This window comes from Rhinolophus sinicus, chromosome 13 (genome assembly GCF_057876585.1).
Source record: "Rhinolophus sinicus isolate RSI-liver-muscle chromosome 13, RSI-T2T, whole genome shotgun sequence".
In the NCBI taxonomy this organism is placed as follows: domain Eukaryota; kingdom Metazoa; phylum Chordata; class Mammalia; order Chiroptera; family Rhinolophidae; genus Rhinolophus; species Rhinolophus sinicus.
In genome coordinates, this window is record NC_142513.1 from 22,185,152 (window position 1) to 22,300,226 (window position 115,075).

At 46.8% G+C, this 115,075-nt stretch overlaps 4 protein-coding genes across 10 annotated transcripts; 2 read left to right on the top strand and 2 right to left on the bottom strand.

The window, feature by feature from the left end:
* Window positions 1-6,168: 6,168 nt before the first annotated feature.
* On the bottom strand, window positions 6,169-30,769 carry POFUT1 (protein O-fucosyltransferase 1). 3 transcript variants are annotated; one of them, XM_088789202.1, is made up of 9 exons: window positions 30,527-30,769; window positions 28,782-28,903; window positions 24,754-24,936; window positions 23,476-23,588; window positions 14,391-14,583; window positions 12,597-12,839; window positions 11,314-11,318; window positions 11,127-11,265; window positions 6,169-9,495 (listed from the first exon to the last, which is right to left on the bottom strand). In XM_088789202.1, exons 1-9 carry the CDS (start codon window positions 30,657-30,659, stop codon window positions 9,307-9,309), a joined length of 1,320 nt encoding a protein of 439 aa, XP_088645328.1. In that variant the 5' UTR covers window positions 30,660-30,769; the 3' UTR covers window positions 6,169-9,306. The 3 variants fall into 3 exon arrangements, with proteins under 3 accessions (XP_088645328.1, XP_019604057.2, XP_074173934.1); XM_074317833.2 differs by lacking the exons at window positions 11,127-11,265; window positions 11,314-11,318 and adding an exon at window positions 10,039-10,074 and having other exon boundaries at window positions 9,362-9,495; window positions 30,527-30,765; XM_019748498.3 differs by lacking the exons at window positions 11,127-11,265; window positions 11,314-11,318 and having other exon boundaries at window positions 30,527-30,763.
* Window positions 30,770-30,810: 41 nt separating this feature from the next.
* PLAGL2 (PLAG1 like zinc finger 2) lies at window positions 30,811-44,188 on the top strand. Of its 2 annotated transcripts, XM_019748518.3 has the most exons (3): window positions 30,811-30,958; window positions 36,290-36,663; window positions 39,097-44,188. In XM_019748518.3, the coding sequence occupies exons 2-3, from the start codon at window positions 36,404-36,406 to the stop codon at window positions 40,325-40,327; spliced, it is 1,491 nt and encodes a 496-aa protein (XP_019604077.1). In that variant the 5' UTR covers window positions 30,811-30,958; window positions 36,290-36,403; the 3' UTR covers window positions 40,328-44,188. The 2 variants fall into 2 exon arrangements, with proteins under 2 accessions (XP_019604077.1, XP_019604078.1); XM_019748519.3 differs by lacking the exon at window positions 36,290-36,663 and having other exon boundaries at window positions 30,826-30,958.
* Window positions 44,189-45,579: 1,391 nt separating this feature from the next.
* On the top strand, window positions 45,580-49,760 carry LOC109456294 (putative testis-specific Y-encoded-like protein 3). The gene is given in 3 exon segments (XM_019748533.3): window positions 45,580-47,002; window positions 47,005-47,196; window positions 47,199-49,760. Coding segments are annotated over 3 exon segments (1,053 nt in total). The 5' UTR covers window positions 45,580-46,383; the 3' UTR covers window positions 47,441-49,760.
* An 8,769-nt stretch (window positions 49,761-58,529) lies between these two features.
* TM9SF4 (transmembrane 9 superfamily member 4) lies at window positions 58,530-106,244 on the bottom strand. 4 transcript variants are annotated; one of them, XM_019748500.3, is made up of 18 exons: window positions 105,998-106,237; window positions 85,960-86,073; window positions 81,131-81,230; window positions 76,898-77,066; window positions 76,672-76,801; window positions 75,797-75,920; window positions 74,434-74,552; window positions 74,226-74,337; window positions 72,787-72,857; window positions 71,093-71,225; window positions 69,966-70,047; window positions 69,796-69,871; window positions 67,982-68,065; window positions 66,164-66,339; window positions 65,596-65,659; window positions 64,304-64,423; window positions 63,621-63,710; window positions 58,530-60,476 (listed from the first exon to the last, which is right to left on the bottom strand). In XM_019748500.3, exons 1-18 carry the CDS (start codon window positions 106,010-106,012, stop codon window positions 60,327-60,329), a joined length of 1,929 nt encoding a protein of 642 aa, XP_019604059.1. In that variant the 5' UTR covers window positions 106,013-106,237; the 3' UTR covers window positions 58,530-60,326. The 4 variants fall into 4 exon arrangements, with proteins under 4 accessions (XP_019604059.1, XP_019604060.1, XP_074173297.1 ...); XM_019748501.3 differs by having other exon boundaries at window positions 76,898-77,022; window positions 105,998-106,028; XM_074317196.2 differs by lacking the exon at window positions 85,960-86,073 and having other exon boundaries at window positions 105,998-106,244.
* Window positions 106,245-115,075: the final 8,831 nt, after the last annotated feature.

Genomic DNA, 115,075 nt, shown 5'->3' on the forward strand with positions numbered 1-115,075 from the left:
AGTCACATCGTGTCACTCCTCTGTTCAAGATCTCCCAATGGCTTCTCACATCCCTCACATAAATGCCAGAGGCGAGCCCACGTTGATCAGGCCCCTGCTCCCTCTCCTACCTCGCCCCCTACCCTTCCTCCCTGACCCTCAAGCACACCAGGCTAGCCTCCACTCCAACCCTTCTGCATTTGTTGTTCCTTCTTCCTGGAATGTTCTTCCCCAGATAGCCACACAGCTCACTCACTCACCTCCTGCATGTCTCCTCCCAAATGTCACCTGGACACAGAGGCCTTCCCTGACCACCTCACTATCCTCTGTTTACCCTATTTCATTCTCCTTCATATTCTTCATCACCTCCTCAACACATTATATATTTGTTTCTTTTCTTTTTCTTCTGCACTAGAAAGCAAGTTCCATGAGAGGGGGGGACTCAATCCATAAGGGTGCAATGGTTTAATTTGTACCCCCATTTTACAGATGAGAACACTGAGTCCCAGTGATTACACACTGGATTAATGTTAAAGCTAGGCTTTATATCCAAGCCTTTGAACTCCAAACCTAGTGCCCTTTTCAAAGGGTCACCCACTCCAAAGCCCTCATTTTATAGTTGAAGAGGAGACAAGAGTTCAGAGAGGGCCAGGACTTTTCCGGAGGCCTTTCCTACCATAGAGAGGCAGTTCTCTGCCCCCTCTCTGCCCCACCCCGACATCACTGATTTGAATGGCCTGGGTCCTTGGTTCCCTCCAGGCCCTACTCCTCAGAAGCCTAAACTTCTCCCACTCACTCATTTCCCCAGCAGGCTGAGTGCTCAAGGTTCCTGTTCACTCACTGGCAACAAGTGGGAGAAGATGGTCTTACCGTGAGCAAACACAACATTGAAAAGCCAGGGAGAGAAGTAAAGGAAGCTGACAGCAGGCAGTGCCTAACAGGGCTGCCAGAGCCCCAATAAAGCTGAATTCCCCATACCTGGGGCCCTCCTAAAAGTTGTAAAACATTTTCATGCACTTTGGAATCTCTCTGGCAGCCCCATGCCAACTGCTGGTTCCTAGTGGAAGAAACTGAGCCTCAGAAAAGTATTGCAATTTCACAAAATAATAACACTATCATCAAGCATCTACTATGTGCCAGGTACGATGGCAATATTAATTCTTTAAATTCTCCCAACAACCACCAAGTAGAATGGAGTTATGTCATACATAAGGTTAACAAAGTAGGGCAGAAAGAGAACAAATTTTGTCTTTATACTTTAGCACCTGACTTTAAAAGTAAGATGAGCCTTGACTGAAGACATTATTTCCATTTTACAGGTGCAAAAACTGAGGTTCAGACAGGCTGATAACTTGTTGGAGTCACATATTAGTTAGTGGCTGAGCTGGGATTCGAACCAGTCTCCTAGGCTATGGAGAGCCAGCACACTGTACCACCAAGGTAGAAATCAAAGTGTCCAAACCCAAGACCAGTGGCTTCTCCTTAAACCACGTGAAAAACCAATGAAGCCAGACCGTGTTGGGAACAGGCGCTAATGCTGGGGAGTATGAATTAGCGCAACTTTGTTAGAGAGCAATAGCCATGCCAATCAAAATTACAATGCAAACACTCTTCTGACACACCAGTTCCCCTAGCTGAAACATATCCTACTGATGTATTTGCACTTGTAGGAGATGGCAACTGTTCCAGTTTCTTGGTTGCAGCTTTGTTCGTGATGGCCCAAATCATCAAACTTAAATGTCACTCAATATGTTAAATACATTATAGTCCATTCATATTATGGAATATGGAGGGTAGAAGAAAAAAAAAGACCTGCATATGGAAAATGCCCTAAGGAATGTTATGTGCGAAAGCAAGAGCCAGACAGTACAATTTTGTGTTTTGTTTTGTTTGTTAAAAAATGATATACACACAGATGTATGCCTATGAATGGCATGAAAAATTCCTGGAAGATTTACAAGAAACTGTTAGCAACGTTTGCCTCTGGGGAGGGCTCTGGGCTAGGAGCAGGCATTTGTTTTTCACTCTACAGATATATCCTTTTATGCTTTTTGAATTTTTACCTCGTGCATGAATTTATTTTCAATAAAATTTTTGAATAATTTACATGGCCAGAGCTCTCTGCCTTTTGGCACTCACTCACTGATGGCTCAGGTGGCCCCTTCAATGAGCCCTGAAAGATCCCTCCTCCCACCCTTACCCCATTTGCTTGCCTTTGACCCAGAGACAGCTCTGAGTAAGATTTGATCAAGGGCCCTCGATTTAAAACCCTCTTCTGTTCCCTCCATGGGAAAGGGCCAGACTCTTGGTTTGCCATTCCAGTCCTTTACGTGCTACTCAAACCTTCCTCTGCTGCCTCATCTCTGATCTCCACCTCCCCAGACCCATGCACGGCACTGACTAATGCTCCCCACAAACTTATCTCTTTTCTGGTTTTCATCATACAGCCTTTCCCCTCAATTATTTTTAAACTCAGTCCCGTGAAGGGCCCTCCCACCCAGTTCTGACTGTGTCACTTGCCCTGCATCATAGCCTTCACTGGCTCCCCACTGCTCCTGGGAATACAAACGCTCTAGCGTCCAAAGCACCGGCTCCTGCCATGTTCTGACCCCAATGCATTTTCCAAATTCTTCCCCCAATCCAGCTGCACTAGATGAATGATGGTCCCCAATTGGCGCCTTTGCTCATGTGGTTTCCTCCGTCCAGAATTCCTTTTCTTTGTCCCCATGAGTACCTGTTGAAATCATTCTCATCATTCAATTCAACTCCAACCTCCTCCATGAAAGTTCCACGATGTCAGAAGTCGTCTCACCTTTCCAGACCACTTTCTCTGCATATTCATTCATTCAACCCATATACAATGGACACGCCTATAAGCCAAGCATTGGGTTAGGGGCTGGAAGAGGGAGCTACTTCAAGCATGGTCCTTGTTCTCGGGGAAGCTCTCTTCTAGCTGGAGGAAAACCTAGAAGCAAATATCCTCTGATAAGTGATATGAGAGACAACACAGCATAGGGGTTAAGGACACCGACACTTGTCCCATACTTTCAGGGTCCGAGCCACTCACAAGCTGTCTGACCTTGAGCTAGTTGCCTCACCTCTCTGTGCCTCAGAGTCCTTATGTGTGGAAAGGAGATAATAAGAGGGTCGATGCCATAAGGTTATTCTGTGACTTTGATGAGTTAGCTTGTATAAAATGCTTAGAACCGAGCCATGGCACACGGGAAACAATACATGTTGCTCATTACAATTTCAAGGTGCTGTGGGAACTCAGAAGAGGAAAATTTCTTAGAATAAGATCTTGAAATACTAATGACTATGATATAAGCGGAGGGAAAGCTTTGACAAGAGTGTGGAGACGTGAAGAGTGAGTAGAGTATGAATGGGCGAGAGTTTCTCTCTTACAGGAATTTCAATACTTGCTCTCCCATCCTGACAGCCCCATGGGTCTTGTTCTGAGGGTCTTTAGGGCCTGGCATAAAGATAAAGCTGAGTGAGAGTCTCCCAAACTTCATCTTTCTAATTCACCCATCATTTACTTAATATTTTTCTCCAAATCAACTCATTTTTTGTAAACTAAAAAAATTACTTAAAAGGAAACTTTAAACCACATCTGTAAATGAAAAAACATGCAAACCATTCAAAAACTAAATATAATGAGAGCAAGATAGCGTTACTCAATTCTAGCTGGCTAATGTCTGACTCTGAGGTGTGTTCTCACCGTAACCAGAGCAGATTATTAGCGAGTGGGGGAGGAGTCAGTAACATGCGGGCACTGAACTGAGACCTTTTCTGTGGCCTTGTTGGTAGGACTGAGAAGAGGCTGAAAAACTCATGTTCTCCTTCTGCTAGTGCCCTCTACCTCCTAAACCATCTTGGCCACTGTTAGAGTGGGGAAATATCTCCCACACTGGAGAGAATGAATATGTGTCACTCATTGAGAGAGGGATGGGGTCTCCTCTCAGGCTTTCCCTCCGGCCACCCATGGGTGGGCACTGTTCCCCACTGCTGCTGCGTCACTGCGTGTGGGGGAAGGAAGTAGTTTCTGGAAAATGCCTTTTGTTCCTTCTCTTCCCACTGTTTACCTGGTTGGGCATGGCATCCTGGGCTGGTGATCAATAAGGGATTAGATGTTAAAACAAATCAAACCTGCTTGCCCTTAAATAATGGTATTTCAAGGGAAGGTCCCAGCTGAAATAAACGGAGTTTTAAGTAAGAATTTGAATTAATTCTGACAACATAACCCAGAGTGCAGGACTTGCCTTCAGGCTATGGGTTTTTTCCTGTCAACTTCGCTAAGGAGGGAGAGAAAACAAAAGGGGTCTTTATTTCTGGGCCAGGGAACACTTATTATTACTATTATTATTCACTAAGTTTCTTTGATTGAACAGAACATGGAAATTTGAGCTTAGCTCATTTTCTTCTCCCTCTGCCCCCTCTGCTGCCTTATTCTCTTCTTCTCCACTCCCTTCCATATTTCTGGAAGATCTATGATGTATCAGGACAGTGTTTCCCAGTTTGGGTTCCTTTGGGAACACCTGCTTCTCTATTTGTGCCTAATCCACAACCCATCTCTACTGGAAGTTACTTAATTTTTAAAAAATGTAATTCCCATTGTTTTGCTTATGTAAATTTGGACCCATCCTTAGACAATAAAATCCATTAAATCAAGGGTTTGACTATGTGGCTGTGTATTTCCCCCAAGGCACAATAAGAGAAATAAGCCAATGTTACATCGCGAACTGAGCACGACTGGGCACCTCCTGAAGCCACCCCACTGACAGTGCTTAATGGAACCTTCCAGGCATGCCAGGGAGGGGCCTGCAGAGACGGCCTTCCATCAAGGGCTTGTGGCTGACCCATAGCCTTCCAACCAGTGGTGCTCAAACTGCAGCTCCTGGAGAGCTGTTAAAAGATTCCGGGGCCGCATTTCCAGAGCTTCTGATTCAGCAAGTCTGGGGTGAGGCCTGCGAGTCTGCATTTCTAACAAGCTCTCAGGTGATGTTGATGCTGCTGGTCCCAGGACCACACGGAGGCAGGTCTAGGCCATTGGCCACCAAAGTCACTTGTAGGTGCTTCTTAAGATGCAGATTCCTGAGCATGACCAACCAGACATTCTGATTGCTCTGATCTGGGTGGGTCCCTGGAATCCGCTTTATCAACCTGAGCTTCAAGGAACCTCTGGAGATCACCTTTGAGGAACACTGCTGGGACTACCATTAGCACCTGGAACTTGGAAGTGAGGTAGAGAGGTGAGTGACTGTCGTGCGGGGCGGCCTGCGGGGTCTCTGGTCCCGCTCCTCACATAAGAACGCAGGATATGGTGAGGCCAAAAAGGAACACCCACGGAGCCATAGGTAGGGGAGTCATACCACTATGGTCTCACTGGAGGCTGGGCCCACCGGACGTGCGACCTGCCGTCAGCCTTTCCGCCAACCGACCAACAACTCTCCTCCACTCTCCCCAACTCTGTTCCTCTCCTCTCTTCTCTCCTCGGCTCTCCTCTTCCGCTCTCCTCGGCTCTGCTCGGCTCCTCGGCAATCCTCGGCAATCCTCGGTTCTCCTCCGTAGCCGCAGCAGTTATACCAGCGGCCAATCAGCTAACCGGCCACAGCCGACGGCCAACCAGCCACAGCCGACGGCCATCCACCACCCGAGCCAGCACCCTTCCACGTGAGGCCGAGAGCCTGTAAACTACTCTCTGGGGCTCTGTCCCCACAGTGACCTTCCTCAAGGTCAATCTGCCAGTCACGGACAACTCCTTCTCCCTGTTGCTTGGGCCCTAAACCTGACTTCTCCTTCCCTCCTACCTTCCATTCAGTGTGTCAACAAACCCTGCTGGCTCTTCCCTCAAGACACAGTCAGATTTTCTTTAAAAGGTTCCAGCGCTTGGACTTGGGGATGGGATGATAAATGAAACAAGACTGATGAAATGCTGAGGACTGTTTAAAGTGGGAGTTCATTTTATCACTCACAGTTTTCATGCATATTTGAATGTTTCCATAGTAAAAGCGTTTAAGTCTTTGATCTAACAAATCCACTTCTGGGAATTTATCTTAATGAAATTTTAGATACAGAAATAATACCTTACAAATAAAATGTTTTTCAAATACTAACAGTAAAAAACTGGGAACATATTACATTCTCATAATAGGACAAAAATAAACTATGAGACACCCCACAATGGAATTCTGTATCATTAAAAACGTTTATTCAGGCCATGTACCAACATGGAAAAAATGACATACTATTAAGTGGAAAACAGGACATTAAATTGTATATACTACATGATTACAACTATGCAAAGACTTACATCTTTAAAAAATATTTAAAGTTAAAAATAATTTCATATTCAGAATCTGACCACTTTCCACCACCTTCAACGCAACCACCTCTGCCTAAGCCCCCTGTCTCTCACCTGCATCCCTACAGCAACCTCGCGTTGGTCTGCTTCCACCCTCCTTCCTTCCCATCTCGTCTTGTGGCAGCCAAAGAGGTCCTTCTAAAACATAAATCAGACCACGACCTTTCTCTGTTCAGACCACACCAAGGCTTTCCATCTCTCTCCAAATAAAAGCCGAGTCTCGACCTTGTCACTGCCCTCCAGGCTGTGGGACGAGTCACCTCGCTTGCTGATCTACGGCTGTTCCCTGCCAGCTTCTGCTACTGCAGCCGTGATGGCCTTCTGGCTATTCCTCACTCACTTACTCCAGCTTCAGGGCCTTTGCAATTGCAGCTTCCTCTGCTGGGAAGGTGCAGCCTCCAGATATCTGAATGGGTGCCCCTCCCTCCTCTGTGGCAACTCTTGAGAGAGGCCTTACCCGAGCTTCCTATCTAAAACAACTCTGCCCCCCCTGTGCAACCCCCATGCCCTTTATTTTCCTTAGTAGCACTTAACACCTCCCACGGTACATTTGATTATTGTGTCTTCTGCTTACTAGAATGCAAATTCCTTGAGAACAAAGACTTGATGTCTGATTCTCTGCTGAATCCCTAGTACCTAGCACAGAGCCTGGCACATAGTTGATCAATAAATTCCTGCTGCTTGAAAGGATGTTGAACTAAAAGCCGCCCAATACGACTGTAAGCGTCACGTGGGCTTTCTGTTTTTCAAGTGATCTCCTCCTCCCCAAACTCTCTGGCAGGGGAAGACCCACAGCAGAAGCCCAATGGGTGAAAAGTGCATCCTGTGACCTGGAAGCAGCAGCCCATGGCAGCTGCTAGGACTGGCTTTGGGAGGTCAAATTCTGACTTGCTGCCACCAGCTGTGCGGCCTTGGAACAATTATAAGAATTTCCTGAGCATTAAATTTTCCTTGTGCAGAAAGTAGATAATAACAGTTTCAATATCTCAGGGCTGGGGTGGGGTCTCAACCAGAGAATGCCCATAAATCACTTAACAAGCACAGTGCCTGGCACAGAGTAGGTGTGTGTCAAGAGGCAGTCAAATTAATCAACAGCTACAGATGTGCCTTTGTCTCTTTCAAGTTTACAATGAGATCTTGTACATGTTGTATCCAATTTGAGCCTTTCAACAATCCTGTCGGTTTTATCACCATTTTATTGGTGGGAAAACTGGGTCAAAAGTGCCGGCCTATAGAAGATACTGAGTCTGATTGCAGCTCTCAACACTCTCTCCTCTAGAAACACAAGCTATTATCACTGATAAAGCTAATCAAGACAGTTTGGATTGTCCTTTAGAGTCCAGACTCTAGTACCTAGTGCTAGGCTGTGAACAGCAAGTGAAATCATCCAGTGAGCCACGCTTCCCCAACCAGCCAATAGAGAGGCAGGGACGCAGGGGCTCCATGTCTCTGAATGAGGCTCATGAACAAGTCTGAACAGATAAATCATCTCTCAGGATCCACCTAGGATTTAAAACATCTCACTGTTTTCCCGAGAGGAGAAATACAAAAGCCCTTTCTGTAGTTTCTCCCACTTGAGAGTCGGGCAGTAACTCAGAGCAGCAAATGTCACCTTTGGTCTTTGAGACCCTTGCTGCCCTGACACAGAAAGGAGAAGCCCTGGCCTGGAGCTGCGTGCCTGGCTCTCGTCAGTCCCCTCCACCTTTCCGGGACAGACCGAGAGGGGTCACATGACGGCAAGAGATCAGCAGGTGTTAAAACCTGAATTTTAGAACCACAAGGCCAAAAAGTCACTCTCGGGAGTTATGGATTATTACGACTGCAGCATCTGAGACACAACGTCACACTTTAAGCCTTATGGGGTTGACAGAGATTACACCGGATAGGAACGGACAAAGGCTGTTTCCAAACTGGGTCTGATGGCTGCTGGATCTGGGGTATCTTCTGTCTGGTCAGAGGCTTAGCAAACACTGCAAGAGAATATGGTCTGAGGGCTCCAGCTGTAGGAGAAAGGCTGGGAGAACAGGTTATAGATACTAACTTAATGACAAAATTCTACAACCAGGCCCCTGAGGCAAGAGATCAAAAGGAGAAAGCCCTCAGAAGGATCCCACCAGGCCAGTAAGCCCTGGCCCCTGGTGATGCGTTAGGAGATCCTGATGGTGCCAGGTTTGTGGCAGGCCACCAACTGCCAAGAGTCTCTGACTGAGAGCAATGCCATGATGGTCAGGCTTGATGGCCTGTGCTCCTTGCCGGGACTGTGCTGTGAGCAGCACTCAGCTGTCTGCAGAGCATTACATGGCACCTTGACTGAGAACTTATATTTGCATAGTGTTTGCAGTGGAGGACAGTGCTCATACCCCAAACCTGGAAATGGCCCAGGAAGGGGGGGTGACAGTGGCTCTGGCCAGGCAGTGGGGATGAGTCTGAGGGCCGCTTTGGAGGTCATACGGAAAAGTGGTGAATACCCCCACCCACTTCCTGGCCTCATCTACATTCAATTAAGGTCACTTTAGGTACCTACGTTAATGAACTTCGCCGATATTTTTTAAATGAGGGAGAGTTCTAGGGTAGTCATGACCTTGTATCAAAACTATAAAAATCTTTCTCTATATATAGGTATATAAAAAAATATCTCTGAAGAGAGTCCCGCATTGCAGGCTGCTCAGAGCAGAGCAGCCCAAAAGACAGAGGTTGGGCTGTTTTGCTGGTATTAGAAATTCCCAGCAACAATAGCCGGAATCACACGAGGAGGGTAGATGGTCTGGCTCCTAGGAACGTGGAAGTCCTGTGCCCTGGGAGAGGGAATGTCTTCCTCCTCTAGGAACTCCCTGGTACTTTTCTCTGTCTTTGGCAGGTGAAAAGAGGAGCTGGCTTCTTTGGAGATCAATCCTGAGAGCAGCTCTGGCTGCCAGGCCTGGCTGCAGTGACCAGCTCAGACTGGTGTTGCGCTGCAGCCAGGATCAGAACTCGTCCCGTAGCTGTGGGGGCCTGTCCATGCCAAAGAAAGAGGACGGCCTCCCCTGGAGGTCTCGTTCCCGCTTCACGAAGGCGGTGAAGGAGGAGACGCAGTTGCCAATAAAGTGGTCGGCTTGGCCGAGGATGTACAGGTCGACCTGGGCCACGTCAGGCTTCAGGCTCACCACCTTCACCTGCAGGAGGAAGGGCAGGGTATTTTAGCTAAGGTGCAGGTCGAGGTGGCCAGCTCAGCCAAGGCCTGCAGCCCTACTCCCAGTCTTCTTCCTCTGCGCTGAAGTTACAGACACAAAAGATGGTGCAGAGGATTAAGACGTAGGGTCGGTATCTGAGAGAAGTGTTGCCCAGCGGCTGCTTCAGCCCCCTGCACATGGAACACCACCCCCAGTACCGTTCTCCCCGCCACGCCCCCAGCCTCAGCTCCAAACACACCACTTATTCATACTCTGTGCCTCTGCTTGTTAGTTCCCACTGCCTGGAATGTCCTTCCCTACCCTAAAATCCCCAAATCTCAGCTCAAGTTCTATTTTTCTCATGCAGCCCTAGCCGATGGGCTTGGCTTCCCCTACCAAACCATGGCCTGACCAAACGCTGCCCCACCCATCCAGTTCTGCTGCCTGGATGCCTCCAAGCCTAAAGTCCTGTCTAGTCTCTTCCCCAAAGGTGAACCCTTCTCTTGATGGATTACCACTTCCTGGCCAGCCACTACCATCGCTTACCTCTTCACTGGTCTCCTTGCTGCCTCAGCTCCTGGTCTGCTTGCCACAGAACAACCAGAGGAAACTTTTTTAGATACCTCTAACCCTGCACCCTGCTCCACCCCCAACTGAACCTCCTTAAATGGTGCCCTACTGTTCTTCAGATAAAGATGCCAAATCTTGACTGTGGCCTGTAGGCCCTGTTCAGGCCACCTCTCCACCTCCTCTCATACCTCCAGCCGCTCCACACCAGGCTCCAACCACCTCAGGGCGTTTGCATATGCTCTTTCTTCCGTTTGGGGTGCTTGTCTCTTTGCCTGGTTAACTCCTACTTAACCTTCACACTACAGCTCAAGTGTCACCCGCTTAAGGAAGTCCTGCCCGGCCCCCAGGCTAGGCCAGGGTCCTCTGTTCTGCATTCTCACAGAACCATGCCCTGCACTTCAGAGCACACATCTGTTTGTAGTTTGTACTCTAGTGATTCTCCGATTAGTGTCAGTCTCCTGCACCTGACGGGGGCTGGGCGCTTTCGGTTTGCTTGTCCCTGCTGGCCAGAGCCTGCCTCTAGAAACATCTGCTGACTGGACAAGTGAATGAATGAGCCCCAGCCCCTCTTGTGGCATGTATTATAGTTTTCCTCAAAATCTCTTTTCTTGAGTCTAGACTGTGAGCCCTGGAGGGCAGCACCGTATCTTATTTATCAGTACCCCTGGCTCAGCACTAGCCCAGCTTAAGAGAAGCAAGGCATAGTTCAGGAGGAAGGGGAGCCCTGAGCCTGTGGAGAAGGGGGCTGAGGAGCACGGAAGGACAAGAACAGTGGCACAGAAACAGGAAATAGAAAATGGCAATAGACTCAAGATGTAACAAGTAACGAGTATGTCAATGCCAAAAACTCACAAAAAAACTCCCTGGGGCTCTCCACATGCTTCAACTAAGTACTGAGGTGGGGGTGTGGGCAGAGCTGGGGCGGAAAGTGCTTTGCTGTCACGCAGAGGTTTCTGATGTAACAAAAATCATCATCTTGCTATTTGGATGGTAGCAAACAAATAATATGAGTTTAATCATGGCCAAAATCCCCCGAATAATTCCACCCACGTCCTGAAACTTACCCACTCTGTGTCATGCCCATTATAATTAGCTCTGCGACCTCTTGGGTAAATTCTGTCCCTTCTTGGGACTTTGGTTTCCCCAGCAATAAAACACAGGGGTTGGGTTAGAGGCACTCCAAGGTCTGCCAACTCTGATATTCTTCTATGAAGTGGGTGGATGGGAGGCCAGAGTGCACTGACTCAGCACTTTCTCTACCAGCTGGGGCTTCCAGCCTGGGTCTGGGGTAAAAGAGAAAGGGAGCCCCTCCATATAAAGCCAAGGGCACTCACTGCTAAAAAGCAGACAGCTGCCTCTTAAGGTCTGTAGAAGCATTTAGGGCTTTTATTCCTTCAACAAAGTCTTACTGAATGCTTACTATTACTTCACTCATTTTACTGATACCTACTCTTTATGCAGACAGTACCAAGCACGTTCCACTACATATTCATATTACTGAAGACTTACGATTCATGGCTTCCTTAAGCATTTACTAAGAACAAAAGGTCCTCCCCTTTCTTCATCAACCACCAACTTCTACTATCAATGACGGCTAACATTACTGAGCACTTATCCTGTACCAGAACGGTTTTAATTTCTTTACATCTGATCTTACAATCACGGTGTGAGATAGGTACCACTTGCCGTCCCCATGTGTAGACAAGGAAACAGAAGCACAGAGAGGTAAAGTAACTGGTACAAAGCTGCACGGTGAGTAGAGCTCAAGGTCTCTGGCTCCACAGCCCATGCCTTTAATCCCTCCGCTCCCCTGCATCTCTCCCAGGGGCCCACTCTTTATGTCCTCATCCAGCAAACATTTACTAAGTGTCTACTCTGTGTTAGGCACTGTCCTAGACATTGGTGATGGCGAGGGGGGCAGGGGTCTGAGCCCCGGAGGAGGTCAAAGCACCGGCTAGATGCCAAGGAATAGAATACTGAGTCTGCCTGGGATCCTGCCCTCAAAGAGCCACAATTCCTGGGGGAAAATAAGACATGTTTCTACACTAGTCTCACATAGTCTAGGAAGTGTCGCAGAGAAGATGCGATCAAGTTCTGTGACAGCTCCCAGTCGGGACACATTAGCTGCAGGAGTGGAGGGAAAACTGAAGAATGTCAGCAGAGGTGTGTGAGCTCGTTTTTTTTTTGGTTTTTGTTTTTTAACTTTTGATCTCATGTGGCCTCTTGTTTATATCCTTGGTCATAGAGGTTCTGTTTAGCTAGGCTTCAGATGGTTCTTCAGGTTGATTGCCCTATAATTTAGTTGTAATTTTAACGTGGTCATGGGAGGCGGCAGGCACAGCAGGTATCTATTCCACCATCTTAGAATCTTCTCCTCGAGCTGGGATTTGAAAGAAGGGTAGGAACTGGAGAGAAACTGGGTGGCCAAGCAAAGGCCTCGTGGTAGGAGGACATGCAGCGTGCAGTGGGGGCGGTGGGACCCTCTGCTTTCTCTGAGTCCTTTCCCACTGCACTCCCACCGGGCCCATGCATACCTTCCCTTTGAAGAGCTGTTGGATCTCAAGCACATAACTCTCTGAATCCGTGGCGATATAGACCGACTGGGCGTTGAGCGCTGTCACCCAAAGCTTCAGGGCCCGCTTGATTTCCTTCAGGTCAGGGAGGCACATCGTCATGGTGAGGGGGGTCGCGGAGCTGCGGCTGTAGCCCACACATTGAGGAGAAGCCATGAAGTGGGAGCCAGCAGTCCCGTCCTTCAGCATGGCACAGGCATTCTTCTACAGGGTGGGGTTGGGGGACAGAGTTAAAGACAGCAACTGGCTGGGAACCCCAGAAGCCAGAGCTGGTAAGTGAAAAAGGACAGGCTATATGGGAGGAGCTCAACTATGTTTTTTAAAAAAAGCATTGAGGGAAGACGGAAATGCATCAAGACAGTAAGAGGGCTTATTTCTGGGTAGTGGGATATTGGCTTCTGACAAAGGTTGTTCTTTTTTTTCCCACTGGTTTTACTGGTCCCATTATCTGGGACCTCCAGTAGAATTCTGAACCATGGTGGTGACAATGGGCAGCTTTATCTGATTTCTGACTTCAGTGGGAACACTTCTGATAGCTCCCAAGACGCACATGTTCGCTGTGGGTTTCAGAGATAGTCTTTATCGAGTTAAGGTGGGTCACTTCCATTCCTCGTTGGTTAAGAGTGTTTTTGTTTTTTGTTTTAAATCATAAATGAGTATTGACTTTTATCAAATGCTTTCTTGGCCTCTATTGAAATGATTTATGATTTTTCTTCTTTGGGTGTTAACATAGTGAATTTCATCACATCCCTGGGATAAATTTTACTTGTTTGTGTTGTATATTCTTTAATATGTTATTGAATTTTACTTGCTAATATCTTACTTAGGATCTGTGTATCTATGATGTTCACAAGTGAGAACGGGTTATATACTTTTCCAAGTTAACCTTATCTGAATTTGGTTATTAGCGTAATGCTAACTTTAGAAAAAATAGCCTCTTGTATCTTTTTATGTTCTAGGAAAGTACAGATGGGAACTGCCTGTTCCTTGAAGGTTTGACTGAAACTACTCATAACATATTCTGGGCCGGGCTCCTTTCCTTTGTGGAAGAGGGCAGGAAGGGAGTCTAGTGGGTAAATGTGTGATTACTTCTTCAACGGACTCTGAATGAATTTTGATCTAATGTCTATACTTTTCAAGTCTTCAACAATGAGCATTTCTAACATGTATGTATATATATTTATGTATAGAAGTGTGTGTGTGTGTATACACATATATGTATATATCTCTATGTATCTGTATCTTCTTATGTAAATTAAAGAGACTGTCTATATTACTCCTGTTATTTTCACACAGAGGATAATCTGAGGAGGTTCCTGCACATTTCAGTGGCCTCCAAATTTAGAGAATGACATCTTCATTTCTTGGGAGCCCCACCCAATCTCCAGATCTTGTTTTTCAACAAGGAGTCTACTGACTACACACTGAGCTGGGACAGAGGTCTCTTGTGCTATGAGTCTCTCCCTGGCTTGTGGCTGGATCCCGTAGTCTAGCTTGATACCTCAATTTATGTATCTGAAAAATGAGGATAAAAATGGAACTGTTAAAATGAGAACTGGCAAGCAAGCACTTTGGAGCCATATTTCTGCTGTGTCTATGGTAGGATCACGGGAAACAGTCCCGTGCACTTGGCCGAGCAAGAACTCTTTCCCGTGGCTGGGACGTGGTGCAATGGGTTCAGTGTTCCACCCCCACAGGCCTGGGCCCTGCTCAGGGACATGTCCAACCCAGCCATGAGAGGAAGGGGGAAGTTACCCAGTCGGAGCCAATGCGCAGGTGAGCGCCCACGTAGGGCCGGATGAGGTGGGCGCGGATCTGGGCCTCCCCCGTCCGCACCATCTCGTCTGACCATACCATGTACTTCTGCAGTGGCCTATGCTCCTCCAGGATGGGGAACTGGGCCGGGGCCCCTGGCAGGGCCAGCACTGGATGTTCCTTGGGAGAAAATCTAGATACAAGACAGAATGAGGGGAAGTCAGAGAGAGGACACACAGAGAGCATGGCCACCACCCCCACGGGAAAAAGGATGGCATTGCTCCATGTCCCAGAGACCCTGTGGAGGGGCCCCTGTAACATGCAAGAAGCACAAGCGGTTGTGAAACCCCAACGGGCTGATAAGAAACCTTGGCGGTGGCAACAGGCACAATATGCAACTGTCCCGCCACCCGGAATTTACAACCCTCTTTGCTTGCTTAACAATTAAAAATTTCCAGTAGAGCATTCCAAGCTTTTATATATCATGCTGGCTTCCAATAAGGGGTGTGATAATTGTCTCCAGGGTGTGGTGTCTGGAGCCTTGTCCTTTTACCCACATGGCGAGACTGGGATATGCAGCTGCTGCCAGAGGGCAATGGACAGGCCACACTCACAGGGAATGTGACACTGGATAAGCTCACTCACTCTTCATACATATTTACTAATTGCCTACTAGGTGCTGGAACCTGGGGGAGAATGAGACAGGCATGGTCCCTGCCCTCATGGAAAGCACCAGAGTTCTACAGATGCCCCCATCAGACCTCCCTCGAAGGCTCCGCTCCCCATCCACTATGCACCTTGTAATTATTTCACCCGTTTTTTCTGCTGGACTCAGGCTTCTGAAGGCAGTGTGTCCTAGTGCTCAGAAGAGTGTCCGGCACACATACGAACTCCGTTAAGACTTGCTGACTGAATGGGGGAGGAGCAAGCCTGTGTTCCCTCTCGAGCTAAGCCCAGAGCCTCTTCCAGCAACATGAAACACCCTGCTGGCCCATCAATTTTCAAACGCCACATCTCTGTAGGCTTCTTCCCTCTGCCTGGACTGCCTTCCTTCTGCCAGTCAGAAGCCTGTTCTTAAAATTATGAAACAGGCACAGCTACTCTGGAAAATGGTCTGGCAGTTTCTTATAAAACCAGACATGCAACTACCTTATGACCCAGCAATTGTACTCTTGGGCATTCATCTCAGAGAAATGAAAACCTATGTTTACACAGAAACCAGGAAACAAGTGTTCACAGCAGTTTTATTCATAATAGTCCCAAACTGGAAATAACTCAGATGTCGTTCAACAAGTGAATGCTTACACAGGGCGGTGCATCTGACCAATGGGCCACTACAGCAATGAAAAGGACACACTCTTGATAGACGCAACAACTTGGATGGATCTCAAGGGAATTATGCCAAGTGAAAAGAGCCAATCCTAAAAGGTTACATACTGTATGACTCCATTTATACAACATTTTTGTAATGACAAATGGAGAACAGAAATGGAGGCCAGATTAGTGGTTGCCAGGGGTGTGTGTGTGCGTGTGCGTGTGTGTGTGTCTTTAGGGAGGTAGGTGTGGTTATAAACTGGCCACACAAGGATTTTGTAATGTTAGAACTATTTGATATCTTGACTGTGGTGGTGGAAACACGAACTTATACATGATAAAATTGAATAGAACGAAACACACACACACATACACACACACACAGAAGTGAGTACAAGTAAAACTGGAGAAACCTGAGTAATATGAGTGGATTGTATCAATGTCAGCATCCTGGCTGTGATAGGGCACTACAGTTTTGCAAAATGTCACCATTGGAGGAAACTAGGTAAAGGGACAATGGCATCCTTCTGTATTATTTCTTACACTTACATGTGAATCTCCAATTACTCAATAAAAACTTCAATTAAAATTATGAAATAGTTCATATAATACAAGAAATAATCCACATACCCATGACCCAAATTAGCAGATATTAATACTTTGCTTTGTTTGAGATTTAAAAATATATATACAGATATATAGATAGATATAGATATATAGATATATATCTAAATAAAAGCTCTGTCCTATCATCTCTTTCTTTTCGTCCTCTTCCCAGAAGATACTGTGGTTTTATGCATGACTACACTTTACTATTTGTATAGAAAGGTGTTACACTGTGTGGGTTTTACACCGTGCAATGGTAAAAGCATGGCTGTCCAGCCAGAGGACCTTGTTCTAGAATGTTGACTATGCCACTTATTCACTTGGGCAGGTGACTTAGCCCTTCTGACTTAACCATGCCTCAGTTTCCTCATCTATACAATACAGATGATAATAGTTCCTACCTCACAGGGCTGCTGACAAGATTAAATGGATTAACACAAGCAAAGTGTCAGAACACTGCTTGGCACATAGAAAGCTCTGAGAAAATTCTGACTACCATCACCCTCATCACGTCACCATATTGCATGTAACCTATTTAACGTTTTAAAAATTCAACTTTATGTTTTAGAGATTTGGCCACGTTGATCATGTGGATCATGTGATCGCGTTAGCTTCTCTTGAAGTTTTCTGTTTCGCACGAATAAACTGGGATGTACTCATCTAGTCCCCTCCTGCTAGACAGTAAGATTGTGCTCGTCTTGCAGTCATATGACGGTGCTGCCATGGACGTGCCCCTTTCTTCACGCCCAACCCCAAAACCTCGGTCCACGAACACCTTCTAAACCTCCAAGATCTTCAAGTCTTGTCGCCACTCCTCAGCCCCAGCTCCTCTGCGAGGGCTCCCTGTTCCCTTCTCCTTTGCTGCCGTCAGCACAATGACGTTCTCAACAACTGTCCTCCCTGCTCCACCGCCAGCCCGGGAGGGTAGGGGCTCAGGCAGTCTTGTTCACCATGATTCCCACACACCCTGGTCCAGACCCAGTGCCAAGGAAGCAACACACAAGTATTCATCGACAGCTTGGCTCTATCTAAAACTCGTCTGACTTTAATTTTATATGCACAGATGCTCCTTGACTTACAATGGGGTTATATCGCCATAAACCTGCCTTAAGTTGAAAATATTGTAAGTGGAAAATGCATTTAATATACCTAACCTGCCGACCATCATAGCTTAGCCTAGTCTACCTTAAATGTTCTCAGACACTTACATTACCCTACAGTTGGGCGAAATCATCTAACACAAAGCCATCTATATAATAAAGTGTTGAATATTCATGTAATTTATTATGCGTATTACTTTTGTACCATCATAAATTCAAAAAATCGTAAGTCAAAGAATCGGAAGTCAGGAACCATCTGTACATCTGTACATGTAAATCATTTATTGAATCTTACTATGTGACAATGTTCCAATTGCTTTGTGTATACTAACTCATTTGATTCTCTTATGAGCCCTGTGAGATAAGTACTATTGTAATTCTCATTTTATAGTTGAGGAAACTGAGGCACAGGAAGGTTAAGTAAGATATCCTGATCACACAGCTGGGAGTTGGTGGAGCTGGGATTTGAATCCAGGCAGTCTGCTCCAGAACCTATATCCTTAACTACCACATCTCACTCCTATCTTCCCCACTCGGTCAACGATCACCTCCAAAGCTGCCTGCGGTGTATTCTTCTGATTCCCAGACCCTAGCACAGGCCTCAACATACTGCAGGTGTAATCAGTATTTTTAGAATGAATGAATGAATGAATGAATGAATGAATGAATGAATGAATGAATGAATGAAAAGGATTCAGGGATCTCACCAGAAAGACCAAATCAGGTTGTCAGGCTTTAGAGGAAAAAGTGAATGTTAACTGAACACCTACAATGGGTCAGGCCCTCAGCTGAGTTTCTTTCAAAGGAAAGGGTTTCAAAGGAAAACAAGACTTTGTGATCACTCAGGGGGCTGGAACACTAGGATAAAACCAGGATCTGCGCTCTCCTGACCTCTTGAAAAGAACCTGCTGCTGGCCCTTGATGAATGCGAGTTAGAATGTCCATCCCCTCCACCTGGATCTGGATCAGTACCCAGCTGTCCCAGCAGAACATCGGCTCCGACCTAACGAGCAGCAAGAAGCCAAGACTGAGATACTCATTTGCTCCCAGTGAGGGCGACCACTGTTTGGAAAGCAAGTTTGAGCAGCTCCATCTACCCCGACCGTTCACCCGCGGTCAGGCCCTTAGCCTGGTCACTGTCCAGCTGAAGGAGGCTGTCTTTCCTGCTGCTCTACGCAGTAAACCTGTGGGGCTCCCCACCACCACACCTACTCTATTGATTCCCCCAACCAGCTAGGCTTTCTCTATGCGCAGCATCCACTTGTGTCCAGTGTACATCTGTGGATATACAGCAGGGGATGTACACCACGCTGAGTGCAGAAGATGTAGGGACACAAACGAGGCGGAGCCTTGCTCTCACTGTCCCGGCTATGAAGAATGACCTTTTCCTCCAGCTGTTTTCATGGTTCAGGTCTCATCCTTCAGGTCTTAGCCCTGCCAATTATTTATCACCTGTTTGTGCCCTCCCAAGGAGGCCACATGCTCAAATACCTGTTACCTTCATGCTACAAGAATGGTTCAGCATGATGGCCCTTAGCTTTTCAACAGTAAATGTGCAACAAATGTCTGGAATTAAACCTCCACCAGGGCATTCACAGACTCAGAACCGACAGAGCTGGACGGATCCTTAGAAATCACTTAGTGGGAAAGAAATGTCTCTTTTCTTCTTCTCCTAGAACTTTCAGCTAGACACACAGCAGCCCAAAATAAAGACATTTCTCAGTACCTCTTGCAGCTAGATATGGCCATGTGCTTACGTACTGGCCAGTCAGCTGTAAGGAAGGTTACCTAAGAAGGTGAGGATGTGCCCTTCTCATTCTGCCCCTTTTGTCCTTCCAGCTGCCTGGGGCAAGGACGTGACTGACAGCTGAAGCTTTGTCAGATATCTTAGTCCATGAGGTGACACCAAGAGTAAAAGCCAGCACTGGAATGGCTGAGCACATAGACGGGAGCCTGATTCCTGATGACACAATGAGCTGCCATCCAGCGAGGGTTGCACACTCCAGTACTTTTTTACGTAAGAAAACAGTAAACATCTCTCATTAACTTGAGTTACTTTTTTGTTGTTGTTATATGTCGCCTAAATGAAGCCTGAAACACCTAGACCTCTAGCCATCCAAACTTTTGGGTGATATGTAAGAGGGTTGAAGGCGGTGGAGAAGAACTGAGCCCCTCCAAATTGCCCCCCACCATGGCACTGCAGGCATTTCTCAAGAACTCCAGGGAACAACTTGAAAACCACTGATCTTGCTCACGGCTTCATTTTACAGATGGAACACTGCGGCCAGAGAAGGGAAGCAATTTGCTGAGTCGCACAGTGAGCTGGAGAAGGGCCTGACACTTTCCCATGCCATTCTCCCTATACCCATATCCTCGCCTCCAAAGGACAGTTTTCTACAGCAAGTGTCTGCTATTTTAGAAAATGGAGAAAACCCATACACCCTAAAATGCACTCACAGGCTTCCCATCAGATCGCTTCCCCAGGGCCTATAAAGCTCTGTAGTCTGACCCTGCTCACTTCTCCAATCGCCTGTGCTACGTGGCACATTAATTCTTCAACTCTCCTCCCACTGGGTGGCCTCTATGCCCTCTCCCAAGAGCATCTGGCAGAAGTGACAACATCCAGGTTGCCCAGCCCAGTCGTTATGGGGTAAGCAGGTCCCACCTGCTGTCTGATGGAACACTCACTCCCTGGATGCACCTCTCAGAACCCGGCTGTCGTGCTGTCACAGTCCAAGCCACATGGAGAGCTCAACTATATGTATGCTAGCCAACTGCCCCCGCTGCGTCCGCTTGACCTGCAGGCCACGAGGAAGCTCTCGGACATGCAGCCCTGTCGAGCCTTCAGATGGTGCTAGGCCCAGCCAGCAGCTGATGCAGCCTCAGAAGAGCACAAGAAGTGCCCAGCTAACCCAAGTGTCTGTCAGCAGATGAATGGACAAACAAAACGTGGTCTATACCTACAGTGGACTACTGCTCAGTCTTCCAAGGATTATAATCATTTCATTTTAAGTTAGTATGTATTGGTATGCATAAGTGTATAAAAATGTCTGGAGGGTAGAAGTATATGAATCAAAATGTTAATAGTCTTGTTTTGGAGAGGTGGTGAGATTATGATGACATTTCATTTCCTCTTTATTAAAAGAAAAACCAATCTCTCACCAAATCTCTGGTGGATAGTCTAAAGGGTATTCATTCTAAGAAATTAGATGTTTAACATGGATTGAAACTTACACAGTTGGGATTCCATAAAGAAAATGGAAAAATAAACAAACCAACAAACAAAAGAACTGCCTGGCTAAGCCTAGTCCACCCAGAGAACTCTGAGAAATAATAAATTATTGTTGAGCCACTAGCTTTTGGAGTGGTTTGTTATGCAACAGGCGACGGGAACGTTCTACCACTCTCCTCCTCACGTCCCACACCAGCCACCCTGGCCCTTGACCACACCAAGCTTGCTCCTGCCTCAGAGCCTCTGCTCTCCATCTCCTGCCATGAAGAACTACTTCTCCCTCCAGCTCTTTGCATGGCTGGCTCCTCATCCTTCAGGTCTGTAATGGACTGAATATGTGTGTCCCGCCTTATATTCGTATGTTGAAGCCCCAATCCCCAATATGATGGTATTAAGAGGTAGGGCCTTTAAGGTGGTTCGGTTTAGATGACGTCATGAAGGTGGAGTCCTCATGATGGGATTAGTGCCTTTATAAGAGACTAGAGAGCTTGCTCTCTCGCCAAGTGTGAGGATACAGCAAGAAAGCAGCAGTACCTACAAGCCAAAAAGTCCTCATCAGAACTCAACCGTACTGGAACCCTGAACTTGGACTTCCCAGTCTCCAGAACTGTGAGAAATAACTGTCTGTTGTTTAAGCCACCCAGTCTGTGGTACTTTGTTAGAGCAGCCTGAGCTGACGAAGCTAAGGTTTTAGCCCTGTCAATCACAGATCACCTGTTTATGTCCTTCATAGCACTATTTCTTCTGGAAGTATCTTATGTAAAAGTTTATTCACTGTCTACACCATTAGACTCAGCTCTATCAGGGCAAGGGCTTTATCTACCATATTCTTGCCTGTATCCCCAGCGTCCAGACCAGTACTTAAGATTCAGGAGGTGCTTCTTAAATAAGAAAGGAAGGAAGAAATAAAGGAAGGAAGGAAGGAAGGAAGGAAGGAAGGAAGGAAGGAAGGAAGGAAGGAAGGAAGGAAGGAAAGAAGGAATAAAGTTGCCCAGGAGGTCCTAACTCTCTCAAACTGCCTCCAGGGACCACATCTTCCTTACTAGCCTTCCTTTTGCTAAAGTTTGGCTGTAAGGTACAAGTTTCCCCAAGCTCTCATGCAATTCCTACAGCTCAGTGAACTCCAAAGACTATGGGGCAATGAACGAGTCTTTCAGCAACGTTCCCCAACTGACGCATGCATGAAGCACTGTCCTCCTCTTCCAACCAGAAGCATTTGCTTGTTCTGGGGTTTGGATTACTTTTGGAGCTACTTGTAGAGCTGGTGTCCTCTTTGCTTTTTTTCTGGCATTTTGTGAATAGGGGCAAATCTCCGTCCTTTGAGGGCAGGTCCAGGGCATTCAGAGCTGAATGGGAGAACGAAGTAGGTGATTAAATTGGACTGCCTTCTCTGGGATCAACAATGAAGAGGATTAGACTCGCTATAACTGAGTGTCCTCAGTAGCTCATGAGCTAGCTCCGAAGGCAACCCACATAGGAACTGGCAGCTGTTAAAGGCAAAGCCGTTTTCTCCACCCAGGCTGCCTGGGTTCAAATCCCAGACTGCCACTTCAAGCTGTGTGACCTTGGGCAAATGACTTCAGTCCTGTCTGCCTTAATCTCCTTACCTGTAAAGCACAGATGACAGTAACACCTGTCACAGACTTGTGGAAGGATTAAATGAGTTATTACCTTAGGAGACATAGGAGTAAAGACTTAGAATGGTATCTGGCACAGAGTAGGAAATAAATAAATATTAGTTCTTATTATATATTAAAGGCTTATATAGAGACCTCAGCTGCCCACTCAACAACTGCATTACCTTGGGCAAGTTATTTAACCTCAATGAGCTCAGTTTCCTCACCTGTCAAATGGAAATTGATAATACCCACTTCATGAAAGTTCTCAAAGGCTTAAAGAAAGCATGCAAATAATAATAGCAATAGCTAACACTGGTTGGCCCCCTACAATGTGCCATGCACGTCATACACTAGGAGGCAGATACCACAGTGCTCCTTCCATGAAACCAAGGAGGAAACAGTCCAGACAGCTACACTGGCTTGCTCTGGGTCACCTGAGAAAGAAGCCGGGCTGGGGCGGAGTGCAGTCCTGTCTAATTCTGAGCCCGTGCTTTTTCTGTGGGTCTGTCTTTGGCCTACTAAATGCAGTGAGCATGCATGAATTCATAAACTCCTTAGAGCTCCTAACCCAAGTCTGACCTCTAAGCCCACGCTCTTTCTTGCCACACTATAACATCAAGGGCAAATGCACTATGTTAGTTATCATTATAACCAGACAGCAGCTAGCTGAAGGCTGAGGCTGGGTCTTCCCATTTTTATATATCACCTCAGGCCTCTGAGTACTATGTATCATACATGACAGACGCTCTATAAATATTTCATGGCCTGTGCCTATGCCCTGCTAACCTATTTTTTTAATAGAGCCTACTGGAGCACAACTAAAAAAAGCACATCCAATTATTATCAGGATGACATCATTTCTCAGTCTGTGCCTAAAGTTGTTCTTCTCTAGAAGCTGCTTCCAATTTTCACCTTGCGAAGACAAAGGTAACAGAGGAGTGATTCTCATGCCTAGAAGAGGAAATCGGGACTCATGTGATTGCACAACATTCTTTTTATGACATCCTTTATCGGCTGATAAGCTCTTCCTCAACCTCGTGGCTGGTCAATGTCCCACTGTGTCAGGTGTTCAGATGGGAACAGATCACATAGGATCCCAAGTTCAGCAGACAGAATGGCCGCACCTTTGGTCTCATGTATTAGGGTGTGGTAGAGGGGAAGAGGGCCAGGAAGGTGCTGAATGCCCATGCCCCTCCCCTAAGCCCTCCAAATACCTCTGGATCCACTGGTCTTTGTAGGAGGCGCTGAAGGAAATGCCTGCAAAAAGCTCCGATTTGTTGAAACTTACATGGAACTGATCCCAAAATGGGCCAAAGGGGTTTCCTTCCTGCAGAAAGAAGAGTGGTCAAAGGCTTACTGAGGGGGAGGGAAAGCCAACTGGGGATGGGGCCAAAGAATTATGGGTGGGGGAATCCTGGGCCATTTGAATCAGGCTGAAACACCCTCAGAGGATGGCCCAGTAGGAATGTCACTTTGTAATTCTTGGGCTGGGGCCTGAGGAGGGCAGTTCCCATCGGTCTGGTTTCTAGCAGATATTCACCACAGTGTTTGAAGGAGTCTTTCCTGCTCACAATGCCCATCCCACTGACCCTGCAGCATTGGTGTGAGTCTGGGGGAGAAGTGGATCTTGGATATGGGCCACTGGTTAGCGCTCTGAAAGACTTTCAAGACAAGCTAATCCAATGCATCTTTTAAGATGGAAACCAGAGCCCAGACAGGGCTAGGCACTTGCCCAAGTTCACACAGCAAATGAGGGCAGTGTTGGGGCTATAAGCAGTCTTTCTCAAATTTCATGGCTCCTCCAACTACTCTCCCCAGACTTCAGCATAAGCTGAAAAACAGAGAAGATTGTCTCCGTCCCAAAGTGTCAGAAATTTATAAATTTCTACTGGTAAAATACAATAGCTTCTTGTTTACCTGCTGTGAGGCTGGAAAGTATACAAGTCAGGAGAGTGGACAATAGAGTCCAATTACCTAGGGCTGAATCCAGCCCCACCACTTGCTTGCTATATGACCTTGGGCAAAATATTGAACCTCTTTGTCATACTCAGTGTCCTGTCTCTAAAATGGGGATGCTAATAGTACCTTCCTCATGGAGCACTTTGAAGATTAAGTGGGTTAATATGGATAAAGCTCTTAGCATGGTACCTGGCGTGTTGTAAGCGCCATGTGAGCATTAGTTGTTATTATTGATGTGGCACTTTACAGTTTACAAGCACTCTTATACCTGGCCCTCATGACATTTTATGAGTGAGACAGAGCAGGGACACTGGCGTCTTTATTTTGTAGGTAGATATAAAAGTTCAGAGCAAGCAAAGTCCTCTGCCCAAGGTGATACCACTGACAAATGCCAGAAATGGGACTTAAGTCTCCATATTTCTATTCTATGCCCTCTGATGCCTACCCCTCCCCCCCACGTCTTCGCACAGTGTCACAGGAGCCTAGAGGACATGGAACAGGCAAAAAGCGCCCACCAGTCCCACAGGACCCACCTTCATGGGGCACGTCTTTTTATCAGGGCTTCGCTGGGCTGCCACTTCAAAGCAGTATGCCACCCGCTTTTCAGGGGGCCAGTGGGTGGGTGCCAGCTTCTCCATGAAGTCCTCCAGGCTGATGACCCGATGGTAGGCCTGGAGGGGCTCCAGCTTGAAGTACTTCTGGTAGGACACATGGAGCTACAGGAAAAGGGAGTCATGGAGAGGCAGGGGTCTCTCCTCAATATCCTAGTGGTTGTTCTGCAGACATTTATTAAAACCATATACTCCAGGGGCGGCCGGATGGCTCAATGGTTAGAGCCTGATGCTCATAACACCAAGGTTGCCAGTTCGGTTCCCAGATGGGCCTGTGAGAGATAACGGCTTGAGCTTGGAGCTGAGCTGCCGGTGGGCAGCAGGTTGGCTCAGTGGTTAGAGTGAGGTGCTCAGAACACGAAGGTCACCGGCTCGAGTCCCACATGGGCCAGTGAGCTGCACCCTCCACAATGAGATTGAAAACAACAACTTGCCTTGGAGCTGAGCTGCGCCCTCCACAACTAGATTAAAAAACAATGACTTGACTTGGAGCTGATGGGTCCTGCAAAAACACACTGTTCCCCAATATAAAAAACAAAACACAAAACCATATACTCCAAGACCCAGACAGCTCAGACTATATGCCAATGAAAAACTTTTGGCAAAAGATAACAAATCAGGACAGAGACAGACTAGGAAAAGATATCTGCAAGCTAAAGAACAAAGAGTAATATTTCCCGTGTTAAAAAATGCCTGCTGATCTATCAGAAAAAAGACAAACGATGCAAGAGAAAATATAGGAAAAGGATAGGAGTGAACCACTCGCAGCAAAGGAAACCCAAATAGCCAATACACCCAAAAGATATGCAACTTCACTAGTAATTAGGGAAAAGCAAATTACAATTATAAGACGTCACTTCTCATCCATGAGACTAGCAAAATTTTAAAAGCTTACCTGTAATCGTTGGAAAGAATGTGGGAAAGGGGCATTTTTGTACTCGGCTGGAGTAGAAATGTACAATTTGGAACAACCACTTTGGAATGTACTCTTACAGCATCTGATGGAATTTAAAATGCTCCTCCCACCACCTCTAGGTAATTGCACTAGAAAAGTTCTTGCACTTCGCACCAGGTGGGTACAAGGATGCTCAGTGCCACAATGACAGCACGGGAAAGAACTTAGAAGAAGTCGCACCACAGACACTAAATCCATCACAGTGGTTGCCCTTACAGGGTGAGGGGGAGGGATTAGAATTAGTCTCAGGAGCCAAGAGAGATTTGATCTTTTCACAGCTTTATCTGTAACACTGTAGCAATAGTAATGATTATCACTTCTACCGATGGGTACATGGATGGTGATGATATTAATCTCCGTGTTTTCCTAGATTAAAAAAAATTCTTAGAACACCATGGAATAAAATTTAGACATTACCTATAGGTCAGGGTTCTCAAGCATGTTCCACTAGTTCGGGTGGATAAAGGGTGCTGCAATAAAAAGACTCTGGAGAGTTAAACGGGCCTGGGAAATGCTGTGTTTCTTCACTATAAGAAAAAAAACCTGGTTTCTCCACTATAAGACTTATCAGGGCCTTTAATATGCTAATATGCATTGTGAATCTCAATTTTGGGGGGATGGGAAGATGAGCCTATAATTTCCCAATGTGATTTAATCACTGCACACTTCTTGCATGAGCCACTGGTGTTCGAATGGACAGACGTTGGGAACAAAGTCCGTAGTCTGTACAGGCACGGTTAACTATTAGCAACAAGGTCCTGCTGAAAGATTTTAAGCAGAAATAATATGAGATTTGCTTTCCTTTTTGAAAGATCATTCTGGTGGCGGAGAAGAGAACATATCAATGTAAGGTTAGAGGGCGGAGAGGAATTAGGAGGCTACTGCAATGGTCCTTTTTATTTGTTCAACTGTCTGTTCATTCAACACATATTTTTGAGCATCTCTCATAAGTCCAAGGGAAGATGGAGCAGCATAGACAGGCTAGAAGATGACAAGAAAGGCAAAGTAGAGTGTAAAGGGAAGCATGTAGGATGACTTCTAGATTTCCAGGCGTGGTATCCAGGTGAATGGAGGAGACATAAACTAAGGCTCGGAATATAGGAGGTAACACAGCTTTGAGGGGAAAGATGCCGAGTCCAGTTCTGGCTTTGAGAATTTGAGATACATGTGGGACATCCAAGTAGACTAAAGGGCCAAGGAGTTAGAAACACACGCCTGTGGTCAGAGGAGAGTCTGGGACAGATAAATTTGGGAGGTACATGGAGAAGAGTGAAAACCACAAGAGTCAACAGAAATTTATAGCAAAGCAAATAATGGCAATAATAGCAACTAATATATATTGAGTGTTGACTTATCGCCAGGTGTTGTACGTACTCATCACATTTCATGGACTATGCATCTAATTCTAAGAGTAGGAATACGGTACAACCATCTCCAGTTTACTTATGAAGAAACCCAAGCCAACAAAAACTAGATAACTCATCTAGAGGTCACAACTAATAAGCAAACAGAAAGAGGAGACACACCAACATTTAAACAGTGGGTGGAAAGAGAGCAGATCCCCCCCACCTTGACCTCATACAGCACAAAGAGGAAAATGCTGAGAGGTCAGGACTAAAGCAGGAACAGGCGACATCTTGGAAGACGGAGGAGTAGAGAAGTTCAAGAAGGAGAAAGGCTCATGCAGCCGGGTGCCACCAGGAGGTCAGCTGAGATCAAGACTGAGAAATGACCCCTGGATTGGTAATTCTGAGGTCCCTGGTGACCTGTGTGAAAACAGTCCCAGTGGGGAAGGGGAGCCCGACTGGGATGGGTTGAGTAACCTGAAGAAAGCAAGAAGTGGAGACTCCGAAAGACTCTCGGCTGAGAAGGCAAAGCAAGAGAAAGCAAGCCAGAAGGAGATGCATGGGCAATGTCTAAACTATAACGGTGAGTGCAAAACAATCAGAACATCAATGGCTCCCAGTTCTTGAGGACTTCCTGGATCATGAGCATTTTACGTTGACGAGCTCAGCTGTTTCTAAGAGAGAGGCACAAAACATGCAAGGCATGCCACAATCACTAAGTCATGGTGGGAGGTGGCAACAATTATTACCAGCCCACTTTAAAGACGAGGAAACCGAGGCATAAAGAGGTCAAGGACCCTGCCCAGGATACACAGCAAGTAAGTGGCCAAGCCAGGCTAAGATCTCAGGTACTCTGGCTTTTAACCTCTAACTGTTAAAAACCTCTCTAAATACAGGCATGCAAAAGAAAAAATAAAACCTATGCAGAGAAAAGACTTTGAGAATGAAATACACTGTTTCGTATATACTAAATATAACTTTTTGAAGTTTATTAAAAACTTTTAAAGTCAATTCATGAAATATGAACTCAGTTCCTACTGCCAGGCTCCTGCGGACACAGTGTGAACAAAGACAGGCACAAGACCAGTGGAAAACACGAAGAACGAGCAAGGAATTAGAGGATGCTGAGCATCACCATGCTAAGGCAGCCCCTTGATGCACTGAGAGGCGGCACTGAAGCCAAACTTCCTGGGTGTGTGGCCTTGGACACCTTATTTAACTAACCTGCTTCAGTTTCTTTCAAAACTGATATTACCACCCATGACCCCTTGACCAATGGGATGCAGAGGGTGGGACCAACCAGGGCTGGAAATGGAGCTTTAGGTTCAGACGCAGGCTCTGGAATCAGACAGACGTGGGCTTGAATTCCAACTCTACCACTCACAAGCTGTGTGACCTTCGGCAAATTACCTAACCTCTCTGAACCTGTTTCCTCGTAGGGATGTGATGAGGGAGAAAAGAGCTGATCTGCATGCAGTTCTCAGAACAGTGTGTGGCAGACAGCAGGCAATGGATAAATGTTCCTTATTGTTACTCCAGGGAAGACAGTTCTGGATGGGAGTAGGGCGAGGTAAAACCCAGAGAAGGGCTTGGGGTCAAGCAGAGGTGAAGGATAGACAAGAGCCTGATACTCAGAGGGAGATACTCACATTGGTGAAGGGAGGCTTGTGATGCTGGTACTCAATCCAAGGGGGTACAGCCAGGGTGCGGTTCAACAGCTTTGCAAATGCCAGGGAGCCCAAGAAGTGATCAGCCTGGTTCCCAAAGCGCCCTAGATGGTATATTGTGGGAGAGGTGAGGCCTGGGGCATGAAGGGCATGGGAAACGCAGGGCTCATAAAGGACGTGGCGCCAGGGGTGAGGGGGTCAGGGGGGCTGGCATCATGGGATCAGAGATCAAGTCTGGACTCCCAGGTCTGCCAGTCAAAAGGCCCTTCAGGCCTTGTCCTTTCTGCCTCAGCCACTCCAGGTCCCTTGCTGTTTACCAAACATGCTCTACACTTCTACTCTCCACTTTCCCAACCCATGCCTTTGTTTCTGCTAGTCCCTCAGCCAGGAGTGCTCTCCCACCTCTACCTCCACTCCCCTGCACAAGAAAGGGCAACTCCAGTGCCTCATTCACTGGGATCCTTTCTCCAATCCGCTGCCATACTCAGTCCCTCTCCTCTGCCTCTCACGTTGGATTTGAGTTATTAATGGTTCTTCACTTTTCCGAGAATGTCCTTTCCCACTTCTTGGCCTCTGTAATGGCTGTTTCCTCAGCCTGTGAATGCTTCAAGGGCAAGGACCCTGTCCGATTCTTTTTATTATACCTAGCATCCGTTCATTCATGCCACAAATATTATTGAGAGGCCACAATGTGCTAGGCTCTCTGCTAAGTGCTGGAATACAGGAGTGAGCAAGAAAGAAAAGTTCTCTGCCCTCAAGCCATTCCCAGTCCAGCTAAGGAGACACGAATCATGCAAACAAATATATAGTGATAAATGTTGATAGTTTCAAGAAAGAAATGAAAAAAAGTTTGGCGAGGGAAAACAAGAAGGAGGTCAGTGAAGTCCTTTCTGGTGACATTTAAGCTGTGACCTGAGGATGGGAAAGAGTTAGTCTGGCAGAAGTGAACAGGAGGGTGGTCCAGGCAGAGGGAATAGCACAGGCCATAACAGCACAGGCTCCAGAACCTGAGTACGTGTGAGGGACAGAAAGGGGATAAGTGTGGCTGCCGCTGGAGGACCTGGTGAGGGAGAAGGGAGTGAGTGGTGGAGATGGGCAGGGGGCCAAGTCATCACAGTAAGGAGTCTGGAGGATTTTAAGAAGGTATGACCTCCACAATGATGATTCACCATACCATTTAAATTGCACCCCTCAACCGGCCCTTAGAGTCTCCTTTACTTTTCTCTATTTTATTCTCCCATAGCATTCATCCTCTTCTAAGATACTATGTAATTACTTACTTTTTGTTTATCTTTTAATATCTGTCTTCCTCAACTAAAATAAAGGCTCTACAAGGGCATGGAGTTTTCTCTTATCAATGCCGTATCCCCAGAGCAGAGAAAAGGGCTGGGCACAGAGTAAGCGCCCTATAAATATTTGTTGAATGAATGACAATCCCCCAGAGCAAGCGTTGAATCAGTGACATCATGGCCTACCCCACTAACTCCATTTACTGGACTCCAGGCTAACGTAGACTTTGCACAAGACACTTAACCTCTCTTAGCCTCAGTTTTCTCATCTGCCAGATGGAAAGTTGGACACAGAGGCCCCCTCAGTGACCGCGCTGGAGTGCTCTCCTGGACCTGTCAAGGTGTCTGTGGGAGCCTCAGAGAAGTGGCTTAGAGGAGTACTCTCGCCCCTCTGGGCCTCAGTTTCCCCATTTGATCAGAGGGCTCGGGAGGCCTTACCCATGCATGGGCAGTAGAGCAGGTAACCGGCCGGGTCCCAGGAGCCCGCAGGCAGCCCCGGGAGCGGCAGAAGTAGCAGCAGGAGAGACACACGCAGCGCCAGGGGCGGCGATGCCCACGCGGCGGCGCCCATGTCAGCTCCAGAGCCGGAGCGCGCAGAGATGCGGAGGCGGGGAGGGAAAAAGGGGCGCGAGCGTCCGCCCCGCTCCCGGCGGTCCCCGCGCGCCGCCCGCGCGCCGCCCCGGCCGCTCTAGCCGGCGGGCGGGCGGGACCATAGAGCCCGCGGCACCGCCCCCTCCACGACCCGAGCGCCCGCTCGCGCGGCTCCCACAATGCACCGCACAATGGCCCGACCGCCGCCACTACCGGGGCCTGAGCGGGCCTGGCGGAGCCCGAGCGCGGCCCGGCCCGCAGCGCGGGGCCCGGAGCGCGGTGAGTGCCGGCAAGGGCCCCCTGGGACGGTGGGGAGCGGGTCGGGAGTCCGTCTCGCTGCTCCCGCGCGACCGGCACCCGGAGCAGTGGCGCCCCTCTTCCCGGGCCCCTCAGCGCGGTCGTCCACACCCCCGACCGGGGCCCCCTTCTGCGTCAGCCTGGGCCCTGATAGGCCCCAGGGTGACGAAAACTCTCCCGGGACCCGATACCTGGGTCTGGGGGACTTGAAGAAACCCCACTGGCCCCTTCCTTTCCGAGACCTGGAGACGCAGCCCGAAGGGTCCCCCACCCGCGACCCCCAGGCTCCCTGGAGACTCAGATAACGCGCTGCTGACCTTACTAGGGACCCGGGTCTGGGGGGCGCAGATAAGCTGCACCTGCTCCCTCCCCTCAGACACGCCTACCCAGACCTACATAACCCCCTTTCCTGCTCCAAATAGTGCGCTCTTTATCCTCTGTTTCATCTTCCAGAACCACATAACCCCTTTGGAGGCTTCCCTCGAATACCTGGTTCTGGAGAACCCAAATAAGCATCCTCCATCCAAGTGCCCGTTTGAGACTCTTAATTCGGGGAATTCGCTTGTGACTATCTTCAATCCCCGGAAACTTCTAGCCCTTACAATCCCCAATCTCTTTTTTCTTTCTTTTCTTCTTCTTCTTTTTTTTTTTTTTTTTTTTTTTTTTGCGGGGAGGGGTCCCTTAGAGATCCAATTAGCTTGTTCATGGTTCCTTACCATACTTGTCCTTCCTTCCCATCCCTGAGACCTCTTCCAGACTTCTCCCTGAATTTCTGTCCCTTTCCTGGCAGCTCCCCTATCTCTCCCAAACCCCCGCAGAAATTGAACCTTTCCCACCACACAGTGGGATGATCTAGAAGCTGCTGGAGGAGCCAGGCTATTCCCTGCAAACCCATCCCCACGCTACGGCCCCAGCTTGGTGGAGGAAAGGCACCTGTAAGGTGGCGATCAGGGGACAACTGGTGTTGGGAGTTGGTGCTTTCACCTGCCAGTGTGTCCTGGCTTGTGTGTTTTTCCTCCTGTCAGCTTGGGGCTGTGATAGAGTCTGTCTGGCCTTGGGTTTCTAATCCCCTCCCCACCACAAACCCAAGGTGAGACTAATGGGTTGGGGGGGGGGTCTCATCAGGTTTCCTCTTCATGAAAATGGGACTGTAGTGAGTTGCAGCCATTTACTCAAGGCCTTCTCAGGAGTGGGAGGCAGCGAGAATCAGAGGAAATAGCGACTCAAAGGGACTCCAGAGAGGGCCCATCTATACTGACAAGAAGTAGCAGCCTGAGAATAAATTCAGCCCCTGTTCATCCAGTTTGATGTCTCTTGGAATGAGGCAAGTCACGGAGGCTCTCCAGCCTCCCTGTAATTTAATTCTCCCACCACTCTGGACTGTGTGGGAGAACGTGAGGGAAGGAGGCAGCTATTCTCATTCCCCTCTTTCCTTCGCACTGGTTTCCAGCCAGTCAGTGTGCCTTTTGGATTTGTTTCTGGTGCCCAGGTCAGGACCTGGTTTTTTTTTTTTTTTTTTTAACTCTATTTATAATTTCCCAATTGCTATTTTGGGTTCTGCTTAAGGGAAGATTCTATCCACCCCAAGGAACGTTCCAGGATGTGCTTCCTCCTCAGCAGGTGTTGAATTGAGTTCTTCAGATCCCCGAGTAACTCACAGGCAGGAGGGATAAAAGCTATTTTAGGGTAGTCACTGAAGTGGAGCTGTTAATCCTCTGTGGGTCTCTCTAGTTAAGAACACTTAGAGATTAACCCTTTCCTTGCTGCAGGGGGGCTGTTTTTCAACAGTTTTTGGGGAGGGTTGGGAGAATTCAAGTGTGGCAGTAGAAGGTGGGAACATGCAGCTCAATACAAAGGCAAAGCTGATAGCGGCCTTTTGTTGGGTACTTAGCCAGCCAAACGCTGTGCTGAGCCCCTTGCATACCTGACTAAAATAATCCTTACAACAAGCCTATGAGGTAAGTATTTTTAGCTTTACAGATGAGGAAACAGGCTAATAATGGAGAAAGAACACAGTTTCTATAGAGATGATGTAACACCATAAAAACTATAGTTTCATCAGAGGGCAGCAGGCAGCATGGCTCACAACAGAGGACAGGCAGACTAGGGAGCAGTTTGTCCCCTTGCAGCTTCCAAAGAGGGTCAGCCATACAGAGTTTTCAGCAAGCGTTTGTATTTGGGGTACAGAGCCTTCATAGTGATTCCTAAGAAAGACCTCTGGCCCAGGATATGGTGCCGGAGGAAGGTAAAGTGAAGGGGACTGGGTAGAGGGGGTGTGCAGAGGGTTCATTGCGAGGGGAAAAGGGGAAGGCTGCATTTTGAGGAGATGCTGGGAAGGGAAGGAAACTCACTCTGAGGTCTGAGCAGCAACATTAAAAGGAGGGAAAAAATGAAGTACTACTCGGGCCCCGTGTAGAAAGGAGACACAATGTAGACCTCAGCGACAGCACTGCATGGATTCACACATTTTGTCAGATGCTTTCAAGAGTGTTGTCTCAATCCTTCATGAGACTCTTATAGGTAAGGAGAATAAATCTCTATTTTAAAAATTGAGGAAACAGGTTCAGAGAAACAAAATAATCTGCCCTTAGTTTCACAGCCAGTAAGAGGCAGCTCTTCTGATAGCAAGTCCAAGGTTCTTTCCACGCTACCCCCCTCTTCAGATCAGGCGCCAGAGGAATCTTAGGATGAAAATCTACCAAGTTATACTGGTAACTGGGAGGGATAGATTGTGTTTGTTTTATGGGAACAGGTTCTGTCAGCTTCTCTGTAGTTGTTAAGGTTAGCATGTGAGACCAGAAGAGCAGCTTTGAAAGAGAAGTAGAATTCTTTGACAGTTGCTGAGGAAGAAGTCTGAAGGAATAGGCCTGATAATGTGAGAGAAGCCCAGGAATCTTTCTGGATGAGAGGAGTTTGCAGACAAAGGACAGAGGAAAAGAGCCTAGATTCCCAAAAGGGTTCCTAAGGTAACACTAGCAGCTTCGGTTATTCAGCCGCCTTTCAGTTACTTTAGGTAAGGACTTCTGCTGTGCTTTTTTAAAAGCTTAGGGGGAATAGGATCCGGGTGTTGGCTGTTTTCTGTTTAAAGCCATCGCCTCATTCAGTGCAGATCAAGGCAAGCACATGGCTGCTGCCTTCCTCTGGTTCTATCAGTACAACCTCGTGAGCTCTTCTGAGCCACCGCCAGTCTGTTTCCTAGAAGCCCATTACTCACTCTCTCAGTAGCAGCATACTAAACTGCTCTGTCTTGTTTGTGCTTGTTCAGGAGAACATATGAGGTGGATGTGTGGGAGGCTGGGGACGTACTGTTCTCTTTCTGAGTTTGTGTGGAATTTCCAGGGCTAGGCTCCCCTCTCACAGCAGCCAGAGTGATGCCACTTGCTTCCCTCTGGCTGCCCTTCCCAACTTTCCAGAGGCTAAGGTGCATGATTTCAGATATCAAGGGGGAACAGAATTTGACTTTGAAGGTAGGGGAAATTCCCTGCAAACTAGATGTTCAAACTCATGCTCGCTGTCTACCCAATTCCAAGATGCATAATTGCTGGTATTACAAACAGGTAATTCCACCCTTGTGAAGGGGTGGGGGACTTAAATAATGAAAGCGAGACGGCAAGGCCTTTGAGGTTTCTAGTGAAGCAGGTAAATATGCCATGACTTGAAGGCTCAAGAGGGACGAGTTTTCAGTGCTCCCTACGCCTCCTCGGCACGTGACTCATGCACAATGCAGCCACCTTTGTGCAGATCTTTCTAGGCAAATCTGCACTCGTGATGGGGAAATGTTTATCATATTACATTGCAATATTTCTTCAACAAGAGGAATGGTTCCTGAACAGGACACAGCTCATGTTAATGATGAGCAGAGCTCTCTGGGGCAGGAACCCGCTGATGCCATCGTCTCGTTCACGGCCAGTCTGTTGGCTGCACGGTCACTAAGCAGCAGGCGCTAATGAGCTGAGCAAGCGCTCTGTAGCCACAGCCAGGTTGGGTGGCTGGAGCCCTCCCCGGATTCTTGTGGGCAATCCCCACACACCCCTTTCGCTCCCTCCGCATGGGAAAGTCTCACGACCAGAGTCTGGCGTGACCTCTTCACAGGGACTCCGTGTCACAGCAAGCTGAAGTGCAGTTGGTCGTCTGTGATGGGCTCGTGAGTGAATGTCTGTCGTCCCCCCCCTTTTGAGAGTCAGGACCAAAACTCCCATCCTCTCTTCCTTCCTCTGAGATGATGTCAGGAAAGAGGTTGTGTCACGTTGCTGCAACCCCCCCACCTCCCCCCTCTACTCAACAAGAGAAAGGATCAGACTTCAAGATAATGGCTCCACACTTTGAAGGGCTGTAAACCCAGTTTAAACCAGAACTTCCTGAGCATACGTTAAGCTCGGGAGAATCAACTTGCTTTCAATGACTAATTTACTCATCTAAAAGAAAGTTGAGGGTGGCTCTGTAGATGCTAGGTGATGAAAGGGATATGCTCTGGGCCCTCAAAAAATAAGAGTTTGGTTGAGGAGACTAAGTTCTAATGCAAGTGTGTTACCTGTTCGTAATGGAGAAATGCATGTGCCCATGAGATCTGTAGGAAGGACCACTCAGCCCCTTGGGGTATTGGACAGGTTTTGCTAAAGAAGCGTGGTCTGTGCCGAAGACCATGAGTCCCAGAGAAGTGGTGGAGGGCAGGATGGGACCAGTACGGGGTTAGGGGAAATGCTGGCTGTGCTATATGTGTATCGCCTCCTCAGACAGAACCTCTTGATGTAGATGTACTGCTAAGAAACACATCTGGCACAGGGGCTGACTTTCCAGGGTGTAAATTTCCTAAGTAAAGGCTTCTCCTTCTCTGTTGCCTTTTGGACATTTTATTGCTCCTTAGCACTTCCATGAGGAGGAGTCTTGTGGAAAGTAGTGGTAAAGAGGAGGCGGAGGAGCTGCTATCTGTAAGTTTAGTGGAAAGGATGTAAAAGAGAAGTTAGAAGAGAAAGTTTGGAGTTTAGGGCTTTTACTTCCTCAGATTATCTTGTTTCCTGTTAGCCCAGGTGGTACTAGTAATAGTGGTTACCCCGAAACACTTACTAGGTGCCCAGCCTTCTGCTGAATGCTTTATATTCATTATCTCATTTAATCCTCAAAACATTCTTATGATATAAGAGATTATTATGCCTATTTTGTAAATGAAGAAACAGTTCAGGGAAGTAAGTAATTGGCTAAAAGTCTCATGGCTTTTAAGTGGAAGGGCTGGATTGGAACGGGGATCTCGCTGCCTCTAGAGCCCATGTTTTCATGGTTTTGGGCTCCCTAACACCAGGTGTTCTGATGTTTCAGGTGAAGAGATTGTTTTCTGAAGGCTGCGTTGGAGGCTGTGACAGAGCAGAGAGCCCGTGTGGAGCCGATGGGGAGGCTTTCTGAATAACATGGCCCTTCGCCATTAGCTTTGCCATGACCACATTTTTCACCAGCGTCCCCCCCTGGATTCAAGATGCAAAGCAGGAGGAGGAAGTGGGCTGGAAACTAGTTCCCAGGCCTCGGGGCCGGGAGGCGGAGAGTCAAGTGAAGTGCCAATGTGAAATCTCGGGGACACCCTTCTCAAATGGGGAGAAGCTGAGGCCTCACAGCCTCCCCCATCCAGAGCAGAGACCATATAGCTGCCCTCAGCTGCACTGTGGCAAGGCTTTTGCTTCCAAGTACAAGCTGTATAGGTAGGTGACACTCCTATACGTCTTCCTGCCCTGAGGTTCCCAGAGGACAAAGCCAGAGAGACTCCACTGAGTGTGGGGGGAGAGTAGAGGTTAATTTGTGCCCTAAGTGTGCCCAGAATGCCAACCATTTGAGGTCATTCACTAAAAAATAATGGTGGTGTTTTTTTATTCAAACACTAGAATATGATGGATACAGTATCAGACAGCCATGAACAAATTAGATTGAGCATTTTTTTCAATACTACTTTCCCCACCCTTGTCAGATAAGAGTGAGAATTTTAGCCAGAAATTAAGAATTTGTCTTAGAACTTTAGAAGAAAAAGGTGACCCTGTGGTCTAATCTGTAAATTTTAAAGTGGAGGCTTAGAGTGGGGAAGTAACTTACCCAAGGTCACATAGCTTCTTCGATCCTACCGTGAGCGCCTGTTCTGCTGAACTGCCTCCCACTCAAGATGATTGCTTCCGTGTCTGTAGAGTCCCTGGTGTGCTTGGGGTCAGTGGCTTTCCTGAAACTTGTAAGCCCAAGAATCCCTGCGAAAGTGAAATGGAATGTAAAATGGTGTAAAGCAGATATGGCAGAGCAGCTTTGAAGGGAGGGGTCTTGCTTGGAAGCAATTTTGATTTTTTCCTTGCCTTTCCGTCAGAGGAATAAGAGAGACTGCCTGATGCCTAGTCTTTCATCCGTTCATCTGTCAAACTCTGATTTATTGAGTTCCTGCTGCATGCCAGGCACAAATAGATGGGGGTGCTGGCTCTCCTTGAGTTTCCTATCTTAATAGTGTGGACAGACAGCAAACAAGGAGACACAAACAAGATAACCACAGAAAGCCTCAGTTCCTTGTGTGGAAAACAGTTGACAGGAAGGAACTAAAACAGGTAACAGGGTAGCATGTGAGCAGGATTGCCCTCACAACAGTTCTGTGGTCCTCAGGAATGCTTTGATTCTGTGTGCTGCGGAGGCTTAGGTGGGCTCCAGTTGGGGCTGTCCTCATACACTATCTTAGCGACAGGCTGGCTGTCAGTGGGAGGCTTCAAGGAAGGTCCTAGTCCAGGAGGCAGGAGCCCTGTCTCCATCCGTAGTCACCGTATGATCTTAGGTAAATTATTAAGCCTCTGGGCTTCAGTTTTCTCACCTGCAAACTGAGGGTAGTGGACTGTGGCTCACTCGGCGCCTCCCTCTCTTATAGTATCACGTCAGTTATGTCATAGGAGGTCATTAGTAACCCTCAGGCGCGAGCAGTCATGGAGCATGAGGGTAATGGGGACAGTGGTGGCATGCCTCGGTGAATGCAGTTCTCAAGAAGGTCGGTATTTCAGTTCAACTTCTGCCACTTACTGATGGGGGTGGGGCTGCCCTGTGCTTCAGCGTGTTATGGAGAGCAAGGTTAATGACACAGCTCACATGGCCTGGCCAGTGATTCTGAATGTATGAAGGGAGCTCTCAACTGTAATTCCTGGATTCTGAGCTGCTTTCCAGCCAAATGGGAGCAGGTAAACCAAGGGATACTGAGGTGCCATGCCATGAAAATATGTTTTAAATGTTGCTGGTTTACATGGCAAACAATTTAAATAGTACAGTGGGCATGCAGTGAAAAATGAATTGTCCTAACACCCAAAGCCACTATTCTCCTCCCCAAAGGCAACCAAGGGGTCAGTTTCTTGTGTGTCCTTTCTGAGACATTCAAACATGTATTCTCTTCCCTTTTTATTTTCACAAGGGATTGTATTACACACTATGCTGAAAACTTCCTTTTTTGACTCAGCCCCCTGTATCTTAGGAGATTGTTCCAGATCAGGAAGTTTAGATACACTTCATTTTCCCTTTATTGTGTCATTTAAAATTTTTTAAATATGATTTCTCAAAAGGGAAATAACATTCACATAATTCAAAATTCAAAAGGTATACAGTGAAAATGCTCCTTCATACCTACATACTATATATTTCTTCTCCTTATAGGCAACCAATATTATTAGTTTCTTATATATCCTTCCAGAAATATTGTAAGTACATGCAAACAAACTTTTCTACATACATACATAGTACTATTCTGTATGCACTATTCTGTCTCACTGCTTTTTCCCACTTACTGTATCATAGGAGCTTGTTCCCTGTGGGTACATAGAAAGCGGCCTTATTTTTTAAAAAGCTGAGTCATTTTTGGGACTTATCATAATTTAACCAGTTCCCTATTGATAGACATTTCGCTTGTTCCTGATTTGCTACTTTTTACAATGCTGCAAAGAATAGCAGTGCATACGTGAGCCTGGAGGTCGGCGAGGATATCTATAGAATATAGTTGGCGTGGTCTTCCACTCCAGTCCATTGCATGGCGCTATCATAATTTTTATATCCAGTTCCCTGTTAATGGACACCTTGGTTGTCTGGCCAGCCCTTGTGACCGCTCTTTTCTTCTCTCCTTCATCCCTCCCCAGGCACATGGCCACCCACTCAGCCCAAAAACCCCACCAGTGCATGTACTGTGATAAGATGTTTCACCGCAAGGACCATCTCCGGAACCACCTGCAGACCCACGACCCCAACAAAGAGGCCCTCCACTGTTCCGAGTGCGGTAAGAATTACAATACGAAGTTGGGCTACCGGCGCCATCTAGCCATGCATGCGGCCAGCAGCGGTGACCTCAGCTGCAAGGTGTGCCTGCAGACCTTTGAGAGTACCCAAGCCCTGCTGGAGCACCTGAAGGCCCACTCCCGCCGGGTAGCGGGCGGTGCCAAGGAGAAGAAGCACCCCTGCGACCACTGTGACCGGCGGTTTTATACTCGCAAGGATGTGCGGCGGCATCTGGTGGTGCACACAGGCCGGAAGGACTTCCTGTGCCAGTACTGTGCCCAGCGGTTTGGCCGCAAGGACCACCTGACTCGGCATGTCAAGAAGAGCCACTCTCAGGAGTTGCTCAAGATCAAGACAGAGCCAGTGGACATGTTAGGCCTACTCAGCTGCAGCTCCACAGTCAGCGTGAAGGAAGAGCTGAGCCCTGTGCTATGTATGGCCTCTCGGGACATGATGGGGGCCAAGGCCTTCCCTAGCATGCTACCCATGGGCATGTACGGCGCCCACATCCCTTCCATGCCTAGTGCAGGCGTGCCACACTCCCTGGTACACAACACGCTGCCCATGGGTATGAGCTACCCTCTGGAATCCTCACCCATCTCTTCTCCAGCTCAACTTCCTCCTAAATACCAGCTTGGATCTACCTCATACTTGCCCGACAAATTGCCCAAAGTGGAGGTGGATAGTTTTCTGGCGGAGCTTCCTGGAAGCCTCTCTCTCTCATCCGCTGAACCCCAGCCCGCCTCACCTCAGCCGGCGGCAGCTGCGGCCCTCCTAGATGAAGCACTGCTCACCAAGAGCCCCGCCAACCTCTCTGAGGCCCTCTGCGCTGCTAATGTGGACTTTTCCCACTTACTGGGCTTTCTTCCACTCAACCTGCCCTCGTGTAACCCACCCGGGACCACAGGAGGCCTGGTCATGGGCTACTCTCAGGCTGAGGCACAGCCCCTGCTCACCACATTGCAAGCTCAGCCGCAAGATTCCCCAGGAGCTGGGGGACCGCTGAACTTTGGGCCTCTGCACTCCTTGCCTCCTGTCTTCACTTCTGGCCTGAGCACCACCACTCTGCCTCGTTTCCACCAGGCATTCCAGTAGCCCCCAAGGAGGCCCCTCAGCTCAGGCTTGGACTCTGTCAGAGAGCCTCACTACCCATCTGGTCTGCATCCCCCGTGAAGGCAGCTGAGCTTTCAGAGCTGGGTTCAAACAGAAAAAATTCCAGTATCTGTATGGAGCACTTGGTTTGGGGTCTCAGGCTCCAGTATCAGTTCCAGGAGGAGCCTTGAGCCCCAACTCCCTGAAAAGGCCGCATACTATAGGACTTCAGGTATTTTTACTTTTTTTTTATCTGAATCGGGAGCCACACTTAGCCCTCTCCTTCTCCAAAGTGTCCGAACCTCTTCCTCTTCGGAGAAGGGGAGACCTGTTGGAGACACCGAGGGTTTCATTTTGGATGACCTCGAGAGAAATAGCTCAAGAAGCCCACCTTCTTGTCCCCACCTGCAGAGCCCAGAGCAGTCGGTCAGGCCCTGCTGCAGAGGGTCACCTGGCTCCATCACCTGCTTCCAACTACTGGGCAGGAAGGAGAGTGGGCCTCTCTTCTTCCCCACCCCGCCCCCCTCCTGCACCAGCACCTCCATTGTCAGTCAGTGTTGTCCACGGTCCCGTTTACAGTCGCCTCAGACACACCGTTTCACCTCCCTTGCCGAGCTGTCAGCCTTAGAATGATCGCAGTGAGCATTGTTTACACACCGTGAATTCATTCCCATCAGTCCATTCCAGTTGGCACCAGCCAGACCCATTTGGTACCTGGTGTTAACTGGAGCCCTGTTTACAAGGCGGAGTCAGGTCTTGCTGACTTCTCTTCACTTGAGGTCACATTTTTCCCCTGTGGGGAAATAAACTGACTTTGGACTGCTTCAGTCTCTGCCATCTTCCATGACTGTGTCTGTTCCTGCCTTCCTCAGCAGTGTCCGCAGGCGACAGGCAAGACGATTGGAGCAGTTTTCTCACAGGTCTGCAACTCTTTTTGTCTCCAAGTACACATCATGACCCCCTCATCTTCCTTTTGAACTGGAGAGGGGAAGAAACGAAAGGCATGCCCACTTCATCATCTCCCCATTCCCTAACCCCCGCCCTAAACATCATGAGCTGTTATTATTAATCTTAGAAGGAGGGACTTGGGTTCGAGGCTGGTGTGAATGGCAAAGAAGAAGTATGAACCCCTCATTTGTCTCCTGCCGTTCCCTTTTCCAGGAATTTGTGGAATGATTGGAAGAAGAGTTATCAGAAAGTTAGGACTGGGCAGATAGTTGAGTCCTACACTATGGGTGCATCATTGCCTCCCACACCAAACTTTTTTCTTAACCCACAGTGTCCCTCGTATCTCCTCCACTTTGCAGTTCCCTTGGACTTAAGTCCACTGTGCATAGGCTTCTCTGCTCTCCCATCAGAGAACTGGCACCTTCCTCTTGTGGCCCCCTCAGTACTTAGCAAGCTTTCTTCTCTTCTGACTTGTGGGGCTCTCTGCCACAGACAGCATAGCCCTTGCCCAGCCGAACCCCATCCCAGCTTCATCTCAGTTATGCATGGGCACTCTTTCCACTCATGGAAGGGAGGGAGCTTGGGAACCACCACTGTGGGACCCTCTTGAGACACCTCCACTCTGATTCAGAAACACACTTCTACCTCTTTACTGTTAACTCCTACAGTTGCAGCCAGCAATTTCTGGGCACTTCTCTCAGCAGGTGCCTCGTGCTGGCTTCTCCACTAGGGTTTCAGGATAACCTACCAAGGAACTGCCTCAGCGCCCTCCCCGTCCTCCCTCTCCCCTTTCTGTCTAGAAATCACCTTGGTCTGTCGTCATGAACTGAGCAGGTTCAAGACCCAGGCTTCTGCTTCAGCCCAGGCCAGTACTGTTCGGGGTGAAAGCCTTAAAATGTAGCTCCCTACCCCTGATTGGAAGCAATGCGGAGTGATTAAGCATGTTTTGATTTAGTCAGGGTAGCTCGGGATACCTTAAAAAAAGAAAAGAAAATCAAAACCAGATATAAAAATGTCTGGCAAGGTTAGAATCAGACTAGGTGATTTGCTTCTAAAAATTAGTTTCTGTGAGTCCCAGGGACTGATTAAGGTTTATTTTTAAAAGCGTCCACCTTGGTACATGGCCACCTCCTGCATGCTGTGCATGTCACTGGGCCTCGTGTCACAGGGAACGGTATGTGAGGATCCAAGCAGGACTCGGTGCTGCCGTTCTCCTTGTCTCTGGTCTTCGTCACTAGACCCAGCAACCTTTCACCACCTCTCTGCCCACACACAGGCCTCTGGCCACAGAATAGTCTCAGGCTGTTAGAGGAGACCCCTCTACCTGCTCTTCTCTGTTCCTTGAATCCTCTCCCCATTAGTGATGCTGAGAAACTCATAGGACAGGTAAAGCAAATATGTAAAATGTGTAACTGGGGCCTTGCCCCCCTCTCCTCCTCTTCCATCCTGTCCCTCCTTTCCTCTTCCTTCAGTGACCCCACCAGCCACGAGGAATTTCCCTATCACTGTGAACTTTGCTGGTGCAGAGGAACATCTGCCTTCATCTTTTGTTTTTGTTTTTGTTTTGGGTGGGGGGCCATAGCCACCCAGCTGTTTCTTAAATCTCCCTTCTCATAATTAAAAAAAAAAAAAAAAAATCCTCATTGGTCTGGTTGTTCAAAGGATAAGAATAGCTTTATCCTACACTCAGTACCAAACCCACTTCAGTACCCTTACTGAAGCCAGGAGATCCTGAGGGGCATCCGCCCAGGACAGGAGCCATAGCATGTGGCAGAGACCAAACAGGGACCAGGAAAAGGGTCACGTCCCCTTTCCCCACCACCTCCTCCAACTTCTGTCAGCAGCGAGCTGCTCTGAACAGGGGACAGGCCCCTCCCACCCTGCACAGTAGCTGGTCAGCGTGAAGTACAGTCCTGGGGGCCAGGGGATGACATGCCCAGCTGTCAGTGCAAAGGATCTGTGCACATCTTACAGAGGTGAGAGGTAGGGAAAGGAGCACCAATGAGTTCTTTCCCCCAACCTTTTAAAAATTGCATTTTGTTAATGGAAATCCGGGAAGCAGGTGTGATTACTTTTTTGCTCGTAGATACTGTCCTAAGTTGAAATTCTCCCACTGCCCTAAACTTTCCCCTAGTAGTCCTTTAAATCCTCCCCACCCTTCTTTTTGATAGCTGTTTTCTCCACCCCTCCCCCAACCCCCCCCCCCCTTTATCTAGGAGCTATTTGTAAGCACGATTTTTTTTTTTAACAGTTTATATTGTACAGGATCAATATTTTGCTTTTTAACAAGGATATTTATGTAATAAACTTTGCCTTAGGCAGGTGTTGGCCAGGAAAGTCCAGATTCCTCTGGGACCCCACCCTGGCCTCTCCTGGAGCTCTGAACCTGCTGTGGAAGGAATTGGCTGTGACCTTCACCACTGGAGAGTAGGGTCTGTGGCAAGGGAACGGAGTGTTGTGGTTCCGACAGGAGGAGTCACCATGATAATCTAGTGCCTGTGTGGAGGGGGTATGAAGAAGTACTCCGGTATGATTCTTCGGACGTAAGCTGATTCTCCCCATCCGTACCTCTCCACCTCTGAACACGAGGCACTAGGACTCCTGAAGCCACTTCTCACACGCTGGCCCTCCCTCCCAGTGGTCAAGGTTTCGGAGCCACTCTTTCGTAACGCCAGATTATTTAATGAGAAAAATACAAGACAAAAATCTTCTAGCACTTTGTAAACACAGTGAATAACCTCTTGGAGTATTTTTGGCTTTATATAAAACAAGGTTTTTAATTGTAAAATATAAGTGCCATTAGGAAATGCACAGGGCGGATCTTTGTTAAAGTAGATTTTTCAATGTTCTACAGAATTACATTTTCAAAAAAAGGTTTTTATAATGAAGTTGTTTATTAAAAACTTCTGAATGATGTGTTTGGAAGTTGTGAACCTGTCTGATTGGGGAGAGGGTTGGGGAGAGAGAGCCTGGGGAAGAGGCATTGTTAGCATCCGAGGGGATGGTGAGTCTGGGGCAAACAGTAACCTACAAACTGGCACCTACAAACTGCACTTTGAAATGAAAGGTTTTCATAGGATGCCTTTGAGGTAAGTGGCATCATACCACCACTTGATAATCTTGGATCTAGGGGTCAGAAAAATCAAACTGGCTTCATGCAATTTCATGTAACTGAACGTGCCAGCTGGAGAGCCTCGGTTAGGATTGATCCAGCAAATCCAGCAGGGCTGGTCTTAGCATCCCTAGTTTTCTCTGCCCTGTCTTGTGCAGTTGTGACTTCGTTCTTGAGCCCTACAAAGTGGCTCGTCCCTTTGTTTAGGAGGAGAATACTGCCATGATTCCAGGCCTGTCATTCTCACACAGTGCTGACCAGGAAAAGAAAGGGAACCTTCCCAGGCTCTCAGGAGAGGAATCCTTTTATTCGCAGAAATCCCCGTCTCATTGGCCTTGGGGTTCTGTGCCATCCTAAACCAGTCTATAAAGCCAGTGGGCACAAGGCTGGGACGGGAGAAGTGGTTTCTCAAAGGAAATGGGGGGTACTAGTAGCAAGAGTAAGGGATGCTGGTTGTCCAAGAGAAATGTCATCCACTGCCCAAGGTGCAGAGCTAGTAAGTGACCTTGTCCACGTTTGTGCCTACCCATTGGGTTCAGACAAACTGTTGAGAGGCTGACATGGCTTCGCCTGAGGTTGCTTGGCCAGTCTGACAAAGGTCGTCATCACTATCCTGGACCCCCTCCCTCGTGCTGAAACCCTCCCATCCAGGGCTCAGACTGAACGTGCTTTTCTGTGGTCTGGAGCCAGGGTCCATAGCCAAGCCGTGCGAGTCATTCTGGGGTCCAGCCTGAGTCTGCAGGGCATTAACAAGTGTTAATGTGTGTAACGAGTGTTTTGTATACAAAAGCAATGGGCTGGTCCTTCATCTCTTTGGCCTTCCATTTACTTGACAGTCACAGTCCACCCCATTGTGTCAGATTACTGGCTAGGGCCCCAAGGGAACCCACCTTGCCCTCTAGGGGGTGCATGCCCCAGGATGGGTCTGGGGGCTCAGAACTCTTATCCACTGGGCCCGAGGAAACTAAAGGCTTTGTGGAGGAGGTGCAAGGACTTTCAGGCAGAGTAGGCATTATTAGGTGTATTGACCATAGGCCACAAGTTGGGAAGCCAAGACCACAAGAGCACAGGTGCATTTGTAGGCTCAGGGCTGCAGGAGCTGGTCCATCCAGGCTCTTATTCTCTCCAAGTACAGACCCTGCACTTCAGACTAGAGTTCCCATTTGTAAAATATCTGATACAGAGCCACGGGCAGCCCCTGCGCCTAGGACAAAGTGTCCACCTTTCAGCCTACCAGCCCGAGGACACAGCTGGTGTGGGGGAAACCAGGCAGACCCCCACTTGCTCCCTGGTTGGCAGCATCTGAGACCCTCCTTTGCCCCCGATCCTTCTACTCTGACCTTGTTCTTAACTTTCTCCACATAAATATTATGAGCACCTCCGTTAGCCGTGCAATGACCAACTCTGGCTCCCAGTTTGAGTCTGGCCTGTCTTTGCAAGGGATACCTCTTGAGTCCTCTGCCTGTTCCTGAGTAATATGTTCAGTACAATGCTGCAAGTGTCCTACAGCTGCCCCAAAGGGCAGATGAGTGTGGGCGTTGGGCGACTCCCACCTGCTCACCGCAGATGCGAGAAATAATTGCCGGGCGTGGTGGCAGTGATGGAAGGTTCTATTTGTCCGTGACTGGTGGTTGGGCCTGATCCCTGGTGCCTGCTCCGAGCTGCTTCCCTGCACCTCCACGGCCAGAGCTCTACCAATCTGGGGCCAGTTCTCTCTGGAGCCCGTGGTCGCATTCCCACAGGGTGGTCCCTTGCCCCTTCGCCAGGCCTACAGGCCCCTCGCTCCCTGCAGCCCAGAGACCCTAGCGAATCACATCCGGAAGGAGGGGGCACGAGAGGCGGAGCGCGACCTGGAGGAGGAGACCGCGCCTCCCGGGCTCCCATCCGCGGTCCTGCCGCAGCCCCCGCTAGCCTGCAGCCACCCAGCCGCCCCTCTCGTGGAACCCGCGGTGTCGCCCGCGCGCCCCGAGCCCCTCCCGGCCAGAGGCTTCCGCAGGTGATGGCGGACCAGGGTGTAGAGGGCCTGGAAACCGCCGCGCGCCTGCCGCCCGGCCGGGCACAAGAAGGGGGCCCGCGCCTGGCCCCCGCGACTGGGGCCCGAGAAGCCAGGGGATGCGGACACCCCGACCCGGCAGCCAACCCCGGAACCGTCCTGGCTGCCCCTGGGGTCCAGGAAGCAGCCTCTGCGGCGATTGATCGTAGCCCGGAAAACGGCCTTGTCGGGGCCAAGGCCCCAGAAACCTGTGGCGCAGAGCGGGGTAGGGCTCAGGCTGGAGCCGGTGGGAAGACCGAGGAAGTGACGAATGAGGGCGCCATCTTCATGGAGGAGGTGGAGAGGGAGGTGCAAAAGCAGCAGGTGGAGGAGATGGAGGTGGGAGTGGAGGCGCAGGAGATCGCAGGGTCCCTAAACCTTGATGCCCCAGTTGTGGACCCACTGGAGGCCATCCAGTGGGAGCTGGAGGCCGTGAGTGCCCAGGGGGACAGGACTTACCTGCAGCTGGAGCGCAGGTTTGGGCGCATGTGCCGGTTACACCTAGCCCGTAGGAGCTTCATCATCCAGAATATTCCTGTCTTCTGGGTCACTGCCTTCCTGAACCACCCGCAGTTGTCAGCTATGATCAGCCGCGAGATGAAGACATGCTCTGCTACCTGTTGAATGTGGAGGTGAGGGAGCTCAGGTATGCCAGGACAGGCTGCAAGTTCAAGTTCCGCTTTTGGAGCAACCCCTACTTCCGGAACAAGGTGATCGTGAAGGAGTATGAATGCAGATCCTCAAGCCAGGTGGTGTCAATTGCAACTCGCATCCGATGGCACCGGGCCAGGAGCCCCCTGCGCTGGTACACAGGAACCGGGACACCGTCCGCAGCTTCTTCAGCTGGTTCTCACAGCACAGCCTCCCAGAGGCAGACAGTGTGGCCCAGATGATTAAAGAGGACCTGTGGCCCAACCCCCTGCAGTATTATCTGCTGGGGGATAGGCCCCACAGAGCCAGGCGAGGTTTAGCAGGGTGGCCTCTAGAGGCCTCCCCTAGGCCCTACGGGTTCCAGTCTGGCTAAGCCCTGCCCTGGGACCTGGCCGCTACACCGGCCTCCCTTCTATCTCCTGTGGACCTGTGCTTAGGCCAACAATGGCACTCTGCTGTCTGCTTTCTCCTCCGTGTACTCTGGCCCTTCTGTACGTTCAGTAGACTCGGGTCCAAGATGGTGGCCTTCGTGGCCTAGTTTTTGTGTTTCCATGTGGCCTTCCTGCATCACGGGACTGTCACATGCTACCTTGTCTACCCAAGCACCCAATGCCATGGACATGTACTGCCATCTTCTTCATGGCCTATCTTTGATCATGGCCTTCCCAGCCATTTTTGGGATGGGCACGTGCAAGTCATCTCTGGGAGGACCAGTGCCGCCTCGAGGCCTACTGCTTTACGGCCACAACATGCTGGGCTTCACAGTTCTACCGGCCCCGCCACTGGCTGCGGCAAGCTGAGTCTCATCACCCACGATGAAGTGGCTACATTGTGCTGGCTGTCAACCCCAGGGCCTCCGAGCTTCGGGATCACCGCAGGCTGCTGGACTGCTGGGCATCTGGCAGAATGGGCACAGAGCCAGCAGGCAGCTGCTGGGCATGGGTCAGGTGAAGGGCACGAAGCAGGGGCAACGCCTTCTTTGTGATCAGATTGCTCTTACGCACGTTGGTCCACCTTGCAGCCTGCTCTCTGCTTCTGAAGGTCTGTGTGCTACCCCACCAATGTCTAGCCATCACCGTTCTCATGAGCTTTGCCCAGGCTGCCACCAACCCTGTTGAATGCTCCCAGGAAGTGCCTGTGGACCCAGGTGGGCCACCTGCCAATGCATAAGAGGGCCCCAAACCCCCAGTAACTCGGCTGCACTGGCATATCTGGGCATGTGCTCAAGGCAGGGGCAATGATGGGGTCCCTTCCCGAAACCTACCTTTCTGAGCCTGTCAATGAACTCCCACGGAATCCAGCTCTCCCGTCTCCACTTGTTTTTAGGCTGCCGGGTTGGGGGTGTTGGGGAGGGGGTGTTTCTGCTCATGGGGCCTTTCTATTCACCTGCCCAGAGCACACATCTTTCTTTTTATTTTCTTTAAAGTGACAGCTCAGAAACAAACAACTGAAGAAGCAAGGTTTTTGTTTTGTTTTGTTTTGTTTTGAAATATATAAATAGCTGAAGGGATGGGTTTTCTTGCTGAATTTGCCTCTTTGTCTCCAGAGAGGGAGGCTTGGCTCATAGAGTGCTGCTGCTGTCTTTGTGCCCTGGGCTCCCAGGTCCTGCCCTCTTCAGTAAGGCCCAGAATCTTCAAAGGGGGACAGCTCAGGGCTGCTGAACAGAGACCAGGAGGTCTGGGCCCCCAGGGGTAGGGATAGTTCATTATTTTATGCTGTGTTCTTTCAGACTAACTTTAACTCGACTTCTTTCTGATGCACCAGGTTGTTTTCACCAGGTCCAAACCCTGTCGTGGGATTCTGTAGGTACAAGAACTTAGCTGTTCCCCACCCCAAGTTCCCCTTCCCAGGCTTTTGGGGCTGTCTCCATCTCATTTGGGGGATGACCATACCCAGGCCCCTTCCCATGGAAGTCCTTCTCATTTCTGTTCCCCCGGACCTGGGGAGGCTTTGACACACAATAATGGTGGGGCTGGGCGGACACAGGGCTGCTGCTGTCAGGTAGGGGAATGCAACAGAAGCCAGAGCCGACTGGAAAGGTCCAGGGATGCCTGAGCTTGTGGGTTGGAGAGAAGAGAGCCCCCGGATTGTTCCTAACTCTTCTGATGCACCAGGTTGTTTTTAAATTAGGAGAACTAGTAATACTGCAACTTCAGAGGATTTCTCCGTCCAGGTATGACCCTGTGTTGGTAGCAAGTTAATGCTGTTTTTAATTTCCCTGCTTTTAACTAAGACTCTGCATCCTCTTCTCCATTTCTACCTACTGGGGAAGTGGAGTTGTCCAGGCCTGCTTGCTGCTTTTCCTTGAGAACATTTACAACAGTCGTTGTAATTTTTCAATGCCATTTGGAAACTATGTGGCTATTCATGATTGTTATCAAGTTGCTGTGGCCTGTTAATATCACCCTGTACTTAGTAGCTTGAGTACAGTAGTATTGTAGGACTTGAGAATGGAAATTGTTACCATGTTCGGTGAGGATAACCTCCAAAAAGAACTCTAACACCCAAATGATCTTGATTCTGTGCTCCAGTGGCCCCGGTCGTAGTCAACATCACTGTAAATGACATCTCTGCTTCTAAACAGTGACATATTCATGAGCTGGCTTTGTCCGATCAGAATAGGATTGATGGTACTTTTGTCTTCTACTTGCATGATGAAAAAATAAAAACTGTTCAGTCCGGGGAAAAAATAACCCAGGTCATGTTAGTCCCCCATCCCACACTCTCCACTGGCAGAAAAAAAAATCCTAATTCCTCATCGTGGCTGACAAAACCCAGCCTTTTCTGGTCTCTGCTGACATCTGCCATTGATCTCTACACTCCCCCAACACTCGCCTCTCTGCTGCTCCTTAATACACTACGCACGTCCCAACCTCAGGGTTTTTGCACTTGCTTTTCTGTCTCTGGAACTTTCTTCTCGCAGATATTCTCATCGCTGGTTCCCTCAATTCTTTCAGGCCTCTTTAGAGGCTTTCCCTGCCCAGCTTATCTGAAGTCATCCTGTCCCCCTGCCCATCTCTTCTCCCCTCCCGTCTGCTGTTTGGCCCCACGGGCACCTCAACAACGACCTATGTGAACGAATAAGGGTGGGGGCATTGAAGGGTGACCACATACTTTGTCATCCAGCTGGAACACATCTGGGAGTGAAAGGGGCACTACTAATAACTACACCAGAACAAGAGGCCTAACTGGCACGTAACAGTCATGCCAAAGAGACAGAACCCAACCAAGTCCAGCTTGGCATACAGCTCATCCCTACTGTGTGTGATGTCAGAGGGTGGAGACTTCTCTGAAGTCTGGACCCTGGAGCTTTGAGGAACAGGCAGTTTAGAAAGGGGCAGTGGAAAGAAATTCCTGACCAGAGGCACTGGGATAGAAAATGCTGATGTGTTCAGGGCATGTAACCTGGATGTGGCTGCTTGGGAGGCAAGGCTGGGGGGTGGGTAGGTTAAGGCCATTTTCTGGAAATAGGAACTATCCCCTGGATGGTGGGGAGGGGGATCAGATGTGTTTCAGGGGTGGGAGAACTCACAGAGCAGCTGGAGACAAGGGGAGGGGAATGTTTGCCATTCCAGCTCTCTAGTATCTTCAATTTGAATCTTATCTGATCTGTCCAGGCTGCAGCTCTGCCAGGAAGCCCTCCATGATTGCCCTCGCCCACGGCAATCTCTGCCACCTCCCAAGTACAGCCTAGAGCTTGAATTTTGGACACCAGTGCCAGGGTGGGCTGCATCCTCTGGCTTTTTCTTGTGCTAAACACCAGTCTCTGATGTTCCCAAGAGAATCAGGGTGAGGCCTCAAAGCATCCTGGCAGCCCTGGAAGCGGGTGCCCCACGTGGTTTGCCTGCCCTGCACATGGCGGTTGGCAGGTACACTGGCTCCTGCACCGCAGATTTGGTACTTACCAACCCAGGTGCTTACCTGCTCTTCCTGCTGCGTAACCAGTGGCATGCTTCCTTCACACAGTGACCGACCTCGGGAAGAGTGCGTCCCAGCCGCCCCTCTGGAGAGCGAGTCACGATCTCAGAACCCACTCCTGCTTGCTCACTCATTCAGGTCCTGAGTCACACATTTGTTCATCCACACAGCGTAGCACCCCCTCTGTACTGGCCACTGGGGCACGAGGTGACTATTCAGGTCTCTGCCCTCAGTGAGCTCGAGTCCAGTGATGAGGCTGAAAACAGTGGTAAGAACCTCTGACGTTTAATGAGCACTTACTATGTGCCAGGGGCTTACCCAGAGACAGCAACCGCAGTGGCTCTCTGGACCCGAGTTGGGCCACGTCCTCTGCTCCAAATCATCCAATGGCTCCTATCAATGCAAGAGGAGAAGACAACGTGCTTCTCACAGCCTGCCAGACTCACGATCTGACATCTTGTCACCTCTCCAACTTCATCTCCTATGCCTCGTCTCTAGATCACTTCCCAGTGACACCAGCCTTCTGCTAGTCTTCAAACCTAGTTCAACACCTTTCTTGCTCTTCCCTCTGTCTGGAACCTTCTCCAGGCAGTTGCATGGCTGGTCCTCAATTCATCAAGGTTTCTCAGCTCACCTGTTACAATTCTGCCTCTTCAGGGAAGCCTTCCCTGACCACCCTTTCTAAAAACACCCTGTCAGTCTCCTTCCCATTTCTATGATTCGGATTTTGTTAAGAGCACTTACAAGCATCTGACTGACCATATTGTAGATTCATTTATTTACCTGCCTTTTCATCTCCACTCATGGAGACTTTGTTTTATTCACTGCTGAACAGCCCTCACCTAGAACAACACTGTGCACTGGGGGCCTCAGAAATTCTTTGTGGAATGAATGAAGGCTTCACATCCTTGAGGTCCAGAAGGTCTTCCAGGTGGGCAAGGAGACTATCTCTAGGGCCACAGCCCAAGGCAGCCCTTTTCCAGGCAGTCTCTGGAGTTGAGGTGGTATCTTGGCCCATTCCCGTCCCTTCTACTGAGAGGCCTGGCTTACACATGCCCCACGGGTAGAGGGGGGAGGCTGGGGTGAGGAGAGGCTTCCTGCTCTGGTGCGGAGAGCAAACACAAGCCTCTGACAACAGGGTTTTGCTCACCTCGGCTCTGAGAGGTCTACCCTGTTCTGTTGGCCTGGGAAAGAACTCTGGACAAGTGCTTTTCAATCAGAAAAATCTGTCCAGAAACTATAGCAATTAGTTGTTACCTGTAACCACCATGATTACAGCTTGGGGGACTTTGGTATTTTCCTCCCAGGACACGATTTCAGCACAAAAATTCAAGGAAGTCTCTGGTATCTGCTTGCCCTTGCTCAGCAGAACTGAACATTGACTGAGGTGGGTGCACGCTGAGGCCCCCAGCCCACAGGCCCCAGCCTCGGGGCTGACTCGGGAGCTCCGGGCACAGGGCCACGGCGGGGCAGGCATGTATGAAGCTGGAAGCCTGACAGGCCTACACGCTCCCGATTCCCCACTCTGAGGCCTTGGACTTGTCTTTTCGCGGCTCTCAGCCTGTTTCTCATCTAAAGAAGAACTTGGAACACCTCAGCAGGAAGAAAGTGTCCCTTACAGGTGCCTCCCCCTGCACACAGACCTCCAGCACCCCAGGTGGCTGGCTCAGGGACGATACTTTTGGCTGCAGCTAACAGAAACTCTAACTGAATTACACAAGAGATTTTTTTTTTTTTCTGTCCAGAGGTGAGATGGGCTTTGGGGCTCTTTGATTCAGCAGCTCAATGATGTCTTCAAGGACTTGGGCCTTCTTTTCTGATCTGCCATTCTTCCTGTTGGTTCCACCGTCAGGTTGGTGCCAAGATGGTGGCAGTAGCTCCAAGCATCACTTTGGGATGTGGCACCTCCAGAGAAGGCTGACACCCTTAAAATGGAGGCAACTTTTCCCAAAAGCCACTCTAGACTTTCCAGGTCCTGCATCTATTGGCTAGAACTGGGTCACACGTCTGCTCTTAAATCAGTTATTGGCAAGGGAGAGCACGGTACCAGCTTGCTGGGACCAAGCATCAGGGGTGCAATGATGTCTGCCCACAATGTCCAGTGGGATAGCTAAGCCCATCATCTCTAGGCGCTCACAGTCACAATTCAGCCCTTCTACGGGACTCCCTCATATGGCACTTACATGCCGTGATGGCCCTCAGGGTTAGAGAGTGCTGACTTCTGGGTTAGCACAGGTCCAATTGCAAGCTTTCTGGTCCTAGAGAGTTCCTTGAGCAGCCAAGTCACTGCCAAGCTAAGCTTCCTAGGCATCAGGCCCAGTGGATGAGGAGGGAATAACTAACTGACTGAGCACCTACAGTGTGAGTGACTCTTCCACTTAACAGAACTCATAGTCCTCCACAGAGACCTTGTGATCTCACAGGTAAAACGGGCAGCAGTAGAGACAGATTTCTGCTTTTAGCCGAGATGGAATAACGGGGATCAGATTTATCCTCCCACCTGAAGCAACCAGAAAAACCAGATCAAATACATGAACCAGTGGTTTTCAAGGCTCTGGACACTGACCAATAAAGGACAGCGATCCCAGGCAGATGGAAAACAAGCAAGATAAGTCCTACGATGGCTCTAGCTTACTACCTTGAGAGTTTTCAGGCTGTAGCACAAGAGACTGAAGTGGAGCCCAGCACACTCTCTGAGTTGAGACAGTGCTGAGAGTCTGGGTCGACCAAGGTAACCAGTCCCTAGGACAGAATACCAGAGAGAGAGCTGCACAGAAGAACCCTGGAGCTCTGCAGAGGTCCCTGGAGTATTCATCAGGAATCTGATCAACCCAAGCGTGGGGGGAAACTACCTGAGGCCAGGTGAAGAGCCATCAGGGAGGACTGAAGGGAACAGTGCCTGTTGCCACCAGCCATGGCACTGGGGAGAGGAAAATGGGGTATTGAGAATACTTAGAAAGGTCTTGCCTCAGTAATGACCGGTAATTAGCCCTAGAATGAGCACTGCTCCGGAATTGCCTAAAAAAATTCTTAAGAGCAAGATCCAAAAGGATTCAACTGTTTGCAGTAATGTAACTGTCCCAGAACAAAGCTCAAGAGGATTTACAGGGTTACAAAAGTTTCCAGCCCTGAACAAGGTGAAACTCACAATGTCTGGCATCCAATCAAAGATAATCAGGCCTATAAAGTGGCAGGCAATATAATCCACAACGACGAAAACAAGCAATCAAAACCAACCCACAACTGAAACAGATGTTAAAATGAGTAGATAAGGACATTAAAGTTGTAATTGTATTCCATATGTCAAAAGGTAAGTAGAGCCTCACATATATGTCAAATCATTTTTGACAAAGGTGCCAAAACCACTCAATGGGGGAAAGACAGTCTTTTCAACAAATGGTGCTGAGAAAACTGAATTTCCACATAGAAAAGAAAAAAGTTGAACATTTGTGACAACATGGATGGATCTTGAGAGTGTAATGCTGAGTGAAATAAGTCAGACAGAAAAAGCAGAGAACCATGTGATTTCACTGATATGTGGTATATAAACCAAAAGCAACAAAAGAACAAGACAAACAAATGAGAAACAGAAACTCATAGACACAGACAATGGTTTGGTGGTTGCCAGGGGGTAAGGGGGGTGGGGGGTGGGGGGTGGGAGATGAGGGTAAGGGGGATCGAATATATGGTGATGGAAGGAGAACTGACTCTGGGTGATGAACACACAATGGGATTTATAGATGATGTAATGCAGAACTGTACACCTGAAATCTATGTAATTTTACTAACAATTGTCACCCCAATAAATTTAATAAAAAAAAAAAAAGTTGGACCCTTACCTTACACTATATACAGAAATTAACTCAAAATGGATCAAAGATTTAAATGTAAAACCTAAAATTATAAAATTCCTACAAGAAAACAGGGGAAAAGCTTCATGACATTGGATCTGTTGTTGGAAGCAATGCAAGTGATAAGACAATAGAGTAACACCTTTAAAGTACTAGGAAAGAAAAAAAACCCAGTCAACCTAAAATTCTATTGGCAGCAAAAATACCTTTCAATAACAAAGGTAAAATTGAGACATTTTAGACATACAGAAGCTGAAAAAATTTCTCATCAGCAGATCCTCACTACAAGAAATGTAGAAGGATGTCTTTCAGGCAGATGGAAAATGATACTAGATGGAATCTGTATCCAGACAAAGGAATGAAGGCCACTGGAAATGGTAACTACCTGAGTACATACGTAAGATTTTTCTTATTATTTAAATTCTTTAAAGATAATTGTTTAAATAAATAAAAACAGCAACAGTATATTGTGGGGTTTATAACATAATGTAAAAGTAAAAAGGAATGACAACCATAATATAAAGGCTGGGAAGGTAGAAATGGAAGCTTCTTATACTATATGTGAAGTTGTATAATATCACTTAAAGGCACTATAATAAGTTGAAGATATATACTATAAGGCCTGAAGTATCACTAAAATGTCAAAACAAAAAATTATAAACAATAAACCAACGAAAGAGATTAAAATATAAAGCATATTTGATTTATCCAAAAGAAGGCAGGAAAAGAGAGAAAACAACAGATGGGACAAGAAACAAATGGCAAGATTATAGACTTAAACCTAGCCAAAACCTAGCCATTAAATGTATAAGGTGTGATAAAAAACTACAGTGAATGTTTAAATTTTAAAAAATTATTATAGTAAAAGACACATTGCCATTAATTCCCCTCAAAATATTCCCCCTCACTTTGAACACACTTATCCCATCATTCTTGCCACTTTCTGAAGCAGTTCTGGAAGTCCTCTTTTGTGTCTTTAGTTGCACTGTTGTGGCTGCCTCGATGTCCTGAATCGATTCAAAATGTTTACTTTTCATGGTCATTTTGACTTTGGGGAAGAGCCTGAAGTTGCACGGTGCCTGATCCAGTGAATAAGGTGGATGAGGACACACCGTAATGTTTTTATTTGACAAAAATTGCCATACCAGTGATGTGTGACATGGAGCCTGCCTTTCCACTGTGATCACAAAATATGGTGAATGCTGCTGCCAACTGCCATCCAACGGAAAGGCAGGGATCTTCAATACAGGACGCGGTGCATCGAACCTTAGTAACAGTGTGTGACAACTTTCAGCTTGTTCAGTGCAGTCAGTTGGGTGTGAGCTACAGTTGAGAGGTGTGTTTTAAAGTGTGCCGTAAAGCATCCTCCATCATGACAACACTCTGTGTCACACATCTTCTGGTATGTGGCAATTTCTGTCAAATAAAAACATTACTGTGTGTCCTCATTCACCTTATTCACCGGACCTGGCACTGTGCAACTTCTGGCTGTTCCCCAAAGTGATTCAGGACATGAGGCAGCCACGACAGTGCAACTAAAGACACTCACAAAAGAGGACTTCTGGGCCAGCCCCAGTGGCTCAGGTGGTTGGAGCGCTGTGCTCCAACTGAGGTCGCCGGTTCGATTCCCACATGGGCCAGTGAGCTGCGCCCTCTACAGCTAAGGCTGTGAACAACAGCTCTCCTTGGAGCTGGGATGCCATGAGCAGCCAGAGGTTGGTGTGAACTGCTGTGGGCTACAGTGGGCTAAGTGCTGCCATGTGCCACTATGAGTGGCCGGCGGCCAGCATGAGTGGCCAGCAGCCAGCGTGAGTGGCTGGCAGCCAGTGTGGGCTGCTGTGTGCTGCCATTAGCAGCCGGTGGCCAGCGTGAGTGGCCAACAGCCATCATGAGCTGCCGGCAGCTGGTGAGAGTTGCTGTGAGCAGCTGACCAATGACTGATGACCGACTGCCTCAGCTGGGGGGGAGCGCAAGGCTCATCATACCAGCATGGGCCAGGGAGCTGTGTCCTACACAACTAGGCTGAGAAACATCGGCCTGAACCAGAGTGGGGGACAGCAGGAGGAGGGGAGGCAGAAAACGGGGGAAAGAAAAAAAGACTTCCAGAACTGCTTCAGAAAGTGGTAAGAACAATGGGATGTGTGTTCGAAGCGAGGGGGAGTACTTTGAGGGGGATTAATGGCAATGTGTCTTTGACTATAATAAAATTTTTTAAATTTCAACATTCACCATATTGTTTGGTCACACGTAAGTGATCTAAACGTTAAAAAGCTGAGATTGTAGGCCTGAATAAAAAAGTGAGACCAAACTATATGCTGCCTATAAGAAACACATTTTAAATGTAAGAACGCAAATAGACTAAAAGTAAAAGGATGGAAAAAGACACTGTGCTAACATTAGTCAAAAGAAAGTGGGACTGGCTATATTAATATCAAAGTAGATTTCCAAGAAAAGATTATTACCAGGGATCAATTCATCTAAAGGCCAATATGCACCTAACAGAGTTCCAAATGACACATAGCAAGAACAGAACTGCAAGGACAAATATACAAATCTACAATTACAGTCAGAGATTTCAATACCCCTCCTTCAGTCACCAATAAAACAAGCAGGCAGAAAATTAGCAAGGACATCATAGACGATAACAACTCTATCAACCAACCTGACATGACTGACATTTACAGCATACTCCACCCCACAAACAGCAGAATACCCATTCTTTTCAAGTATACAAGGAACATTTAACAAGACAGACCATATTTTGGGCCATAAAACAAGTCTCAACAAATTTTAGTTTCTGCCCACAACAGAATTAAATTAGAAATCAGTAACACAAGGATCCTTGAAAAAAATTCCCCAATATTTGCAGACTAAATACATGAATCAAAAAAGAAATCAAATGGATATTAAAAGTATTTTGAACTAAGTGACAATGAAAACACAACACATCAGAATTTGTGGGATACTGCTAAAGCAGTACTTAGGAAAAAATTTATAGCGTTGAACTCCTGTATTAGAAAAAATAAAGGCTTCAAATAAATGAACTAAGCTTCCACCTTAAGAAACTATTAGAATAAATTAACAGGCTTAGAGTTGGAGAGGGTGGGGTATAAGACAACTGTTAGTTTCGTTGCTTTGTAGCCCTTACCATGGGAAATCGTTCTCCCCTCATTATCCATTCCATGTGATTCTGGTGGGGCTGGAATGTATAGTAGCCAATACCCTCAGAGTACGCAGCCTGTAATAGTATTCTGTCACCCTGGATACAGTGACTGGTCCAAGGAGTCACACTAATCCAAGCTGGGCCCATGAGAGACTTTTCCTGGGATTTATCTATATTAAATATACTGAAGTAGGGAAGGCGATGTCTTTCTGTTTCCTCCAGGCTTTCCTCACTGGCTAACGTAAGCCTAGAGCAATGTGTGCCATGCCCGCCCCACCTCCACCAATAGGGAAGGAGACTCTTGCCGATGGGACAGAATGGGCCAGGGAGAAGCACAGCGGAGAAAGGCAGAATCCTCAGGCTATACTTTGAGCCCTTGGATCTATCCAGACCTGAAGCCAAACCACTCCTTTCCTTGGTGACTTATGAGCCAATCAGTTCCCCTTGGGGAAACCACCCGGTTCAACCCATTTGGGGAAGTTGCCTCACCTCAGACCCCTACGCCTTGTAAGAGAGTCAAGAGACATGACAACAGGACAATGGCATATTTATTTACAATTGGACCAAAAAAGGCATACAGGCATTTTTTTTTAATTAAAAATAATAATGACGATGATTAAAAAAGTCAGAAAAATCGATGATGTTTCAACACTTTATAAGTTCATTTTCCTACTCGCCCCAAAAGAGAATCTCTTAGGGGAAAAAATCCAAGATTTGAATAAACAAAAGACTCCATTATCATTCTCTCACTGCTTGGGTTCCCTTTTCTCCAACTGATTCTTGGTGGCCGCCGCTTGGCACTGCAGAGTTACTGTGACGCAAGGTTGGGAAGTTCACTGCTTTGATTGGTGGAGGTGGTAAAGGCTGTTGGAAGAATCTGGAAGGGGGGAGGGGATAGAAAGTGTTCCTAGCTTAACCAGCATCCTGAGCTTTGTCTGTGGTGGGATTCCCAAAGTAGCTGGAACAAAGGTGAGTGGCTGTTCCTTAAACCCTAATCCCAGGGTAGGTTTGGTCTCTTGCAATTTAAGAGCAAGTGTTTGTGACATGCACAGCGTGGGCAGGAGGTTGGCCCCAAGAGTGGGTACTGATGGTGGAGCCAAGCCAGCCATGTTAGCTCCCTTTTTCTAACTTGGGGAAACGGGGAAGGAATGACAGAACTTGCCTTCCATCTCCCTTCTCACCAGCAATTTTCTGGGTGTTCCCCAAAGGCGACAAGAACTCAGATGGGAGGGGGAGAGGAAGGAGGGTCTAGCTATAAAAGAGCTGTGCACGAGCACTGTGGCTGGGGGATGTCAGGGAGGGAATGCCTCTCCCCCGCCACTTAAAGGAAGGGATCTGAGGTTTCCAGACCTTGTTCTGCCCTAGAGGTGGGAAAGGGGGGTCTCGCCACCAGCACACTTTGCAAAGAGCAGCAATCCCCCGAGGAAAAGGTTGGGGAGCAATCCTGAGGGGTGAGGACCCTCAGCCCAGACAGACACGTGGACACTGGCTTGGCTCTGGAAATACCTGGCCCCAGGTCCAGGGCTTCTTGGCACAAAAACAATTCACTGTAGGTCTCTCCTCTGGTCCAGCAAATTCCTGCTGCTCTGAGCAGGGGTGAATCCTGCTGTCCTGGGGTACTTGGCCTCCAGTGCATCCACGGGATTTCCTTGTAGCAACCAAGATTTGGGCTTGCTTCTGGTGACAAGAAACCTGGAGGCCTGGCTGGAAGCCCTGCCTCAAGCAGCCCTGGGAAGAGGCTGGGAGGACAGAAGAGGGAGGGAAAGGGCTGGCAGAGGCTAGTTGGCACTGGGAATGCGTGTCTGGACCAGTGTGCTTTTCACGGCATCAATGGCGAGGGCAGGCGGTGAGAGGCTCGGAAATCTCACTGAAGCCCCAGAAGGCTCGGCGTTTCCTTTTCCAGTTAGTCGTGGGGTGGCCAACAGCCCTGAGGAACTGAGGTGGAGACAGTGACCAAAACCCAGTGTCTCGGTGGACTTGTCCACGCTGGATCCATTTGTTAAAAAAACTAAGGAAAAAACTCCAAATGAAAAATAAACTTGGGTAAACAGGTCCGAGAGTTCCTGCTGGAGGGAACTTTCTTAGCACTGAAGAAAAAACAACGCACACAAACCTCATCCCTCATGGAACTGGACTATGATGAAGAAAAATGTAAGATTTACCTATAGGCCCTCCCGCCCCCCACGCAGCCCCAGGATCCAGGAACACTGTGCCAGGAGTTACATTCCAAACGAGCAGGAGTTATTTTATTTTGCGTGCCTGCAGTTCTCCACGCAGGGTGGCTTCCAGTCCATGGACGGAGTGGGCCTGGCCAGGGTCCAGCCCCATCAGTCTATCTTCACAGCAGCATAAATCTTGCGGACAAACATGTAGGCTGCATAGAAGCCGATGGTGCCCGTGAGGAGCCAGAAGGACAGGACCATGAGGGCCGTGTAGCCAAAGTAGAGGAGAGAGGGGATGAATTCGACGATGTCCAGCTGGGGCATGAGCGGGGGAGAGAAGAGGGGTAGATGCTTAGTGCCCGCCTGCCATGGCCAACTGGGCCCCCGCCCCACCTCCTCTGATCTGGTGGTGAAGCTGAAGCCTGGCTGGGGCAGGGGCTTGCTCCTGGTGAGCAGTGAGGGGCAGGTGGGGCCCACAGCCACGGCGAACCTTCATCAGTACGAGGGCCTGTGCATTGCCTTGGAGTCTCACGACCACCATGGTAGGTTATTAGCCCACGTTACAGATGGTGGAGGGGGTTTAAACAACACCCGCAGTTAGACGGCTAGGAAGCCGAAGGAGCTGGGACCTGGGGCTAGAGGGCTAGGAGTCCCAGGCTAACTCCACTGCCCCAGGCCATTTCTGGCAGGGGTAGGAGTCTTCTGGGGGAAAGGACTAGGACACTGGGAGGCAGGTGTGACCTCAGGGGCCAGGGCCGGAATGCAGTAGGTAGGCGTGGCCATCGCTGCCACTTCTTCACCCTCCACAGTCCCCAGAAAGTACAGTAACATTCCTGGATGGCTGGGGCATCCACCCGGGAGCGGGGGGACGAGAGCGGGTCCAAGGTTTCCGGCTCAAGGACCAGAGTCGCCACCTGCCGGCCCCAGCCTAGTCCTCTCCTCCTGGGAGCGCCTCAGTCTCTTCTGTTAACTCACAGGGATGTTATCAGGGAGCATGTGGGACTCGTCTGCAGAGTTCAGAGGCCGGGGCAGGGAGGCCAGGGCTCCGGGTTTGGTGGTGCTTGTTGGGCCAAGTGGCGCTCATCTAGAACCTTGGCACTAAGCACATGAGAGCCGAGTGGGGCCTGTTCCAGGGCTCATGGGCAGACACATGGTCACAAAATGCCAGGGGCCCAGAAAGAAACAATAAAGGTGACTGTTTTGAGACCTTCTCCCTAAGGTCAAACATTTTCAACCTGGGGGTAAAGGCCATGTTTTCAGGCTCAACCCCCATCTCTCCTTCTATAAGCTTTCTCATGGCTGGAGATGGGGTGAGGGAGATGGGAGCTGGGGGTAGGGGACAGGGCAGTGGTAAATCGGGTGGTAAAACCCGGAAAGAGACGAAGCAAAAGGCAGTGCTAGAAAGGTCCTTCGAGTTCAGAGAGGCCAAGGCCATCATTTTATAGCCAAGGCTCTGAGGCTGGAGGAGGAAGATTTTAGAACAGAGAACGGGGCAGAGGGAGGAAGAACAGGAGGCTTTGATGTGACTCCGAGGGAGCGGGTGAGGGCTACGGTTTTCTTTGCCCAACGCTATCTCATGTCTTCCTTCTGCCCAGTGTCTTGGGGTACCCATTCCCGACTTTGTGGTCCTGTTGGGGCTGTCAGTCCTCGTACAAAACCTAAGCTCGTCAGTCGGAGTATTGGACCTGAGGAACAGTAAGGGACGGCATGTAACCAGGGCCAGGAAGAGTCTTCCCTGGGATTGATAATATGGTGGTAGAAGAAAGATGTTCTTTTAGCTCCAGGGCTACAAAACTGAAAAGACGAGACTCTAGGGCTGCCACTGGCCATCTTTCCACCTTGTGGAAAAATCCTGGCAGCAGTCTAAAGCCAAGAAATCACACACAGAACTGAGGCGTGGACTCAGAGCCCAAACATCATTTGAGATGCTGGATCTAACCATGCCTGAAGCCACATACATCAATCACTACATTCTCTTTTGGCTTAAGCCATTTGGAACTGGCTTTTGGTCACTTTCCACTCAAAAGAGTTCTGATTAATAAGGGCTATAGAGGAGGGAAATTAGATTTGTTCTGGATGACTCCAGGAATACCAGTCTGATGAGGGAAGTTACAGGGAGGGAGATTCAGTTCAGTGTGAATCAAGGAAGAACTCGATAATAGCAGGAGCTATCCAAAGAGAGAGTGGGAGTGTCAGGAGGGAGTGTCTTCTGTTGCTGATGTGCTAGGGCAGGGGTCAACAAACTCTTAAAGGGCCAAGTTATAAATAGTTTAGGTTTTACAGGACTTACAGCCTCTGTTGAAACTACTCAACTCTGCCACTGTGAAAGCAGCCACAGACGGTATGTAAAAGAAGTCGCATGGCTGTGTTCCAATAAAACTTTATTTACAAAACCAGGCCTGCTGGCCCCATGGGTTAGTTTGCTGACCCCTGAGCTAGATGATCACTTGTTGGAATCACTGGAAAAGAGGGGCACTGTCAGCAAATTGGAAACGGGTGGATCCTGCACTAAATGATCCTTTTAGTCCTTTCCAATCTGACATTTTTGGGAAAGAACATTCCAAGTTTCAACCAACTGACTTATGACCCTAGTTTGGGAATACACCCTGGTTGCAAGCAGAGGACTGCTTGCTTTTGGGTTTTGGAGACCCCAAGGACAGCGGGTGAGAGCAAGTCTTCAGTGCTAGCCCCGGAGCTGAGGGGTCCACCAGAGCGCCCCAGACTCCTTCCTCTCAGTGGCCATGGTTTGTGTCATGCACGAATCTACCAGAACTCTGTGGGGATGTCTGTATTCGTACTCATGCCACTCTTTGGGACAACAGGCTCTGTGAATGTGCCTGAGTCAGGTGAGCCAGGCTCCCTTCAGTCACCCACACTTGCCCTATGTGGCTCTCACAGCACGATGCTCCATGATGCAGGCAAAGCCCTGGCCTGGCCATTCTTATTTTGAAGGACCAAACGGTACTTGAATGAAGAAAGGAAGTAAGCCGCCAGAGACAGGATGCCTGAGGTCCTGCATTTGGGTACTAAAGGCTATTTCAGCATCTTCTGCTTTTGTCTTTATTGACTCTTCTCATTTACCTTCTTTATTCTTTCATGTTATCTTCCCCCCTAGCTTCTTGTGGTGAATATTGTATTATCAGTCTCTCTTATTTCCTATTAAAAGCACTGTATGGTGATATATTTCCTTTAAGTACCCCTTGGCTCCATGTCACAGGTTTTGCATGTAATATTCTCACTGTTACATATTCTGAAGGCTTTTGTCTTCCAAACGTACAGGACACAGATTCTCTCTTTCCTAAAAAGATGCATGTTCTAGAGAAGAAACAGTTCTATACTGGCATTGATCCTCCCCATTCTTGGTGGGAAAGTAAGATTCAAACACTTGAGTTTTTCCCCAGCACCCTCCCCTTCACCATCCTTTCCTGAAAGGGCTAAGGGGCTCCCTCACATAGGTACCTTGTTAACAAAATAAAAGATGGCATAGACCAGGACGTAGAATGCAGATCCCCCGGAGACTAGGAAATTCCTCCACCACCAGCGGTAATCCTGAGGAGAAAACAGAAGGGTCAGGTGTCTCCAGGAAGAACCTCTTCCCCAAGTTTCACAGTTGCCCGAGGGGTTAAAGGCTCTGGGTAAGAACAGTAATATTTGGGGGGACGGGAATGTTTTATATCTTGACTGTGATGGTAGTTTCGCAGCTGTATGTTTTTAAAAACAGAATTGTAGACTAAAGAGGGTGAACTTTATTATTTGTAAATTATACCTCAATTTTTAAAAATCAACAACAAAACAGTAATAACTAACATTTCTTGAGCAGATGCTCCCCAGGCACTATTCTAAGCACTATCTGTGAAGCAGCTCAGTTTCATCCTTGTTGCAGCCCTGAGTCAGGTCCTACTGTTGTCCCTGTCACATGAGGAAGGCACAGAGAGGATAAGCGACTGCCAACCAGAGCCGCTAATGGAGCAGCCAGATGAATAAACGGAGGCTCCACAGAGAGGTTAAGCAAGGTACTTGCCTAAGACGGTGTGGCCAGAAAGGGGGTGGATGGGAATCCCATGGGAAACCCGGACAGCCTCACTGACCCACTGACTGCTGGACCAGCTCCCCACGCCCAACTCCTGGCCCCAGCCCCTCACCTCTGCACACAGCTGGAAGTACACCATGACAATGCTGATCTGCGAGCAGGACACCACCAGGATGATGAAGACGAGGAACAGGAAGCCAAAGAGGTAATAGAACTGATTCTCCCAGATGGCCTGTGGACACACCGCAGCTGGCGGTCAGCTGGCCTGCCTCCACCCAGTGCCCTTCCCCTGGCACACCCGGCCTGTTCTCTGGACGCCAGCCTCAGTCAGGACTAGCATACCACCTGTCAGCAGGGCAGGAATGGAAACACCATCATGCCATCAAGGCCTGTGGGCCTGGCATACGGCTGTGATGGCCCCTCCTCCCTGGAGCACAGGGTGAGCCAGGCTGCCCTTAGGGAGTGGCTGGGACAAGGCTGACCCTGCAATGGGTGGGCTCCAGCCTGAAAATCCTACCCCCAAAATTACACAGCAGCCACCACCACTTAGGGGCAGCTTACCACGTGCCAGGCAAGCTACATGCTTCATGGACATCTCCACATGTGAACCTATGAGAGTATGGACTTCTGCAGCTGAGGAAGTCAAGGCTCAGAGGCTGGTGATTGGTGCAGGGCCACACAGAGAATGAGGTGGCCTCCGTGGGAAAGCAGCCAACCCGTCCTCTGACCCTCGTCCTAGGCAGGGCTGGGGGGGTGAGGGGATCTCAGCAGGAGGGGCTGGACACTCTAGAGCAGTGGATACTGCCCAGCACTTACTGATGCAAAGTGCTCTCTGTGCTGGGCACCGAGCTAGGTCAGCTACAATGAGATGGCTATCAAGTGCCCTACTGTCAACTTTCCTCTTGGCATGCCTGGGACACGAGCCGTCGTCCTCACAACCACAGCTACAATTTAACAGCACATCTCACATGCTAAGCACGGTGCTTTTCGCAGACATTATCCCATTCCAGCCTCACAGGGATCCTGAGAATCCCCCACTTTCCTGAGAGTTTTGAGTAACTCAGGTAAAGATGTGTAGGGCTCCGGGAATCAAAGCAGATGCAACAATGATATTCATAGTGGTGGTGACTGATTGCAGCATCACTGGGGCAGCGTCTTTTGACTGAGCCCTGCCCACACACCAGGCCCTGTACACGTGCCGCATCTCATTTAACCCTCTAAGCTGTCCTGAGAGGCAGGACTATTACCCCACGTCAGGGTGAAGCCTGGGGGCTCCGAGAGGTTAAATGGCCTGCCTGCAATTTCATCGGCAGTAAGAGGCCGAGCATCTCAGTGGAGAGACCAGGCCAGCGGGAGTGAAGGCTGTGTGTGTGGAGGGGGCGGGGCGCAGGCAGCAGTACTCACGCTGAAGATGAAGAAAAGCTCGATGAACATGGCGCCAAAGGGCAGGATCCCAGCCATGAGAATGCTGCGGCAGGACGGGAAGGTTAGCACTGCGAGGAGACCCGGCCACCGGAAGCCCCCGACTCCTTCCCGGACAGCCCGACTGAGAGTGTTTCTAGGGTGTGGTGGCCCTAATTCTTTTGGCATGCTTTTGTACCATTATAGCCTCTTGAGAGGTAGGCAGGGTGGGCATCGTCTCTCCACTTTATAGATGGGGAAACTGAGGCACAGAGAGGTGGGGTGACTTGCCTGAAGTCCAAGGGATGGTCTTCACCTGTCTCACTGCACCCTCCACCCCTCCCCTGTCCTGGTTCCTAGGCCGACACCAAGTCTGGCCACACTTGGTCGTCTTTGTCATGGAGTGAAGCTAAGCTTTCAGGAAGTACGCTACAGTGGCCGAGCTGCAGAACAGCTGTCACAGCATCCTCGGGGGCAGGGGGCGGGGTACCTTCTTCCATGTCATCCTAAGGAGATGGCTCAGGGCAGTGTTGGCCTCACCCACTCCAGAAGGCCCCTGCTGGAGACTCACCCCACAAAGCGGTTCATGTACCAGCGCTGCTCAGGGATCTGCCGGGGAATCTGGTTGGTTCGCACAGGGTTGTCATACGGCTGCTTGCGGAAGCCGAAGTAGTAGCCCAGGTAGACGAGGGGCAGGGAGATCCCGAACCACATGCACAGCAGGGCCACCATGGTGGGGAAGGGCACCTGCGGGCACAGCACCATGAGGCCCCACGTGGTCCTGACGCCCAGGCTGGGGGCTGTGCAGCGGGGACGGGACCTTCTGGGCTCAGCAGGGCCACCATGGGGGGTGGGCAGGGCCTACAGACACACCCCCACAGGTCTCCTGGCTGGAACCTCCTGGGGCTGACCCCAGCCCTAGGAAAAAGTGGTGTGCAGGTGGTGGGCCATGTGGGCTGTGAAGATGGACCCACGGCATCCCAGGGCTGTCATCCAAGGAGGAATGGGGAAAGAACAGAGACGAAGGGAAGTGAGAACAACGAAGGGGAGATGAAGAGGCCAGAATGAAGGGAAATTACACATGGTACGTTCAGTGAAGAAACAAAGGGAAAAAACAAAACTGCACAGATAGTGTGTTCCTCATTTTGTTAAAATAAAACCCCACAATATACTACTAAGTAAATGAAGCAGGTTATAAAACCGTATGTCTAGAACTCCATTTTAATAAAAACACCCCAATATTTATATGTATAAGTGTCTAGAAAGGCCTATGCCAGAAAGTTAACAGTACTTCCTCAGCTGGGATATGGGGGATTAGAACTGATTTTTCATTTTCTTTTCTTCTTCTCTAAAGTATTACTTTTTTGTAAGATTCATACAAGAAAGAAATAAATTAATATATGTCAAATGTTTAGAACAGGACTTATTTAAAAGTAAGTACCATATAAACATTTGCTATTATTATTTCATAATTTTTAAATCACATCATTTGATTTTAAATAAATAAAAAAAAAAAGAAAAAGAAAAAAGAACACACAGTAAAGATCATACAGTATTTATCTCTGGGCGGTTGGATTATGGGTTATTTCTAACTTCTTCTTTAACTTCTCTGTACTTTCCAAAATTTCTACAAAGCGTGTTTGTAATGAGCAGTTGGTAATTGGGAGAAAAATGTTGAAAGAGAGAAGGAATACAGGTATAAAGAGGAAGTGAGAGGAAGAGCATGATTCTGTGTTTCCTGAGGGCGGCATCCTGGACTGCTGGAAAGAACCCCGTCCTCCAGGAACCGAGGCTAGAAACCTCCCCCAAGAACCTTTAGGGGGCACCTGCAGGTGGAGAGGCAGCGGCTCTACCCACTGTGGCTGGGATGGCAAATGCCTGCCTCACTTCTACCGCAGTCCTGCTAATCGATCAAGACCCCCTCTCCCCACCACCAATGAGTTCACAATTCTACTCTGAGTCCTGGGCAGCTGTCAGCAGTGACTGGGGCTGGCACGGTCCTGCTCTGAGGACAGGACAACCTGCAGGGGCTGGTGCCGAGGGGCAGGGCCATTTGGGGGAGAGCCTTGTTTTGGGATACTGAGCTAACAAACTCACACCAAGCAGCTTTCCCTTGGTTGAGACCAAGGGAAATTCCCCGGTTGGCCCCTGGCCTGTGGAAACCTCCCTATAGAGAAGTGAGCTTTGGCCAGCTGTCTGAAAGAGCTCACAGGAAGGTCAGGGCACAGGCAGATGGATGGGCAGGGCTGGGGAAACCCCAGCTAGCCCTCAGCCCTTAGGGCTTGGAACAAAACTTGGGGACTCAGAAAAGGGAAGGGAATGGCAGGAAGTGACCTGCAGGAGTGGGGCTGAGCACAGCTGGCCCTCTCTCACTGGGGAGGCTGCTTACCGCTCCTGATGAGTGCTTTCCCCAGATGAAGCAATTCAGTACAAAGCAGATGCCGAAAACCACGCCAGGGTACAACGTCGCTGTCTGGAAGCAAGAGAAGCCGGGTTGGGGAGCTGCATCTAGGGAGCTCCCACCACTCTCAGTGGAGCCCCCAGACTAGAAGTTCTCAACCCCTCCTTGTTCTCCAGGACCCAGCTGAAGGATCATTCCCCCCAGAAAGCATTCCCTGACCCCCAGACTAGGCAGGCCCCCTGTTCTCTAGCCTCTGAGATCCCTGAACTGCCCCTTCCTTCCTTCCCAGGCAGAGCACCAGGCCTCTGGTTGAGCCTCTTACCGCTTGGCTGCCTGAGAGTCCAGGAGGGCCACTGACCACAATGCCTGATGCCCTCTGCAATCTGCCATTCAACCTCAGCTGCTAGTGTCACCTTTGGTCCACAGCCCTCCAACCCACTAACCGGTCACCACTCCAGCATGTCCCTGTCCCCGGGCCTTTATGTAGGTAGTCAACACCTCAGGGTCTCGGCCTCCTGCGTGCTAATGTTGTACCAAGGGCTTTTCACGCTCAGTCTCTTTCCACCCACACAACCAGGGGCAGCTCAAAAGTCATTTCCTCCCTTCCTGCTTTACTCTGCCGTGTAGCAGCAAGTCCTCGTTTGCCTTCCTGGCTGAAATGTATGGACTACACACTGTGCTAGATCCCAGGGGTAAGAACAGGAAAAAAGTTCCAGGGAGGAAGACAGACCCCTAAAGGGGGAAGACCATACACGGCACACCTTGTAGGCACAAGGCACTGCCCAGGCTCCTCTGGGCACCAAAGAGGACACAAAATGGGGGAGGGGGGCTCCTGGGCTAGTAAGACTTAAAGGATGAGGCAAGGAGAGTGCGGGGGTGGCGTGCCCAGGCTGAGAGGATGGCAGAGGCTGGAGGAGAGAAGAAGGGTTGAATGCCCACACTGCTGCGAGCTGTAGTAAACGCCCACCTGTGGAGGGAGGCAGAGCACCAGGGAAGGGTCAGAATCTTGCAGGGAGGCAAGGGGGGCCTAGGACAGTCAAGGGTCCAGGTGAGAGGCAAAGATGCCTAAACCTGGGCAAGAGTCCTGGGAATGGAGATGGGAGGAAATTCATGGACTATTGGCAGGAACACCCTCAACACTTGGTATCTGAGAGGAGGTGGGGCATGAGGGAGTAGAAGGAGCACAGGAAGCTACCCAGGAGTCTGGTTTGGGGGCCGCCAGATACAAGGAGTGGCTTTTGGTATGGGACTGGCTGAGGGGGATCCTGGAGGGTATCTGGTGGGAGACTTCACCCGGGGAGGAGAAGGTGGGTTTTACACCTCTAGAGAGTGCACACAGTTGCGTGAGAAAAATGCTTATGTGTCAAGAATTCTGGAACCTTTTTTGATCCTTCCAAAATAATCACCATCACTGCTCTTCCATACTAAGGGCTTACTATATGCCAAGGGTGTGGCAGCCAGAACTGAAACAGTCTGAGCTCCCCACCCCCAAGGCTTTCAATAGCTGTGAGAAGAGAATTCAGAATAATAAATCCTGTTATTCTGAATCCATTTCTTCTCTTGCTTGACACATCAGACAATGTAGGCTAAAAATCCCCTAAACTCAATCCCCTCATTTTATAGATGTGGCAAGCAGGGCCCTAAGAGGTGCCACCGCAGCTGTGGGTACGTGCCCAGCATCCCTGACCCTGGGGTGTGCCCCTCCCGCAAGCCCCCCCAGGGCCTGCCTACTGCCCCTGAGGAGCCCAGGAAGAAGCTTCTCAGCGCCCCACCCCCACCGGGAGGAGGTTGAGGACACTTACACAGAAGGCGCCTTTCTTCCACCGATGGCCTTTCAGAGTGCGGTACAGACGGCCAGCGGAAAATCCACCAAACACCCTGTGGGGAACGGCAGGGATCCACACCAAGGGGCCTGTTAGCTGGAGCACAGGGGGCCTGTGCCAGCCCCTGGAGCCCACGCAGACACACTTACCCCATGAACATGAAGAGGAAGCAGGCCGTGGTCATGAGAGCTCCCCGGCTGGAGGGCGACAGCATCCCAAGCATGGCGACAACTGGAGAAGGGAGGGAGGAGAGCGTCACAGGGGCTCATGGCCAGGGCCCTCGCCCCCATCCCAGGTCGGCCAACAGCCCTGGGCAGCGGGCGGGATGAGGCTCCTTCTCCCTCGCAACCGCAGACTCCCTTCCACTCGACAGGAGAAGACGGGGTCTTAGCTGGCGTTCCGAGGGGCGCAGCAGCAGCTGGGCCTCGGCTGGCTGCATCTTAACTGCAGGTCCCAGCCCACGGAGCACTGGTAGCCGACCAGACACTGCGCGGAGAGCACTATGAACGCCAGCTCACGGAATCTGCCTCATCAACCCTGCGAGGTGGAGGTTAGTTTCCCCATTTCTTAGGTAGCGAAACTGAGGCTCAGAGGTTAAGTGACTTGTCCAAGGTGACAAAGCTTGGAGGCTGAGATGAAGCTGGGATACAAATTTAGGCAGACTGGTTGCTAAGAGTTTGGATCTTAAAAGTTCACATCATAAGAAAAATAAAATTGCAGCTATTAATATGTGAGGTGATGGACGTTAACTAAACTTGTGATCATGTCACAATATATACACACATCAAATTATGTTGTACACCTTAAATACAATGTTGTGTATCAATTAAAAGATGGTTGAAATGGTAAAAAAAAAAAAAAAAAATTAGGCAGATTGACTTTAGAACTGCCTGTAACTACTGCATATTAGTTTTGATTTTTTGGGGGGTGGGTTGGGGAGTGTTTACATTGATCTGATTCCAGTCCTAATACTGGTGCTGACTTGGATGAGTCACTTAATGCCTGACTGCAAAGGAGGCCAACTTCCCAGCACTGATGCGTGGCTTCACTGATGGAGTGGACGTGCGGCTACGTACAGTGCTAGAAAGCTCCGAGGAGGATCAAATCTTCAGGGCCTGGGGTCAAGAGGACCCAGCCCTTCTGTGGGGATGGACGGCTCCGTGTGGCCCAGGGATACTGACGTATGCCCCCTTCTTTAGGGAGGGAAGCCCACCCTTCTGAGGCCCGGGCTGTCCTGGTGACAGCGCCCCACACCTGGCCCGCCGGGCCCACTCACAGATGACGATGAGGATCATACAGAAGAGCTGAATGCCTGAGCCCAGCAGGGAGCTGAGGATCATGGGGTACTGGGGGGGCCTGAAGACATCACCATGCACCAGCTTCCACCCAGACTCTTCCATGGTGTCTTCCTGCAACAAAGGGCCATAAAGTGAGACTGCTTCTTCGGCTCTGGAGAAGGTAGCTCCTGTAGGGACCATCCCCAAGGACCCACTCTGACTAGGGCTGAAAGGCCCTCAGGTGTGTCAACTAGCTCCACTCTGACACAGGAGTGTAAGTGACAAGACAAAGTGCTTCCCTGACAACTGTCACATGGGACAAGGAGGGCACAAACATGAGACTTACAGCTACACAAAGGGAAAATCTCTTCCCCAAATTCCACAAATCTAATGCATGGAAAAATAATGCAAACATTAACATACAAAAATGTTAACTGTGATAGTTTTTGGGCTGTGAGACTTAGAAGCAATTTATTTTTATAATGATTAGAAAAGTAATATGTGCTCTTACTTGTATAATAAAAAAAGTAAAAAAATTTTTGGTGTATGGTATGATATTCAAATGAACAAAAAGTGATAAATGTTTACTGTAGAAAAATTTTTAAAAATCTAGAAAGACTGAACAACAAAAGATACAAAACTCATAAACACTCAAAGATTAAAAAACCCCAAAAAGATCTGAAAATGATTTATACACTTAATACCACTGTTTTGATGTATTTCCTTTAGTACTTTATGTATGTATATTATATAATTTCTAAACAATGAAATTGGGATCATACTATATTTTCTGCATACTTATAATTTTCAGTTGATGTTTGATCATGAACATTTCCTCATGCCAATAAATATTCTTTGCAATTACCATTTTAATGTCTGTATACTTTTTCATTGTACAGCTATACCATAATATAACCAATCCATCATTATGGAATATTAGGCTATATCCAGTTTACTTAAATTATAAATAAAGCTGCAATAAATATTTCTAGACCAAGTCTTCGTGTTTTTGATGCTTTCCTTAGGGAAATTCTAGAATTACTGGATCAGAACAGGTTAACTATTTTACAATATGTACTGTATGATATGTACTGCCAATTAATTACTTTTCAGGAAATACCAATTTACACTGGCATGGGTGGCACAGGAAGGGGCTTACCTCATGTTAACCTTGCTAACAATCAGTACTATATGAAAAAAATCTGTTCATTTGAAGGTCCAAAACTGTCTTCTCATGATTGTCTGAATCTGCAATTTTGGGGGTTATCCCTAAAGTAAAAGCAGTTTTTTTACATGTTTACTAGTCATGCATAGTTTTTCATCTGTAAATTTTTTGTTCATTATCACATTACAGATTTTTAAAAAACATTTTATACCAATTATTTTATCATCTTTTTTGAAGTGTGTTGCAAATGTTGCTTTGCCATTTCACTTTTCATTTATATATTCTGACATACAGGACAGTTTTTAAATTTTTAATGTTAAATTCATCAAGTTTTCTTTCTGTGATTTCTTTCACTGCTTTTATGCTTAGGAAAGAGAAAGGCTCTCCCCATCATTTTGGGTCATAAACTTTTTTCCCCCATTTTCAGTATTGTGAGGTTTCCTCTATAAATGATGACATACACACAAGCCCTACAGCCGCACTGCCCTTCCTCTCCCAGACCACCCCGCCCTCGCCAAGACCTCGTACAATGTCATCCTCTTTGTTGTAGTTGGCAATGTCCTTCCGGAGGGTCCGAATGATAATCATACTCAGGATACCTGAAACACACAGGAGAGGAAGGGTCATCAGCACTGCCAAACAAGTCTTCTGTGGTGTTTTGCTAAGTGACAGCTGGCATGTGTGGCTTCCTCCAGTGAGAACTGGCTATGCAGCCACCTCAGGTCCTCTTCTGGGCAGAGCTGCACCCCAGTTACTTGAGGAGGGGCACACAGAGGGCACACAGGGGCACTCCAGGCAGGGGGAGGAAAAAGCTGCTGGGATGGGTGTAGGCAGCCATAGGCCATTGCTTTTTATTCCAGGGAGAATGGCACCCCAGCTGCTCCATGGCTTGGTCCTACCAGCTTCTCAGCTTCTCTAGCCTTATCTCTTCCCCGGCTCCCCTCCCACTCACCCCTGGTTCTTTGCTGCTTCTCTTATCAGTTGACGGCCGCATCTCTCTCACCTCCCTGCCATTACCCAGGCTATTCCCTTTGCCCGGAATGCCCCATTCTGCCCTGACTGACTCCTACACACGTTTCAAGTGTCACTATGGGCATCTTTGCCTTTCAACACCCCAAACAGTGCAGAGGCCCCCCGCCCCGTACTTCCATAGCCCCCTGTTTACCTCTTCAGGCAGCATAGTATACTGGTTAAGATAATGGGTTGTATGACCTCCACCTAACTTAACGTTTTCAGGCTTAGCTCATGGAACTTCAGGAACTGAGGTGCTTGTAAAGTGCTTATTAGCACAGCAGCTGGGCCCTGGGTTAAATGTTTAATCAACAGTAGCCAGCATTATCCTTCCTTCTCATATGATATTGAAACCAGCAGTTTCTTTCTACCTCTGCCCACCGCCCTGTCCCCTCCTCACCACCCTCTCGCTATCCGGTTTCTCACCAGGCTTGTCCCACTGCAGGGCCGTGGCCCTTGCTGGACCACTTTTTCCCTGGGCCTCGGAATGGTGTGGCTCCTCCTATTTTAGACAGGTCTTCTAAAGCCTTCACCCTTTCCTCAAAGGCTGTGTATTTGGTCACCTCGTTTATCTGCTTCATAGCACTGATCACTCCACTACTGTCTCTCTCTCACCACCAGAATATAGGCTCTGTGAGGGCGGAGACCGGGCTGGGTTTGCTCGCCACCATATCTCGTTGTGACACGGTGCCTGCACAGAATGCATGACAACAAAGTCTTGCTGACAGAACATGCGCATGAGGAGATGTATCCGTCTCCTCTAGGGAGCTCTCCAGTGTAGAGACCAAATCTTGTTCACCTTTGTATGCCTGACACCCAGCACAGAGACCTGCACCTGTTTTTGGCCCAAGCTTGGCCCCGAGAACACCCTAGAAGTCCCCCTTAAGTGATGTGATGCCGCAGCCCCTTACCCTCACCCCCCGTCCTCTCCACCCTACAATCCACAGACCACTCACCTGACAGGAAGAAGACCACCACGACCGAGTTAATGATGGAAAACCAGTGGATCTGCACGTCACTCATGGTCAGGTAAGTGTCCCAGCGAGAGGCCCATTTGATGTCACTCTCCTGATGGGGGGAGGAGCACTTAGAGTCAGGCTTCTGCTGGACAACGCCTGCCCAGACCAGGACCTCCTCCCGTCGTGAGCGTCAGCCCCTTCTCACCTCCCAATGTACAGAGTAGGTGAAATACAGCTGATTCTCCTTGGTGGGGTCAATTTCTTGGGGCGAGGAGTTGGTACCCTCAGGCAGGGTGCACGAACTCTTCTCATCTGCTTTGAGGTCTGTGAAAGACAGAGACTCAGTCTGTTCCTGTCGGGGCCAGTGTCACTATCCAAAGGCTGTTCTGCGGGGTGCCCTCAGAAGCTGCCTGAGGGGGCGGCATGCTGATTGGAGGCCTGGAGAAGAGCTGGCAAGAATAGTTTTAAAATTGCACTCCCGAGTGCTTACCTTCCAAAGGGCCCTAGGGGCTACAGAGAGGTGTGTGTGTGGGGAGGGGTGTGAATCCTTCATTTAATCGATCAATCTTCCTTCACTCAATTCAAACATTCACTTACTCATTCAGTCAGTCCCATTCAGTGGGCAAAACAACATGGATTCATTCTGTCATGTTTATTCGTGTAGTCTCCCAAGTTCTGGCACTTTAGTAAGTCACTCACTCAGGTGTTTTCTTCATTCATTTACTCATTTTGTTCACCCTGTTATCTATTTATTCAACCAACAAACATACCATATGCACTTACTATGTGCCAGGTACTGTGTTGGAGATAAAATGGTGAGAAAAGGAGACAGAGTCTCTGACCTCAAAGAGCCAGCGGGGGAGAGATGACGTCAAAATTGTCACATAATAAGCATAAAGCTGTGCTCGTGACACTCACGGGAGAAGCAGTGGGCGCTGTGACAGAACAGGATGTTCTATATGAGACTTCCATGTACAATTTTGTTTGAAAATTAGATTCCAGAGCTTAAAAACAAACCAAACCAACAACAACAACAACCCCCAGAAACCTACCACCACTGTGGACCAAAGGCCAGGCCTCCTAGGTTAAAGCTCGCCCTGTGGGAAGCAAGTGCTGACAGGGGAGGTGAAACTGGCCCAGGTCTCTCACCCTGGGCTGATTTTAGTCTATGCCAATCACTCACATGGAAGAAGAGAAACGGACACCGGCTGCCAAAGGCTCTGTCTGTACACTGCCCCTTGTTCTTCCACCCAGGGGGAGCGGCTGGTTCTTATATGAGGCCCAGCCCAGCCCCAAGTTGCTGTTTGGTCTCAGCCAAGTCACCAAGCTCTTTGAGCCTCTGGTTACTCATCTATCAGAGGTGATAAGGTTGCCCAGCCAGGACACAACAGATGTCAGCTCTCCCTTTCCCCCACCTTCTCCAACGGGAATGCAGTGACCCTACCTTAGGTGGACCCGTGTCCCACACCAGGGCCCATCAGCCATTTCAGGAAACAGCGTGAGGAGACCCCGGCTGTGCAAGCCCAGGACCCCCAGCCCTGTCCCGCTGGCCGCACCTCCCCACTCACCCTCCAGCCTGATGCTCTGGGGAATCACCTCGAAGCGGACGACACGGTATGTGTGCTCCTGGTCTTCTTCCACGTCCTCCCGGTGGTAATAAAGGATGAACGAGAGGTGATTGTGCAGGTAGATCTAAAACACAGCAACAGAGAGAACAAAATAACTTGTCGCTAAGAAACTACCCGGAAATCACGCAGGGAGACCACCCTAAGTATGAGGTCCCGCCCTTCGTCCAACAGGCCCAGCTGCCCCAAGCTGCCAAACACTATGCTCCTAGCTCTCCCCTGGACAGAAGCCCTCCAGCACTCCCCGGGGCTTCCTGGGGAAAAGCCCCAATCCCTTAGGCTGACATTCCAGGCCTTCTGTCAGTGACTGTCACCATCTTCTCAGAGACATGCGTTCACCTGCTCTCCCCGATCCCTTGCCGGCCACCCCACTCAGCTCAAGCCTACCTGTTTTCCAAGGCACACCCCCTCCATGACAACCTGAATGAACAATGAGCTCCCTCTGAATTCCTCTGGCACTGACCTCAAGCTACTGGGACTTAAGTAAGATCCAGGGTCTTACACTGTCAGTTCTCTCCAATTACGACAGAAGCTATTTGAGGTCAGGGACTGTGCCTTAAAACAATGTTTTTGTCCTTAGATTTTTTTCTTTTTTGGGGGGAAGTTAATCTTATAAACATGGAATTTGAGTTTGCAGGGATTGTGTCTTCCACCTCCTGCGTGGCATCTGCCAGAGCCTGGCCCCGGGGCACTGAGAGGAATGTGCTCTGGCCAGCCTCACCTCTTCTGGTCTAAGCCGAGAGCTCAAACGTTTCCCCGTCTCCGCGGCCCACGTGCTTGTGGCGCCGCAGCCCTCTGAGCACAGCGAGACACCCTACCTTGTTGACATCCGTGAAGCCGAGCCGGTAGCCGTGTTCAAACTGTACATCTTTCTCCTTCTTCTTGTCATCGCCGTCACGGTTGGAGTAGAGCTCCAGCCGGGTGGCCACAGGCAGGTTGTCGGCAATGCTGGAAACCCAAGGCCCGCTCAGTCGCTCTGGACCCCCTCTCCCGTCAGCGCCCTCCCCATGTGAACAGGCTGGCAGGGAGCAGAGGGCGACTTACAGGTGGACGTAGTAGTCCTCCACGACCCGCTCAGCCACGAGCCGGCTCTGGTCCACGGTCAGGGTCACTGGCTTGTTGGACTGGCTACACAGAACCTCACACTTCTTTTCACTGTTCATGAGAACCTGGAAAGGGGTGTTGACAATCCGGTCCCCTCTCAGCACCTCTCCTGCCGTAAGAGAGACAGATGGAGCTCAGAGCTTCGGCCCTGAGGTTGCTGAGGTCAGCGGAGCCACGGAGACCCAGGGCTGACTTGCAGGGCCCTCAGCAGTTCTGCAGCCAATGCTCAACCCCGCCTGTTCGGGCTCAGCTTGCCCCTCGGACTCCCACCCATCCCCCCTCCTTCGCGTGTGTGCTCTAGCATCACCAGACTCTTCAGATCTCATCAAACGTGTCACTTCATTCCACCCCTCTGGGCCTCAGGCCATTTCCTTTACCCTGGAGTGCCATTCCTTGCCCCAGGTTCCTGGGACTGCTCACATGTCCAGCTCAGCCTTTTTGTCACCCCTGGGGAAGCCCTTTCCGACCTGTTCAGGACAGAACTCATCACTCCCTCCTCCGTGTCCCTCTGCACCGAGGCAGCATCACACACTGGTGAAGAGAGAGGGCTGCCGGCTCCGGAACACTGGCCCTGCCACTTACTCATTCAGCAGTCTCAGTAAGGCATTTAAGCACATGGAGCCTCAATTTCCTCATCTGTTAAATGGGAACAATAATAGTACCCACCTCACAGGGTTATAGTGAAAAATAAAGCACCAGGCACAGAGTAGGCAAACAATAAATACTATTTTCAGCAGCAGCATCACCTCTGCACCTTTTCTTACGTCAGTGGTCACCTTGCACAGTACTGATCTATTAAGTTCCTGCCTCCCTACCTGACTATGAGCTCTTTAAAGGCAGACATTGTTTCCTATTTATCGCTATGTCTTCAGATCCTGATTCAGGCGGGGAGGGAAGTGGGGTAAACTCCAGCACCTGCAATTTTTAGCCAAAGCATCTTTTGATTTAACGAACTGGCATACCCCTTGTATGACTGCCTCACAGTAACCTGCTGCCAGATGTCATGCTAACAGGCACCAAGCAGTTAGGGCCTGTCAACTAAACCCCGTGGTGCTTTCATTCTGAGCTACTGTGGCAATTCTACTGTGACGATGGGAAACGGGCAAGCTGAAGGAGACTGACCAAAGCCAATGGGCACAACTAATGCCTGCACACTCAACTGGTCTAACATTTGCCTACCAGTGTGGACCTACTTGGTGTAATACTCTCTGCCTAGTCACTTATTCTCTCATTCACTCATTCCCAAACACATACTGGGTACTGGCTACGTGCTGGGTGCTCTAAAGACAATGTTGAAGAGACATACTCATGGAGCTTATGGTCTAATAGGAAGACAGACTTTGATTAAATAATCAGGATAGTGAGACCATATTATATAACAAGAGGAACTTGCTCTAGACGTGGGGGAATGGGTCTAGGAAAGCGTCTCTGAGGAAGTGATGCTTGAAATGAGCTGTAAAGGAAGAGAAGCGTTAACCAGGTAAAGAGATAAGGGAAGAATATTCTAGATGGAAGGAACAGTATGTGCCAAGGTCCCTTGAGAGTGGGGGTAAACTGAGAGGCCTGCGTGTTGCAAAGCAGTGAGCAAGGGGGAGAGTGACCTGAGGTGAGCTGGTGAGCGACATCTCAGGGGGCCTGCAGGCCACACTGAAGTCTGAACTTTATCCAGAGAGTGACAAAAGCCAAGGAAGGGTTTTGAACAAAGGTAGAGGAAGACGTTGTCTGATTCTGGTTAGAGAAAGACGGCTCTGGATGTTTTGTGAAGAAAACATAGGAGATGCAAGGAACGGGCTGGGGGTGATGGCAGTGAGCCATGCAAGTGAGTGACGACGGTGGCTGGACGAGAGGGTGAGATGAGGGTGGAAATGAGTACACAGATTCAGGAGCTCCTGAGGAGGTGAAACCTGGGGACCTGGTGCTGACCGATACAAGGGATGAGTGAAGAGGGGTGCAGACTAGGACGAAGGAGGTTTCTGTAAGCAGGTTCTAGGTGGGAAAAGAGGAAGAGAAGCAAATTGAGAGTGAAGGTGTTTTTCTCAGTTTGTCAAGTTTGACTTGATAGGTCAAGTAGGCAGGCAGATATCCAGTTATAAGGCTCAGAAGAGCGGTCCGGGCTGTTGATGGAACCTGTGAGTTAGTTGTTGGTATAGAGATGGTAAGTAGCAGGGCCACAAGCTGTACCACTGTGGGGGCACCACGCAGCTGTGCAAAGAAGCAGTCCTGGCAAGTGTGGATGAGGCCAACTAGCAGAGGGGGAGGATGAAGAGGGGCCTGGATGAAGGCTTCTTCCCCCCCTTTCCTGTTTTAGAAGCTTCTTCCACACCTTTCCTGTTTTAGAAGCATCTTCCCCCCCTTTCCTGTTTTAGAAGCCTAGTAATACAGGTGCGTCTGCAAAACCCAGGGGTGGACTGGCCAGTGGAGACCAAGGCCACCAAGAAGACACCTGCACGGTCCACTGCTGAAATGATTCGGGTCATCCTCTACCATTTACAGGTAACAATACTGAAAACCAGACAGGAACAGTGACTTGCTCACCGTCCTAAGAGGAGACTGTGGCAGTGCTAACCCCCGGCTTTCCTCTACACCATGCCCTACTGTCCACTTCTCTGCAGTTCAACAAGGAGCTCACTTGAGAGGAAGAACACACAGACAGAGTAACAGGGCTCTAGTGCAGGTATCACTTCTTGATAATTACAAACGCAATGTAAACCGAGAAAGAGGACATACTGGTCTGAAACGGCTCATTTCTAACGTGGAAGAGTTCCTTTAAGTTTTTCAAGCTGGGAGCAGGTAGCCAGCCAGGCCTAATGAGCAACAGGCTATGAATGTGGACCCTGTAAGAGAGGGTCCAACACGTCTGCCACAGACGCTCCGACACACCCACCACGGGATGAGTCTCCGTCAGTGTGAGAACCACGAGCCCAGCTCGCACACAGCCCAGTCGAGCCTTTCTGGAGACGGCAGTCTGACAACAGGAAGAACCTGGCTCTGGAGTTAAAAAACTTGGGCTAATAAGGCAATTTCTCTACCTATTGGCCACGTGCCCCCGAGCAAGTCTTTGAAACCCTTGAAGCTGCTGCTCCCTCTCCTACAAAACAGGGCAATCATATTTGGTTTTGCAGAGTTACTAGAAGAATCATCTAAGATAACGTGCAGAGTGAAGTGCTTATGGGACTAAACTCTGGAGCCAGAGTTCCCGGGTCCTGCCACTTATGAGGTGAGTGACCTGGGTCAAGTGACTTCACCTCCTTGTGTCTCAATAGGAGCAGCTAACTCACAGGGCTGTTGCGGGAACGAACTCAAAGCACAGAAGTGCTTAGAGGAGTGCCGGCTCATAGGGAGGGCCCCGTATGAATGGTGACGATGACGATAATGTTGCAAGGCTTACCGTCCAACTGGATCAAGGCTGTTTCTGCTCCACTCACTAGGACACTAACACTTACTGCATGTCTACTGTGTGTCAGGCTCTGGGTCAGAGAGGACTGTAAGATATGATCCCTATGTTCACAGAGCCCCGAGGCCATGAAGGCAGGCACTACGCAAAGACAGAAGGAGAGACAATATGGCTTTTCCCTTCAGTCTGAAATTCTGCTAAATGAAGAATTATTTGAAGTAGAATAATATGGCTGCTAAGTATGGAACACTTGTGCCAGACACGGCCCTGGCAGCTTCACACATTATTTGAAGCGAGTCTTACACAGCTTAGCAAGAACTATGGTGATGTCTCCACTTTCTTCAGGGCCAGAGGGGATCACTCATTCTTTTAATTAAAGCCATGAGAGAGAAAGGTTACATAAGCCATGAGAGAGAAAGCCATGAGAGAGAAAGGTATGATACCTAGAAATCAAGGGAGAGCCGGTCTGAGCAGTAGCCAACGGCTCCAGGTCGGAAGCCTGACTATGTGAATCCCAGCTTAGCTTAGCTGCGGATTAGTAGCATAACCAGAGGCAAGTCACTTAACCTGTTAAATGGGAATGAAAACAGCAGCTACCTCTCTAGGGCTGTTATGAGGATTAAATAAATAAGCTAATACATATGTAACTATGCAGAACAGGGTCCAGCACACAGTGAGTGCTACGTAAGGGTTAACTGCTATTACCATTACGGAAAGATCTGGGTTCCCAATGGGTTCCCCTTGGGACAGGCTGACAGCAGTGAGAGAGAAGAACTTACCCAGATTCTCTGCCTTGTAGGTTATTTTGCTCGGCTGGCAGAAGGGCAGTGAGTAGTACTCATAAGGTAGCTGGGTCCGAGAGCTGGTGAGCTTCACAGCCTAGTGGGAGAAGGAAGGCCGTTCGTTATTGCTCAGTCCAGACACTAAGATGACTGCCTGTCTCAGTAATTTTCCCTGGTACCCACGTATCTTAGGTATACTTGGTACTATGATCTAAGAGGCAAATGAGGTGCAGCAGATACAACTGTAGGATACCACGTACTCCACTGGCCACAATTCGAAATTACGTCACTTTTCATCAGTTTTAGACTACATTACAGATTTAGTTTAAAATCACTACGAAATTTAAGAGGTGCTGAGAGTCTTCAACATGCTGATATCCTTTGACTCTATAATTTTGCTTCCGGGCATCTTTCCTGAGGAACTAACTCTAAATGAGGAGAAGCCTTTAGGAACAGAGATTCACTCCTCACTTATAACCACAGTGGTGTTCTGCCTCCAGGTCTCCGAGCCTCTCCTGCCTCAGGCTTTGACCTGCTGCTCCTCTCTGCCGGACTCCATGCACATCTGGCTCCTTCTCACATGTAGGTCCCAGCTGAAGTCCCCTAACCCGTGAGTCCTTCCTTAATCATCTTACATAGAAGGATTCTCCCATCATTCTCTATTTCAACGTAACACTTGTAGTTACCTTCATAGCATGTCTAATAAATGTTAATTATTTTATTTACCTGTTTTTTAAATTTATCTTCCTCAACTAAAATTTAAGATTTAAGCTTCATGAGGGCAAGAACCGTGTGTGTCTTGGTCACCTCTGTAACCCCAGTCCTATGGAGCTAGGCACATGTAATGAGCTGGTAGGTGCTCATTAAATGTTTGCTGAATGACAGAAGAGAGGAAAAATGGAAAAACAAACAAACAAACAAAAACAACTAAAAGCCCTTACCATGGGAAACTGGTCAATCAACCATGATATATTTATTAAATTGAATATTATGCAACCATTAAAAATGAAGTTTAAGAATGAAGGAAAATATCTAGGAAATGATACAAGCACACAGAATGCAGCTTGGGAAACAGTGAAAATCATAGATAACCCCAAAACCACAGATAAATCAGAACCAATCAACATGTTGCAAATAATAAAGTTAAACTTAAAGGTAACTAAAATTATCTTTGCTATTTAGGAACTAACAGCCACTCCGTATACACCATCTAGATGTAAATAATATTTAGAATCCAGGTCTACAAGCCTTACTAAAACTCGTTTTGGAATTAAAGTTTTTTCAGATTTTAAAAGGGTGGTGTGATATAATATACATTGGTTTTATAACACCCCCCATATTGGTTTTATAACACCCTCCAGGCTGGATCTGGAGTAGTACTCCATATCCAATGACTATTCATACAAGGAAATACACAAATATTGCTACTAAGTGGGATAAATAAAGTCAATAAACAGTCCCCTGTCAGTTCCGGTCAGGCCTTGCCTACAAGCTTAGGAAAAGTTTGGGTTTCAGAGCTTTTTAGATGTCACACTGAGGACCTCTATCAGCATTTCATGAATTGCTTGAGGCAAAACAGCCAAAAAGTGATTGTCTGTTGTAACAGCCTTCCTGTTATTTTGTGCTTCCTAGTATTCTCTTTCTGGACAATCCAAAAAGAATCCATATTACAAAGAGACCAAGTCCTGCCTTTATGTGCCCTCCCACTCCTCTCTTTCCACCTAAGGTATCTGTTCTCCTATGCCCAGCTTGGCAGGACTGGAAGCCAGCGCCACCCGTCCTCTCTATGCCACAAGCTTTGCTCTGGACGGGACTCTCTGTAGAGGCACTGGGAGGAAGGGTACTGTCGCGCTGAAGAGACGGGGCTCTGAACTCACTCTCAAGCTAACCAGGTGATCTTGGTCAAGTAGTTTCACCTCCCTGAGCCTCAGTTTCCTTATCTGTAAAATGTACAGTAAATCTGTAAAACATACAGTGTCTGTCCCAGAACATTCCTGGGGGGGAGGGGACGGGGGGGGAGGGGATCCTGAGCTAAGCCATGCATAAAACCTGGCATGTAAATAACCCTCGATAAATGTTATTGTAATTATTATGCCTGAAAGTTACAAGTCTGACTTCCAAGGAAGACACTCACAATAAGGCAACACACGGAATGCTGCATTTACAGTATGCCTCCCTTACTGAGGTTTCGCTTTCCGTGTTTCAATTACCCACGGTCAACTGTGGTCCGAAAACATTAAACAGAAAATTCCAGAAATTAAACAACTCATAAGTTTTAAACTGCACACCATTCTGAACCGTGTGATGAAATCTCAACACCGTCTCACTCACCCTGACCGGGATGTGAACTACCCCTTTGCTTAGCGTATCCACACTGTGTACCCTACCTGCCTGTTAGTTACCAGACCAACTGTAGGGTGTCACAGTGTTTATGTTCAAGTCACCTTCATTTTACTTAATAATGTCCCAAAGCGCAAGAGTACAGTGATGCTGGCAATTTGGCCATGCCAAAGAGGAGCCGTCAAGTATGTGTATGTGTATATAGAAAAAAAAACGTAGTATATATATAGGGGTCGGTACTATCCATGGTTTTAGGCATCCTCTGGGGGTCTTGGAATGTATCCCCACAGATAAGAATGTACCCCACAGTACTCTATACTGTGTCATTCTAAATGCAGACACCTTCTAATAGTCATTCATCAGACATGTTTATCCACCCTGCCAGGCAATGTTCTAGGAGATGGTGATACAGCAGTGAAAAGGGCAGGTAAGATCTCTGCCCTTTTGGAACTTGGTTCATGATAATTTCATTTTTTCACTAGTGTATTATTTAAATGTTTAATCTCTAAACGGGTTAACGCCCCTGGATAATCAGAAGTTGCTTGTAATTGATGCCCCAAATGTGTATGATGTGTAACAATTTGAAATTTTGCTAACACTTAAAATTTGGTGGCAAACAAAGGGACATGTACATGAGAGGATGTCATGTGGATGGCCCTTTGCGATTTGCTGGTCTTCTGCTTCTCCTTGTGAAGGCTTGATGCTCAGGGCAGAATACAAACTTTATGTTCATGCAATCTCACTGCTTTGTTTTGCACACACCTGTAAAGACGTGGTTCACATCAACATGGTAATGAAGCAAGAAATGTACATTTATTTTAGGAGCAGAACTTATTTTCATCACTTTATAAGTTTTGCTAGCCCTTTCTACAGAATCACTAAGGATATGAGGACAGACTTAAAAATTCCAACTATATATGACTCTATCTACGGGGGGCTGATGTGGTAGTCAAGAAGTGGGGGATTTCTGGAGGTGTAAGAATGGCAAATATCCTACGCTGTGAACACTGCCCAGAAAAAAAAGACTAAGAAAAACAGACCACAGTATTAAGAATGGTTGTATTTGGGTGATGGTAGAGGGGAGTCTTTTTAGATGGGAGCCCTTGTACAAGGTTACACCCCTTCTCTGGTGGCAGTCTGTATCCAGTAACTGGTCCATGGTAGGACAGAGAGCCAGTCCCCTTGCCTCAATTTGGAACAACTCTGAAGGGCCAGCCATTCGAGTTCCAGAACTTCCCAAAGGCCTCAGTTGTACCACAGCTCAACGTCTCCCTCTGCCCAGTCCCGCTTCTCTCACTCCCTCCAAGTGCCCTTGAGTGCCTGCCCAATAAATCTCCTACACCAAATCTTCACCTTAGAGTTTGTTTCCTGGGAAACCAGATCCAAAACGATACATCACCAACCCCAGCCCTGCTTGGTGCTCTGAGAATGCCACCAAGAGTTCAGTTTTAGAGACATAATCCAGGTGCCAGCCTGCCCATTGCCCCTGGTCAACCATATTTTAAGTGAATCTTTTCCACTCTCTACCCCTGCCACAGCTGACTGACCCACAGGTGGGCATCCAACCTGAAACGGTGAAGTGGACCAGTTGGAATGGCTTCTCTCTGGATTATGATTTAGGGCAATGCTTCCCAAACCTTAATCGTTCATGTACCAACTTGCCCTATCTACTTACCACTTATTCTACTATTTATTTGGATCTGACTCATTTTTTAGTAAATACATTTAAGAAGCAAACATTATGTCAGTATTAAAAATAGTAAGCCAACAATGACAGCCATGAAATCATGAGTTGAAGTACTAGCTATATTTTCTAACATACGTTAAAAGAAAATAGCTATTAAAATAAAATATATTTGTCAACCACTTAAAATCATCTCATATATCACCACTCAGATATGTAGTTCGCAGCTCGAAGATACTGAACTGGAGAATCCAGCTGGCGGCTGAAGCTAAAATTGAAAAAACAGAGGCCATAATAGACCGTGTATGCACAGACAATATAGGTTATGCGGGAAAAGCTGGTAAGATAGGAGAATGGAGCAGAGAGGGAGGCAGAGCGTCATAGAGGAAGCAGGCTGAGAGAGACAGGGACACAAAAAAAATGGAGACGAGAGAGAGGGAGAGAGAGAGGAAAACGTGTAAGAGTGAAAGTGAGAGAGAAATACAGAGACACAGAAATGCACGAAGAGCCGGAGAGAAAGAGAAACAGAGGGACAGAGAGAGAGAACACACTCACACAGGCAGAGATGCAGAGAGCCAGAGGCACAGAGAGGGAGAGAGATGAAGAGGCAGAGTTCCTGGAACTGCAGGCTCCTGAAGGCACTGTACTTTCAGCCCGTGAGCACGCAGTGAACCCTCTTTTTCCCAGGGTAACTGGCTCAGGTCTTTGTTCTCTGCAACCACAGGAGGGACATGACCCGCGGGCGAGGGTCCTCCAGCCAGAATGCCCAGCAGAGGCTCCAAAAGTCCAGGAACGCACTGACCTTGATTTCTACAGGGTCGTTCTGGTGGAAGTTGATTGGCGCCACCCCAGGGACATAGAAGGCTCTTGTTTCGTACGTGAGGGAGAGAAGGAGCAGTAACCACGGCAACCAATCCTGCTTGGAAGAAGAAAGGCTGAGGTTGGAATGAGGGAGAGAAGTGACCGTCCCTCTGGGGCAGACCACGTCCCAGCACCTCATGTCTGCTTTAACTGACCCAGTCTCGTCCCTATTGTGAGGAGCCTGAGGCCCTTCCAAGTGCTACCTCCCAAATGCCCCCACGAGTGCTACGTAACCAATTCTGCACTTCCAGAAATGAGCAATAAAATAAGAAATTGACATGGGGCAAAAGGGAAGACTAATGCAGGAGCCGCATTTCCCCACTTCTGGATCAATGTTCTTTTAACCGTTTCACATTGCATCACTCTCCTGTAGAGCTAGCAGGAAATAAAGCTCCACAGTGTTCCATTAATTCCCATTTCTCTATATAGCAACAGGCTCGCTTTGTCAGGAAGCTCCTATTACCAACCTCGTTTCTCACAAGCCTTCTTCAAAACTGTCCTGACCTCATCACCTCCCTCTCTCCTCCTCACTCAGCTCCTACTTGTGTCTCTCGACAGCAAGCCCTTCTCCACCCTTCAGGGCCATCACCTTCCACGGTCCTTCTGCCAGAGCACCCTTCCCACAGATACGTGCATGGTTCATCTCATTGTGTATTTCACGCGAATCTCTCTCCAATGTCACTTCCTCAAAGGAGCCATTACTGACTATTCTACCTAAAATATCATCCTCAGAGCTCCCATTACCCACTTCTCCATCCCTTTACTTCATTACTCTTCATGGACTTCTCTACTTGACATGTACAATATGTATTTGTTTGATTGTATGTAATCCGTCCCCCTCCACTTGAATGTAATCTCTGGGGGAGCAAGGACTGTGTCCCCAGTGCCTGGCACGGAGTGGGCACTCGGCAAACAATCTGCATGCAGGATAGTCACGTGGGAATCAAAGGCAAGAAAGACCAATCACTGGCTTCAAGAAATGTACCCATCAAAGCATGGCCTTCCCTACATTAATACTATGCTTCACCCCTCCAGGAACTAGAGGAGCTTCCTGATTCTGCCCAGTCTGAACAAGGAACTTCTGTCATCCACACACCTGGATCACCAACTCCGTCTTGTGTCTGCCTTCTCTCTCCACCCCCTTTAGTGCTGCAGCATTTCTGAGCCTCATTTCCTTTCAGCCAGACGTTGGCCGCAGCCTCCTGACCACCTTGCCTCTGCAGCCCCCCAGCCTTCAAGCTACCACCCCTCCCCCACCACACACACGCAGATCATTCTTTCTGAAACTCAATTTTTTAGGCAATCAGCATCACTCAGGGTGCTTGCCAAACATGTAGACTCATCTGTATTTTCACCAAGAGCACAAGATGAGGAAAAAATAGCTTTAAAAGTTTAAGGTTCTGAGCTCTGTACACTTTAGATACACAGCTTGGTCAAAGACTTAAAAGCAACATATTCACAGAATGTTTTTCCCCTGATTTGCTGTGAACATTTATAAGCATCTGCCAGCTGATGTTCATTACGAAATGAAATAATAGTTTGACCCCAATAAAAACAGTGAAAAATGGCTAAGAGAGCTGCAGTGTATTTGGCAATGAGAAGGTCAGCAGAATTAGGGATGAGAGGAGGAAAATCTTTAAAGGAAATGACATGACTAGAAGATAGAAAATTGCCTAATGGGGCAGGTATCTGTACAGGAAGACACTATTTTTCCCTTTTCTGTCCTTTTCCTTTTTTTTTAAATTGTAAAGTAAGTTTAGATTTACAGAAGAGTTGCAAAGATACTATGAGAGTTCCCATATACTCTTCACCCAGTTTCTTCTAATGTTAACATCTGCCATAACCATGGGTGAGTAGGCTTTTAAAAAAACAACTAGCTTTAGAAAGTTTTAAAAAAGTAAAACAGATACAGTAAATAATTCAAACAGTACAAATGGGTATACCGTGAGAAAGAAATCTTCCTCCTACGTTAGGTCCCCACAGACAATTGCTATCACCAGCTCCTTGAAATCCCTCTAGAGACAGCCTGTGCGTGCACAAATGGAAGGGTTCATTTAGTTCTATGGGCCTTGCCATGAATACGACAACAAAAAGATTTTTCACTTTCTGTGATAGACAGCCTTCTGCCTGTGGGCTGGTCACATCTGGTTTCCTCTGGATCAGAGGATTTCCTCCACTTGACTGGTCATCAGAAGATCTGGGCCCTCCCTTCCTCCCTCTTTGGAACCCACTGCTAAGCCTCATTGGTCAGTCCTTAGAATGTGTGTTTTGTGTGAGAAAAGTAAACCATGTCCTCTCTTTTCCTCTAATTCCTCTTTGTACTTGAATTCCAGTTAACTAAAATGAAAGGAAGACAAATCTTGAGTTAATGACATACACTGTCATCCAAAAGTTGTTTAAAAATAAAAACAACCCAACTCTGAAGTTTTGAAAAAAGATGCAGAAAATAGACAAGCCTCACAAAGATCCTATCAATGAATCTCAAGTCAATTTACCTTTGAGGAAGGATCAACAGATGAAAAATGGCAAATGGTAGTTCCATATGCTAGAATCTTTGAATGATATAAACTGGCAACCAAAAGCAATTTAGAAGTTCAGCTTAGAATTAATGACTGCCCCAAAATGACACTATCAGTTTTAGATATTAAAATGTCACTGCTTTGATATTCTCATATGGCTGGAGGAGTTATAAATGGGAACACTTGTGGGGGACAATCTGGCACTCTGTATCAAAAGACCATCCCAAAAGTGTACTTTTCACATTGAATTATGGTCATTTACGTATCTGCCATCTCTTCTTCAGCGGCACTAATCGTTTGTCTAGCTTTGTTGATGGGGTACTCAATAAATCCCTATCAAATTAATAAGCACCAACCGACCTCTGAGCTATGAAAATATAAAACCATCCACTCACATAACGGTTGAATACTATGGTTCTTAATCTTTGCTGTATCCCCTTGAGAATATAATTTTTTTTAAATCCTCAAATTTAAAGAGTTCTTGACATCTCCTACCTTGCCACCTGTCCAAGCACCTAGTTTAAGAATCCCAAGAATATCTATTATGCCTACACTATACCCTATCTGCATGTATAGAATAGTGGTTCTCAATGTTGATGCGTATTAGAATAACCTAGGGAGTAAATGGATTAAATTTCTAATCAAAAGGCACAGTGGTTGAATGGGATTAAAAAAAAAAAAAAAAGACCCAGAGCTCACGTTGTCTACAAGAGATTCACTTTAAAGACACACATAGGTTGAAAGTGAAGGTATAGAAAAAGATATTCCACGTAAATGGTAACAAAAAGAAATCAGAAATGGCTCACTTATATCAGACAAAATACATCAGACTTTCAGTCAAAAATTGTGTCTAGAGACAAAGGGCATTGTATATAACGACAAAAGGGTCAATTCAATAGGAAGATATGACCATTAAAGATACATATGCACCCAACAACAGAGCTCCTAAGTATATAAAACAAATACTGACATATCTGAAAGGAGAAATTGAAAGCAATACAATAATAGTAAGGAACTTCAATATAGCACTTACAATAACGGATAGAATATCCACACAGAAAATCAATAAATGGCTGACTGGAATAACACTACAAACTAAATGGACCTACCAGACATATCTAGAACCTCCCACCCAACAGCAGAACACACATTCTTCTCAAGTGCACATGGCACATACTCCAGGATAGATTACATGTTAGGTCACAAAACAAGTCTTAAATTTAAGAAGATTGAAATCATTCCATGTATCTTTCCTAACCACAATGAAATGAAACTAAAACCCAGCAATAAAACAGGAAAATCCACAAATATGTAAAAACGAAACAACACACTCTTAAACAACCGTTGGGTCAAAGATAAAGCAAGTAGGAATTTAAGAAGTACCTCAGACAAAAGAAAATGAAAATACAACATACCAAAATCTGTGGAATGCAATAATAGCAGTACTAAGAGGGATGTTTATAGCGATAAAAGCCTACATTAAAAAATAAATAAATAAATAAATCTAGGGCCGGCCCGGTGGCTCAGGTGGTTGGAGCTCCATGCTCCTAACTCCAAAGGCTGCCGGTTCGATTCCCACATGGACCAGTGGGCTCTCAACCACAAGGTTGCCGGTTCAATTCCTGGAGTCCCACAAGGGATGGTGGGCTGTGCCCCCTGCAACTAGCAACGGCAAGTGGACCTGGAGCTGAGCTGCGCCCTCCACAACTAAGACTGAAAGGACAACAACATGAAGCTGAACGGCACCCTCCACAACTAAGATTGAAAGGACAACAACTTGACTTGGAAAAAAGTCCTGAAAGTACACACTGTTCCCCAATAAAGTCCTGTTCCTCTTCCCCAATAAAATCTTAAAAAAAAAAAAATCTAAAAACCTAACCTTACACTTCGAGAAACTAGGAAATGAACAAACTAAGCCCAAAATTAGCAGAAGGAGGGATATAATAAAGATTAGAGCAGAAATAAATAAAAAGAGAGAATTTAAAAGATATAAAACTCAATAGAACTAAGTTGGTTTTTTGAAAAGATAAACTCAACAAACACTAAGCAACACTAATTAAGGAAAAAAAGAGAAGACTGAAATTAAATCAGAAATGAAAGGGGAGACATTACAACACATGCCTCGAAAATAAGAAGGATCATAAGGGACTATAATGAATATGTCAACAAATTGGGTAACCTAAAAGAAATGGATAAATTCCGAGAAACATACAACCTACCAAAGCTGAATCAAGAAGGAACAGAAAGCCTAAACAGACCAATAAAAAGATAAGGAGACTGAGTCAGTATCAACAACTTCCAACAAAGAAAAAGTCCAGGATCAGATGGCTTCACAAGTGTATTCTACCACACATTCAAAGAACAATTAATACCAATCTTTAACCTCTTCCAAAAAATAGAAGAGGGGATACTTCCAAACTCATTTTATGAGGCCAGCATCAATCACCCTGATACCAAAACCAAACAAAGATACCACAAGAAAACAATAGGCCAATATACTTGATGAACACAGATGCAAAAATCCTCAATAAAATACTAGCAAACCAAGTTTAACAGCACATTAAAAGGATCATACACCAACATCAAGTGGGCTTTATCCCTGGGATGCAAGGATGGTTCAACATATGCAAATCAATCAATGTGATACTTACACCACTTAACAAACTGAGAGAAAAAAATCCACATGATCATTTCAATAGACACAGAAAAAGCATTGGACATAGTTCAACATCCATTCATGATTAAAATTCTCAACAAAATAGGTATAAAAGGAACTTAACTCAACACAATAAAGGCCATATAAAAAGCCCACAGTTAATATTACTATTTCTTGCTAATCAAAAATATACGTGTTCTGAGGGCGGCCGGGTGGCTCAGTTGGTTAGAGCGCAAGCTCTGAACAACAGGGTTGCTGGTTCGATTCCCACATGGGCCAGTAGCTGCGCCTTCCACACTAGATTGAAGACAACAAGCTGCAGCTAAGCTTCTGGAGGGGCAGACGGATGGCTCAGCTGGTTAGAGTGCGAGCTCTCAACAGCAGGGTTGCAGGTTCAATTCCCACGAGGGATGATGGGCTGTGCCTCCTGCAACTAAACATTGAAAACGGCGACTGGACTTGGAGCTGAGCTGCGCCCTCCACAACTAGATTGAAGGGCAACGACTTGGAGCTGATGGGCCCTGGAGAAACACACTGTTCCCCAATATTCCCCAATAAAAAAAATTCATTAAAAAAAAGAAAAATATATTTATGTGTGTTCTGAATTTCCCCTCGTAGGAAGCCATTAATACCAGACCTGTTTACCTTATCTGATATGTGATTTGAAGCCAGGGCAGAGGATTACAATCTCCTGGGTTATCAAGCCAATTAAATCTTAGAAGTCACTCCAGTTCTACCTTCTTTTGAAACAGAATCCTCCAATCTTAGCAGAAAGACAGCCCTGGGGAACTCAAGGGCTCCCTGAGAGCTCAGGTTGCAAAGGAATGAAAAGCAAATCCTCAAAGACGTCAATACACTTTTGTTCCAAAGTCTCAAACCAATGAAACAAGTACACACACACACACACACACACACACACACACCCCAAAAAAGACACAACAATGAGGATAATACTCACCTAGTGGAAAACAACACGAAAAAGCAACAGGAATCCACAGAGTTACTGAGCACCTACACAGGAAGTACCAGGCACTATGGCAGACAGGTCCCTCCCTTCCACTTACCCAGTCCCTGCTTTGTGCTAAACACTTTACAAACACCGATTTGCACCATCCTCACAACTACAACTACCTGGGGTTTTTGTCATCATTTCACAGATGACTGCCAGTTAACCCGAGATCCAGAGATTAAATAACTTACCCAAGGTCAGAATGAAGAGAAACAGGTACGTATGCTCTTTTTAGGCAGGTGAGTTATATTAACAGATGAAGGGCATATTGCTAACACCTACAGCTAACATTTACTGAATGCTGATTATGTGCCAGGTACAGTTCTAGGTTCTTTTCATGCAATAACCCAATTCATTTTCACAACAATCCTATGAGATAGACTCTTATTCTCATTTCACAGATCAGGAAACTGAGGCTCCGAGAGGTGACATAACACTAGCTGAGTCACGATGTGAACCCAGGCAGTCTGATCCCAAAGCCCATGCTCTAACCAGTGCAGAAATTACTTCACTATTTACTGAGCACCTACTGTGTGTCAGGCACTATGCCAGCATCACAGAACCCATGCCCACAAGGAGCTTTCAGCCAGTTGGGGGATGGAGACAGGTCATCAGCCAATCACAAAACTAGGTTCCAGAGGCTATGGAAGATTATGAGGCTAAGGACGGTGTTTTGGGGAATACACAGGAGCAGCAATACACCAACTCTCCGTGGGGAGGGGTGCAGATCTGAGAACTCAAACCTACTCCATGGCCTGAAGGGAAAGAAGAGGGAACGGAGAAGTGTTCCAGGAAAAGCAAAACACAGGCACAAAGGCCTGGGGGCCACCATAAGGAGTTTCTGGCAGATGAAGTGTGTGCTGGTGCTTCTCAAACTTTGTGCATACAGATCACTTAGAGACCTTGTTAAAATGCAGATTCCAATTTAGCAGGTCTGGGGTTGGACCTGAGAGGCTGCATTTCTAACAAGTTCCTGGGTGATGATGACGTGGACCATCCTTTGACTAGCAAGCAGGGATCGGTCTGTGTAGAAAGGAGGCTGGAAAACAGGTAAGGGACACATCCCACAAAAGCCACACTGAGGAATCTGGGCATGTCCTTAGTGCAGTTGGAGATACTAACTTTAAGTACTAAATGGAAGAACTTTAAGTAGTAAAAGAATAAATCCTATTTGCAGTTTTAAAAACTAGCGAGAGAGAGAAAGAAAGAGAGAGAGAGAGATTGGGGGAGAGGTATACAGCACATTTCTGCCCCAGAGATACAGTAGTTCCAGTCCTAAATTTGACATCTAATAAGGATAAATCACCTACCGTGTTTCCCTGAAAATAAGACCCAGCCAGACCATCAGCTCTAATACGTCTTTTGGAGCAAAAATTAATATAAGGCCCGGTATTATATTATATTATATTATATTATATTATATTATATTATATTATATTATACCCAGTCTTATACTATAGTATATGACCGGGTCTTATATTAATTTTTGCTCCAAAAGACACATCAGGGCTGACTGTCTGGTTAGGTCTTATTTTCGGGGAAACAGGGTATAAATTCTTGGTCAGATATGACAAGCAGCAGCTAAGTGAGGAAGCAGAATGGTGGGTGAGCATGCAAGGAAATTTACCAGGAGGGCTTATTGAAATAGATTCCTGGGTCCAATTCCCACAGTGCTTTCTTCAGCCCATCTGGAGCAGGGCCTGAGAATCTGCATTTCTAGCTAGTTCCCAGAAGATACTAATGTGCTGGTCTGGTCTTGGGATCACGCTCTGAGAACCACTAGTGTTGTAGAAAAAGCACCGGCTTTGGGGACCATACAGACATAAATTCAAATCCCAAACCCACCACTTCTTAGCTGTGTGACTTTGGGAAAGGTTTTTGGGGGCAAGTTTTTGTTGTTGTTGTTGTTGTTGTTAACTCTCTGAGTCTTGGGTTTATTTGTAAAATAGGAATATAATACTAAACACATGGCAGGGTGGTGGAGTGGTGATGGTCGTAGGATTAAATAAAGTACATAAAGCACTTGGCACATAGCAGGTGACTGATAAGGCAATGGCCTTGTTCGGGTTGCAGTGGGAAGCAGACCAATGAGTTCACTGCAAGGAGGGAGATGTAGGCTCAGTGTAAGGAAACTTCCAACAAGAGAGCCAGCCAGCGAAGGAAGAGGCTAGCACCATGAATGAATCAGACAGGAGCAGGTGACCATGGAAGGAGGTGAAAGGCAATATCCCCACCCCAGTGAGAAACGTAAACCAGAAGCCTTATGACCTCCCTTGAAACTCGAGAAATTCATGATTCCCTTGAAAATATGGGACATCCTATCAACCCAAGCAACCTAAAGGTGGAACAAAACAAGGCAAAGTTCCACCCAGAGTTGGGTCTGATAAAGACATTTTTTGAAGAACTTCAGGGGTCAAGTCACCCAGGAGTCCAGAGAGGGGAAGTGACATAGCAAGTTATCTGCAGAGTGAAGAAAGTCCAGCTGCACCAAGCCTAGCACAGCAGAGTGATCAGAGGTTTGTCACCATAGTGGGAGCCAGGGGACAACGGGACACCTTGAAGTCATGATTAGAGATGTCCAAAGAAGAAGAGTGCTGCCACAGGTTCATTGCTGTCTGTCTCTCCTCACCCTTCCTCTCTAGTTCTTGTCCTCTCTGATTCTTTGTCTTCCGTGTCCCTCCCCCGATTCGAGGCTTTTCTACTAAGAAACAAACCACTGTAGTCGGTTTGGTTATTTCCTTTTTACTTCAGGATTATTTTGAAAAGAAGAAAAATGAAGGCAGACTAGTTCTACTACATACTAAAACGCAGCATAGAGCTATCCAAACTGTTTGGTACGGGAGAAGACAGACAAGACTTAAATATACAAATTGAAATAGAAGCAGTATTGGAAGAAAATATAGATATACTTTTGAACAATCTTGACATGAAAAGTTTTCTAAGGATGAAACAAAATCCAAAAGCCAAAAAAAAAAAAAAAAAAAAGACGTATATGATGAAGAAAATGAAAAAATATACACCACAAAAAAAGACAATTTGGGTAAATATATTCACCACACACCTGACAAAGAATTAACGTCTTCAGTATGCCAAGAGCTCTCACAAGCCCACAAAGGACAAATAACCCAAAAGAATATAAATGAGCAGTTTTTTAAAAAGTTCAAATGGCCAAACACAAAACGATGTTCAACATCATTCATAATTTTAAAAAAATGCAAATCAAAATAATTACATCTCACTTTTTACCTATCAGAGTCACAAAGCTTTAAAAAATCTGAGTATACTAGCCATTGGTAAATTGGTTAAATCTTTGGGGAAGGCAATTTAGCAATATTTACTTAAAAGGAAGGTAGAATTATTATTAAAGGACTGCCAACCTAAGTTATTAAGTAGAAAAAAAGGTAAGATGCACAGCACTGTATGTAGAGCATAATCTCATTTGTTTAAATAAAATTTTAAAACCATGTACCAAAGTCAGAAAAAGACATCACAAGAAAAGGAAACTACAAATGAATATTCCTCATGAACACGAATTTTTAAATCCTAAACAAAATATTAGAAAATCAAATCCAGCAACATATAAAAAGGTTTATATATCACGACCAAGTGGGGTTTATCCCAGGAATGCAAGGTTGGCTTAATATCTGAAAATCAATCAATGTAATATACCATATAAATAGGATGAAGGACAAAACCCAAACAATTATCACAATAGATGCAGGAAAAGCACTTGACAAAATCCAACAAACATGCATGATAAAAACACTCAACAAACTAGGAATAGAAAGGAACTTCCTCAATCAGATGAAGGGCAGCTATGAAGAACCCACAGCCCACATCATACTTAATGGTGAAAGACTGAATGCTTCCCCCTAAGATGAGGAACAAAGCAAGGATGTGCACTCTTGCCATTCTAGTCAACACTGTATATAAATGTAACTAATGTGCACTAAAGCAAATAATTAATTAAAGGCATCCAGATTAAAAAGAAAAGTGCTTTTATTTGCAGATCACATATCTTGTATCTAGAAAATCCAAAGGAATCCACAAAACAACTACAAGAACTAATTGTATTTCCACATACTAGCAACAAACAATCCAAAAATAAGAAAAAAATACTTCCATTTATAATAGCTTCAAAAAGAATGAAACATTTAGGAACAAAAATTTTAAAAGGGCTTGTATACTGGAAATAACAAAACACTGCTAAGAATGAAGATCTAAATTGGAGAGACTTTCCATGTTAATGGATTAGAAGACTCAGTGTTGTGAGGATGACAATTCTCCCCAAATTGATCTACAGTTTCCATACAATCCCTATCAAAATCCTAGCAGGTTTTTTTTTGTAAAAATTGACAAGATCACCCTATAATTTGTATGAAATACAAAGGACCCAAAACATCCAAACCAACTTTAAAAAAAGAACAAAATTGGAGCATTTATACTTCCCAATTTCCAAGCTTATTATAAAGCTACAGTAATCAAGACAGTGTGGTAAGAATAAGCATAAAGATCAATGGAACAGAATTAAAAGTCCAGAAATAAATGTTTATGTTACACATAAACTGACTTTCAACAAAGATGCCAAAGCAATTTAACAGGAAAGGATCATCTTCTCAACAAATGGTGCTTGGACAATTGGTAGCCATATGCAAAAGGAACCTTACACCATACACACAAATTAACTCAAAATGGATCACAGACCTAAACAGAAAAGCTAAAATTATAAAACTTCTAGAAAAGAAGCTAGGAGAAATTCTTTGTGACCTTGGGTTAGGTAAAGCTACCATCGATACATCAAAAGCACAGTCTACATTTTAAAAATTGAAAAATTGGAGTTCATCAAAATTTAAAACTTTATACTTCAAAAGACATTAAAAAAATAAAAGACAGGCCACAGACTAAGAGAAAAAATTTTGTAAATCATGTATCTGAAAGGGAACTTGTGTCCTGAATATATAAAGAACTCTTATAATAATAAGAAGACAAACAATCCATTTAAAAAATGGGCAAAAGGTTTGTATAGACATTTCACCAAAGAAGATACAGGAATGCCTAATAAGCACATGAGAGGATGTTCAGTATCATTTGTCATAAGGGAAATGCAAACAAAACCACAATGAGGTATCACCACACACACCCTAGAATGGCTAACCTCAAAAACACAGACAATAACAAGTGTGGACGAAGACGTGGAGAAACCGAAACCCTCATATTGGTGGGAATGTAAAATGGTATAGTTACTTTGCAAAGTCTGGCAGCATCTCTAAAAAGTTAAACATAAACTTACCATACTATCCAGCAATTCCAATTCTAGGCGTTTACCCAAGAGAAAAGGAAATATACCGTGTTTCCCCGAAAATACTACCTAACCGGGAAATAAGCCCTAGCATGATTTTTCAGGATGACATCCCCTGAACATAAGCCCTAATGCGTCTTTTGGAGCAAAAACGAATATAAGACCCAGTCTTATTTTCGGGGAAACATGGTATGTCCATACAAAGACTTGTACATGAATATTTCTACAGCTTTGATCACAATAGTCCAAAATTGGAAACAGTCCCAACACCCATCAATTGGTGAATGGATAAACAAAATGTAGTGTAGCTATATACTGGAACACTATTCAGCAACAAAAAGGAGTGACCTACCAACTCATGTTACAGAATGGATGACCCTCAAAAACATCATGCTAAGTAAGTATTAGGTTGGTGCAAAAGTAATTGTGGTTTTTTGCAATTAACCTTTTGAAACGCAATTACTTTTGCACCAATCCAATAAAAGCCAGATTCGAAAGTCTATACATTGCATGATTCCATTTACATGAAATGTCCAGAAAAGGCAAATCGATAGAGACAGAAAGCAGAGCAGTGGTTGGCTGGCTGTGGTTGGAACAGGGACTGACGGCAAGTGTCAATCCCCTGAATGTAATGGAATTTGTTGCGGTGATGGAAATGTTCTAAAACTTCGTGTCATTTTGATGATGGTTGCACAAGTCTACACATTTACTAAAAATCATTGAACTGTATCCTTAAAATGGTAATTTTGGGGGGGTTAAATGATACCTTTATTTAAGAAAAAAAAATAACTAGCTAGAGGAGATATAGATGAAAGTAGTTTGGCAATATAATGGTAATTGTTGAAATTGGGTGATGGTTTATGGGGGTTCTTTATACTATTTCTTCTACATCTCTGTACGTTAAAAATTGTTTACACATTTTTATGTGCATAAATGTTCCGGAGAAATATTTTTTAAAAAAATAAAAGACTATCTACCTCTGGTGAATAGATTGGGGGTAGCCAAGTGAATTTCTTTTCATTTATAGTTTTATACTAACTTTTTTCCATGTACATGGATCACCCATATTCAAAATAAAATACATTGGGGCCGGCCCAGTGGCTCAGGCGGTTGGAGCTCCGTGCTCCTAATGCCGAAGGCTGCGGGTTCGATTCCCACATGGGCCAGTGGGCTCTCAACCACAAGGTTGCCGGTTCAATTCCTCGACTCCCGCAAGGGATGGTGGGCTCCGCCCCCTGCAACTAACAATGGCAACTAGATCTGGATCTGAGCTGCGCCCTTCACAACTAAGATTGAAATGACAACAACTTGACGGAAAAAGCCCTGGAAGTACACAGTGTTCCCCAATAAAGTCCTGTTCCCCTTCCCCAATAAAAAATAAATAAATACATTTACATTTTAAGAAGGGGAAGGAAAGTTGGGTGAGTTCTCCTGAAAATATACAGAAAATGGGAGCTATAAGGTAAAAACAATGCAGTGGGGATTCTGGCACCAGGTGTGTGGATAACCAGACCAGATCAGCAATTCTTAACCTGGGGAGGGTATTGCAAACCCCTCTGAGAATCTTATAAAACGCTGCAGACCCTGCGCCCAGGAAAAGCGCTACCAAATGCAGATTCTGACGTGTGATTCCAGGAGGACTGAGGCCTTGGAAGCTCATGGGCCCTGCTAAGACTCCTGTCTTGGGTACCATTTCAACTTTCTGTGACTCTTTGACTTCATTACCTCTGCAGCCCTGACAGCCTGACAGAGGGTGTCTGACCCACAGTTCATCTCGGTAAGGAAGTTATGGAGTAACAAAGTACCTGCTTCTTGAGAAATTCCATTGTATTTTCCTTTAATTTTTAATTGATCACCACCAGGAACTGTCATCTGAGGTTCGGTCTTGAAAAGTCAATTATTTAGCAAACATCTTTTGTGTGTTCAGAGCCATGAAAGGAGTGGGAGTCCTAAGAGACGTGAACCAGCCCGTTCAATGCTTTACTTGGTTTCCATGTCACGAGACGGCAAAGGCAGCATGTCAAGGAACAAGGCGATGGCAATCTAGAAGCCCTTTGTGCTGTAATCTAACACCCCACCACTGGCAAAGATAGGGGTGACCTGGAAAGTCATAAAGCTCGAGAGACCCAAGAATCAGGGTCTTGCCTCCCTATTTGTTTTATTCTTGGGGGCCAGGCATGCAAAAAAATCTCTCCCCAACAGCCCAATGAAGGACTAGTAGGACTAAAAAGTACCCCTCACCCTCCATAAAGGTGTGAACAATTAACTTCTTCCAAAGAAAATAGGAAGTTTCCCCTGAGAACTGAAAACTATTTTATTCACTCACATTTCTCTGTGGCCAGAAGTTAACCTTTTCTTTTCCGGAGCCCTCTGCCTTGCATTCTCCTTTTCCGTATATAGCATCACCTAACGATACTCTGGCCAATCTGAACAGCCTTTCTGGTTCCTATTTCATGCCTTTCCTGCTGCAAAAGCAGCACCTTCCTTAACGGCAAGCTAGAGTCTTCCTTTTCCTTCTCAAAGATACAGTTGCCATTTTAAGATAACTCAGTAATTGCTCCCCAGATTAACACACACACACACACACACACACACACACACACACACACACAAGCGCTTTGGGGCACAGTTTGCCAACAGCTAACTGAAATCAATTACCCAATCAGCTAAAGCCCCCAAAGTTATTCAACCACATAGGCAGGATGGTTAATGACAGCTAAAGACCACTTACCAAGCAGCCCCATGGAGCTAAAGAACTCACAGAGCAAAAAATAAAATAAAATAAACAAACCCAGATTAAAATTAGCCACAGGAGACTCTGAAACTGTACTTTGTTTCAGAGCCCATAGACACAGAGTAGCTGTTGAGCAGAGATACACAAAATGACTCAAAGCTGTTCTTTGGGGGCAGAGGAAAACCAGCAGTAGGCTGTGGAAATCCAATGAAACAAATAACTACCCTCAGCAAACAACAGACAACCAGACCTAAACCTTGAGGCCAGAAAAGTGCAGAAATAAAATTTGAGAAACGCACTGACTCTCCCTCTCTGCTTTGAGTATTTATATATATATAAAACCTCTCAGTCCAAGCAACTGGCTTAAATGATTCGCCTCTGGAAGACTTCAAACTTTGGAGAAGAAAAGTTACAGAGAGCTCTCTTTGTGCCAGGCACTTTATCTCATATTTCATTTCATCATCACAACAACCTTTTGAGGAGAGTATCATCCTCCTTTTAAAAAGAAGGAAACCGATTCAATATGGGATGATGAAAAGTTCTGAAGCTGGATGGTGGTGATGGTTGCACAACAATGTGAATGTACTTAATGCCACGGAACTGTACACATAAAATAGTTAAAATGATAAATTTTGTCATGTCTATTTTACTACAATTAAAAAATTTTTTTTATAAAGGTAACTGAGGTTTAAAGAAGTAAACAGTTTGTCAAAAGTCAAAAAATCAGAGTGTCACATTCTAGCCCAGGTCCTTAGACCAAGCCTTAGTTTCTTCATCTGTAAAATGGGTTTCTGTAAGGATTAAATGGAATAGTAGACGGGCATATGCTTTATCAACTGAAATGTATTATGTGAGTAGAAAGTTTTCCCTTGAAGTCAGGTAATGTAAAGGATTACCACAGACCTTTAACAGCTTTTGAATCAGAATGTCCGAGTAGGAAAAACTTTATATAGAAACCATCTTATTCTGGGGTTGCAAATTCAACCATCTAGACACGTCATGCAAGTGACCTAAAGGGTGAAGCTGCTCGGAAGTAAGACAAGAGGGAATTGAGGAGAAAACGATGAACTGGGCCCTGCATGGAAAATGCTTCCAATGGGGAATTTGGGCCCACATTTTCAAGAGAAAATGAAAACCTGGAATTGTGTAATCTCCCAATCATTAAACATTGACAACTTGAAAAATGTTGAGGTCCTGTGCCAATATACACCGTCCCCCATTACGTCCATGTGAAGCTGTGGGTCATGGATTGCCAATTTATAGCACCTCATCGACCTGAAATAGAAACCGAGGCCCAAAGATGTTAAGACCACCCAGACTCCCTTCTCCAACAGCCTTAAGGATTCAGTTCTAACTTGTGATCTGATTTTGTTTTTTAAGAACTGCTAGTAGTTTAGCATCCCTTCTGAATACAAAGCCTTCGATTTCAAACCCTGGGAGGTCTGTCAGTTTAATGCTCAGGCGTAGGTGAGAAATCATGATAGGAAGGCAGAGAAGGAAGCAATGAAGAGGACTGAGGCAGCACGGAGAAGTCCTGCTGTCCCCAACCATGACCCATTTGGCAAACACCAGTGTCAGCAAATGGTTCAGGGATCAAAGCAGGCTTGCGGGTGGTACGTGGCAGATGGCCCTGCTCATCCTGGGCCCTTCCCACCTTCCTGCCAGTGCCTGTAGATCAAAACTCACCCTTCTCCAGCGTTCTGCAACCTGCTTCTTTAATGTGGACATCAAAGGGGAACTTTTGTCCAAGTTGTAAAAGAGAAATCAAGAGGCAACTTAAGGCCTGTCTCTGCCTCCTCTGCGCTTTCTGAGGGGACTAAGGGCGCTTCTTTAAAGGGATTCCTCAGAGAAACACATCTGAACCAAGGCCTGGGGTCGGCACCTCAGCTCCAGGGACACAGTGGCTTCTGAAGAATATGTGCCAGGTGGGGCAACTCAAGAGATCAGTCAACACAATCACAGACAAAAGCTTGGAAAGGCCACAGGGACTATGTTCACAGAAAAAAAACCCAAATCAATCTGACTTTATAGGCATATCAGCAGGACTCACCTTAAGTGCACGTATTCTAAACAACTGAATTTTCAACCTGGTATTTAGAAATCATCAGGTCCAAACCTTAATTTCACATATGGCAGATATGGGAACGGACCAATAAAGCCAAAGGAACTTGCCCCAGGCCACACAGTGGATCAGTGGCAGTACTGGGACTAAGCGCAGGCTGCTGACTCCTGCTCCAGTGCTCCTTCCTTAATGGGCTGACGCCCACCCACAAGCGAGGCCCACAGGACACAGCAACTTCCCACACAGGGGACTAGTGAGAATCCGGGCCTCCTGCCTCCTGTTCCAGGACTCTGCATCCAGAGGGCACCACTAAAAACAGTTCCTGTGCTTCTGACTGAGCTGGGGTGACTGGCGAGCCCTGCCTCCACCTGCTCAAGGGAGCTTTGAGGTCATGGAGTCCATTCCCCCGCCTCTCTGGACTGGATCAAATGCAAGTAACCTCAAAACAGTGTGAACTGACCCAGCAATTGCACCCCTAGGTATTATATACATGCAAGAAAACTGAAAACATGTCCACACAAAAACGCACATGAATGTTCACAGCAATATTATTGATAATAGCCAAAGAGTGGAAACAATCCCATTGCCCATCAACAAATAAAAGGATAAATAAAATATGGTGCATCCATACAATGGAATATTATTTGGCCCATAAAAAGGAATGAAGTACTGATCCATGCTACGTGGACTACCTTTAAAAACATTATGCTAAAAAAACAAAACACACACACACACAAACAAAAGCCAGATACAAAACACCACATGTTGTATGGTTACACTTACGTAATGTGTACAATAGGCAAATCTATAGACAGAAAGTAAATCAGTGGTTGCGAGGGACTGGGGCGGGGAGTGTGGGAAGTGACTGCTAATGGGTTTCTTTCTGGGGTGAAGAAAATGTGCTGGTACACAGTGGTGAAGGTTGCACAACTTGGTGAATATACTGAAACCCACCAAACTGTATACTTTAAAAGAGTGAATTTTATGGTATGTTAATTAAATCGATAGAAAAGGAAAAAAATCCAAAACTGTATGAATGATGATATATGTGAGAGGAGTACACAGAGTTTTATTCTCCAAATGGAGGTTTCTAGACTCCTGAGATGCCTGCAAATGTACTCAATGGACATTTCCAAAGTTCCACCACAAAAATATTCCTCAAAGTATATTTCATATGCTCAATATTTCTTATTTCCATAAAGAGTGACATATGAGCCTGTCTGTCACCTCAGACCCAGCTAGATCAACTTGTATCCTGCAACTTTGTAATAGAGTCGTCTAAACCCAGGGCAGCAGGAAGGCAGGAGAGAACCTCAGTTTACACCAGCCATACTCCTATAGTGGGAGAAGTCTTCTCCTGCAGGTTCAGGTAACACCCACTGTGCTAACAGAGACCTGGGCAGCCCAACCCTTGGGGAAGAACGGCCATTCACTAAGGAAAGGGAGGAGAGAGAAAAGCTAATAAATACTACCACTTGAAACTTCCACCCACAACCCTAACTTTCAAAATAAAAGAACAAACCAAAAACCCAGCCTGTTCCCACGGTCACGGAACCCACCAGCTCAGTTCCTCTCTGGCTGTATGACTTGCCTCAGAACCCATACACCCCAAAGCAGGTCCACATGCTTCTACCCCCAATGGTTGTGAAACAACCTTTGTATAGAAGGGTGTGGGGACTGTTATGACTTCCGTGTAAAGTGCTTCATACAGACCAAACTCAAGCTTATCTGTGACCCCACTTTGCCTGTTACACATATCTCCCGGTAATAAACTTGCTTCTACATTTTTCACTATCCCATCAAACATGAAGTTTGTTGTGTGTACCCTTTAAATTGGCCTATGGGTCACTGTATACATTACATCCTCAGTTTCTTGAAATCAGTTACTGTATTCACAGCACTTACCACTATCTGACATTATCTTGTTCATGTATTATTTGTTTACTTTTCTCTCTGTCCTCAGACTAGAAACGCTCCATGTGGGTTGGGACCTCAACCCTCTAATTCACAACTTCGTCCCTAGGTCTTAGCACAGAGCAGCACACATATCTTTGTTGACTATAGAAATATGTACTAGAAGTATGTATCGCTAAATTATTGCCTCTTAAAAACCTTTGAACAGGGCAGGAATTTCCCAGTGCAATGCTATAGATGCCACTTTATTAAACATTTTCCCTATGGCAAGAGAGGGTGTGACTTTTCCTGTTTAGTTCTTACACCATCTTGTTCTGAATATGGCCCAGAAAAAAATGGGTTTCAACATGTCACTTTAGGGATTTTCCCCATTCACTGTTCAAATTAAAGTCTGACACCACAGAAACCAGGCAAGGCTGTGAAATCTTTTACCTTCCCTCTGCAGTTCTAAATAAGGAATCCCTCATTAAACAAATAGGACAAGGTATCAATTGGTTAACAGGAGGGAAACTCATTATCAGCCAATAATCTACCCTTGTTTGGTGAAAACCAACATCAAAGAATTTAAACAAAAATCTTCCTTTGTTAAAATCAAACGTCACTTCCTTTTCTGTGTCTTCCTTTGCATTCACTCCCAGGATAAAATTATTTGCTAAGAAAGCAACATACAGAAAGACCTAGAAAATCACTCTGGACTAAATGTCTTCAATTTTGGTTCTGGTCTCCTGACAAGCAGAACGTGAGCTGAGCTTCTGGAAGAAAGGCCAGTCCTTCAGAGATCTACTTTCAGAGTTCTGTACCAGGAGCCAACAAGTTCTGACCCACTTTCCAGGCACACTGCACCCTTATTCCTCCTAACGAGCTCCATCCTAATAAACTTCATTCCTAACGAGTTGTGCAGCCTAGTAGGAGCAGGAAGGGGAGGCAGCCATATAGGACCAGTATAGTGTTTTTTTAAAAAAAAAAATATAGTACAGGCCACCTCCATCATAATCTCTGCTGTGCTTATAAAAGTGTGGATTCCTGGGCATCACCTAGCCAGCCCTACACAATTAGAATTTTTGGGAATGGGGCTCAGGAAATTGTAGTTTCAACATGCCCACCCTCCCAGTCTTATGCACAATAAAGTTTGAGAACCAATGGGATAAATGCTCCCCAGGAAAGGCATGGAGTTGATTAAGAGGAGACAGGAAACATGGTGAGGGAAGGGTCTGGGGACGGAAGATTGGAGAGTGGATAGGGCATGCTCCGAGGTAGTGGCAGTCAAGACGGGTGAGCGATGGGAACAGGTGAGGGTGGAGGTGAGGACCGGGTTCTGGAAAGGATTTGAAACAGGGTTTGGGAAGGCTGGTCAGAAGCGAGGTCGCAACAGCGGACTGGTCAGGATAGTGGGGAGGCGGGGAGAGCAGGGTCTGGACGTGAGGGGGAGGAGCAAGGGTGGGAATAAAGGGGAGGCTCTTCGGGTCAGGGCTAGGAAGTGAAAATTGGAAAATGGGGGCCACAAAAGGCGGAGACCAAAGTAGGACAGGAACCCGCGAGGACGGTAGACGAGACCTTTCCTGGGACCCAGTGCCTCCCCTAAAACTCCGGGCCTTGACAAGCCTGAGTGTGGGTCCAAGGCCAGGGATAGGGGGAGTTTGGGGGAGATGAGCCCAGTCAGGGACGCCCTTAAGCCTGAGCTAGGGGTTCCGGAGGTCGCTTGGGCCAGGCACGGGGCGCCGGAAGGTCCTGAGATCTCCCGGAGAACCCCGCTCCAGCTCTGGCTCCCGGAGTCTCCTTCACTCACCATCGCCGCCGCCATCTTGGATCCACGTGTCGCCGTAATGACGTCAGCGGAAGTGGTGTTTCCCTGGTTATGAAATTTAACTCCGCGAGGTGCCTCACGATTTCAATCGCTCCTGTATTTGCGGTCAGGAAGGACAAAGGACACTCCGCTCCTGATCGGTAGCCTGGTCTGGGCAGTCAAGTCGCTGATTAAGGGAGGAGAGAAGATGGTGTAACTATGGGAGCCATATTAGCTCCTGGCAGAGGCTGCTCCTCCCCCTTCTCCACTGCATTGTGGGTAATGGGAGTGTGCGTAAACGCGCTTGTTCTTTGGGCTCCATCTTTACTATTGGAAGACCCGTTGCCAGGGTTACCTGAGGCCTGGATTTGTGTGAGTGGGGTGGGTACCAGGGCTCTAATAGCAGCCCGACTCTGAGAATAATTTATAATTATATATTTGATTCCTTGCTTGACTATCCTATATCCTTTCCAATAGACTGTAATCCCCATGAAGGTAGGATCCTGTCTTTTATTTAATCTCACTCTGCTTCTCATCTGTAAAATGGGGAGGGGATTATAATACCTTCATCATAGTTTTATGATGAGGATTCAATGACATAATGTTACATAGCATGTATTCAATAAATAATCGTCATTATACTCTTATGTCCTTCAGGCATATTGTAGGTGCCCAATACAATACACTATTTATTAAATGAATGAATGAAAAGCAGCATATTTAGTGGAGGAAAGCATCTATGAATGTGGACTTCACCATGTGCTAGTTAGGTAAGTATGTGACTTGAAGCAAGTCACTTAACCTTCCTAAGCCTTAGTTTCCATTACCTGGAAAAGGGGATTCAAAGATTCATGGTATTAAAATTGGGAGAGACCTGAAAGTTCATTTGGTCCATGTGTCACTGTAAAGTGGATATAGTACCAGTGCTGACTGTGGCTGTTTCAAAAAGTTGTTAAAAGAATAATAATGATTAATAATAATAATAATAATAATCAGCACTTACTGACCATCTACTGTGTGCTGCAGCATTTAGCATTGTGCTAAAACTATTCATAAAACTTTCTTATCTAATCCTATCTCTTGGCAGGGGGCAGTTGAACTCTGATCCCCCACCTATGAGCACCAGTATGGTGGAGTGTCTGCAAGAATGATTGCCAACAAGTCCTCCCATCTTTGCATGAGCATGCTCATGCTGTTTCCACCACCAAGAGGTAGATTTTGTTTCTCCTTCCTTTGAATCTGGCTGGTCATATCACTTGCTTTGACTAATAGAATATGGTATAAATGACTGACAGTTCTGGGCCTTGGCGTTAAGAGGCTTGGCAGCTTCTGCTTCCACCATCTTGGATCTAAAGAAGTCTGGCTACCCTGCTGGAGAGCCACATGGAGAGGGAGGGAGGAGGTCCAGCCAACCCCTCAAGACATTCTAGAAACTCCAGCTAAGCACTAGAATTGTGAATGCAGTCATTTTGGGCGTCCCAACCCCAGCTGAACTGCCAGCTGAATGCAGCCACATGCATAAGCTCATCCAACACCCGCTGAGCCCAGTTGCTCTAGATTGTGGAGTGGTTTCTCATGCAGCAATAGAAAATTGAAACACACCCATTAACTCTTGTGACCCACACAACCATCCCGAAGAGTAGCAGAACAGATATTCTCCCCAAGGGGGAGGAAGCCTGAGAGATTAGGAGGGACATGCATATAAGCCTCGCATAGCTAGGAAGCCATAAATTGCAAAAGCCGGTTCTCCTGGAGCTTGCATCCTGGGTGTTTCCCACCATTTCTGGATGCCTGAAGAGGGATGACTGATAAGGACAAAGCTCCACAAATGGCGTATTGTCCCTCCTCAGTACTTCCATTTCCTCCCTCCTCATGCTTCTATTTTTCCCAAAAGGCTTTCATATCCCAATCTCCTTTGGTAATATACACCAGAATCCTGGAGCTAGACTGCTAGAGTTTAGATCCCATTCCCACCTCTCACTAGCTCCATCACATGGGTAAGTTTCCTTTTTCCTTTAAAAAACTTTTTTATTTATTTTTATTTTTTAAATTTATTGGGGTGACAATTGTTAGTAAAATTACATAGATTTCAGGTGTACAATTCTGTATTACATCATCTATAAATCCCATTGTGTGTTCACCACCCAGAGTCCGTTCTCCTTCCATCACCATATATTTGATCCCCCTTACCTTCATCTCCCACCCCCACCCCTCTTACCCCCTGGTAACCACTAAACTATTGTCTGTGTCTATGAGTTTCTGTTTCTCAAAAAACTTTTTTATTGTGGTAAAACATACAACATATAAAATTTACCATTTTAATTGCTTTTAAATGTGCAATTCAGTGGTATCAAATATATTCACAATATTGTGCAATCATCATCACCATCTATCTCCAGAATTTTTCATCATCTGAAACCAAAATTCTATACTCATTAAACACTCAGTCCCCATTATACCTTACCCAACCCCACCCTGGCCCTGGTAACCACTATCCTACTTCCTGTCTCTATGCATCTGCCTAATTCTAAATATCTAGATACCATAAATGGAATAACGCAATATTTGTCTTTTTGTGTCTGGCTTATTTCACTTAGCATAATGTTTTCAAGTTTCATCCATGTTGTAGCATGTATCAGAATTTTATTCCTTTTGAAGGCATTTGGGTTGTTCCCATTTTTTGGCTCTTGTGAATAATGCTGCTATGGACATAGGTATACAAATATCTGTTCTAGTCGCTGCTTTCATTTCTTTTGGGCATATACCCAGAAGTGGAATTGCTGAATCATGATATTCTATGTTTAACTTTTTGAGGAACTGCCGTACTATATTCCACAGTGGCTGTACAAGGGTTCCACTTTCTCCACATCCTCACTAACACTTGTTATTTTCTGTTGTTGTTGCTGCTTTTAATAATAACCATCCTAATGCGTGTGAAGATGGGCAAGTTTCTTAACTTCTCTAAACCTCAACTTCCTCATCTGTAGAGCACGTATCATAATTCCTAATAGGATGGTTATGCGGACTGAGTAAGTTAATACACGTCAAAAGCTTAGAATAGTGCCTGTCACATGATAAGCGCTATACTGTATACAAGTTTACTACTATTATTTTGAGGTCAGTAAGACAGTCCTTCTTATCTTTGGAATGATGGAGACAATAAGATAAAGAAATGTTGAGAAATTTGGACAAGTTTGCCCAATGAATCAGAAGGGGACTGAGGTTTGACTCAAATCCACTGAGTCACATCCATGCCTCTGCTATAGAACCAAACAGACAGAAAAAAAACAAAACCCAAACCAAAGTGCGCTTATAGTAACATCAGAGCATGTAGTTCCTAATACCTGTGAAAGTGCTTCTCCAAAGAGAATGGGTCAGAGGTGCTGGGCTTACAGGAAGCAAATCTGATCTGAGGTGTTTCCAAGGAGAAGAGTGGGATGTACTAATCTGTGTCCTTCTCACATTAGTTTCAGTTATCTGTTGCTACATAACTCACCACCCTAAAACTCAGCAACTCAAAACAAAGATTTATGATTTCTCCGGATTCTGTGAGTTGGCAATCTGAGCATTTCTGGTGGTATCACCTGGGATCTCACATATTCTCATCTGATGTCTCAACAGGGGCTGGAGGGTATAAGGTGGCCTCGTATGTCTGGGTGGTTGGTGCTGGCTATCAGGCCTCTCTCTACATGATCGCTCATCCCCAAGGGGGTAGCCGAGGCTTCTTCACACTGTGGTCTCAGGTTCCGAGGGTGAGAGTGAAAGCTGTGAGGCTCTTCCTGAGGCCTAAGCTTCAGAACTCTCATAGCATCAGTTCTGCCACATTCTACTGGTCAAAACAAGTCACAAGGTCAGTCCAGAGTCAAAATGGGAGGGGACCACACAAGCTCGTGAGTTTAAGGAGGTGTGATTCGTTGGGGGTCATTCTGTAGTAATCACTGCACCATCCTTGCCTCGGCCACCTTCCTCTTACCTAGGCTTCTGTGGTAGCCTTCTATGTGGTTTTCCTACTTCTATTCTTGTCACTCTAATCCCTAGTCTGCATTTACCAGCCAAAGCAGTCTTTTAAAAACAAGAATCAGGCAGTGTTTCTCCCATTTAAAACTCTCAAGGGCTTCCCACTGCAATTCACATAAAATCCCAAGTCCTCAGCCTGGACTGCAAGGCCTGCGTGATCTGGCCTTATCCCCTACCGTTCTCCCCTTCCCTCATCCCCCTGCAGCCACACAGACCTCCCTGGGAACTTGCCGAGCTCATGTCCATCTCAGGGCCTTTGCACTAGCAGTTCTGTCTGTCTGGAATCCTCCCGAATTTTGTGTGCTTGGCTACTTCTCATGTTTAGGTCTCAGCTCAACTGACTGTCACCTCCTCAGAGAGGTGTTTCCTGGTCTCACACACACACACGCGCGCACACACACACACACACACACACAATTTGGTTATTTGTTATTGTCCATCCCCCATGAAGGCATAGACTGGGGCTATATTGTTCCCAACTGTATCCTTATTAAACATGTGCTAAAAAAAAATTGGTGAATGATTGCATTATGAATGAATTCCAAGCCACGCTCTATCAGTTGGAAATAGATCCAGCTGTAAGGAAGACCCCCAGACCGCCCTCCCACCCCCAAATAACATTGGCTTCACAAGATGGAAGTTTACTCTCCTCTGTCTTAGCATGGTTTCCTCAACAAGCCAACTTGGGGACAAGGATTCAAGCAAAAGTAGTTCATTTGGGAGGTGAAGGGACATCAGAAGGCAATGGTCTGCAGGAGCTATCTGCCAATATTTAAATTTTCAGGAATTTTGTGAGCCAATTGTTGAACGTAGGCATTACTGAAAATTAAGTTACATGTATTTAGAATAAAATAAATGATATTAAAACAAAAGCATTTGATATTCGAAACACATCGCTTCCGAATCATTTTGCTCTTGAGTTATTCACACCTCTGTTATGTGTACGAAAGTCATGATGTGAAATGGTGCACCACTGCACACCTCTTTCCAGCTCTGTGTTCGGTGGAGTTGGATTGGGAGCAGATCCATTAACACAGGCCCACCGTACTTTTAGGTGCCACGAAAATGTTTGAAATAAATTAGTTTCTTTTGAAATCAGAAGGGAAAAATGAAGAAATGTTTTCATAAGTGTTACAATGCTAAAACATTAATTTGTACATCAATGCAGTTGTCAACTATATATTTAATTTAATATATATGTATATGTGTGTGTGTGTGTGTGTGTATATATATATATATATATATATATATATATATATATATATATATGAAATATAATGTATGTCCCACAAAGGCCTATGAAAGTCATAATGCAGTTCTGGTCAGTAGCTTGAAATTGGCCATGGTGGGACTCTACACCACAAAAATCAACAAATGCTACAAAGTAGGACTTGAATTATTGTTTTGCCAGCGAAATTTTTCTGTGGAGGCCCAGATAGTAAATATTTTAGGCTCTAAAAACTGTGATCAGGTCACCACTACTCAATGCTGCCTTGTGGTACAAAAGCCGCTACAGACAAGAAATAACAGTGTGTTTGTGTTCCAACACAACGTAGTTTGTCCTAGTTTGCCGAACCAAGTCTAGACTTACAGTGATGGAGAAAATGGTAATAACACAGATGAAACTTTAAGTGTGTTGTGTCTGTAGCTGTTACATTGTGATTAGCACAAAAGCATGACAGTATTAGAAACTCTTACCTTATTCAGCAAAAGAAGTTGCTCATATCTACTCATGAGTGAAGATATACATACGTACCTCATTATTTCGTTTTCATCTTATTCATGAATATACACGAAACTATCAACCCACCTTCATGCTGGAACTATATTTGGAGGAGGTGTGTTGTCAACCAGGTTACCACTGTGGGTAACTGAAGCTGAATCCTGTGGGGAAACTCTGGGAAGCAACGCAAAACTCATAGCTCAGAGTTAATCCCAACCAAGAGGCTAGGGAGCTGGCGTATTTATATACTAACTCCTAAAAGTTATTGGTCGTGGACTGATCCCAGAAGTTATTAATTCCTTAGCCCTTCTGGCCTTCTTGGAACACTGGCAGCTGAGGCTTTTTGCACTTTTAGAAAAAAAACAAAAATCACTCAGGCACAGTGATGCAGAATACAGCACCTAAAAGTCCAGCCCATGTTAAGTGACACTGAGTGCCTGCCACGCCCTCGTGAGGATTGTCCTGGCTGACATGATGGCTATGCCTAAAATACCTTCAGCGATCCAGGCTCCATTCCGCTTGGCCCTCTCTAGAGTTAATTCATTTTCCTCTGGGTCCAAGATGGCAGCTAGAGCTCTAGCCTTCACATGGACATTCTAGGCGGCATGACAGAGGAAAAGATGAAAAATAAGGGGCAAGGAGCCCACATCAGTTGTCTTTTAAGAAAGGACGCTGAAAGGTGCTACACCACGCTTCCACTTACAGCCCATTGATCTGAACTTAATCACAGGGCCACACTTTGCTGCAAAGGGAGCAGGAAGTGTAGCCTTCATTCTGGGTAGTCACACACCCCTGATAAAAATTGTATTTCTCTAGAAAAAGGGGGAACATGGTCATGGGACAACTATCACTCACTGACTGCCAACCCCCAAAAGGGAAGGGATGCAAAATAGAATGCAAATTGATACAGCCTTATGTCAGTCAGATATACTGTGATGAAGACCCATTCGTGACAAAATTGAGGGTCCAGGTCGGGGAATAAAGACGCTGCTTTACATTCCAAGTCACAAGGGAGGAAAAAGGAAACAAGGTTAGGCTCAGCTTTCTCTATATTGTAACTCAAAGCCATAGCTACAGGCCAGATTGACGCAAGCCCTTAACATCTTAGAACGGCTCAGTGCACCCATGCCTTCCTTTGCCACCTTCCAGGGGAGGAGTGCGTGCAGTTTTGCCATAGAATTGGTGGCACAAAATTTATCCCCATGTTTTTGGGTTTTGTTTTTTATTTAATAGGCTTCATATTTTAAGAGCAGTTTTAGGTTTACAGAAAAATGAGTGGAACGTACAAAGTTCCCATATACCCCCTTATTCAGCCCCCAGTTTCTCCTATTATTAACCTCTTGCCTTAATGCAGTACATGTTACAATTGATGAGCCAATATTGATACATTATCACAGTTTACATTCCGGTTCACTCTGCGCTGTACATTCTGAGTTTTGACAGGTACACAATGACAGATATCTACCATTAAAAATATCATACAGAATAGTTTCACAGCCATAAAAATCCCCTGTGCGCCACATATCCCTCCCTCCTTCCCTCCCTCCCTCCCCACCAAACCCCTGGGGATCACTGAGTTTTTATTGTCTCTATAGTTTTACCTTTCCCAGAATGTCATGTAGTTGGAATCATACAGTATGCATGTAGCCTTTTCAAATTGGTGTCTTTCGCTTAACAATATGCATTTAAGGTTCTTCCATGTCTTGATAGCTCATTTTGTTTTCTCACTGAACAATATTCCATGATATAGATGTACCACAATTTATCCATCACCTATTGAAGGACATGTTGGTTGCTTCCAAGTTTTGACAGTTATCAATAAATCTACTACAGATATCAGTGCGTAGATTTTTGTCTAGACATAAGTTTTCAACTCCTTTGCGTAAATACTAAGAAGCGCGTTGCTGGATTGTATAGTGAAAATATGTTTAATTTTGTAGGAAACTGGCAAATGGCTTCCAAAGTGGCTGCACCATTTCGCATTCCCATCAGCACTGAATGAGAGTTCCTGAGGCTCCACATCCTCACCAGCATTTGGTGCTGGCAGTGTTCTGGGTTTGGGCCATTCAAATAGGTGTGTGGTGGCTGATATCTCGTTGTTTGTTTGTTTTTAATTTGCATTTCTCTAATGATATATGATGTTGAGCATCTTTTCATATGCTTATCTTGCATTTGAATACCTTCTTTGTGAGGTGTCTGTTCAGGTCTTTTGCCCATTTTCAATCGGGTTATTTGATTTCTTACTGTTGCATTTAAGAGTTCTTTGTATATTTTGGATCTCCGTCCTTTTATCAGATACATGTTTTGCAAATGTGTTCTCCCAGATTGGAGCTTGTCTTTTCATTTTCTTAATGCTGTCTTTCTCAGAGCAGAGTTTTTAGTTTTAATGAAGTCCAATTTATCAAGATTTTCTTTCATGGATCATGCTTTTGGTGTTGTTTCTATCCCCATGTTTTCACCTGTCTTTCCTGTGACCAGAGGGCTAAATCAGAGTGTAAGGCAGTGTAAACTGATAGAGCAGTAAGGCATGAATTGACTCCTTGATCTTGTCCACATAACAATAGGCTCCAACTCTTGAGATAATGTCTTAGTCAGCTATTTCTATAATAATACTATGTAACAAAACAACCTTCAAACTCAAAGGCTTATAATGTTAAGCATTTATTCCTCTCTCACATGTCCACAGGTCAGCTGGGGTTCAGTTGATCGAGGCTGGGCTTAGCTGGGTTTAACTGCAAGTGGCAGGTTGGGTCCAAATCTGCTCTCCACGTTACACATCTTTCTTGGACCATGTTCTTTTCAGGGCAAAAAGCTGGACGGCAAGCCAGCCCCATAAGCACAGTTTAAGCCTCTGCTTACACCACTTCTTCTGACATCCCATTGGCTAAGGCACATCTCATGGGGCTCAACATCAATGGGGCAGGGATGTCCATATTCCCCTTTGGGCTGCCAAACAGCAATTCAATGTACCACAATCATGAGTGCAAATTCTTATCACAGGATCCTGGGCTCTGCTTTCAGATACCCAAAGACATATCCCAAACCAGAAAGCAAGAGAGAAATTGAATTACCAACTAGGTAACTTGAAACACTGATAGCTTTGTTTTCCACTTCCAACTGGAAGAGTCTAACTTTTCCAGTTCCTAAGGTTAGACTCTGTGCTACTCAGGGGTACAGAATCAGTTCAGTATAGGGTTCCACGGGACCCTGGCAGGTGCTGTGATCTCAGTCCTTCAGGGAATGCAATAATATAGAAAGGTATCATTTGCTCCCCGTGCCCCTGTCACCTCTTCTCATTGCTCCCCTGACAACAAAAGCTAACTGCCAGGGACTTTTACTTG

Bases quoted from the DNA above. Each gene is read 5' to 3' on its own strand.
- PLAGL2 (XM_019748518.3), top strand. From the start codon at position 36,404: ATGACCACATTTTTCACCAGCGTCCCCCCCTGGATTCAAGATGCAAAG. The intron at 36,664-39,096 runs GTAGGTGACACT...ATCCCTCCCCAG, and splicing joins TCCAAGTACAAGCTGTATAG to GCACATGGCCACCCACTCAG.
- POFUT1 (XM_088789202.1), bottom strand. From the start codon at position 30,659: ATGGGCGCCGCCGCGTGGGCATCGCCGCCCCTGGCGCTGCGTGTGTCT. The intron at 28,904-30,526 runs GTAAGGCCTCCC...TATACCATCTAG, and splicing joins GCTCTACTGCCCATGCATGG to GGCGCTTTGGGAACCAGGCT. The intron at 14,584-23,475 runs GTATTTGGAGGG...TCTTGTATCTAG, and splicing joins AAAGACCAGTGGATCCAGAG to ATTTTCTCCCAAGGAACATC.
- TM9SF4 (XM_019748500.3), bottom strand. The intron at 74,553-75,796 runs GTGAGTGGGGAG...TGTCTTTCACAG, and splicing joins CCAGAGCATCAGGCTGGAGG to ACCTCAAAGCAGATGAGAAG. The intron at 70,048-71,092 runs GTGAGTGGGCCC...TCCCTTCTCCAG, and splicing joins TATGATCCTCATCGTCATCT to TTGTCGCCATGCTTGGGATG.